Source organism: Cornus florida, unplaced genomic scaffold (assembly GCF_030987335.1).
Source record: "Cornus florida cultivar Cherokee Brave unplaced genomic scaffold, ASM3098733v1 CherokeeBrave_3.0.0_Hap2_Chr04, whole genome shotgun sequence".
In the NCBI taxonomy this organism is placed as follows: Eukaryota; Viridiplantae; Streptophyta; class Magnoliopsida; order Cornales; family Cornaceae; genus Cornus; species Cornus florida.
In genome coordinates this window covers 21,205,451-21,349,629 of record NW_026775574.1, presented here as the reverse complement: position 1 = coordinate 21,349,629, position 144,179 = coordinate 21,205,451, and the positions used below count along the sequence as shown (strand labels likewise).

The following is a 144,179-nucleotide window of genomic DNA, read 5'->3' as shown; positions in this document are numbered from 1 at the left end:
AAACAACCAGAGTTGGGCTTAGTCCCACTGCTACTCCTTTTGTTATTGTAATATACCTTGGCCTTAACAAAGCCATTGCCTTTATCCTTCTTTTGATTCTTGTCCTTTTTTTTATCCTTGAACCTAAAGGACTGGCCTTTGTCTTTCTTCCCCTCATTAGACTTCTTCTTGTCTTGTGTGGTAGATCCAGTCATCTTGAAATCTACAAAACAATCTGCAGCTGTCATGGCAGTAGGAAGGTCCCTCACACCTTGCCTACAGAGTTCTGCCTGAGCCCATGGTTGCAATTCGGACATGAAATTAAACAGCTTGTCCTCCTCTGACATATTTCGAATGTCCAACATCAAGGAACTAAAGTCTTTCACATAGTCACGAACGGTGCCTGTGTGCTTCAATTTCTTCAGAGATTCCCTTACAATCCATGCAGTGTTCTGAGGCAAGAACTGGTCCTTCAATTCCTTCTTTAGGGTCTCCCAAACTTCAATCCGATGCCTACCCGCAGAAGCATCATCCTCTGTCCGTGTGATAAGAGGGTGCATATAATGCATGGGGTGGTTAGCGGGCTATAGTGGATTGTAGTGTGTGATACCCCTCGTTTCTAGAGCCACTGGTGATCAAGTCCGAGCATAGATCCGAGGGACACTAAATAATTAAGTATATAAATGAACACAGATTATAAAAGAAAATAACTAAAAATAAATAAAATAGTAGAAAAGAAAACTAAATAACAACACCTCCAAATGAATTATCCAAAACCTTAACTTATCCTTACAACTCGGGAATCCATCTAGTGGACCCTTAATGATAATCCAACTGAAACAACTGAAAATAAACATAATCCGAAACTAAAACATAAAGAGAGTCCTACGTAGAACCAAAAGAAGGATGTGGACTATCTCTGCTCAGCACGAAGCTAACGAGTACTTGAAAAAAAATAATAGTGGGTCAAGCCTACGAACAAGTTCTTTCTACGACAACCCAAACAAAGACCGGAGAAACTATATATCTATAGCTAACCCATGCAATAGCTAAGTAATCCGTATACATATATATAGATACACACTAAAGGAATCTCACTAGACTATAAGGCTGTCTCAACCTTAATAGTAGGCAATATGCAAAACTCACATATAGTGGGCATAAGTACCTAGACCTACCAGGGAAACAACTACATTATATCTAGCTACACATCATTGGCAATATACGCACCCTAACCATGATTCTAAGACTCAAGCTCATATCATGGCATATGTCTATATATATATATATCCAATCTAAATTAATCCACTATGTATCATCCAACTAGTTCAGTTGACCTGATACCAATATAAGTAGGACTTAATATTTTAGTTAATCCGTTCCCTTATAAAATAGGTAGGACTTAACTGATAAGTTAATCCATTCCTAGAGTGCCACCATCCCATATTGTTGCACTAAATCCATACAATCTAACAATTGATGTAACAATTTCAGAATTACATCAAATAATCCAGAGTTAAACATAATAATATTATATCATGCTATCACAAAATAGGAATAGCTTATAATTTATTTAAGCTTCCTACATCATATATCCTACACATGTTGAATCTTAAACAGATTGATATTTTACTATATAATCACTTAAGCATTCTCCATATATCATTCATGTTATACATTTAATCTTAATTGTTAGAACAAATTAAAAGATTAAATCCATTCGTTTGTTTAAAACATTCAAATAGCAAGGTTTATTATGATCGAGTCTATTTAAATTTATTTAAACCCAAACCTAAGTCCCTATTTGATGTTCAGGTCCCTTCAAAATCAAAAAGAAGTAACACTACGCTGTTTACGAGACTTCTCCAGGTAATGCTTGAGCTTTTGTCCAAAATGCTCGAGCACCCTATCCAAGGCTCGAGCATCGTACTTTAGGCTCGAGCTTTTTATCCTAGTTGCTCGAGCTTTTTTTCTCAGACTCAAGCTTTACGTCCAATTGCTCGAGCTTTTCACTCAAGGCTCGAGCTTTGCCCCCAAGGCTCGAGCACTGTAACAGTGGTCCGAGCACTGTTATGCGAATCAACCCAGAATTTCACTGTGCATTCATTTTTTATTTGTTTCATGAATCTTAGGCATGTTTCTACATTCCATCAATATACAGATATGAAAAACATTATGTACAACATGTAACAAAACATAATGTAATCCAATCAAATCATAAATTTATCAATTTATACACTAGAACAAACATAAACAAACTAGTTTATAAAACCTAGTTTTCAATTAATTAAAACATGGATTCCAATTTTAATTATCTTTTAAACATCCCTAAAGTTATACTAGAAATATATACATTACAGATCTAAGAGAGAGGTGTTGAACAAAGAACTTGCCTTTAGGATTTACTAAAACCCTAACCTCCTTCTTCTTCTTCCTCTTCCTCCTTCTTCCTTCTCTCTCTCTCTCTCTCTCTAAAATATACGTGATATAATTCTAGCCCTTTTTTTTTTTTTTCTAACCCTATAGTTATATATTTATAGGTTACATATTCACCCTATTCTTTTTCTCAATCCACATCCAATTAAATAAAGAAAATAATTATAAAATTTTAAAACACTAAAAAGGTAACTAAAAATATAAGTTACATATAATCTATGTATATTATTTTTATCTCAATAAAATAAATACATTAGATTATCTCCAAAGGATTTTCCTTAAATATATATGTATTATTTAATTATATATATATATATATATATATATATATATATATATATATATATATATACACTATCTATGGGTAATTATCCGTACCCATTAAACTCTTTATCTAAGTAGTCTATGAAACCCAATTGGCTGGCCCATGACTATTATCCATGACCCTTAAAATAAAATGAAATAAAATAAAATAAAATAACCATTTAAAATATTTAATTCCTAACATTATTTTTTTAAAGAAAATACCTAACATTTAAATAAACAAACACACATCAAAACACCTAACATTTAAGTAAACAAATATACATTATTAAATAGGTATTTCAAATAAACACATAATCAATTAATTCATATAAAGAATTAACAAATAGCCAAAAAGTCAATTAAAGAATCTAAAACACAATTAAAACAATTAATAAAATACCGAGACTATCCTTTTAAAATTAGGGGTAGTACATAATGTGCCTTATTAGGCCTTGGTACTCATGCCCACTTTATGTGCATTTTGTATGTTGCCTACTATTCAAGTTAAGGCCGCCCTATTGTCTAGTGGGAGCCCTTTAGTGTGTATTTATATGTATACGGATTATATTGTTGAATTAATTAGGATGTATATGAGCTCTAAGTCTCTGTTTGGGATGTAGTAGATTAAAACTTGTTTGTAGGCCTGACCCACTATTATTTTTCAGGTGTTCAACAATTCCAGTTTTAGAGGTTGTTCATGCTGAGCAGAAATGGTCTATTATCACTCTTCCGTTTTAACATAGGAGTCTTCTTTGTGTTTTATTATTTGGATCCAGTTTTATTTCTTTTATTTCAATTGAGGATTATTAGGAGTCCACATTATGAATTCCCAAGTTATAATTTAAATAATTACTGGTATTAGAGGATTGAAGGATTTTCTTATGGGATTATTTAATTATTATTTATTGAGGATTCCTTATTTAGTTTACTTTTCAGCTATTTTATTTATTCTAATTTATTTTTGTATTCTGTGTTCGTTTATATACTTCAATTGTTTCTATATCCTTCAGTTCTACTCTTGGACTTGATCACCCGTGATTTTAGAATCGAGGAGTATCACACCACCAATCACATGATTGCTGATGTTCAGTCCTTTCAATCACCCAGTAAGTATCTTGGCAGGGACTCCATAAGTGTGGGTAATGGATAAACTATACCCATCACTCTTACTGGTAAAATTATGCTCACTACTTCTTCTTCTTCTTCTTTAACTCAAAAATATCTTTTGTGTTCCTTCTATTAAAAAAAATCTTATCTCTATCGCTCAACTCACTCATGATCTTAATTGTTATTTTGTTTTTCACTCTCGTGGTTTTGTTATTAAAGATTATGCCACGGGGAAAATCCTACTCCACGGATCATGTGAAGGTGGTCTTTACCCTCTTTCAGTATCGTCATTTTGTTTATACGTGTCTCCTCCCCATATCGCTCTCATCAACCGTGGCAAATCTGGAGATATCTTGCATATTCGTTTAGGCCATCCCCATCTTCAAATCCTTCGATGTCTAGCTTCGACCCATGTCATCACCGTTGACAGATCTTGCTCAACTAAATCTATTTGTCCTAGTTGTTTAGTTGGCAAAGTGTCAATTTAAAATCAGACATAGCACAAGATACACTAACACGATATAACACAGGTATGATAATATGGTAATGGCAAATCTCAACAAAGTGTCAATTATGTCCTATATCATTGTAATTTTTTTTCCCACCATATCATTGTATGATTCAGTTAAGAGTTCAAAAAAAAATTCCCATCAAATAATCCTGTGAGATATAATTTTTGTAATTGGCAAATTTTGATGTCAGAACAAGTCAAATCGAGTTGTAATTCCAAGTTACCATATCAAGATCGAGATTGGTTGTGGAATTGGAAGGTTGTTTATACTGAGATCTACGAACAAGGAAAGAACAACACTTTAGGAAGTTGTTTCCCACTTAGGACACTATATACCTATATGGTGTAATGATCCGGTCATTTTTCTTCCTTTCCATTTACTCAAAATTTCACGGATATTTTTTCTCTATTGATTTTTCTCTTCTGAGTTCGGGTTTTGACACTTTGTGTTGTTTCGAGTGCTCGAAAATGGTTTTCGAGACTCTTTCCTCTGGTTTAACAACATCCTTATGAGGACCGCATCATTTTTATATTTTCTTTTTTCGAAACTTTTTATTTTTCGTCTTTTTCCCGTTTTCGTCTTCCTTCATGTAACCTCACTTTATGTATTTGGATTTGATCCCGACTTTGCATGCATCTATGATATTTCATTTCCATCCTTTGTGTATTTTTACTTTTGTAGAAAAGTATACTAGTTGTTTACTTTTACGTAGAGGGCATGGATGCATAGTTTCTTCTGAAATATTATTTATTTTTAGAGTTTTTTTTGTAATTATGCAAAGTAATTATTTTTTGTTTTAGGAACCTTTTTATAATTTATTTTGGAAGATATTTTCAAAAAGGATCTTTTTGTAATTACCGAAAAAGTGTGGAGGGTGGAGATTCACCCACTTATTGGCCTAGCATTGGTGAACTTGTTGGCTTGGATAGTTGACAAGTGTAGACTTTAGATTAAGCCTAGAATGAACCCTTGTATTTATGACAAGTGTAGGCTTGTAATTAAAGTCTAGCTTTTTGTGTACGTGAGAGAGTAGTGTAGAATTAGGTATGTTGACTTCCTTTAACCATGTGAGTAGAGAAATACACTTAAAGTTTAATTAATATTTCATTTTTTCATTTAAACTCTTTCTTCCTCACTTAAACCCTAGCCACCATTGAAGGAAACCATAAACCTAGGCTTAAAACCTTGGTTTTGATCTCCTTCCACTCACCTTAGACCTAAAAGCTTGGAACACAAAACACTTGCCTCACCTTCCTTTATATAACACTTGAAGTAAATTTAAAAATTCCTTTATTTGCTTTGGATTCAAGAGGAACAATCCTCTTGTGAGGTAGGGGGTGATTTATATTTATAATCTTAGTGTTTTAGTTATTTTTGTAGCTTATTATAAATTGTATACATGTCTTAAACTTAATTTTTAAGTTAATAGGTTGTTGTACCTTGCATGAAATTAAGTTAGGATGTGATATTCTTAAAGGCCATGACTTGATCTATAACTTGTCTTAATATAAAGTTATTTGGAGCAGTTTTAAAACCTAGTGTTTTAATTATTTTAAATTAATTAATTTTTATTTAATTGCTCCAATGACTAACTTTAGTTTTTAACTTGATATTGTTGATGATCTTGTCATGTCCTTTCACATATATTAAATTGAGAATATATGGATGAGTTTTGAGAATTTTATTTAATTATTTTATTTGCATTGAATTTAATTCACCTAATTGTATCTAGTGTAGAATTAACTTGTAACATGATATTAAATTAGGCCTTGATATAACCTTTGACATATATTATTTTTAGAATTTTTGGAGTTGCTTTGAAAGATTGAGAATTTAATTATTTAATTTAATGAAATTCCATTTATATGCTTCCATTGAGGTAATTAGGTATTAATATTGTATTCTTGCTTAATTTATAAATTTGGAATTTGTTGTATACTTACATGATAATATTTCATGAGTTAATGCTATGATTTAACTTGTTAGTATACACAATATATTTATTTGACATTTAATATGCCATTATAACTTGAAGGCCTAGGGCATATCTTGTGTGAATTCTATGACTTGGTTGTGCATGGTAATTGACCAAGTGCATTGTGTATATGTGATATATCTTGTTGCATAACTTGTTGATTTTAGGAAAGCTTGTATGGATATTGGAATATGTTATGGTTAGGGTATGGCTCTAGTATGGGGAATAAGAGTTCCCTCTACAATATATAGTGCGCACTAGGTAGTACCTTGAGGGCTAGTAATCCGAAATCACTTGCTTAGTCATTGAGACCACATGTCTTTTGTCTTTCCGCCACTTATTGATTTCGCATTTAAATTCTAAGTTGTCTATTTTATGAATTTATACTTTATTGCATTATATTGGAAGTTCCAATTTGAGTTAAATTGCATTAATGTTGTTAATTGTGATTTAATGTTCTAATGAGGCCTAGGAAGATCGTTTAGACTCATTTGGAACATAGACGTTATATTGCATGTACCACATGGATTGGTTTATATTAAATTGCAAAACTTGTAAAACTTTCGGTTATACGCATATCCATTTCCTACGAGTAACTTGTTTACTCACCCTAATTATTTGGGTTATTTTTCAGATAAAGAAACCTTATTTTGGGATACATCACATCCTTGAACACTTTTGTAGCATGGAGTATATTATTGTAGCATGTTCACGCACTTGTTAGTATGAAGTGCCTTTTTTTTAGCTTTATATATCAAAACATGAATATTTTGTTCTAAATATATAATATGCATATAAGTGCACTTTTTGTTATATGTATGTAATGAGGCCATGGGCCAAGTACCTTTTATTTATCTTCTAAGTACTTTATGGTTCAAGTGATATTGTAGAAAAATGGAAAAAAAAATGAATGCTTTGGCTTTACTACATTGGCATGGGGTGTGAGAAATATGCTAAGTCACATTCATACGGTCCTTTTATATATGCATGAAGTGTGGCCAAGGACCAAACGGTCTTTTGAAACAATTTAATAATTTTTAGTTTCAAATTTTCTTTTAAAAGTCCATTTTAGGCAAAATTGAGTTTCGATAGGTCAAATTTTGCATTGGGCTTATATGGGGCCCACGAGTTATTCCCGCGCACTTAAAATCACTAATTATGTTTATGTGCACAATTGTTTTGGCACAAAACACCTTCTTGCATGAAATGAACACTTGAAGCAATTTACATTTTAGGTTTTATGCAAAATAAATTCCGGCCTTGATATATTCACATAGAAAACGTGATTTTAAGGGGAGTTTCTTCTTTGTGTTTTTTCAAAAAATATTGTCCCGGTCTCGAAAATCCCGCCCCAAAACTGATTCTCTGGTGCAAGTACTTTTTGGGGAAAAAGCCTGATCTAAGTGATATTTTGGGAATTTCACATCAAGATTAAATTTTTCTTTTGACATGGTCAACTTCAAAAAATTATTTTAAATGGGTTTTTTCTTCGTATTTTTCCAAAAAACGTAGTTTAGTGCCTCAAAACAACACACTGTTTTTAGTATTTTCTGCCTCGGTACTGTTCATTGATGTCATTTTACTATTCATTGCCGGTGCGTCCCTCGGCCATGACGACGCTCATTTTATTTTTGCTCTTTCTCCCTCGTCTGGACTCCGAATCAAGTGATTCTTGTGTTTAACTTCGTTAATTTTTCATTGCCTATCCAATGGTATACATGGTATCGCCCATAACTTACTAAAAATTACCATTTTGCCCATAGTGCTAAACTTATCCGGATTTTTTTTATAAAAAAACGTCGCTTCCGCATTTTGTTTTCTTTTTAAGTTCCGAGACTTCATAGGAAGTCATGTTTGTGTCTTAGGGATGACGTACGTCTCTGGAGACTTTGTTTGCATGTGAAATGACTATTTTACCCTTGGGGGCATACTTAGTCTATTTTTACCTTTTGCTTCTGCATTTTGTTTTCTTTTTAAGTCCCCGTGCCCACGTTTATGTCTTAGGGATGACGCACATCTTTGGAGACTTTGTTTTTCCGTGAGAAAAGACCATTTTTCCCGTGAGGGCATACTTGGCTTATTTTCAATCTTTGATTCCGCTTTTGTTCTCGTTGAGTTTTGTGGCCTCATGGAAGGTCACTTAGGTGTCTTAAGGAAGATGTACATCCCTAAATACCATACTTATATTTTTGCTTCCATTTTGGGACATCTTATGGGTCATCACAAGACGCACTGACTTAAAAAATTAGGGCCATCACATATGGTATATTTATTCAAAGTTTCCATTTCTTCAAAGCTTCCAAAAATAGAGTTTTTCCAAATTGGTTTTCAACCTTTCTTCTGAATTCTGTCAAGTAGGAACCGGTTCAAGAACCTTAGCTTCGAAGAATAAGTTCTGTCCTTTTAGAACTGGTTCCAAAAGTTGGATATCGGTACCAATTGCTGATACAGTTTAGGATTCTAGTTTCCTTTTTAATCTAAAACTTCCTAATTGGTTTATAAGCCTTAGAGAGATATTTTTTGCAGAAAATCAAATCTGATTTATCTGTTATTCTTTCTAGAACACATACATAAACACAAGAGTGATTTTAGAGTGTTGTTCAGATGCTGATCATGATCAAAGTCTTGCATCTACAACGATCAGAAAAACAGATCTACTTCTTCTACAAATTCAGATATTGAAGAATAGAGATGAAGTGATCATAATTTGAAAGGATCAAAGCATTTGAGGAGTGCTATTTGATCTACCAGCAATCCTTCTACAAAGATCAATAGTAAGCCTAAGGTCAAGTGCTATTGGATTGGACTTCGCAAAGCCAGAGAATTATCAGCTATTGGTGTTTGGTAGAATGATAGGGTGTGAGCCTGAGTCAAAGTCCATTATACTTTATTTCAAATATAATGAATCAGTTTACTTTGGATTGCACAGTTCATGAGATTTTTTCTAAGCAAACAATTGGTCTGTTTTACCAATTCGGGTTTCCTCGCTAAAAACCCTAGTGTCATCTCTAATTCTATTACTTTGCTTTTATTTTATCTTCATCTACTTTGAGAATTAAATTGGAGAGGCCTCTCTTATGCTTTAGAGTGGGATCAAATGTTCCCAAGCCACTGCCCTTCATCGAAGCACCGGGACTTAAATGACTTCACCATTTGTAGTGTTCAGTAACTGTTAGCGGCCATGTTCAAATCATAATATTATTTCAAATAATTAATTTTGTTTCCTAATTCAACAAAAAAATTATTCATCTATTTATAAAATTAAATATAATTTTATTTTATATTTATAGTTATCACTTCAAAAATATGAGTTGGAACCATCACAACTCAATAGAATCAAACAAAATAGGATTGAACTATAATATATTTACACATGCATATTAATCAAATGAAAAAAAGAGATCTAAAATATAAGTACATGATGATTCCTATGAATTTTGTTCTACGGTAAATTATATTACTATTAATTAAAATTGAATTGTGTTGTGTTGTAAGGTAAATTATATTACTATCAATTAAAATTCAACTATGTATATATATTTAGAGTAATGCTATCATCCTCTCATGACAAGGAATAAATAACATAATATCTAGTTATCAGTAATTTTATAAGTACGTGGGACAATTTTTTTTTTTTTTTTTTTTGAAATAGCACACTATTATTGGACAGATACACTAATGACATGGCGTGCCTGACCCACCCAATATCTACTCCATGATAAGAGACATGAACACTTTTGCTGCGTTTGGGGTGTAGGATTGGAATGGAATATACTGCCCATTCCAACCATTCCTTTATTTGGTATGTAATTTAAAGTTAGAATTGTCATTTCATTGGAATGAAAATCCATTTCACTGGAATGAAAATCCATTTCACAACTAAACCTATGGAATGATCATTCTATTCCCTTTAAAAAATCAACTTTCCAAAAAAACCCCATGTACCAAGTCCAAAAACCACCACTACCTTCCACCACAACCACCTCTGTCTTTCACCACCACTACCACCACCGATTTCCACCATTACCACCGCTTTTCACCACCACCATCGCTATCAACTTGCACCACCGCCCACTACTTTCCACCACCACCATCGCCTTTTACCACCGCTACTGCCTTCCACCACCACCATCGCTTTTCACTACAGCCACTACCGCCACCACCTCCCATCACCACCACTTCCTTTCACCACAACTACCACTTCCCATCACCACCACCACTGTTGCCTTTCACCGCTTTCCACCGCTACTGTCTTTCATCATCGTGACCACCTTCCACCACCACCACCGCCACTACCACCGCCTTTCACCACCACCGCTGCTACCGTCTTCCACGATCACCGCTTTCCACTACCGCCATTTCACCACCGCCACTATCTTCCACCACCACCACCACTATCACTGCCTTCCACTACAGCTACCGCCTTTCACCACCTTCCACCACTGCTACCGCTTTTCACTGCCATCACTGTAATACCCCGTAATTTTAAAGAATGTATTTAAATTAATTTTGTGTTAGGTTAATTAATTTTATTTATTTGTGCATACTACATTATTATATTATGTTCATTTAATTGTGCATGTAAAGTGATTGTGTATGTTAAAATAGTAAATTTATTCATTTAATTATGCATGTATTATTAATAATAATTTTATTTGTTGGTTATGCTTATATTAATCATTATTAGTTAATTAAAGTATTATATTTGTGTTATATAGTATTATGATGATATAATGTATTATTTTGTAATAATAATAATTATATTAGTTTAATAATAATAATAATAATAATAATATAATAATAATAATAATTATTATAAAAGTTTATTAATAATAATATTAGTAATAATAATAATAATATTTATAATAATAATAATAGTATTAAACCAAAGTCATGATGAAATTAGAGATTAGGATAGGATTGCATCAATGGTTATGGTTGGAATTAAAGCCATATAGGTAGGAATATGAGAAATGGGTGAGAAGTTATTATAAATTAGATATTTATAATATTTATATTATATATTTTGTCTATAAATTAACTAGCTTGCCTTAGAAAAAAAAAAATAAAGGGAGTTAGAAGCAAAGTATAAATTCTAGAAAGCTATTTTATAAGAGTGAAAGGAAAGGAGAAAGAGAAAGAAGCTTGGACCGGTGTAGGCAATTTTACCCGACTACGCGCAGACCGGCGGATTTATTTTAAATCCAAAAAGGCAAGTTATTATCTACTTTTCCCCTTTGAATTAATAAATTAATTGTTTAGTTTAGTTTTATGCATAGAGCCAAGGTTTAGAGGTTAATAAATTATTAATTTTATTTTATTCAAATTAATGGAATTTTAATTATATAGGATGGTATATATTTATTTAATGTCCTATGAAATTAATAATGGCTAAAAATAATTAAATAAGACTTTAGGGATTTTTCTAGAATTTTCTAGATTTTTCCGGGCATTTTCTGCAATTTCCGGCGACCTTCCGGCGAGTTTTCCGGTCGCCGGCAGTGGGGGAGACAACCGGAGTGATCCGGTGCAACGCGGCGCACCATAGGAGGGTGTACGCGCGCATCCTGGCCATTAGTGGAGTCTGATTGATCCGGTGCATCGCGGTCCATGATACCGCGGTACACCCGGATCTGTGGGCGTTGGATGGAGGGAAGATAGGGTGAGATGATCCGGTGTGGCGCGCATGTAGGAAGGATGATGCAGCCAACCAACCGGAGAACGCCACGTCAGCAGGAAGCCATCAACGCGCGCGTGGCAGCGCGTGCGCGCGCGTGGGACTCTCCAAACGCGCGTGGGAGCGCGTGTGCGCGCGTGGCTGACGCCAGACGCGCGTGGAGGCGCGTGGGAGAGTGGGAAAGCTTGGCGGCGCGTGTGGGGAACTCTGGGAGGCGCGTGGGGGCGCGTGAAGGGCCTCTACGGCTGCTGGAAAAGTCCAGAATACCCCTAGGGACTGTTTTGTCATTACCAGGACCTTCACTATACATTTTGGGGCCTCGGGTTGGCATTTTTGGAATTAACGGGACATTATATTATTATTTTATTTCTCGTTAATTATTATAAATGTCCGATTAATATTTCTAAATATTAATTGTATCAGTTAAAGTGCGAATCGCTAGTAAACATATGTAATTGATTTAACGACTATTAATGGTATTATTTTATTAAACTGTAATAACCATTAATGTTAAATTAATTAGTGCTTGGTTTTCTTCATATAAATAACCCATTATATATTATGGAATATTTATACTGTTAATCGTATATAAACCATGATTATTATGCTGTGTGCATTTCAGGGAATAAATGGACTGTTTATTATGTCGCATTTATATTATATGGATGTGTTGCCATATAGAACCATGTGAGCTGACTAATAAGTTTAGACTCATTTATACCTTATGCATTCGTTGCGATAGACAGATGTGTGGCTGTCGGGGTATGTGGTTTAATATTATTGGCATGTGTTGCCTAATTGACATACTCGGTATATTTATTAATATTATTGGCATGTGTTGCCTAATTGACATACTCGGTATATTTATTAATATTATTGGCATGTGTTGCCTAATTGACATACTCGGTATATTTCTTAATATTGTTGGCATGTGTTGCCTAATTTATATGCTCAGTATAGTCATCAGTACTTTGCGAGGTGTTATCACTGTGTAGTTCGTTATAGTCTGTGTTGTCAGTACCGTGCACCATGTATAATAGCTGATTTCCCGGGTAGGGAAAGGCGACACTTAACCACCTAGTGTGAGTCTAAGTGATCACCGTCTATTCTGGTTGAGGTCATGTTATACATTGGATAGTTCCCATAGGATGTATACAGATATAGTACTCATCCGATTCATAATGATTAATTTATTTGATTCTCTGATTTGGGTCATAGTAGAGAGGACTTGCTCGTGGGGTTGACCCACCATTGTTGTTATTTCAGGATACGGTCAGTATCCGTTTCAAGGCTGAGGTTAGCAGTGTGGGACCATCATCCGAACTCATCTACTCCTACGATCCAGTGCAGGGTAGAAGTTTTATGTAGTATTTCAGTTTCAGTTTTTATTTACTTTTGACGTTGAACTCTCAGGGTTATATTTAGGGATCCCTGACGTAGGATTTCCAAGTTGTAATGAAGTACTGTATTAAATAAAGGATGGATGGATATTGTATTATTTAATGTTTCTTTCCTGTCTAAATTCTTTTATTTCCATCATTTTGTATTCCATGCTTGTATATTGCCAATTGTTTTTGATATCCCTCGTTTTTCGTGTATAAGCCTGATCAACTTATGCGTGGAAAATGTGGGGGTGTTACAGTTGGTATCAGAGCATTCCAGGTTCGAGTGTCTTAGGGATCTGTGATTACTATACTTCCGCGTTGTGTATTCTGATAATTAGAGCCTAAGTATTAGGGTTCTTTGTATTCTTTTAGTCGGTCCATTATAATGTACTGACGTTAGATTTTTCTGAATTTAAAAGAAGGATGTCTCGGCGTGGGACAAGGAATGCGAACCGTCATCGCAGTATTTCCCCAACTCAAAATGAGAATCAGGAATTTTCTCCTCAAGTTGCTGATATCATTGCACGAGCGGTGGCAGCAGGAGTAGCATCTGCTCTACGAAACCAGCAACCTCCTCCGATAGTACCTGTTCCTGAACCAGTGGCACAGCCAATGTCATGGGACAAAGTTCGTCACTCGTTCATCCGGGGAAATCCACCGACATTTGCGGGGTCCACAGATGTCCTGTTAGCATATCAGTGGAAACAGGAGAGCGAGCGTCATCTTCGGATGGTAATCTGTACCGAAGTGCAGAAACAGATGCTGGCTACGTTTATGCTGATAGGCAATGCATTGCAGTGGTGGGAGTCTATTACTACTGTCGATGAGAGGACCAGATTGACGTATGCTGAATTTCAGACTCGCTTTGACGACAAGTATTTTCCTATGTCAGTAAGATCAGCGATGAAGACCGAATTTCTGGATCTGCAACAGGAAGAGATGACTGTGGCTGAGTATGAACAGAAGTTCATAAATTTGTCATTATTTGCACCAGAGGAGGTCAATACGGAAGAAAAGAAGAGAGACCGCTTTGTGAAGGGGTTAATATGGCCGATTAAAGTGGTGATCTTAGGTAGTCCGGCATATACTACTTATATCCAGGTGGTTAATGCCGCCTTACAGCACTGCCAGATGAGGAGTGATTACCGGAAGTCCAAGGGAGATAAGCGGACTAACCGAGACTACCAGACAGTGGAGAAAGGAAGCAACAGTGGTGCCAAGTCCAATGATCGGGGCAGATTTCAAGGACATCAACCTTGGAAGAAAAACAAAGGAAACCTAGATGTGCAGAGGGATGGAGTCCCTAATCAGGGTAGACAAGGTGGGATACCTCAGACCAGACAGGAACAGTGGTCGGGAAATCAACAGAGAAGGCAGGCAGGTCCTTTTACGGGACGTTGTTATCACTGTAGAGAGATTGGGCATCCGGCCAAGATGTGTCCCAAAGCTAAGCAGGGACAGTATGGGCAGCCGAGACCTAATCAGCCGTTACCTCTACCGGCCCCACCGATGCCACGTGGGCAAGTTCAAAATGTTCCGGCACTTCCAGCACCACCATTTCCTCCGGGACAACCTCCACAGCAGTTGCATAATGGCAGAGTTTATAACTTCATGTCACATAATGCGCAGGCTCCTCAGGCTATTGAGGGTATGTTTTCTATACATGGTAGAACTGCTCGTATACTATTTGACACTGGTGCATCACATTCTTTTGTGTCTAGATCTTTTGTTATCTTATCTGGTATGACGACTCAGTTATGTGACCAACCTCTTAATATTTATACACCATTGGGAGTTGGCGCAATTTTACGAGAGTATAGCGGTGATATCCTTATAGATATGGGCCGGCTTCGATTTCTTGCAAATTTGTTAGTGTTAGATATGCATTCGTATGATGTTATACTTGGGATGGACTGGTTATCTCAGTACCATGCTCAGGTTAACTGTTACGAAAAGTCTATTGTATTTTCCATACCAGGACAGGAGATGTATCTTCTTGTTGTACCACAACCTGATAGAGGGCCTAGCACTTATTTATTCGTTCTTGAGGAGGACTCACAGGAAGCGACTGCGGTATCTCTTGACAGCATCCCGGTAGTACAGGAATTCCAGGATGTATTCCAGGAAATTCCAGGCTTGCCACCGAGTCGAGAGATAGATTTCGTTATTGATTTAGCTCCAGGCACTACGCCTATTGCTAAGGCGCCGTACCGAATGGCACCAGTGGAGATGCGAGAGTTGAAAGATCAAATTCAACAGTTGCTCAGCCAGGGATTTATTCGCAGGAGTACTTCACCATGGGGAGCACCAGTACTGTTTGTAAAGAAGAAGGATGGATCTCTTCGTCTTTGTATTGATTACCGAGAACTGAACAAGGTCACTGTTCGCAACAAGTACCCGTTGCCCAGAATTGATGACCTGTTGGATCAGTTGAAGGGAGCTACTTACTTCTCAAAGATCGATTTGAGGTCTGGTTATCATCAGCTACGAGTCAGAGAACAAGATGTTCCAAAGACAGCATTTCTCACGAGGTACGGATCTTATGAGTTTCGTGTTATGCCTTTCGGTTTAACGAACGCTCCAGCTGTCTTTATGGACTTGATGAATAGAGTATTCAGAGAATACTTAGATCAGTTTGTCATTGTTTTCATTGATGATATTCTGGTTTACTCTAAGTCGGAGAAGGACCATGCTAGACATTTACGCACAGTATTGCAGACACTTCGAGAACATCAGTTGTTTGCGAAGTTTGAGAAGTGTGAATTTTGGCAGAAAGAGGTCAAATTTCTGGGTCATGTAGTGTCAGAAGAAGGGTTAGCAGTAGATCCAGCCAAGGTTGCGGCCGTTATAGAGTGGGGACAGCCTACCTCACCGACAGAGATTCGCAGTTTTCTGGGATTGGCGGGGTATTATCGCCGGTTCATCCAGGGATTTTCCAAAATTGCGGGTCCACTTACTCAACTGACTAAGAAGAATGTACCATTTGTATGGGATGATTCTTGTCAGGCTGCTTTTGCTGAATTGAAGAGTAAGTTAACTTCTGCACCTGTCTTAGCCACACCTCAGAGTGGAATCGAGTATTTGGTATTTACCGACGCTTCTCTGAAGGGCTTGGGTTGTGTGTTGATGCAAGAAGAGCGACCAGTTTCTTATGGGTCTAGGAAGCTTAAGCCTCATGAGCTTAATTACCCGACTCACGACCTAGAGCTCGCCGCAGTGGTTTTTGCCTTGCGTATTTGGAGACATTATCTTTTGGGGGAGACTTTTCGATTGCTTAGCGATCATAAGAGTCTACAGTATTTGTTCACACAGAGGGAACTGAATATGAGACAGCGCAGATGGTTGGAATTCGTGAAAGACTATCACTTCTCTATTCAGTATCATCCAGGGAAAGCGAATGTTGTAGCAGACGCACTCAGCCGCCGACCCTATGTCAGCCTTTCAGCTTTGTTTACAACAGAGTGGGATGCTTTGAAGACGGTTGATGAGTTAGCAGACGCTTTTATGGCATGTGTGGTAGTAACTCCTTCTATCATTCATCAGGTCATTCAAGCGCAACTCTCAGATCAACAGTGTATTGATCGGGTTTCGGAGTTAGCCTCCGGAGATGTTCCTTTTTATTCTATAGGGACTGATGGAGGATTGAGGTACAAGGGACGTTTAATTGTGCCTTCAGCTGACAATTTGAGAAATGTTGTGATGAGAGACACACACACTTCTCAGTTCTCGGTACATCCAGGGGGAGATAAGATGTATCAGGACATGAAACGCCAGTTTTGGTGGGCCGGCATGAAAAGAGATATAGCTATCTTTGTCTCTAAATGTAGCACCTGTCAGATGATTAAGATTGATCATCAGAGACCGCCAGGATCGTTACAGCCACTTCCCATACCAGAATGGAAATGGGAAAGTATTTCCATGGACTTTATAGAGGGATTACCTACTTCACAGCAAAATCACAACTCTATTTGGGTCATTGTTGATAGATTGACCAAGTCCGCTCACTTTCTGCCTGTTCGTTCAAACTTTACGTCAGAACAGTATGCTAAGCTGTATATTGCAGAAATGGTGAAACTTCATGGAGTACCATTGTCCATCGTATCAGATAGAGATCCGAAGTTTATATCGGGATTTTGGAGGAGCTTTCAGCAGGCTTTGGGTACAGAACTATATCTTAGCACTGCTTATCATCCTCAAACAGATGGACAGACTGAGCGAGTTAATCAGATTTTAGAAGACATGTTGCGGGCATGTGTTCTTGATTTTAAGGGTAATTGGGAGGAATATTTGCCGCTTTCAGAGTTTGCTTATAACAATAGTTATCAGAAAACTATTGGTATGGCACCATTTGAGGCTTTGTACGGCAGACCGTGTAGGTCTCCTGTCTGTTGGCTTGGAGTTGGTGAGAACAGCTTATTGGGTCCTGAATTTATTAAGGACACGTCAGAAAAGATCGCTATTATTAGGGATCGGATGCGTACAGCTCAAAGCAGACAGAAAAGTTATGCTGACCGTCGAACTCGTGCTTTGGAGTTTAAGGTTGGTGATCAGGTTTTGCTTAAGGTTTCTCCTATGAAGGGAGTAATGCGGTTTGGGTCAAAGGGTAAGTTATCGCCTCGTTTTGTGGGTCCTTTTATGATTACAGATCGGATTGGGGCAGTAGCTTATCGTCTGGCTCTACCAGATAATCTTCATAGGGTACATAATGTTTTTCATGTATCTATGCTGCGAAAATTTCTACGGGATGAAGATCGATACCAACACATTGATGTGGGTGAGATTGAGTTGCAACCCGATGCAACCTATTTGGAACAACCTTACTGTATTCTCGATCGTAGGAATCAGATACTGCGCACGAAGACTATTCCATTAGTACGTGTACAGTGGAGTCATCATAATGCTACAGAGTCTACTTGGGAACGGGAAGATATTATCCGTGCCAAGTATCCAGGACTTTTTAATACAGGTATGTAGTGAATTTCGGGGACGAAATTCCTTTATTAGGGGGGGAGAATGTAATACCCCGTAATTTTAAAGAATGTATTTAAATTAATTTTGTGTTAGGTTAATTAATTTTATTTATTTGTGCATACTACATTATTATATTATGTTCATTTAATTGTGCATGTAAAGTGATTGTGTATGTTAAAATAGTAAATTTATTCATTTAATTATGCATGTATTATTAATAATAATTTTATTTGTTGGTTATGCTTATATTAATCATTATTAGTTAATTAAAGTATTATATTTGTGTTATATAGTATTATGATGATATAATGTATTATTTTGTAATAATAATAATTATATTAGTTTAATAATAATAATAATAATAATAATATAATAATAATAATAATTATTATAAAAGTTTATTAATAATAATATTAGTAATAATAATAATAATATTTATAATAATAATAATAGTATTAAACCAAAGTCATGATGAAATTAGAGATTAGGATAGGATTGCATCAATGGTTATGGTTGGAATTAAAGCCATATAGGTAGGAATATGAGAAATGGGTGAGAAGTTATTATAAATTAGATATTTATAATATTTATATTATATATTTTGTCTATAAATTAACTAGCTTGCCTTAGAAAAAAAAAAATAAAGGGAGTTAGAAGCAAAGTATAAATTCTAGAAAGCTATTTTATAAGAGTGAAAGGAAAGGAGAAAGAGAAAGAAGCTTGGACCGGTGTAGGCAATTTTACCCGACTACGCGCAGACCGGCGGATTTATTTTAAATCCAAAAAGGCAAGTTATTATCTACTTTTCCCCTTTGAATTAATAAATTAATTGTTTAGTTTAGTTTTATGCATAGAGCCAAGGTTTAGAGGTTAATAAATTATTAATTTTATTTTATTCAAATTAATGGAATTTTAATTATATAGGATGGTATATATTTATTTAATGTCCTATGAAATTAATAATGGCTAAAAATAATTAAATAAGACTTTAGGGATTTTTCTAGAATTTTCTAGATTTTTCCGGGCATTTTCTGCAATTTCCGGCGACCTTCCGGCGAGTTTTCCGGTCGCCGGCAGTGGGGGAGACAACCGGAGTGATCCGGTGCAACGCGGCGCACCATAGGAGGGTGTACGCGCGCATCCTGGCCATTAGTGGAGTCTGATTGATCCGGTGCATCGCGGTCCATGATACCGCGGTACACCCGGATCTGTGGGCGTTGGATGGAGGGAAGATAGGGTGAGATGATCCGGTGTGGCGCGCATGTAGGAAGGATGATGCAGCCAACCAACCGGAGAACGCCACGTCAGCAGGAAGCCATCAACGCGCGCGTGGCAGCGCGTGCGCGCGCGTGGGACTCTCCAAACGCGCGTGGGAGCGCGTGTGCGCGCGTGGCTGACGCCAGACGCGCGTGGAGGCGCGTGGGAGAGTGGGAAAGCTTGGCGGCGCGTGTGGGGAACTCTGGGAGGCGCGTGGGGGCGCGTGAAGGGCCTCTACGGCTGCTGGAAAAGTCCAGAATACCCCTAGGGACTGTTTTGTCATTACCAGGACCTTCACTATACATTTTGGGGCCTCGGGTTGGCATTTTTGGAATTAACGGGACATTATATTATTATTTTATTTCTCGTTAATTATTATAAATGTCCGATTAATATTTCTAAATATTAATTGTATCAGTTAAAGTGCGAATCGCTAGTAAACATATGTAATTGATTTAACGACTATTAATGGTATTATTTTATTAAACTGTAATAACCATTAATGTTAAATTAATTAGTGCTTGGTTTTCTTCATATAAATAACCCATTATATATTATGGAATATTTATACTGTTAATCGTATATAAACCATGATTATTATGCTGTGTGCATTTCAGGGAATAAATGGACTGTTTATTATGTCGCATTTATATTATATGGATGTGTTGCCATATAGAACCATGTGAGCTGACTAATAAGTTTAGACTCATTTATACCTTATGCATTCGTTGCGATAGACAGATGTGTGGCTGTCGGGGTATGTGGTTTAATATTATTGGCATGTGTTGCCTAATTGACATACTCGGTATATTTATTAATATTATTGGCATGTGTTGCCTAATTGACATACTCGGTATATTTATTAATATTATTGGCATGTGTTGCCTAATTGACATACTCGGTATATTTCTTAATATTGTTGGCATGTGTTGCCTAATTTATATGCTCAGTATAGTCATCAGTACTTTGCGAGGTGTTATCACTGTGTAGTTCGTTATAGTCTGTGTTGTCAGTACCGTGCACCATGTATAATAGCTGATTTCCCGGGTAGGGAAAGGCGACACTTAACCACCTAGTGTGAGTCTAAGTGATCACCGTCTATTCTGGTTGAGGTCATGTTATACATTGGATAGTTCCCATAGGATGTATACAGATATAGTACTCATCCGATTCATAATGATTAATTTATTTGATTCTCTGATTTGGGTCATAGTAGAGAGGACTTGCTCGTGGGGTTGACCCACCATTGTTGTTATTTCAGGATACGGTCAGTATCCGTTTCAAGGCTGAGGTTAGCAGTGTGGGACCATCATCCGAACTCATCTACTCCTACGATCCAGTGCAGGGTAGAAGTTTTATGTAGTATTTCAGTTTCAGTTTTTATTTACTTTTGACGTTGAACTCTCAGGGTTATATTTAGGGATCCCTGACGTAGGATTTCCAAGTTGTAATGAAGTACTGTATTAAATAAAGGATGGATGGATATTGTATTATTTAATGTTTCTTTCCTGTCTAAATTCTTTTATTTCCATCATTTTGTATTCCATGCTTGTATATTGCCAATTGTTTTTGATATCCCTCGTTTTTCGTGTATAAGCCTGATCAACTTATGCGTGGAAAATGTGGGGGTGTTACAATCACCGTCTTCCATTATCGTTACCGCCATCGCCTTTCACCACTACCACCGCCAATGTGTAATACCCCTAATTTTAAAAGGATAGTCTCGGCATTTTAATTAGTTTAATTATTGTTTTATTTCATTTTTGAGTGATTATTTGCTTATGAGTGATTATTTGCTTATTTGTTTAAATTGTGTATTTAAATTGTTTTATTTGATTAATTGTTTTATTTAATTTTAAAAGGATAGTCTCGGCATTTTAATTATTTTAATTATTGTTTTATTTCATTTTTGAGTGATTATTTGCTTATGTGTGATTATTTGCTTATTTGTTTAAATTGTGTATTTAAATTGCTTTATTTGATTAATTATTTTATTTAATTGAATGGGTTGTTTAATTGTTTATTTAAGTGTATTTTTATTTTCTGTAATTGGAAATTGTTTTAATTATTTAATTAGAGTTTTGTTTTTTGGGTAGTCACATTTTTATATAGCCGACTTAGGTATAGAATGCATTGTCTTTTCTCGTCTCGAAATTAAATTAGACTTAGGATTTAGACGAGTATATATATACTAGTATTGGTTTGCCAAGGGTTTTGAGAACCCTATTCACGTACTGGAGGTAGAGAGAAACAGAGGAGTCGAGAATAGTAGGAATTGCCAACAGTTTAGGAAGACAACGGTGCAAGGTTTCAGACTGAGACCTATAGGCAAATTCTAATTCTATCTCCTTCCATTTGATCTGTGTTCTGTGCATGCCTAGGGAAACTCTAGGAATTTTAAGTTATTAAAATTAATCATATATGCATGCTTAAAAGATGACTTACAGTAGAATGTGTATATGTGTATATGTTCATTTAACTTTGAATTTCTTGCATGATTCTTGATTATAATTTGTTTAAATTATGCATAAAAGGTTTAAGTAAGGTTTAGGGTTATTCTGGACTAAAAACAGTAGCTTAGGACCTTAACAGAGGAAGACGTAGTCGCCGGAGCCGTGGAAGACGAACTGGCACAGTTCGGTTGATCGGTTTAGTGCACACGTCGACCGATTTGCATGAACTGGTCGACACCTTGGTGATTCGGTCGACCGGTTGGTTGAAACCGGTTGACACCTTGGGGAAAAACGTCAACTGGTTATTAAACCAGTCAACATCTATGATGAATCAGTTGACATCTTTTAGATTCAGTGGACTTTTGTAAACCAGTTGACATCTAGAATTTTACATCAACTAGTTTGTGTAAACCGGTTGACATTTGCAAACTTTACATCAACTGGTTTAGGTAAACCGGTTGACACTTACTAACTTTACATCAACCGGTTTGTGTAAACCGGTTGACACCTAGAAAAAACATGTCGACTGGTTCCTGTAATCATCATATGTGTTGTCCAGTGTAAGATTTTGGCACATGGGTTTGTATCTAGGGATGGTTGGGTCTGTTTAAATGGTTTTAATGAATTTTTGGGACTCGACAATTAACTGGAATGCATAATATACAATAATATGCTAGGTTTGGAATAAAATTAACATAATGGTTAATTTATGGATATTGTTTTAGACTGTTTTAAATCAATTAACTGAATTGAAACAAGTAAGTAATTAGCCTTATGTTAATTTATACATTTATGTTAATGGATTTAACTGTATGAAAGTTTAAACAACTTTGCATGCTGTTTATAGATGGAAAGGATTTAATTGCCTAATTTTAATTTAGCGATTTAACGAAGTATAGCATGATGTTAAATCTTGTTGTAGATGCATAGTAGGGTTATTTATTTATCAGACTTGATCTACGCATATTCAGGATTTTAATTGTTGAAATAGTAATTTCTTTTCTATAATTACTTGGATTAAGGCTTGGGTTTTAATTGCTGATATATTAAACACTATTTTGCAATTTCTCAGATTATGGTTTTGGACTTTGATTGTCGAACTGTCAATTAGGTTCTCTAGTTAATATGGATGTTGTGGATTGTATGCACCGGTATGGGACGGTGGCATATTAGGGATGGTTTAGCTCAAAACGCTAAGACCTAGCCTATCGGATTAAAGGAATGGATTGTAAAATATTGAATCCTAATTGTGTTTAAGTCAGATCAACTGACTAAGTTGAATGACTTCCTAGATTAGTTGGTTGTAGTTAAGTCATATCAACTAAATAAGTTGAGTGACTAACTGGACGGTATATTGTATGTTAGCTCAATGAATAATTGAATGACATACTCTGGTTTTGGATGGACTTTAGATATATGGTTATGATACCACGAGATGAGCTTGAGTCTCAGGCTCATTGGTTAGGATACGTATATGCAGTGGATGGATAGCTGGCTATGATAGATTGAGGTGTACCCTGTTAGGTCTAGGTACTCATGCCCACCTTTGGGTGCGTATTCGCATGTTGCCTTCTATTCAGGTTGAGACCCCTATTTTAGTCCAGTGAATGTCCCTTAGTGTGGATATATATATGTATGGACTAGATAAATGTTGTGAGTTATCTAGTATGTATCTGTGTATCGAGTCACTGTATGGATTACAGTTAGATTAGAACTTGTTCGTGGGCTTGACCCACTCTTATATTTTTCAAGTATCGGACGGTTCCAGTCTCAGGCTTGATCGTGCTGAGCAGTGACTATCATTCATTCTACCAACGACGTAGGATTTCCTTCCATGTTTTGAACTTGGTTTTATTTCCAGTTATTTTAATGTTCAGTTGAGATTTTATTTAGGGGTCCACTAGATGGATTTCCGAGATATACTTGGAGGTTTTTGAGAGTTGGCTTTTATAAATCTTTAATTTGGAGGATTTTATATTTAGTATTTCTTTCAGCTTCATTATTTAATTCTTAAATATTTTTATATTCAGTATTCGTTTTAAAATATTAATTGTTTGATATTCTCTCGGGTTTAGGCCTAGGCCTGATCAACCCGTGTCTCGGATCCGAGGGGTTTCGCACAATGCCTGTCACCACCTTCATCGCTACCGCCTTCCACTATCGCCAACATCCACTTCATCCACCACCACTCCTTCTACCACTACCATATCCACTGCCACCACCATCACCGCCTTCCACCACCACCATCACCGCCTTCCACCACCTCCACAGTCACCTCCATTGGCTTCCACCATCGTCACCCACACCACTATCTCCTTCCACCACCACCACACTACTACCACCACCTTCTACCGCCGTCATCATCGCCTTCCACCATTGCCACCACCGTCGCCGCCTTTCAACACCACCGCTTACGCCACTACCACTTTCCACTTCCACCACCATCCACCATCGACATTGCCACTATTTATTTTTAAAAAAATTATAGAAGAATGTCATTTTATTAATTTAATTTATTTGTTACTAGAAGGGATATTTTGGAGAACTTGATTTGAAATTTATTCCATTCTAAATTTTAAATTGATCCAACCAAACATTAGAATGGTTATTATCATTCCATCCCTACACATTTCATATTTACAACCAAACAATAGAATGAGAATGGCCATTCCATTCCATTCCCATTCTTATTGCATTTCATTTTTACATACCAAATGCAGTATTTTTGTTTAACAAATGAATTGAAAGATTCATAAAATGACTCATTTGACTTTTTATAAATCTCAAAAATAAAAAAAATTCTCTTAATCCAATTGTTTTTTTTTTTTTTTTTGGAAATTTAAAAAAACTTTATTAATTATGCATATTTTAAAATATGCCAACTTTTTCAAACTATTAGGTATGGTACAAAATGTCCTTATCTCTTCTAAAAAAGTTCAACGTCATCCAAGTTCCTAAACTCTATTATTTCTGGCCATGAGCTTACAAGGCCTAATGTGTCTAATTTTACCACTCGAAATAGAACGATTCCATGTAGGATAGCTCTATGTAAAGAGGATGTCGAACCCACAGGGAGATGAGATTTTATGTTTTAGCTTCAATTAATTGTTTCGGTTCACAGGTAACTGGTTGAAAATTTTTGATTTGTTGTCACAATTATAAACTACTGAGAGTAAATTAAATTAAGCTAAATTAAATTAAAGTGATCAGAGAAAGAGATCTTAGGGCTTTGATTTCACCACAATCATCGTACTATGATCAATTGTATCAACACTGGGAATTTAACAATTATGTTTTTCAAATGAACTGAACTTAATAACATTCGTTCAATTTGGGTTTTAAAGAAAGATGTTTCACAAAATTCAGTTAACTATAACCTATCCGCGGTTAGCGTGGACTATCTACCTACCTATTCTAATTACTTTAACTACTTTGCAAACAATCCACCTTTCCTAAGTATAGACTATGAAAACATTCTTTTATAAAAAACATTGGAACACCATTATGTGACCTCTATTCTTATGTCCGGTAGGGCTCCGCCAGATACCGTACAGTAAGATAGGTTGAGAATAGAAAACAAACAATTATATCTAAGATTAGGTAATAACAGTTTGTAATCTATTAAAGCATGAAAACTAATTGAGTTGTCTCAATTGCTCGTAGTCATATAATCAAGGAAGCATAATATATTAAAATAATCCTAGAGTTAAAACAATCGAACCATAATACTAGATTGGGTTATATCAATACCCTAAGAGAGGAATTAGCTACTCATGACGATGTCGAATATCATCTGTGTTGGAGTTATCTTCATTATCACGGACAACACTTTTCTTCTCAAGATCTTCACTCTAAGGTTGTGGAAACCCTAAAAGTCACCACGCTACCAGCCTTCTGAATAACACAGTAAAAAGGGCTTAAAATTTTCGATCTCTTCTATCAAGGCTTATGCCTTCTTTTATAGAAGAAAATAAGGATCTGGTGGACTTTTAGGTCTTCTGGCCATTTGGAATGAGATACGGCTTGAAAAGGAAGCAATCCCGTAAATTAATCTGACATGTCATGAAAGGCTCGAGCTTTAGGAACAAAGGCTCGAGCTTTAAGATTCAAGGCTCGAGCATAAGGAACAAGGCTCGAGCTTCTCTAGATTGATGCTTGAGCTTCAAGCATTGATGCTCGATCTTCACTTTGACACTTAGGCAATTTTCTTCAACTATTTTTCGAAGCGTCTTTTTCTTCAACACTTGGAATATTTTTGGAATTGAAATCTTTTAACATTATTCGATCTAAGCTTTATGGGCTCGAGCACTAGGTACCAGGTTCGAGCATTTGGGACTCAAGGCTCGAGCTTAAGTGATAGTACTTGATCCTTAGGGTGATGCATGAAACATATGAGCATAGCCTTTTAATTAAATTTAACTCTTCAACTTCCGACGCCTCATGCATGAGCTTGAGGGTCAAGGCTCGAGCACCCTAAGGTAAGGCTCGAGCACCCCATGTTGGGGCTCGAGCACCAAGGTACAAGGCTCGAGCTTTAATACCTTGTTGACTTTTCTTCTTTTCTTCTTTTCTTTGTTGCAAGGCTCGAGCCTCAACACTTCAGCTCGAGCTCTAGGGCTTGAATTTCTTCAAACTTCACCATTTAACCTCGGTTTGCTCTAAATGACCGGCAACGACTCTGTAAGCTTTGATATCATTATAAAGTCCCGGTTTTAACCATTTCTCTGAAAAAGTACTTGTAAACACACATTAAACAAAAAGCGAGGCCGGTTTAATAAAGGTTTGGTCTTGCCACTTATGTGTAATTTAGTCAAATTTGATCAATTTTTTACTTAAAATTTATAGTTTATGCTATGAACAATAAATTATTTTTTTGTCAGACCTCAATAAATTGTTTCTAACAAGAATTCTTTATTTGTATTGAATAAGAATAGAGCCTTTCTATTTATACTGTGTTTATGACTCAGTAATAAAAATTGGTCGTAATTTATATTTTTTTTACTTAAAAACCCAAATAAGTCATTAAAATATTTTGATACATTCATTTTTAAATAAAAAAAAAATACTTAAGGTGCTGAATAAGTAAAAAAACACGAGGCACACCATAATGGTCCTATAAAACAATATGTTCTTACTTCACACATTCATATTTTAAATAAGAAAAATATTTAAGGTGCCCAAATAAGTCCAAACCACGAGACAACGTAGTAGCTTTACAAAAAACATATGGGCCACTAACTTGTTGAGTCAAAATATAAGTATTTTTAAAATAATGAAAAAATAAATAAATTGCGGAACAAAATTTTTTATTAATTTCTAATTAAAATTAGCTGAACAATTTTTGTTAACTATTGATGCGGCACAATTATTGAGTTTTAACACTCGAAGAAGAAAGAGAGCTTATTATTATCAAATATCGACAACAAAAATCGCACTAACTGAAATCTCACAAAATACCGATATTTATAACATTACTCCAAAATAAGACTGTACATATTAAAATTTAGGTAAGTCGTGGACTAAAAAGACTCGTTCAGACAAATGGACATGGTTTTATCATATTTTTTACTTGCTAATGGGAACTAACAGGGCAACACAATTAGCATATAATAAGACACTCTCTTTCATACAAACAATAAAAATTCACTGTTAGCTTTGCTTGAATTTAACTAATTAGTTGTACCTTCCCCAATGAAATTTCAAAGTAATAACATTTAGTAGTCTATTTCTTTTGTTTTACTCAAGTCGTGCTTTTTTAATCAATCAAACCAAATTATAATAAATTATTTTTGTCATTTTGCGTTGTCAATATCAATCTTGGTCAAGTGAAGTAGGCCAACAGCCATCATAAACATTTTAATTATTTTATGTTTTGGGGTGGGTTGTTTAGATTTATAATGTGACTGATAATGTGGAAAAGGAACATAACAGCCCAGTGTTCAATTATGCACCACGTAAAGTAAAAGTTGTGATTCCCACTTACCCAAAAATAAATAAATAAAATTTTAACTTATCCATGCTACTTGTTCCGCTTTTGTTTTGGTACTTTTTTCAAGATTCTTTGCAAAAGCCATTGCACTAAACCCTCATTGACTTCTATTTTTCCACAAAACTTCCTTGTACTATTCCAAAAATATGCAAATACACCAGGCATTTGTGGACCGTTATAGTGATGAAAAATCGTTATTTTTGAAATTAAAATATCTAAAATACTCGTTTTTTTAATGATCAAAATGAACTTAGATCACCTCAAATGTAAATGAGTTATTCACATTTCATATCACACACACACACATATATATCTTCTTTTTTTTTTCTTTTTTTTTTGGTCAAGGTTTGGCTTTTTACAACCAATATTATTTATTTATTTCTTGAGGAGTACTAATAATTAGATGTATGTTAACGACATTGTAACATAGTGGGAATAATCGAGTAACTTACCATTGACTCTTTGATTTATGGCTGGTAAGTAAGTATAGTGTATGCGCAATGACTAATAAACCACACATATTATTTAAATCCGCATATTTTTGTGCCCTGTGAGAATTAAACTCAAGATGTCCGAGTTTACGGCTCGCCTTGTGAGACCATTTAACTACTTGGAACTGTATTTTTGATATTCTACTTCTATTGTTAACCACTGCTCTTGATAAGGAACATTTCTAAAAATCTATTTAAGAATTCTAATATTCCTAGTTTATAATATAGTTCTTCAAATTCACATAAAAAAAAATTTCACAATAATTTATTATTCATATAATTTTTTTAATCAAATTTTATTTAAATATTATATCCTCAAGCTCTCGATCTCATAACAACTTTAGAGCTTTTGGTCCAACGGTAAGGGTTTGACTTCCCAACGCCCCATTATAGCCTCTGACTAGCTATGGGGCTAGTTGCAACATTCCCAGTTTGGTACCTTGGGGTGGGTCCAAAGGGCCCTGCCCCAAGAGGGTTTTGGATTAAATAAATAAATAAATAAAAACTTTAGAGTTTTTGGGGCAACTATTAAAATATATTCTGTTAAACAAAAACTTTTCCTTTTAATGGATATAATCTTAATTTTCCAACAGTTTTCGGGTTTCATAAAACTTATAATTTTCTTGTGGGGTTGGAGAGAGAGGGGGTGGTTGGTTTGGTTGTGAACGCTGAATGATGTTGAAAGACATACTGTTGCCACCCACTAGAATTAAACAATATTTTGTTTAATGTCAGGCTATATAAGTATGATAAAATTGGACGAATCTGATCATCAAAAATTAATGTATGAGTGTCTTAAATAGTTTTGGTCATTTGTTTATTTGATTTCATTTCATTGATAAATATATCTAAAAAAATTTCATCCAGTTTCCTTTTGACTAGAGATATCACACAAAATATCAAAAATATCAAAAAATAATATTTGAGATAAAGGCTATGGTTGATACATAGTTGAATTACATATTAAAAAAGATAAAATTTATATTAGACTGCATATTAAGTTACCTAGTATTGATGTGTTAATATACACTAATTCAATCTTGATTCAAATTTGTCAAATATATTGTTTATGTGTTCATATAATTGTTTATACATCAAATATGTCTATATGAATATCTATTCCAAATCAATGTTGTTTTTCAAGCCTCCGGGGGCCTAGCAGTGAAGGTGTTGGCCTTGGTAATGCCTCGTCCGGGTTCGAGCCTTACCCCCTGCTAGTTCTTCGACTAATCCTAGGACTGTGGTATGTGAGGCCGGCTGCAGTATTCCTAACTTAGTACCCTAGGAGGGAGTCCGTAAGGGTCTTGTCTTGGGAAATTCTGGGTTATCAAAAAAAAAATGTTGTTATTCAAACAATACAATTTTCATTGTAATTAAATTATGCTTGAATTTTAAAGTTTATCCAAACAGTGAATTTGGAATTGGATATGTGGAATTGTAATGTCATAAAATTACAATCCCAATCTAATTCCAATTCAGCTCAACCAAACATAGCCCATACCAATTTGATGACATATTCGCCATTAAATTTGCATTAATTTATCTTTAACTTTTGTTAAAATAGTTTGCTTTTCTTACTTTTTTCAAACATGTTACTATTATTTCCTTTTTCTTCTATTTCCCTTTATTTATTTATTAATCAATGAATCACCATAAGTGAACGTTCTCGCATTTAATTTCTTTTTTTTTTCTTTTATCTGTAACCAATCTTATCATTTTTTTTTCTTAAAGTTTATAGTTTATATTATGAACAATAAATAATTTTTTTTGTGAGACCTCAGTAAATTGTTTCTAACAAGAATTCTTTATTTGCATGGAATAAAAATAGAGTCTCTCTTCTTTTACGGTATTTATTTCAATAATAATTCAGGAATAAAAATCGATTGTAATTTGTATCTTTTTTATTTAAAAGCCTAAATAAGTCATTAAAATATTTTGATGCATTCATTTTTAAATAAGAAAAATGCTTAAGGTGCTCAATAAGTCTAAAACACAACACACACTATGATAGTCCTATAAAACAATATTGGCACAATTGTTGAGTTTTAACACTAAGAAGAAAGAAAGCTTATTTCTATCAAATACCTATAAAAACCGCACTAATTGTTGAAATCACACAAAATATCGATATTTATTACATTAATCCAAAATAAGAGTAACATATATGTACAGATTAACATATAGGCAAGTCGTGGACTAGAAAGACTGGTACAGACAAATGGACATGGTTTTGTCATATTGTCAACTTGCTAATGGCAACTAACATAGCACCACAATAAGCAGATATTACATAAAATAAACATTGTGTACACTACTTTGCGGAGAGAAATGCGCTCATCTAGAGATTCGTAAAAAATTATTAGCAGAATTTATTCCAAATCTCATCTAAAGTTTATGTTTTTTAATGCTCCCGTTTCTAACATTGACTCCGTATAGAAGTTGTTAAAAATAAATAAATAATACATAGATGCAATATGAGTATGATTTCATCTGATGTGTTCAGTTCTCTCTTTCTGATTCATCCTAGGCTTGGTTTGCTGGTGGAATTGTGAGACACATTACTAGCTCTTTCCAAACAAATCTTTAAGCTTGCTAGAGGTAAGTCCCTGAGTATATCTTTGTACTTTAATTGACGCTTTCCTATGGGAAAAAAAAAAAAAAAAAAAAAATTTAAAAGATGGGAAATTTGTTTTTTTTAAAAAAAGGTAGTTGGTGAGTTAAAAATGATCCTATTGACTAATATCCGTTAGAGAATGAATTTACTCTCTTTTTCTCTCTTACCATGGTTCTTTACTTCCATGCCATTCTTGATCTCTCATCTCTCATCTCTAAATTAATTGGTCTCTTCACTCGCATGAGATTTGTATGTGTGTGTTTATTTTATAAGTACCATATATAGTAAGCATCTATCTGCTGCTTTAAGTGTTCTTTGTCTTTCTGATCCCTCTCTTGTTTTGAAATCAGACTTGGTGTGTTGGTGGATGAATTGAGACACCTTACTAGCTCTGTCCAAACAAATCTTCAAGCTTGTTAGAGGTAACATCCCTTTTAGTTTCTCCAAACAAATCTTCGACTATAAATCTCTTTTAGTTTCTTCAGTACTAACAGGCAATAGAAAGCACTTTGAAACCTCTACTAAAAAAAAAAAAGGTAGATGCAATCTGGGCTCATGACTTATATATTAAATGCATCTGCTGCATTCAGATTTATATATGTCTCTCTGATCGGATCCATTTCTTGGTGTGTTGGTGGAATTAAGGCGCATTACTAGCGCGGTCCAAACAAATCTTTAAGCTTGCTAGAGGTAAAGTCCCTGTGAATCTCTCTCTCTACTTCAGTTGATGCTTTCCTTTGGAAAAAAAAAGAATTAAAAAAGATGGGGAAAAATTTAAAAGGAGGTAGCTGGTGAATTAAAAATGTTCCTTATAAACATATATCGGTGACATAACACTCCAAATTAACATTTTTTTTTTTCACAGCAAGAAAGGATTAATTTCATTTTTTTCCCCTAAAGATTAATTTCATTTCAAAAAAAAAAAAAAACTCAAATACAAAAATCTGATCAAAGTAAGTTTAAAGGCAGATGGGGTATGTTTGTGGATCTTCACAGCCAATTGCATTTTATAACTTAGATAGTAAGCAACTGCTGCTTTAAGTCTTCTATGTCTTTCTGATCCACCTCTTGTTTGAAATCAGACTCTGTGTTAGTGGACGAATTGAGACACCGTACTAGCTCCGTCGAAACAAATCTTCAAGCTTGTTAGAGGTAACATCCCTTTTAGTTTCTCCAAACAAATCTTTAACTATAAATCTCTTTTAGTTTCTCCAAACAAATATTCCCTAGGCATACACGGATGTGTAGCTCTCTCGATATCATATGCTGCCTTGATAGAGCTTAATTTGTTTTGAAAATGAGTTTTGAACATGGTTGAGTGTAAAAATTGTTTATGATTTTTATGAAACTTGGATCGGTGGGTGGAGAAAAGATGAGGTAGAGAGGAGAGAGAACGGAAAGAGAGAGGAGAGGGATGGTGGTGGTGGCAAGTGACTGGCAACAGTGGTCGGTCCGTCGAAGAGAGGTGGTTAATTTGGTTGGGGCGGTGACAGCGGGTAAGGTTGTGAACAAAAATCCTGAAGTATTCAGTAATTTAGTCTTTTCATTATAAGACATATTTTGATATCTTTATTCTGAAATATTTGGGCGTAAAAAGGTAAATTTAGCTTAATAATACCCTGATTTTATTAGAGGTAGGGTGGGAAATGGGCGTTGGTTCAAATATTGATGGGTCAATATCAATCCTGGTCTAAGTGAATTTGGCCGCCAACAGCCATGTAAACATTTTAATTATTTTTAGAGTGGGTTGTGTTAGATTTATAATAAACTATTAAGAAATATATTTGATAATGTATGTCAGTTTCTAACATCATCCCCTAAATATGAACCCGTCTTACATGTGGAAAAGGAATATAACATACTAATGTGTTCAATTTTGCAAACTTGCACATTAGAATGAGAGAACAAATGTGAATGTGAACACTTAAATTCATGACCACCTAGACTTAAATTTGTGATTTCATTTAGCTAGAACATCGATTTCATTTTTCATATTCTACTTGATAAGGAACATATTAAAAATCTATTTAAGAATTTTAATATTCCTATTTTATAATATAGTTCTTCAAATTCACATAATTTTTTTTGCACAATAATTTATTATTCATATAATTTTTTTAATCAAATTTTATTTAAATATTGGATCGTCAAGCTCTTGATCTCATAACAACTTTAGAGTTTTTGGGGCAACCTTTAAAATATTTTCCGTTAAATAAAAACTTTTCCTTTTAATGGGGTACAATCTTAATTTCCCAAAAGTTTTCGTTGAACGGATTGAATGATGTTGAAAGACATGCTAGGGTTAAACAATATTTTGTTTAATGTCAAGCTATATAGGCAGTGACGGACTCAGGAAATTTTGTGAGGAGGGCGGCCTTTTAATTTGTGGGTACAAAATTATGTGACTTGTAACACTAACAAGATCTGTTTATTAAACGAGTAATCGTGTTAACCCATTTAATAACCTATTTTTTAAAATGAGACATTTAATATTTAATCAAATAATAGAAAATTTTTGTCACAATTAACTCAAATATTCATAATAAAAAAATAATTCATAAGGTATAGACAAGGTTTATGTTGAAATGACTTAACTATCCATGGTAATTGGGTTTAAACATGCAACATATTATATAAATCATATTTATGGTTATAATATGTTGAGTTAAATGAGTCATAAACGGGTTACACAGGCTGAACCTCTCAACCCTAACCTGACACGGTTAAGTAAACAAATTAATCTTGTCAACCTATTTATAACCCAAACCCGTTTATCTCGTATCGTATTCGAGTCGTACGGACGGATCGTATCATAATTTGCCACCCCCTAATGGCAACATTGTATTGGAGCTTTAGAATTGAAATTGAAAGTCCCAATTCCAAATCGATTGTTTGGATGGTAACAAACTAATTTTGAATTGGGATTAGGATTGCATTGTAATTCTAAACCTCCCAAGTCAACAATTTGAATTCCATAATTCAATGAAAGATTTGGAATACCAAAACAAACCCAACGTACCACCCGTCTCTCTACCATGCTCACTCTACCCCCAATAAAAAATTCAATATTTCTATATATATGTATATGTATGTATACATATATATATATATATATATATAGGATTATTTGATATTTAAAAATGATAAGAAACGAGATAAAGGGGAGTAAATGCATAAAGAATGGTAATTCAATGGCAAAAAAAAACAGAAGAAGAAGAAGAAAAAAACTGTAATAGATGTGGTTGTGGTCAGCAGCATATTACCCAATATAATTAAATTTATATTTATATAATATATCGTGTCATCGTGGGTCACATATATATATCTTGTGCCCCTCTATAATAAATAAATAATAGAAAAAAAAAAAAAAAAAAAAAAAAAAAAAAAAAAAAAAAAGAAGCTCCAATCTTCCATACACCAATTAAGGTACTTGATTAATTAATTTCTACAAGAAAGAGAAAAAGTTATTTAAAATTTGGGAGCCAATATACAAAAAATAATAATAATAATATTCATAGCTACATGTTATTGAGGTGATGATAATTCCAAATGATATTTTGTTAAATAAAACTTGTCTTATGACTGAAATTTATATTATATGGCCAATAGAATTGGTAAAATCTAATCATCAAAATTTAATTTTAATTATTTAGTATAACAAAGAAAATAATATTTTTGAAAAGACGTCAAATAGAAAGACAAAAAGTGACTGATTATTAAAAATATGAGTGTCTTAAATAGTTTTGGCTATTTATTTATTTGATTTTATTTCATTGATAAATATATTAAAAAAATTCCATGCAGTTTCCTTTTGGCTAGAGATATCATACAAAATATAAAAAATATCAAAAAATAATATTCCAGATAAAGGCTGTGGGTGATACATAGTGGAATTACATATTTAAAAAATAAAATTCTTATTAGACTGCATATTAAGTTACCTCCTCAAAGTTTTATTGATACATTAATATTTACTAATTCAATCTTGATTCAAATTTGTCAAATATGTTATATATGTGTTCATATAATTATTTATACATCATATATCTGTCTATATAAATATCTATTCCAAATCAATGTTTTTATTCAAACAATAAAATTTTAATTGTAATTAAATTACATTTGGATTCTAAAGTTTATCCATGCAGTGAATTTGGAATTAGATTGGTGGGATTGTAATATCATAAAATTTCAATCCTAATTAGAATAATTTGGCTCAACCAAATATAGACTCATACTAATTTGATGACGTATTCCTCATTAAATTTGCATAAATTTATTTTTAACTTTTGAAATTAATTATTTAAATAAAAATCTTAGGTAAAATTTTAAAAATGATTTAATCAATTTTTCATGAGTATATTACATGACAGAGAAGGTATTTTTTATTGAATTAATTTATTAATTTTTTATTAATATATTATATGAAAAAGAATGTATTTTTCTACCGTCAAAAAATTTAAACCATCGGCCAATCTGGAGGTCCATCAATAATTCTCGGAAACTTGAAGAAGCTCAAAACAATGGCCATCACTCACTCCAATCTCACAGGTAACTTCCCAAAAACTAGCATTTGAATATTAATTGCAAACCAAAGGTATCCAGTTCCTTCTCTTAGCTCCAAGTCCATTTCTTGCATTAATCTCGATCTCCACATCTCGAATTCTTGTAGAGTTGAGAGTTCTTATCAATTTTTATTTGCACAAACAATATAAATATATAAAGAAAAGTCCTTAGCTTGTTTTAGAGGAGTGTTAGAAAAGAGCGTGAGTGAGAGAGAGAGTGAGAGTAAAACTCTATATTGTATCCATGTGTGAAACCTTGTATACAAGAAGAATTTATATAGGAGGAATTATGTGTAATGAATAAGTAATCTTACATGTATAAGGTAACTGTAATCTTATATGCATAAGGTAACTATATATATTGTAATCCTATACAAAGGTTAAAATATATTATAAAATATAGTGATAATATATTTTAATATATTCTGACAGAGAGATTGAAGAGAGAGACATTATAGATATAATTGCTTGCAAAATTTTAAATGATGTTGTAAATTTTTTTAAAAAAATCAAAACTTTATTAATTGAACAGATTAGCACAATTTCTTCATTTGTAAGCACAATATTGTCTTTCATTTATCCCCAGTATTTCATTTTTTAGAAAATTTGAGTTAGGATTTATAATGTGTTTTAATTGAGAAAAATTTACTCTTTTTTTTTTTTTTTTTTTTTTTTTTTTTGGTGCAAAGATACTATTAACATTGAAAATTTTAAAGAAAAATAATGGTCTCAAAGTTTCACTTTAAATTAATAATAAAAAATAAGTCATTCATTTTTATTTATGTTATTACTGTTGGAAATAGTGGCCTAGTTACACACACAACACTATACTATTTGGAAGAGAATAGAAATGGAGGAAAATACTTTTTATTTCACTTGATAGAAAATGAGTACAATGCATGGGTTTATATAGGCTTCAAAACATAAATATAAATGAAACTTAAAGCCCCACTAACATATCATTTAGTAGGCAAAACTCCCACTAACCCACTAACATGACCATTTACTAGTTGTAACTCTCATGCCCCCCACTAACTCCAATAAAAAACTCACATAAATATAAAACACCAAATAAAATAAAGTTTAATTTCTAACACCCCCTCTTAAACTTGATTTTTTTTCAACTCCAAGCAAACTCCTAAACTTGTGAAAATTTGCAAACTTGAGGGGTTTGGTGAAAATATCCGCAACTTGATCTTGTGACTTGATGAACTTGAGTTCCACCTCCTTCTCAGTTATACATTCTGTAATGAAATGAAATCTTGTATCAATATACTTGCTTCGTTCATGAAACACCGGATTCTTGGCCTAAGCAATTGCTGATTTGTTGTCCACAAAAATCTCCGTTGACTTTCTTGTAGCATGTGTAATTCCTTCAACAAATTCCTCAACCAAATTGCTTGACAAACACATGAAGTGGCTGCAACATATTCTGCTTCACAAGTTGAGAGGGTGACAATGGGTTGCTTCTTTGAACACCATGTAAAAGCAGTATTTCCCATGAAAAAAACAATAGCCCGAAGTACTTTTTCTATCATCCAAATCTCCGGCCCAATCACTATCACAATAACCCACAAGCTTGAAATCATTAGAAAATGAATAGAATAATCCAAAATCAAGGCTACCTTTGATGTAACGAAGAATCCTCTTAGCCGCCTTGAAATGAGTTATGGTGGGTCTTTCCATAAACCGACTAATAAGCCCAACCGCAAATAATATGTCCGGCCTTGTGCATGTTAAGTATCTCAAGTTTCCAACAAGACTTTTGAAAAATGTTGGATCCATCGTCTCTCCATCTTCATCTCTTGACAATTTAATTCCAACTTCCATGGGCGTGTTCACCAATTTACAATCTTCCATCTTGAATTTCTTAAGAATTTTCTTAGCATAGCCTTCTTGGTGAATGAAAATTCCATCCTTCATTTGCTTGACCTCAATGCCAAGATAATAAGCCATGATGCCAATATCTGTCATCTCGAACTCTCGAGCCATAACCTTCTTGAAATCTTCAAACATTTTTGGATTGCTACCTGTGAAGATTAAATCATCCACATACAAGCAAACAAAAAATACATCTCCACTCTCACTTACTTTGGAGTAAAGAGCATGTTCATATGGGCACTTTGAAAAATTATTGTCTTGAAAATATTTGTCAATTCGCTTATTCCACGCTCTTGGTGCTTGCTTCAAGCCATATAAAGCCTTCTTCAATTTCAAGACTCTGTTTTCTTGCCCCTTTACAACATAGCCCATGGGTTGTTGAACATACACCTCTTCTTCAAGAAACCCATTCAAGAAAGCCGATTTCACATCCATTTGGTGGATTCTCCAATTGTTCTGGGCTGCCAAAGAAATTAACAATCTAATTGTTTCCAAATGAGCTACGGGTGCAAATACCTCATCATAGTCAATTCCGGGCTTTTGGTTGTACCCCTTGGCGACCAATCTTGCTTTATATTTTTTAACTTCACCATTTGCATTGTTCTTTGCTTTATACACCCACTTGACACCAATTGCCTTTTGCTCTTTTGGAAGTGTAGCAAGCTCCCATGTGTCATTCTTCTCTATGGATTTAATTTCTTCATCCATAGCATTTCTCCATTTTTTGTCTTGTGCCGCCTCTTCAAATCCTACGGGTTCACAATCCGCAAAGAAACAAAAAAGTGTTAGATCACCTAACCTTTCCGTTACCTCATCTGTTTCGTCATATATGTCACGAAGACTCCTCATGCGAAGTGGTGGTGTATCACTTGAACTTGATGATGATGGAGTTGATTGATCTTGAATTGATGGCGGTGGAGGTGATGTTGGTGGAGAAATGGGCTGCTCCATGCCTTCATTTTCTTACTCCTCATCAGAAATTAAAAAAATATTATAATCTTCATTTGGAGTGTTCCAATCCCATGTGGCTCCCTCTTCGAATTCAACATCTCTACTAATGACAATCTTCCCATTGCTTGGATTGTACAACTTGTAGCCTTTGGAATTTGCATCATAGCCAATGAACACCATTTTTTCACTTTTGTTGTCTAACTTGGTCCTCCTTTCATCCGGCACGTGCACATGGGCAATGCTCCCAAAAACCCGTAAATGAGAGACACTTGGCTTTCTTCCGCTCCATGTTTCTTGTGGTGTTTTGTTTTGCACACTTCTAGTAGGACACCGATTGGACAAGTACACCGCACAATCAACCGCTTCAGCCCAAAATTCTTTAGGCATTTCCTTACTTTTCAACATGCTTCGAGCCATATTGAGAATGGTTCTGTTCTTCCTTTCTGCAACTCCATTTTGTTGGGGAGATCTCGGAACCGTTAAAGGATGGTGAATTCCATTTTCTTTACAAAATTTTTTGAAATTATTTGATGTGAATTCACCACCTCTATTGGATCGAAGAGCATTTACATCATAGCCACTTTGTTTTTCAACAAGTGCTCTAAATTTTTTAAAAATTTCACACACCTCCGATTTTTGTTTAAGAAAATACACCCATGTTTTTCGGCTAAAATCATCAATGAATAATAAAAAATAATTATTCTTACCAAATGATGATGGAGAAATTAGACCACAAATATCCGAATGGATAAGTTGTAGTGGCGCCGTAGCTCTTGTGGTAGCTTCTTTTGGAAAACTTTTCCTTGATTGCTTTCCAACGAGACATCCTTCACATAATTGATTTGGATTGCTAATGAAAGGCAATCCCTTCACCATCTTCTTTTTGGCCAACAACTCTAATCCTCCAAAATTCAAGTGCCAAAGCCAAGTTAAATCATTAACACAAGCCTTCAAACATTTAGCCTCGTCGGCTTGAATATTTAGCAAAAACATCCGGTTCTTTGTCATTGGAACCTTGGTAATCAAATTACCCAATGGGTCTCTTATCGAAAGACTACAATCCTTCATGGAAATATTGTAGCCTTTTTCTAAGAGTTGTCCCAAACTCAAAATATTGTTCTTCATATTAGGCACATAATAAGCATTAGAGATAAATTGATGATGCCCATTCCTCAAACGAATCAATATTTTACCTTTCCCTCTTACCGGAATTTGTGATAAGTCTCCAAATGTTACCTTGCCATTTATTGATTCATCAATATCAACGAACTTCTCTTTGCTACCACACATATGGTTGCTAGCACCGGTGTCAAGATACCACACATCTTCTTGATCACTCCTTTCACATTTGTATGCTAACAACAAAGTAGGCTCCACTTCTTCATCAACATAATTCGCCTTTTCTTCAACATCGTTAGCAACATTTCTATACTCCGAAGCATAATGACCATACTTTTGACAATTATAATATTGAATTTGAGACTTATCATACCTCCTTCCATATGACCTTGAGTAATTTCCTCTACCACGACCTCTTATTTGTTGTGAGTCATGGATTTTTTCTTCATTGTTGGTTGTGTGTTGACCGCTTCTTTCTCCTCTTCCACGGCCTCTTCCTCTTCCTCGGCCACGTGCATTTCCACGTCCTCGGCCCCTTTGATTTCTTCCATGTTTTTCGTCTCTTTCGTTCAGCAAAAACTTTGTTTGTAGCACTTGCTCCAATGCTTCTTGTTTCTTCACCACTTTTTCTTCATGAGCTTGCAACGAACCCATGAGTTGATCAACAGTCATGGAATCCAAATCCTTTGACTCTTCAATGGCTACAACAATGTAGTTGAATTTGGAATCCAACGACCGAAGGATCTTTTCAACGACCCTTGTATCAGTCATGGTGGTTTCGTCATATCTCCTTAGTTGATCTACAATAGCCAGGACCCTCGAAAAATAATCTAAAATTGATTCAGATTCCTTCATATGCAATGCTTCAAATTCACCCCGTAACGTTTGGAGGCGAACCTTCTTCACTTTTATCAACTCCTTGGAAGGAATTTTGAAGAATCTCCCATAGTTGCTTTGCATTTTCTGCACTAGCAACTCTTTGTAGCATTCCATCATCCAAACATTGATGGATGGTCATCACCGCCTTTTGGTCCTTCTTTCTCATGGCTTGTAAAACATCTTTTTCGGCTTGAGACAAAGTTGCCTCATCTTCTGGCTCATCATAACTTTTGGAAACAACTTCCCACACATCTTGTGCTCCCAAAATTGCCTTCATACGGATACACCAATTTTCATAGTTATCTTTGGTGAATCGAAGCATTTGAAATGGAACCGAATTGTTTGCCATTTCTTCTCTCTCTCACAAACTAGCTCTGATACCACTTTGTTGGAAATAGTGGCCTAGTTACACACACAACACTATACTATTTGGAAGAGAATAGAAATGGAGGAAAATCCTTTTTATTTCACTTGATAGAAAATGAGTACAATGCATGGGTTTATATAGGCTTCAAAACATAAATGTAAATGAAACTTAAAACCCCACTAACATATCATTTAGTAGACAAAACTCCCACTAACCCACTAACATGACTATTTAGTAGGCAAAACTCCCACTAACCCACTAACATGACCATTTACTAGTTGTAATTCTCATGCCCCCACTAACTCCAATAAAAAACTCACATAAATATAAAACACCGAATAAAATAAAGTTTAATTTCTAACAATTACATATGTATTGCGTGTACTAATTTACACAATGGTATTTTATGAACATAAAAAGTAACTTGGGGATGAAATTCAATGTTCAGTTTATAAGGGATATGATTTTTCAATACCACCTTTACTAATTTTTTATTAGATTTATGAAACATAAATGATGATGTAAAATTGAAATAAATAATCAAAATTTTATTAATTGAATCCATTACTTCATTCATTAGCAGTATATTATCTTATCGCCATCCCTAATATTTAATTCTTTTTAGAATTTTTTTGTAAGGATTTATAATTTCTTTTAATTTAGAAAAATTTACTAACTGTCTATTTTTAGGATTGAAAATTTTAAAAAGAAATAATGATTTCAAAGTTTACTTTCAATTAATAATAATAATAAATCATTTTTATTTAGGTTACTATTATACATGCGTTGAGTATAGTAATATGTAATATAGTATCATGAAGTAAAATTGAAAAAATAATCAAAATTTTATTAATTGGACTGATCAAAAACATTGCTTCATTAATATTGTTGTACAAATATTTCATTTTTTAGGAAATTTGAGTAAGGATTTATAATGTCTTTTAATTTGGAAAAATTTACTAATTGTCTATTTTGTTTTTGTACAAGCATACTATTAGGATTGAAATTTTTTAAGAGAAATATTGATTTCAAATTTTTTATTTTTAATTAATATAAAAATTATTTTTATTTAGATTATTGCTTAGGCATTGAATGTAGTAATTTATACTATGGTGTTTTATGAACATTTGTTAACTTACAGATTAAATTCAAATGTTGGCTTTATAGGCATATGATTTTTAAAAACCACCTTTACTATTTTTATTAGATTTATGAAACATAAATGATAACAAAAATTGAAGAAAATAATTAAAATTTTATTGATTGGACTGATCAACACCGTTACTTCGTTGGTTACCACAATAATTGAAAAGGGGTTTATAATTATTTTATTTTATTTTATTTTATTTTTTTTTAGTATTGGACAAAGTTGTATCATTATTATATTACCTTATCTACTCCACTTTTCAACGTTTATACTACAATCTTAAATGAAACAGTAATTCTAATGCTAACTTTATAAGTAAATAATTATTACTTTTTAAATGATAAATCTGTCATTTTAGATTTATTTTTCTTTATCTCTAATCTTTATTATTTTAGGTTTTTTTTTGACAAGACAAAAAAAAAAAAAAATTAAATAATTTTTTTTTTTACGGGACCAAGAAATAAAAATTTATGTTCAATAAATTAACTTTTTTGACTGGACTGAAAAAAAATAAAAAGTAACCAAAAATTATCTCTTTTGACATGAAAAAAAAAAACCCCAAAAAAAAAATATTTTTTTGAAGAAATTATATTTTTTGTCAACATCCCCAAAAGAAAAGAAAAAAAGTATGAAAAGAAGAGGATTATATATATATATATATATTTTTTATCTAAATTCAATAAATAAATATATTTTTTTATAAATAGATACTTAAATACTGAAACTCTTTGCACATTTAATAGTAGTATAGATAAAATCTTTTTTTATATTAATTAATAAATATCTTTTTATATAATTAAATAAATACTGAAACACTTTGGTAAAACTTCTGTATTTTACTCTGAAAATTAATTTTTCTTTTATTAAAAAATTGTAATTTGTAATACGTGTTAGAGTATTATAGAAAATATTTTAAAACTCTTTTTATATGAATTAATAAATATTTTTATATTTTAATAATTCCTATCTAATTAGATTAGCTTTTATTATAAAAAAACTCATAATAAAAGGTAATTTGTGGTAGAATTTTAGAAAAATTATTTTATTTTTTATATCAATTAAAAATATTTTTTATATTAATAATTGTTGTCTACTTCGATTTTCTTTTATTAAAAAACTTATAATAAATAAATAGGTAATTTGTGTTAGAGTTTAATATAAACTCTTTTAAAAACTCTTTTTATATCAATTAATAAATATTTTTTATTTAAATAATTATTGTCTAATTACATTTAGTTTCATTAAAAAACTAATAATAAATAGATAAATAAGTAATTTGTGTTAGAGTTTTTTTAACAACTCTTTTAAAACCTCTTTTTTTATTAGTTAATAAATAATTTTTTATATTAATAATACTTGTTTAATTATGTTTCTTTTTATTAAAAAACTCATAATAAATAGATAAACAGGTAATTTGTGTTAGAGTTTTATAGAAACTCTTTTGATAGAGTTTTATGGAAAATAAAATAGGTAATTTGTAATAGAGTTTTATAGAAATTATTTTATTTTCTTTAAATATATACTTGTCTAATTAGATTTAATTTTATTAAGAAACTCATAGTAGAGTTATATAAAATTTATTTTCTTTTATATATCAATTAATAAATATTTTTTAAGGATAATTTCACTGACACCCCCAGTAGTTTGGCCAAATATCAGTCTGAAATATCTTTCGAAAATAATTATTACTTAGGTCTATTTTCGATTTTCCATCACAGTCTCCGTTAAAAACATATGAAAATACAACTTTGCCCCTATTTTTTAATAACATTATTTCAAAATATCAGATTAGTTAAAAGACAATTATACCCCTGACAGTTATACCACAAATAAAATCCCTAAACTTCATTATCTCTCCGACAATGTCAACCCCTCTTCGAATGAGCATCGGGTGGATGGAACTGTTGGCCATCGTCGTGGTGGTGGGTGGTGGTTCCAAAAGTCAAGGCTTTTTTGGTGGTGGGTGGTGTGTTGCAGAAGAGAGAGAAAATGTATAGAGAGATTGGTGGTTGGTGGTTGGTGGTTGGTGGTCGGTGATGATGGGGTGATGGTGGTGGTGGTGCCGCCGGCGACTGTGGTTGCATAACCCAAACTCATTTTTGTTGTCAGGTGAGGTTGAGGCGGGGGTTGGAAGCGGTGGCGTGGTTCACAGCAGAAACTTCAGGCGACAGAAGCGGCAACATGGTTTAGGGCGGCGACGGCGAGGATGAGTGCTTGTCGCCGGTGAGAGAGCTTGCTATTGGTTTGATGATGAAGTAAGAACTGGGTTATTGAACCTCTGCAACTTCCGGCGAACAAAACAGAGGGCTTTGGTGGTGGAGAGTTTCAGATTCCGGTGACAAGTTAAGGAACCAATCCTCTGATGGGTATTGGGTTAGGATTGTGTGGGCGGTGGTGGCAGCGACGGCGACGGCGGATGTCTGTGTGGGTGGCCGCGACGAATTAGTTATTTACCCCTTAATTGGCAAGGTAGTCTGTATTTCTATAAATACTAAAAAATAAGAGTACTTTACCTTTTATTGACGTGGGTGAAGTGCTCGCTGGAGTTGAATCTAAAGTCTTCGGGATCGCTGCAATTGCCGGCGGAGAAATGGTTGGTGCAGAGACATTGGGCAGAGAAGAGTTGGTGGAAGGAATTGGGCATAATTTCCTGAGTGAACTACCGCACAATTCCAGATTTCCGGAAAATGATTTCGTTTCCTGGTTGAAGAAAACAGGTGATTCCAGAATCTCTCCGGTGAAATTGTTGAATGACAGATTAAGAGTGGCGTTCATCGGAATTTTGTCTATGTGAAGGAATGGATTTGCTAAGAAGTTCTGAATTGGGTGAAGTGAGGTGAATTGAACCCTTTTCTCTGTGTGTAATGTGTGTATATATATAGAGAGAGATGTGAAAATTAGTAGATGATCCTGTAGATAGCTCCATAGATAGATTATATAAAGTCTATGAACAGAAGTCAATACCCGAACCATACATTATTCTTGCTGTGTTGAGTAAGGCAATGGAAGAGAGAAATGGAAAGCAAATGGATTAAATGTAACAGTGACATAGACAGAGTGACCCCAAATTCACGTATGGTGCGTTCTTGACTTCCTCTTTTAAGCCTAATCCTCCAAACCCAAATGAAAATGACAACCAAAAATCAAAAAGGGATTAAACACAAACACACAAAGAAAATAAAAATAAAAAATTTAAGAAGAAAAAAGAATTTTATTTTGAAGTGAAGTTGTTGTAAACTGTAATGAGGTTTGGCAGCAAAAACAGCAGCACCAGCCGTGTTGGAGGTCCTCTTTACTACGATCGACGGCGATTGGTGGTGGTGTTATGCTTGTGTGTGTGTGTGTGTATATATATATATATGTCTGTGTGTGTATATATGAGTATATATATGTCTGCCTGTATATATAATATAATTTGTAAATTTACAAATTTTTAAGGGGCAATATTTTCTTTTAATACTGATATTTGTAAAAAAATAGATTAAAAAAAATGAGGGTAGACCAAAGTCAGGGTCAAACCAAAGTCAAAGGGTAAAAATGGCTTTTTACATGTAAAAAGTGGTCTGACACATATTTGGCCAAACTACTGGGGTGTTAGTGAAATTATCCCTATTTTTTATATTAATAATTGTTGTCCAATTAGATTTATTTTATTAAAAAATTGATAATAATAAATAGGTTAATTTAAATTTTATTATGTAGATTTTAGCGTTTTATCATATTATTTAATAAATATTTTTTTACATAAATAAATAAATACTGAAACTCTTTACACATCTAATAATAATATAGATAAAAACTCTTTTTATATCAATTAATAAATATTTTTTTATATAAATAAATAAATATTGAAATACTCAAACTCTTTGGCAGAACTTCTGTATTTTACTCTAGAATTCAACTCTTTTTATATCAATTAATAAATATTTTTTTATATAAATAAATAAATACTGAAACTCTTTGGCAGAACTTCTGTATTTTACTCTGAAATTCTAAATTTCTAGAATTCTCAATTTCTGTACTCCTTCCTCCATGCCTCTATTTATAAGCTTCTTGGATGAATAGGATAATGACATGTGTCATTTTCTAATAATGACATAATCATAACTGGGCCGGGCCGGTTATATTGTGATAATTATCCATAAAAAATAACTAAAAACAGGAGTTTTATATAGAATATGATTGATTTTATTAGGTAATTTTTAGAATTTCTTAAAAATTATAATTATCCATAAAAAAAACTAAAAATAAGAGTTTTATATAGAATGTAATTGGTTTTATTAGGTAAATTAAATTTTTTCTTATTAAAAAACTTGTAATAAATAAATAAATAAGTAATTTGTATTAGAGTTTAATATAAACTCTTTTAAAAACTCTTTTTATATCAATTAATAAATATTTTTTATTTTAATAATTCTTGTCTAATTAGATTTACTTTTAGTAAAAAAAACTCAAAATAAATAGATAAATAGGTAATTTGTGTTTTAAAAACTCTTTAAAAACCTCTTTTTGTATCAGTTAATAAATAATTTTTTATATTAATAATACTTGTCTAATTAGGTTTCCTTTTATTAAAAAACTCATGATAAATTAATAAATTGGTAATTCGTGTTAGAGTTTTATACAAGCTCTTTAAATATATCTTTGTTGATAGAGTTTTATTGATAATAAAATAGGTAATTTGTAATAGAGTTTTATTGAAATTATTTTATTTTCTTTAAATATATACTTGTCTAATTAGTTTTAATTTTATTAAGATACTCATAATAAAAGCTAATTTGTGAATATTTATTAAATGATATAGATAAAAACTCTTTTTATATCAATTAATAAATATTTTTTATATAAATAAATAAATATTGAAACTCTTTGGCAGAGCTTCTGTATTTTATTCTAGAATTCTGGATTTCTAGAATTCTCAATTTCTGTACCCCTTCCTCCTTCCTTCATGCCTCTATTTATAAACTTCTTAGATAAATAGGATGATGACATGTGTCATTTTCTGATAATATAAAAAATAATTAAAAAAAGAGTTTTATATAGAATGTGATTGATTTTATTAGGTAATTTTTAAAGTTTTATAGAAATTATTTTTACAAAAACTATTTTTATATCAATTAATAAATATTTTTTTATATAAATAAATAAATACTGAAATACTGAAACACTGAAACACTTTGCACGTTTAATAATAGTATAGATATAGATATATATATGTCTCTATGTATTCTATATATACATGATTGATTGCAATCCTAAATCATGTATGCCTATAAATACATGATTAATTGCATTCCTAAATAATTTCCATGTTTCATGTTCCAAGAAAGAAGACTTTTGATTCCAAAGCTATAAGGCTTTTGTCTCTCTTACCTTTTGTTCAAAATCTTTTAGTTTGATCTTGGGCTACTTGTATATGTATAAGTTTGTTTTATGGTTTTTTTGAAAAAAATTTAAAATTAAAGTTTATTTAAATCAAATAAAAAGAAATTTTTTTTTTTTTATTTTTATATCTAAAACAAAATAAGATACGTTTTATTCTGGTTGCATTAAAAAAAATAAAATTAGAGTTGGAAACATAAAAAAATTAAAAAAAAAAACCATTAATCTTGTTAGAGCCGCGTCCCCAACTATATATCTCTCTTAGTTTTTCTTCAATATTAACAGTTGTTGATCTCTGTAAGTATTTAATTTTCTGTCTTAGGGAAAAAAAGGTTGAAAATGGAAGTCATTAATACTGTGGTGGGAAAGATGGTAGAGGTACTTACAGACCGCTTTTTGGCATCCATGGGCCGCCGAATTGGTTATGTGGTTCACTACAAGAAAAATATTGATGATCTCGATGCTCAAGTTCAGAATCTTAGAGGTGTGAAGGAGAGGATTGAAGGAAAAGTTGAAACAGCCAAGAACAATGGAGAAGTCATTGAGAAAGATGTTTTGAATTGGCTAACGGAGGTGAATAAAAAGGAGGAAGACCTGAACAGATTATTGGCAAACAATGAAAACATCAAGTCATGTTTTGATGTTCGTTCAAGGTATCGGCTTGGTAAGGAAGGTAAAAAGAAGTTGACTGATGTTTTGGGGCTAATAGAGCAAGCCAGCAAGTTTGATACTGTTGGACGCCCTGCTCCTCTGGATGATATTTGGTACACAGCTACCACAAAATTTGAGCAGTTTGAATCCAGAGAATCCGTTCGTAAACAGATCATACAGGCGTTGAAAAATGATATGATTTACAAAATCGGAATACATGGCATGGGAGGTAGTGGGAAGACGAGAATGGCAGAAGAAATTGCCAAACATGCTAAAACAGAGAAGCTTTTTGATAAGGTCGCCAAGGCAGTCTTCTCCCAAAAACCAGATTTGAAAGGAATTCAAGAAGAGCTTGCAGACTGTTTAGAACTTTCATTCAAAAAAAATACTGAAGGTGGGAGAAAAGGGGAGCTGTGCAACAGATTAAAAAATGGGGAAAAAATCCTTATAATAATTGATGACATTTGGAATGACGAAATTAACCTAGAGGAAATAGGAATCCCATCTAGCGATAATCATATCAAAGTTTTGCTAACCTCTAGGGAAGAAGATGTGTTCAGTCGGATGGGGGTTCAAGAAAACATCCCAATTGGGCTTCTACAGGAACGTGAAGCATGGTACCTGTTTAGGAAAACAGTTGGAGATTTTATTGAACCGTCTCATGAAGTTTATTCTGTTGCCGAAGAAGTGTGTAGAGAATGTGGTTGTTTACCGTTGGCAATACTTGTAGTTGGAGCAGCACTAAGGGATCAGAAACAAAAGCATACATGGGATGATGCACTTGTACAATTGAGAAATTGCAGGGGATATAACATAAAGGGAGTGACCAAGGAGTTGTATTCACGGATAAAGTGGAGCTTCGAGTATCTAGAGCATACAGATGCTAGGTCATGCCTTTTGCACTCTTCTTTGTTTCCAGAGGATGCTGAGATTCCGATTGATGACTTGATGATATATGGAGTGGGAATGAGGTTTCTTATGGACAACTCATATCCAATGAAAACAGCAAGAGATAGAACAAGTGTGTTGGTTGATAACCTGAAGAAATCTCATTTGCTATTAGAAGGTAAAAGCAAGGACTTTGTTAAAATGCACGACATCATTCGAGATGTTGCTATCTCAATTGCATCAAAAGAAAATGGATTTCTAGCAAAAACAGATGTCCGAAAGTGGCCAGAGAGAGATGAATATGAATCCTGCAGGGTAATCTCATTGAGGTCCGAACAAATTTGTGACCTTCCTTGTGAGTTACAATGTGCAGAATTACACACCTTGGTATTGGAATGCAACACCGATAGTAAACCTCAAGTTCCAGATAATTTTTTTAAAGGCATGGAAAAGCTAGAAGTTTTAGATTTGCGTTCTGTGCAGCTGCCATCATCACCTTTAAATTTGATCAGCCTTCGGATGTTGCGACTCTATGACTGTGAACTGCAGAACCTAGCTTTTCTCAAGGAACTAAGAAATCTTTTGATACTAAGCATTGTTGATTATGATCTGAAAGAGGTGGCTGTGGAAGTAGGACAATTGATTAACTTGCAGTGGTTGGATTTAAGGGAATGTAAAAACCTCAAGATCATTCCATCAGGTGTCATAAAAAGTCTATCCAAAATTGAAGAACTGTACATTCCACATGATTTTGGGGAATGGGGGGTTGAAGGGAATGCAAGGCTTGATGAACTTAATTCATTGACAGGCTTAACCACTTTACAAATTCACATAGGAGATGGCATGCTACTGCCCAATGAGCTCTGCTTTAAGTCCTTGAACAGATTCAAAATATCGATTGGGAGGACAAGGGGTTTTCCGTATTATGAAAAACACTTCGGAGCAGGGATCTTGAAACTTGATGATATTAGTTTGAGGAAGGAGTTCAATATTTTGATGGAGAAAGCTGAAGTGCTTCTTTTTGAAAGAGTGGAAGGTGTAAAGAATGTGCTTCACTATGGAGACGGAAAAGGGTTTCTTAACTTGAAATATCTTCGAATTAAGGACTGCAGTGACATGGAATATCTACTTGGTAGACCAAAATGGAATGTACGAACTCAGGGTTCTTTTTGCAAATTAAGTGTGCTAATAGTTGAAGGTTATACGTTGAAATTTTTGTTTTATCCATCCACGGCAAGAGCTCTTCTACAACTCCAAAAATTATATATATCAAGATGCGAAATCATGGAAGAAATAATTCTAGATGATGATGGGGAAGTAAAGGATAAAGTTATTTTTTCTCAATTAAAGGAAATGAAGTTGAGGGATCTGCCAAACCTTAGAAGCATCTACTGCGCCAATAGGAAGAAAACGTCAAGCACAGAGTGCAATACTTCCGACCTTACACAAGCTTTATTTAATGAAAAGGTATGCTCTATCACTCAAACATATTTTATTTAATGAAAATGTATGCTCTGTCACTCAAAACAAATTTTATTTCATTGAAAATTTGCTCGCTATATACCACTTAGAAGTATACTTGTTGTAAAAATAATAATTAGCCTATTTCAAAAACTGGTATATGCCTTTGGAGTACACCATCAAAAGTTTGGGCCTTGGGGGCACCGTTGGAGTGTTTGGACTCACTATCACTGTTTATATATATCAATATCACGTGCATCCTTTAACATAGAATCACTAACCAATTAGTAGAAAAAGGGCACATGACAAAAGTGGCAATGTGAAATCTCACCCACTTTATTGGTGAGATACTGCGAATTTAAAAATTATAGAGCTTTGCATAAATTGTTAATGCAACTTTTTTTTGTCAGGACCAATATTATCTTTTTGGCAAAAATAGACACAGATGTGTGAACAACAAAGTGTCATTTTTTTATAATTTTCTTTTTCTATTTATCATAAAAATAACAATAATAAATCTGAAGTGGCCAATGACGTTTTTTATTTCACCCTCTTAATACTTAGTTCTTTGGGTAGTAAAATTTTATTTCTTAAATAACATAGAATTCATGCTAGTATTTCACTAGCATTTTAGTTACTATGAAACCAGCAAGTTTCATTTGGATAAAACCAAGCTTTTTTTTTTTCTTTTTTCTGGGGAGATTCCAACAATTTTATATATGGATCGGAGTAATATTTGCAATTGGGCTGTAATGGGTCAAAACCCAGCCCAACAGAGGAACTTGGCCCAAAACATTAAGTAACCTGCCAAATAGACAGTCCCAATATTATGAAACAGAAGCCCAATAACAAAAATCTATTCTTGGATGAAGTTATGTTACTTTTCGTCAATTTATAAAAATCCACTTCGTGATTGGGCTTTAAAGCTGATATCTGATCACGCAAAGAAAATTCGATTATCAGGTTTATGTCTTTCTTGAACTTTCTGTTTCTATGCTTGGATGAAGTTATGTTACTTGAAGTATTCTTTTAACGAAATAAAAGCATCACACAACATAATTCTTTTCTTGAGTACCTTTTTTCTATCTAAGAAAAAAGAAATAAAAACAAAAAATGAAGTATTTATAAAAATCTAAAGCACAATTATGGTAGATATACATCTACTTTTCCCACACTCAAGATGTAATATATATATATACACGTTTGCCATATAACACTTGTAATAGTGAAGGCGAAGGAAGCTTGTTTGTAAAATTTACTAGCAACACTAATCAAGTAAAGAGCTGGGGCTCATTGTTATGATGTACATCTGTTGATCGTAATATGATGATTGATGAATTTTGTAGGTTTCATTCCCTGCATTGGAGGAACTACTAATCGTAAAATTGGAAAGCATTACATGGATATGGGATAACCAATTATTCCTAACTTCAGAAGCAAAAGAAGAATCATCCTTCCAGCAGCTAAGGGAGATAGTGATAGCAAGTTGTCAGAAACTGGCGAATGTGATACCCTCTAATATTATTCCAAGGTTACAGAATCTAGAAATGGTCAAAGTTGTAGGGTGTGAGTCGGTGGTGTCAGCAGTCGAAGTGCTTACTATTGAAAAAGGGTTTGCAACATCAATGGAACTACCTCGGTTAAAATCAATGATTCTTGAGTCATTACCTAAGCTGATGCTCATAGGTTTGAACATAAAGGAACATTCTAATCACAGACCTAACATTGGTGCCTATTCAAACCTTACATCTCTTCACATTGAAGACTGTCATAGTTTGAGAAATGTATTCTCATCATCTATAGCAAGAAATCTTAAGCAGCTACAAGATTTGACAGTAATAAACTGTGTGCATATAGAAGAGATAATTGCAATTAAAACAAGAGAAGGAAAAGATGAGGTAGTGGATGAGGAGATCATTGTTTTCCCTCGATTAAAGGAAATGGATCTTACAAATTTACCAAATCTCAAAAGTTTCTGTGGGTCCAAGAAAGAAGCAATGGAGGATGACAACATTCCCCAACTACAATCCCTCTTCAATTACAAGGTAAGCATTTCCTAACTCCAATAAAACATATATGCATCATTCACATTTTTCATTTTTCCTTCTTTTTAGCTCAATCAGTTCTTTTATGCATAAATTTATTTCTTAATACATAGAATTTGTGCTATTGCTTTACTATCATTTTTGAGTTCCCATGTACCATGCAAGTTTATTGAGATTAAAACAAGCGTTTTGTTTTTTTCGGGAGATTTCTATGGAATAATATTTGCAGTTGGGCTCTAATGGGCAAGCCTAATCACGAAACCCATAAACCAAAACAATTTATCGAAATCCATATCCTTGAACTTATTTGAACCTGAAGTGCATGGGCTTTAAGTATTAGCCCATTTTGCATGCGGCTCCTCTTACATGGTAATATTTTCTCAATTGGTGAAGGCCTATGCCATCATTATCACATATGTGGCTGTTATGACACATCATGATTAGTTAAAAATAAAAGAGAATAATGTTATCCAAAAATTAAATGGGCCCACATGACTTCCATTATTTTTATTTTGATTTTTTATTAACAGTCAAATATGTTGTGTCATAACAAGATTTTATTACCTATGTGCTGAGATGGTATAAGCCCTGTGAGGATCAAAGTATTGTTTTTTTCAATAAGAAATTTTATGGTCTAGATACATTTATCTTTAAAAACTTAATTTGCCCTGATATTTTTAATTAAGTACATAATTAAAAAATTATTCTTATATTGAATGTCAATTAAACACAAATATAGAATGCCTCCTTAATTATCAGGCTTATATCATTATGATGTTTGAACTTTCTATTTTTATGTTTAGTGAAGTTATGTTACTTGGAGAATTCTTTTAATGAACTAAAACCATCAAAACATGATTTCTTTGTGAGTACTTTTTTTTTTTTTTTTTTTTTTAACCTAAGAAAAAAGAAGAAGTAGTATTTATAAAAATTTAGGCCACATTTATGGTAGATATACATATACACATATATATGACAAATATATAAGTTGGTCAATAACAAAATAAATTTTTTAATAAATCTTAAACAAAAGACTCAAATTACCTGTTTATTATGAGTTTTATATTTTCTTAGAAGAGTTTCTATAAAACTCAAATAACCTCTTTATTATTTTATTTTTAAAAAAGAGTTTCATTTATTTGTTGAATATTATTCATTACCAAAATAAATATTAGTGAATTGAAATAAAAAATAGTCTTGATTTTGATATTATTTTAGGAGTTTGAAAATATATTTTGACAATTTATATTCATTGATTATTAATAAATATATCAGTGTGATTAATTTAAAGAATTAAATTTTAATTACTATTTTAAATTTTACTCACCTACAAGCATGTATCGTTTTACTAGTAGGCACATGACAAAAGTGGCAATATGTGGAGGGAAAGAATCCCACCAATCGCAATACAGCACGTGGCAGAAAGAAATGGCCTATAAACCAAATCAAAGCACCTGGAGGCCCATAATGGGAGGCCCAGCAGAGGAGATTACATATTGGACGAGCCCGATCTAGTGTAGAAAGCCTTGCTCAGCATTAAAACTGGGTGAATGACCCAGTCTTAACAAAGCCCAAAGTTCCATAACGCACACCATAAAAATATGCACGATCGGCAAGCATAATTGCCCACGTCTAAAAATAAAAACCAAGAAACGGCTTCGTGTAAAGCTCTGAAGAAAAGCTTATAAATAGAGCCTAAACGAGAATAAAAGATCATCGAATTCCACTAAAAATATTTCTTCTACTGTCTGATTCATTTACATTTATTCTAAGTGCTTAATTTTGAGCTTATTATTTTCCTTAAGTGTTCGGGTGTAAAAATTTGCACCTATACTTTGGCGTCGTTTGTGGGAAGCATTTACAAAAAGACTTTCCATTATCACTTTCATGCGACATCGATCCGGAATGGCAACAGAACCAGATGCCGGACAACCACAACAACAGTTGGAGACCATGCAAAAAATACGTGAGGAGATGCAAGTGCAGCTCGATGTCTTTCGACGGGCTAATGAAGCCAACACCGAACAAATTAACATAGTGAGGCAAGCTCAGGAGGCCAGTGCAGTGCAAATTAATACCCTACGCGAAGAGAATGAAAAGCTTCAGGGAAACGTTCAGCAGAGGGAGCTGCTGGTTGATCAACTGCCCGAACAGCATCAGGTCGGCCAACTACTCGAATGACCGAATAAAAATCCTCTCCCTGGGCTAGGCCCCGCTGCCCACGATAATCCTCCTCCCCAAAGGATCCCGCGGCAACAGGTCAGCGGAGCATTGGGCGACACCAACAACACAGCAAGCTAATCTCGTATTGTTGAAAATTCTACCATGGGAAGACCTCAAGCCACTAAAGTGCATCCGACAGATGATGCTGACTCAGGCAGAAAAGAGGTACGAGTCCCGTCGATCGATCAACCCTCTACAGGAATTGACTTTATCGCCAGGCTTCAAAAGGAAATGGACGAACGAATCAAAGGGTTGAAGGCCCAGACGCCCGAGGATATGGCGAGGGAATTCACTACATCAATAGTGAAGACTCCATTCACCGATGAGATAGAATAAGTCGCAAGGCCAAGGAAGTTTGTGATGCCAAAGTTCATCAAGTTTAATGGGACTGGAGATCCCCTCCAACACCTGAACCATTATACTCAGGAAATGACACTGGAGGCACACAACGATCTATTCATGTGCAAAATATTCCCGTCTAGTCTAATAGGGGTGGCCCTAGAGTGGTTCAAGAATCGCCCATGCAAGTCAATCCCAAACTTCGAGTCACTATGTGTCTCATTCTTAGCCTAGTATTATGGAAACAAGAAGCAAAAGAAAACCATTGCCAGTCTCTTCACAATTCGACAGATGAAGGGAGAAGGCCTGCAAACCTTCCTCACCCGATTCAACATGGAGTCTTCGAGCATCCCAGATTGCAATCAAGACACAGCCATAGAAGCATTCAAGATAGCCATGGTGCAATGCTCACGTTTCCACTCTTCTTTGGTAAAAAAAACCCCAACTAATATGTCTGAGTTGAATTTGCGGGCGCAAAACTACATTAGACTCGAGGAAAACGAAGTAACCAGACAGCAGAGTGCAACCTTGGTTATGGTGGAGAATCGACCGAAGGAACGAACGGGCACCTCGAGGGTTCGTCGGGAACCCCCGGCCCTCGAGGGACGAGCCCCCGAGAAGAAGTCCCGAATAGCTGAAGGGGCCACACCTCTCAAAGTGACATTAGCCAAACTATACCACGAGACCAAGGCAAGAAACATCTTCCAGATCCCACCCCCAATTAGGCAGTCGATGGAACAGAGAGACCAAAGTAAGCACTGTGCATTCCCCAGCGATTTCGACCACCTAACCAATGATTGTAGGAACTTACGAAAGTAAGTGGAAGCATTGATAGATAAGGGAAAATTGACTGATTACCTTGCCACCTCGGGGCAACAGAGGCAACAAGACCGAACCCGAGTAGCCCCAAAAGCTCCGGTAGAAAGCCATCCTGTTCTAGTAATCAGCACAATTTATGGTCGTCTGGAGGAGGACGAACAATCGAGAAATTCCTACAGGATCCAACTCAAGCAAGCTCACAAGTTGCGGAGGATTGGCGAAATCAATGTCGTTGATTGCAAACCCAGTCTGGTACAGATCTCTTTTCATAGGGGAGACCTCAAAAGGGTGCAACACCCGCATGAGGACACATTAGTAGTCAGCCTACTAGTGGCCAACTTCCTGATTGAACAAGTGCTGATTGATCCAGGCAGTAGTGCCAACATCATAACAAAGTGGACGTTCGACTAGTTAAAATTGGCCGCAGATCAGATCCGCCCCACAGGTGTAGTCACACTGTCAGTCACTGCCGCTAAAAGGTCTTTGAAAGAAAACTTCGTGATCGTGGATATTCACCCTACTTACAACTTACTAATGGGCCGAGGATGGATCCACCACATGGAAGGAGTCCCATCAACCCTGCATCAAGTCATGAGATGCGTAAGCCCGAACGGTCAAGAGGTCATCGACATTTGGGGGGACCAGGTAACAGCAAATGAGTGCTATCACACGACGATCTCTCCCTCTGATAAGAGCAAGAAATTACTAAAATAATAATTACCGAACTCCTCCCCACCCGAGGAGAGGGAGAAGTCAGAAGGGGAGCATCTAATCGAGGAACCCCTGGAAGCTGTGCAAATAGTTGCAGGGGACAAGCATAAGTTAACCTACATAGGGGCTCACTAGACAGTTCAGGAAAAAGAAGAGCTGACAAGAATCTTAAGGCAGAACGTCGATATCTTCGCTTGGAATCACTGGGACATGCCTGGAATTGACCCATGGACGGACTGTCATAGTCTGAACGTGGACTACAGCCACCATCCGGTGAAACAAAAGCAAAGAAGGTTTGCCCCCGAAAGAAATAAAATTATTGCTGAGGAAGTCAATCGACTTCTGGAAACAGGATTCATCAAAGAAGTTCGGTACCCTCAATGATTGTCAAACGTGGTGGTCGTCCAGAAGAAGAATGACAAATGGAGAGTATGTATTGATTCCACTAACCTGAACAAAGCATGCCTGAAAGATAGCTTCCCATTCCCCAAGATCGATCAGATGGTAGACGCTACGACCGGGTACGAAAAGCTAACTTTCCTTGATGCGTACTTAGGCTACAACTAGATCCCGATGAATCCTTCAGATGAGGAGAAGACTTCTTTCATCACTGAACGTGGGACCTACTGTTACAAAGTAATGCCTTTCGGGTTAAAAAATACAGGGGCAACCTATCAAAGGTTAATCAACAAGATGTTCAAGGAACAGATCGGCAGAACTGTCGAGGCTTACATAGAAGATATGGTCGTAAAAAGTACAGATAAAAAAGACCACCAACAACACCTGCAGGATGTATTTGACACTCTTAGAAAACACAGAATGATGTTGAATCCAGCAAAATGTTCGTTCGAAGTATCTTCAGATCAGTTCCTTGGTCACCTGGTGAACAAGAGGGGAATAGAAGCAAGTCCCACTCAGTTGGCAAAATTACTACAGAGTCAGGAACCCTGAACCGTGAAGGAGGTCCAAGTTTTCACCGGGAGAGTGGTAGCACTTAGCCGCTTTATATCCAGGTTGTCAGACAAATGCAAACCATTTTTTGACGCGATCAAAGCAAGAAGAGGAGACATTTGGGGGGCAGAGCAAAGGAAAGCTCTCGTAAAGCTCAAGGAGTACATGGCAAATCCCCTAATTTTATCCGCTCCAGAACCCGAAGAGACACTGTACCTCTACCTAGCGGTATACCAGTCAGCAACCAGCTCGGCTTTGGTAAGGGAAGTAGGAAAAAAGCAGCACCCCGGTCTTCTACTCCAGCAAGGCCGTAACTAATGCAAAAAGCCGATACTCATTGGCAGAGAAGATTATTCTTGCTCTAGTACAGGCCAAAAGAAAGCTTCGGCATTATTTTGAGGCTCATCAGATAGTAGTCCCCACGACACATCCAATCAAGGCCATTCTCGGTAAACCATACATTTCAGGTCGAATCACCAAATGGGCGATCGAGTTGAGTCCCTTTGACATTCGGTACGAGCCACACACCGCAAAAAAAGGGCAAGTGCTAGCAGATTTTCTATTGGACACTGACCCAAGGGAAGAACAATGATCACAAAAGATCCCTGCTGGGAGTTATATGTCGATGGTTCGTCGAGCCAAAGTGGAGCAGGAGCAGGGTTAGAGATAAGAACCCCCGAAGGGACCAGAATCCACCAGTCAATCCGGCTGGAGTTTCCAGTCACAAATAATGAAGCGGAGTATGAGGCGCTACTAGCAGGGATCAGATTGGCCAAGGAACTCCAGGTAAAACACCTTAAAACTTATAGTGACTCGTAGCTTGTCACTAAGCAGAATCCCACCAATCGCAATACAGCACGTAGTAGTAAGAAATAGCCCATAAACCAAATCAAAGCACTTGGAGGCCCATAATGGGAGGCCCAACAAAGGAGATTACATACTGGACCAGCCCGGTCTAATGTAGAAAGCCTTGCTCAGCATTAAAACTGGGTGAATGGCCCAGTCTCAACAAAGCCCAAAGTTCCATAACGCACACCATAATAATATGCACGATCGGCAAACATAATTGCCCACATCTGAAAATAAAAGCCAAGAAACGGCTTCGTGTAAAGCTCTGAAGAAAAGCTTATAAATGGAGCCTAAATGAGAATGAAAGATCATCGAATTCCACTGAAAATATTTCTTCTGCTGTTTGATTCATTTACATTTATTCTAAGTGCTTGATTTTTAGCTTATTATTTTCTTTAAGTGTTCGGGTGTAAAAATTTGCACCTACACAATGTGAATTAAATTTTATCCGTGTCTATTCTTTTCACTTACTTACAAGACTATTTTGAATTAAATCATTTAGTATTAATCTTTATTGCATACAAATTCAACTTAGAATTGGAAACTTGAATGAAAAATTAAACGTATTAATTAATTGTTAAATTAAAGAATTTAAGGGTCTTCTTAGTAACAGAAGCCCAACAAAGCCCATAGCCCTAAACCATTTATAGAAATGAATAAAATTTTTAATAGCCAAATATATGACCATAAACGATTTTTAAAAGCTTCCGCGTAGACCCATTTTCCAATAATGTTATTTAAATGTTCATATTACAATTAATCGTAGTAGATTTTCATTTCGCAAACCAAAGAATACTTGATTAATATTAATGACTAAAGTTAATTATGTCCCTCTTACTTGCAGTCTATAAATTCAGGTCATTCCCTTCCATCATTCAAGAGAACACCTGAATTCCCTTTGGACTGCATTGCATGGAACCAAACACGAACGTTATTACTAGGATTCATCTTATTAACCAAACTGAAATTTATATATTGTTTTTTTGCTTTTGGTTATTTCTAGGATTCCTTCAAATGAGCGCGCATACACTACGTAAAGAGTTTATGAAATTTTAGTTGCTCCATTTTGACGGAAGAAGACCATGTGATTAAGTCAAGTTATAATGTTATATAGTTTGACGTTATTCCTGTCTTCAGAAGTTGGCAAAGCAAAGCACTTTTTATTGGTTAAATCTTTCCATAGAGGAAAAAGAATTTTATATATATATATATATATACATAATATTATGATATATTAGAAAAGGTATTATGATATATTAGAAAAGGTTAAGAATAAATTAAATTTTATGCACCCCTAACATACTACTTTTGAAATTTGACCATTGCTAATATTATATATATAGGCCTCACTTAATACAAAGGACTCATTGCATATCTGCATTGACCCATAGTTTTTACAACTTACAAGTCACTCATTTGGTGCTTACAAGTCCCACTCATTGACATTGTTGTCCTGCCATCTACTACTTGCTATCCAATTGTATTAAACTTTTGATCCAAAATTACCTTACAGTTGAACATAAAATAAATTGGTGCCATTAAATTTTGAGCCCGTTTAGCCCACCCTTTAAAAACGCGCTTTTATTATGAAAAATTGAGTTTAGTTGTGTTTGGAAACCATTAAAAGCATTTTTAATGGATACCAAATTAAGTCAATTATGACCTTTTTATTTTTTATAAAGATAATTACACCCATTCTTTAATTAAGTTACTATTATCAAGTATGGTAATATTCTATTATTAAAGAGTATTATTGAAAAATTAGCAATAAAAATATTTAAAAAATAATTGTTACAAAATAAATTAAAACTAATTTAATTATGAAAAGTAGCTGTTGATAAAAGTGGTTTTTTCATTTCAACCGCAACCCCCAAAGAGACCAAATTGCGCAATACATCAACCTATTAACTTTTCCAAAAATATAGTCTCCTTAGATGAGTGATAGTGGGGCCGTAGTACTTTTTCTAACGAGAACCGAAGAACAGATTTGGTTCCACACTAGCAACTGTTCTTCGGGTCTCGTTGGATAGTGGGGGCGTAGTACTTTTTTAGCCCAATTGTTAGTGTGGACCCAAATCTGTTCTTCGGGTCTCGTTAGATCTCTCCTCCGGCCCAAGTTGACCATTTGATGCGTTTCTTGGAGGAACAAATCTTTCCATTGGATTTGTTTATTCTCGATAGGATTCATCACTAATTCACAAGTGAGATTCTAATTAAAGATTATTTGTTAAAGATTAATTATTTTGATTAATGGTAAATTTGATACATTTTAAATCTGATTCCACATTGCAGTTTGTTACAACGACTTCTAGTTTCAAAAAGTTTCCTTAGTTTCGTTATAATCATACCTTTTCATTTTGAATAAACATATCCTATGACAGTAGTTGAAACTCAATAAAAGGAGTTCGTTTTGTTTTCTTTTGTTTTTTTTTTTTTTTTGCTTGGTGGGATTCTAAAAATTTTATATATGGAGACAACATTAAGTAAACTACAAAGTTGAATAAACTGTTTACCAACTAACTAAATATTGGCATGTGGTATGTGAGACCCATTTAAATACAAACATGCTTGTATTTGCATGAAATGGTATTACTATATTCGTACAGATGAAGTGGTTATAAAGAAATGAAGATTTGAATGTTAACAGAGAGTTTTCTTTGATTTTTCCTTTTTCTTTATTCTTTTATTAATAAGGTTAGAAGATTGATGTTTTGCAGGTCAAGTTTCCTTGTTTGGAGAGCTTTGTGTATAAAGAACACCAAAACAATGTGAAGGAGATATGGGATGGCACGGTTCCAACAGATGCTGTTTGTAAACTAAGGGTGTTGGAAGTGCATAATTGTAATGAACTGTTAAGTGTTGCTCCATCAAAATTGCTTGGAAGTTTTCACGACATAGAAGAACTTTACATATCTTGGTGTGACTCCTTGGAAGAGGTATTTAAGGTTGAAGGAGGGTCAAATGCCAAGGAAGGAATGGTTGCAAGAGATACAGATATAGAAAAAGAGTTGGAGGACAATCATGTGTTCCCTCAATTGAAATCTATATTCTTGGGTTATTTGCCACAACTGAGGATTTTTTACCGGAGGAGTTGCATTTCTGAATTGCCATCCTTAAAAAAAATGGGAATAAAAAGTTGTCCCAAATTGGAGATGTTTCCTTACCGATACCAAAACACGGAGGAAAAGGTACGTCATATCTCAAATTAAATATGTTTTCTTTAGTCAATTTTTAGAAATGTCAATTATTAAATAGTTAAAATTTATAAATTGACAAAAGAAAAAAAAAAAAAAAAAAGTCAACTGTTTTTTATAGTTAAAAAAGTTAAGTTGAATAAAGAATAAAATGCAACGCTAGTTTGTTATTTCTGGCTTCAGAAGTTGGCAAAGCAAAGCACCTTTTTTTGGTTAAATCTTTCCAGCGGAAAAACAATTATATATATATATATATGTATATATATATTAGTATATATTATGATATGATATGATTCATATTCGAAAAGGTTAAGAATAAATAAAATTTTTTTTTTGATAATTAAAGAATAGATTAAATTTTATGCACCCCCAACATACTATTATATATATATATATATAGGCCTTACGTATTACAAAGAAGTCATTGCATATCTGCAATGACCCATAGTTTTTGAATGAACCCACGATTTAAAAAATTTATGAATGAACCCACGTTTTTAAAAATTAAATTTTTTTTTTTTCGTACAAGAGAGTCGGTAAGTAATTTTTTCAAAAACTGTTATAATATCAAGCTACACCCTCTGATTCAAACTCTAAACCAAAAACGATACCCAAAAATAAATAGAAACAATTCTAATTTCAATATAACCATAGCATCCAACAAAAGGCTCACAAAATTTTCGAAATCTAAGAATAACGGAAATATGACGTTGGTGATTTGGTGAGCTTGAAGTTTTGAAGTAAAAAAAAAAAATAAAAAGTATATTTATTAAGAAGCTTTGATGATGTAAAGAATGCCAAAGAGTGTTGATGAGAGGGATGGAGGGTTGTTTGGTCAAGAGGGGGAGAGAGATTGTGTGGTAGAGATGATGCAACACACTTTTAGGTTAACAAAGAGGGACACACATGATATAAAAATGTTTTGGTGATTTAAAGAATTTTTGTAATTTTATTTTAGGATAATTGGAGTGGAGCGTTTGAGGAGGTTACTGGAGTGCGAATACCGCTAACCTTAAATAATAAAATAATATTAAATGTATTTTAATAAGAAAGTCCAATATTGAAAAAAAAAAATTTGTTAAGTAATATATATTATGATATTATATGATTTTAAAATATAATATCATAATATAATTTAAGTAATATCATAATATATAAATCATATAATATCATAATATATATATTATATGATTTATATTCGAAACGGTTAAGAATAAATTAAATTTTATGCACCCCTAACATACTACTTTTGAAATTTGACCATTTCCAATTGTATTAAACTTTTGATCCAAAATTACCTTACCTTGCCATTATTGTCTCAAATAGCAGCTTCATGTGAAGCGTAACTTGGGGATGCATGTCCAGCAACCCATCCATCACACTTGAAACTCCTTTTAGCTGAAAATTTAATAACAAAATAAGTTTTCTTTAATTGATTTGTCTGTACGTTGCTTTTATTTCATCAAATTTTACAGGCTTCAAACAGTACTATATAATCTGTGTAGGTTGCTTTTCCTGTCTTGGAGGATTTGAGACTCTCGGATGGAAGAATCTTTGAAGATATTTGGTATGGCCATGTCCCAGCAGCCTCATTTAGCAAAGTTAGAAAGCTGGAGCTGGACTGCAGTGTGCTAGTGAACATTCATACCCTGCTGCTACAGAGGTTTGAAGTTGTTGAAGAACTCACTCTGTTATGGTGTGATTCATTACAAGTTGTCTTCAACCTTGAAGGACTTGAAGACATCAAAAGAGGAGCAGCAGTGTTTTCTCAAATAACAAAGTTGGACTCCTACCACAACCTAAGATCTTTATCAGTTCATTATTGCAACAGCCTGAAATATTTATTCTCACTCTCAATCGCAAGAAATCTCACAAATATTGAAAAACTGAAAGTTGACCGGTGTGATGCGATTGAAGAAATAGTTAAAAATGAAGATCAAGGTGAAGAGGATGGTGCCATGGATGAAATTGTGTTTCCCAAGTTACAGTCTGTAGAGTTAGAAGCATTACCAAACCTCACAAGTTTTTGTTGGGCAAATAAAGCTTTTAAATTGCCATCCCTACAACTTGTGCTGCTGGGAGACTGTCCCAAAATACGGACATTTACATCTGGACAGATAAGCACAAATGTGATAGAATTATGTGAATCTAAGTGGGGGATGAAACAAAAAGTTAGTGACCTCAATAACCATGTACAACAACTTCTTCAAAAAAGGAAAGGTAACTATGAAATGTCACAAAATTCTAATAAAAGATTATATATACATTCATTCTTTTTCTTACGCAGTTGTGGTCAACTATGTTTTTTATTTTTTTTTTTTTTTTTATTTTTTTTTTTTTTTACTTTTGTCCTCAATTACTACAATAAAATACTCAATTAATGCTTTCTAATTAACCCGTCTATTTGTGTTTATTTCAGGGAGTAGTACTATGTATAATGATGATGATGAAGGAACAAGTCTAACAAGTCTTTGGGAAAAAATTGAACAACATGATGAAGATGATATTATGCTCAAGGAGTAATGTAAGGTAACAACGTCTTTTCCATTTTCCCTCTTTTTATTTTTTATTTTTTATTTTTATTTTTTCTCTCTTTTTCCATCTCACAGGTGGAATCTCATGTGATCCGTGTGAGAATTAAATTTATTTCAGTGGAAATGACCGTGAATAATAATAAGGTAATAAGTTTTTAACCTTACAAGTTTTTGTTGGGCAAATAATGTTTTTAAATTGCCATCCCTGCGTTTTGTTAGGCTGATAAGTTGTGACAAAATGCAGACATTCACATCTCGATAGATAAGTACATCGATGATAAAATTAAATGGTAACTATGAAATGAAACTTTGATAAGAGATTATATATATATATATATATATATATATATATATATATATTCTTTTTCTAGTGATAAACTATTTTTTTATATAAATATTATGAAGTTTGTCCTGAACTCTGCTTTTCATTTAAATGGTTCACTTGTGATGGTATTTTTAATTTTTAAATTGATTTGTAATTAAACTTTGCATTTCCCAAATTTAGTTGTCCAAACCGTGAAGGTCCTGAAGGATGCGAATTCCTCTATCTAAATTATTTGGATAATGTTTAGAATATATTTTCTTTTTGGGTTAAGTAAGAAATCTTATAAACTAATGAAAAATTATAATTAGATAAGACAATTATTTAAATTCAAATGAATGAATGGTGGTATTTCTAGTGTTTTTTTACATATTTGTGGATGGAATTGAGGTTTAAAATTCTAAATTAAAGGAACAGAAAGAGGTGGATTCCTTCAATGTGATTTTTTCTACCTGAAAAATTTTACGACCATTTCTGTGTGTCAAACTTGATATATTATTGAAAAAAAAATGACCACATGGATAACCACATTTTTTTCTAGTTTCTGCCATATGAATTCAGTGACTTGGTAGCTATCAAGACCTATACTTCTCACAACTCAGGTCTCACGCTTTGCTCCATCAATAGTATGCTTTGCACTTATGTAATATACTTATTTGGTGAATCTGATTAATTTTTAATTTTTTTATTTTTAGTGTTCACTTTTGGGACAGGCTGGTAGTTGTCAATTTGGAAGTGGAAGTAAGCTCACAAACTCAACTGACTGAAGTGAAAAGGTGGCGGATCCAATCCTCTGGGTTCTCTCTTGCTAATGCCAAGAAAGTTTCATATATAATTTATTATTTGTGCTACAATGTGTTGGACTTTATTTTCTTCCATATTCTTTTTTTTATTTGGGTGTGAATGAACCGTTGTCATGTTTTGCTGAAGATTGTTTATCTATGTTTGAAGTGTATCTTTCTTCTTTCTTGTTTTCGGTATGAAGTTATGATTGAAGTACCTTGAAGTGTTAGATGTTCTCGATTTTAAAAGTCAATAATTATTTATTCTATTAGTTTTATTATTATTTATTATTATTATGAATTTTATTACTATGTTGCTTACACAAGTAAATTATATAGGTGTTTTTATTAATTATACCATAAGGTTATTCCAAAAATATTACTCCTATGTCACAAGGTCACAAGGTCATAAGGTTAAGTTGTAGTAATGCTTAGTTGTGATTTTCCAGGTATTCTATAATTTTATTACGTTAGATTAATAACTTTTTTTGTTAGACGGGTACTTCACTCTAAGCCTAACGTACAACACATTGATGTAACATTAGTTTAAAGTAAAAATGTATTAGAAAGTAAAAACAATACATGAAGAGAAGAAAAACTTGATTGGAATAAAGGACAGACCTTTGGAAAGTATATTTCAAATTTTTTCGCTGAAAACCAACATAATATATTTTATGCAATTTGTCATTAACTTTTCTGGAGACCAAAAGGCTAAATGAAGAAGGGAAATGGCAAAAGGGTATAACCAAGACGAGGAAATTAACTATGAAAATACTTTTCGCTCTTACTATTGCATACTGTGAAAATGAGATTATATTATATGGATGGAAAAGCTGCAATCCTAAATGGTATGAAGATACTAAAACGTAAAACTTAAAAGGATTCATTACTGAAGGAGAAGAAAATCAAGTATTTAAGCTTAAAAGATCCATTTATGATCTAAAATAAACTTGAGCCTATACAAAGGCCCATAGGAGTGCAGCCAGGCTTATGCATGATATTTTTTTTTTTTTAAAAGTAAAAATGTATTAGAAAGTAAAAATAAAAATAATTTACCCAAAAAATATAGGAGTAGTTCCATTAAATTAAAAATAATTTACCCAAAAAAATAAATAAAAGCAAAAACATACGACAATAATCATTGATCAATATAAATATGTCTATATATATGCATAAATATACAAATGAATGTATTTTTTTTTTCCTAATTGGTACTCACACATACTTGTCTCTTCTGAGACTTGAACTCCTGACCTCTCTTTAGAAAATAAGAGGCTGACACCGCTAGACGACTGCCCGTTGGCACAAATATACAAATGAACGTATTACCATAGCACTGATAGGTAACAAGGTTCAGTACACAAAATTCTATGACAACAAATTAAGAAAGCCAAATAGACAATGCAACACAAATCAATTGGATTTAGCGGGATTTTTATACAACCTGCCTGCTAATTATTACTGATTTTTAAAATCCATTTTTATATTCATAATCTCGATGGCTTAATCCAAGCTACATTGTCCATCAAGTATGCAAAGTATATCCATCCATTTTTAAAAGTAAAAACTTCAATTGACATGGTGACCAGCATAAAGACAGAAGCATTCAAATTGAAAGTTAAACCTTAGGTCAAGAAACATAGCACAGAAACAAGACCAGGATAATTCTCCATAAAACTGCCACTTCGAAAAGAGATGTCGCCTTCCCCTTCTTATCTCCACCAATCTCAAAATGCTTGCACCTCTGCGAAAAAAGGGCAACAATCACATATCCATAAAAAACAAGAAACCAACACTTATAGAATCGAAAACGGAAGAGCAAATGGAAGTTGAGAAGCTAACCTTGATTGAGTGCTCTGATACATGCTTGCACCTCTGGCATTGCAGCCTCAACACAATCTTCTTTGTAGTTTTTGCCGACACAGAGAAAGCAATGTTGTAATTTTTTTCCCTGAGTCTACCAACCATACAAAGGTTCAATTTATAAGATAGGACATTCATCGGGAGAGAAGTGCATAGGTTAGTTAAAACATGGATGAGGGTCATTTCAAATAAGATACCCCTGTAAAGAAAAGAGACATAATAGAAATAGGTTTTACCCTCTTGTGGAAAACAGGTTTGATTTGTCCACCATAACCTGACTGTTTCCGATCATACCAGCGCTTGCCCTGCACAGCCAAACTACTTTTTCCCTTCTTGTACTGCGTAACCTTATGCAAGGTATGCTTCCGGCATTCCTTAGACTTGCAATATGTCTTCTTTGTCTTTGGAACGTTCACCTGCAAGATTTGATTCTTGAATGCGTTGCTATTGAAAGGCTTGGCCACACCCATGAACTAAGAAAAGTCAAAAACTGGAATATGAGAGGGCTTTGATTGTAGACAAGTCAAAACTTCAAACTTGTACTAGTAGTACATAGGACTATAGGAGTATATATATTTACAAATTAATGAACATGTGCCCTATTCCTAACTTCTGACTTCTATCCGGCACTTGCACATGTCAATTCAAACTTCATTTGCACCGTTTCGTAATATGAAAAACTAACATGGCATAGTTGACCGCTATGCATTAATCGATTTAGAGTACGTTACACATTTTTATGGATTGAGTAACTAGTTTGGTATAACTAAATCTGAATAAAAAATTTAAGTTATCTCAACTCATATATACCTAATTATTATTATTTTTTATATAAGTAATAATAAATTAAAAAGGGCGTTCAATAGGGGAACGCGTCCCGTAGACAAAGAAACATTCTACTATTCAACAGAAGAGGAACACGAACTTCTGTTCACATAACAAAAAAAGAGAGCGAATAATAAAAAGTTTCAGTGTCGCTGTAGATGACTCCTTCCCTTCAAACATTCTACTATTTCGCTCCTTCTAGATATACTACCAAATACAATGTGGTACAGATCTCCAATAAGCACGAACGCTCCTACTCACACGACAACCTCTCCAAGTATGAATTAGCTCCCTAGTAGAACGTGGCACTACCCAACACATGCCAAAAAGGCCAAGAATGAGATTCCAGCAATCGTGCGCTATAGAACAGTGCAGTAGGAGATGATTGACTGACTCCCCATCCTGCTTACATAAACAGCACCAATTAACAAGAAAATTTCCCCTTTTCCTCAGATTATCGATCATCAAAATCTTTCCCCATACAGCAATCCATACAAAAAATGCCACCCTAGTAGGAACCATGGAGCACCAAATAATCTTCCAAGGAAAATCATAGGATGCAAAATTAGACAGACATAAAAACAAGGACCTTACTGCAAAATGCCCGTGAGAGGAGGGAATCCAAATCAAATTGTCAAAACCCCTGCCAATTCCTTCTTTGCCGATACAATTGATCCAAGAAAATGCTCACCTCTTCCAACTCCCAATCCTGAAATGAAAACCGAAAATGAACATTCCACGTAATCCCATTATTATCAAGATGATAACAGTTAGCAACTATGACATGTTTATCAACTACAATACTATATAACCTGGGAAATGTACGACATAAAGGCTGGTTCCCACACCGAGCCTTAGGTCAATGACTCCCAAACCAGACGGCTTTAGGGCACTAGGTGTTAAGACACCCCTACAGACTTACAAGCTCAAATCAACTAGGTTACAAATCAAGACAACAACCATCTAATCATTTCCTACTTCTTACCTTTTTGGGAGAAGTCCTCACTTTTATTGCTTTTGCAACAACCTTTTTTTTTTTTTTTTTTTTTTTCAATTATTAACCTAGAGTTTGGGCCCTCCACATTTCGGCGCGAGAAGTTCAATGCTTAATGAGGCAAGAATCCCGGCTACTTAGTGAAAAGGGTTTGTTATCCACCTTTATCAAGAATGAAAGCTTTCAATACACTACTAACCCAATTGGGATATAACCAATTCAATAATTAACAAAATATGTACCCCACAAATGAATGCTAGTGTGCGCCTGTGCTAGTGTAGAATCCTAGAATGAATCTCAAAATAATCACAAAGTCAGGATGATGTGGGCCACAAGTGTAAGCAAGATGTCAATCTTTCGAAAAATTTACTCCTAAATGGTTTCCACAAGGCATACAAGGAGTATTGGACTCTCAAGTCAAGCAATTTTTAAATTTTAAGCAATATAGTCCTCAAAAGATCAAAATCATAGCTAGATATGGACCAATCATAAAAATATTCCTCAAATACACAATTCATGCTAAAAATTTTGAATTTAAAAGCTAACACTACAAAACATAATCTCCCCCAAACTTAAATGGCACAATGTCCTCAATGTGCAAGAGAACAAAGGAAAGAGTATACCAGTGCAACTAAAGCATAGAATGATCGGGACTGAATTATCCGAAGTGGGTGGCATGGCCCCCCCAAACTTGGGATGAACTGTGGTCCTGAAATTTGGCAATTGGATAAATTCATCAGATAACAAAATGGGGTAATCAGTGCACAGTGGACATGCAAGTGTAAATGGAATAAACAGAATAGAGAAATGAGAGAGGTATAAGGGTGTTCCTAAAAATTGCGTAGCACTCTCTCACTGAAGTCACTGTGATGTACCTAATGGAATCAAACATACATGTATGAGAATGCAATAAGAAGACATCTATAACAGAAGATAGATATATATATATGAAAAATAAAGTACAGGTACAAATATATGAAAGCCGACAGACTGGTTGGAAAAATAATAAAGTACAGTGACAAAAATATGTATGATGAGAGATCCTGAAACAGAAGGGACTGGGACTCTAGAGGATGAGGTAGGGCGGGCAGGTCTGGCTCCACTAATGTCTCGGGATAAATCTCTGAACATAGCGGTGACATCCGTGCGGAAGGCAGCGAACTCCACTCTGTGGGCCGTGAGGTCAGCTCTGATGGCAATAACAGTGTCCTCATGCGTTTGCAGACGCACTCCGAAGCCGGGGGTCAAGTCTGGCATGGATGAGTCAGAAGACAGCTCCTGGGTCTACTCCTGCTCGTAGATAGGTGACCCGGCTGGAGTATGCTGAACTGCATCATCTGTTGAGTGCTCCAAGTCAATATCTATGTCAATGTCAGCATACTCTGTAGCTGGATCGACTGGTGCATCGTCCGCTGCGAGAGTTGTTGCTGCTGGCTCTGCTACTGCCTCGGCTGCCTGTGCTGCCGCCTCCTCCTCCAACTTCAGCTCTGCAGCCGCTAGTACGGTATGGTCCGGCAAGCGAGTAATGATAGCTCGATAGCTCTTGTCCCAGTCCTTCTTACGGAAGTGACAGGAACCTCTCTCGAGGTCTTCTTGCGGGTGGATGGGATAGTGCTGATCGATGAGGATCTGGGTGATGAGGTGGCCAAAAGGAAGAGACTTGGCCCGTCCGGGCGCTTCCTTGCTCACGTACTCATCGTAGAGTTTCCTCATCACGCTCCAGATGAGAGCAGGAATAGACACCCAGTGGCTGGTATAGAAGGTGTATAGGGCTACTAAGTAGTCGCCCCGCCTCTGAATCCCGCTATGTATATGTTTCGGTAGAGCACCAAATCCGTAAACCACAGGTCATCCGGCAAGAATGTCCGGGTGGCGAAGGTCTCGCCATCGGCATGGTGACTTGTGAGAAAAATCTCCATATCGGCGTAAGAAGGCCTGTAGAGCCTGGGATAGGTCTCCTATAGCTCGGGCGGGCACCGGTGTGGATAGCAGGTGGCGCGGGCCAGAGTGTCCACTGTGATGGTGATCTCGTGGCCATCCACAGAGGTGATGAGCTCTGCTGTAGTGTGCGGGTGATGGCCGGAGGTTCTGGTAGAACAACCGTACCAGTCGTGGATATACAGGCTTTGTAACGGGGGCAAAAATAACTGACAAGCCCCGCTGAATGATGTCCTGATAGGCAGATCGAGTCAGCATCGATCTGGAGAAGAATGCGGTGTCGAATGCTGACTCGTGGTCAATCGCCACTCTCGCATATCAGGGCGTGAGTCTGTCACGCCGTAGAGGAGCTGGCTAAGCTGGTGGAGCCGGCTGAGCTGGCTGCTCAGCGCCTCTATGCGGTGGGGATAGTGATGGAGTGAATGCTGGATGAGCCGGCGACTAGGGTGGAGTAGGGTGTAATGGCTCCTTTGTATGAGTGGGTTGCGCAGTCTCCCCAATTCGCTGTCGGACTCTCCTCTGTGTGTCCTCGGGCGTAGGATCCCGGATATGAGATGGACCGGCCCCGTCGTCAAGTCTGCGGCTGGAGCCGTGATGGTGTCGACGTGCTACCATCTTGATGCGAGCCATAGTCTGCAAATAGAAATTCAAGAGTTAGTGCCAGTATATATAGAATATAAAGCACAATATAGAAACATGTATATCAAATAAGATAGACAAAACAAATATGACATGAATCTATGCAAGTGGCAGAATATGAAACATGTTCAACAATGTAAGTATGAAATGCATCCAATGTGGAATATCACAGGCATTGGGCATATATAAGATAGCATGAACATAAGATAAGATGAATGATGTGTGTGTATGAGATCTGTGAATTCGATCGATCAGAAAAAGAAATGAGATCGATCACAAAAGTTGGATCGATCGAAGGTTGGGTTGGATCGATCGAAGATTGGGTTGGATCGATCACAAAATTTGGATCGATCGAAAATTAGTTGGATCGATCACAAATCTTCGATTGATCATAAATTTGTTCGATTGATCGAACAGTGTGACGATGAAACCCAACAGTCATAGATCTGTAACTTTTGAAGATTGGGGCCCACACAAATGAGTTCGTGGGCCCTTCAACAACACAAATCAACCCTAAATGCACTCCAAACGTGGCCCAAACATCCGAATCTAACAAAAATCTTCAAAATCTATGCACACATATACACACACATATATATATATATAGACATGGATGCTAAAGCTTTGAGAATGGAAGATTAAACATGAAAGCAACACGAATATGACATTGGAAACAACTATGATGCATTAAAGTTTCAAATCCAGGGAAGGATGTCTCGGAACTTACCTCAAAAGAGTGAGAGAAGTGGAGAACGATGGAGATGAACTGAGATGAAGAGGATAGAGATGAACTGAGATTCGAGATTCTTGGATCTTGCCGAAGGGGTTGCCGGAGCTTGAAGAGATGATTCATAGTGAAAGGGGACGAGAGGCTAGGGTTTGGTGAGTGAGATCGATCGATCTCAAGACCCTTGGATCTATTTTTAAAAACATTTCCCGACTAGTTCGACCAATCGAATATGAGTTGTGATTGATCGAACTTTGATGAACTCCTTTCAAAGTATTTTTGAATTTTTGGTTTTTTGAAATTTGCAAAAATGAAATAAAAAATAAAAAATTAGTAAAATAAAGTGAAATGAAATATTTTTTATTTGATTTGATTTATTTATTTAAAAAAAATTATTTAATTAAAAACTAAATACATTAAAATATTTTTGAAAACTTTTTGAAAATTAAAACAAAATAAAATAAAATGAGAGTGAAAATAAAGATGAAAATATTTTTGGATTTTTAAAAAGTTGAAAAGTCAAATTAAAGTCAAAATTGTGAAATGAAAGAAATGTGATCGATCGAAATAAGACTTCGATCGATCATACGGAGGCAAGAATATTCAGGTTCTTGGTTCAAAAATTGGCTAAGTGCTGGAAGTTGAGATCGATCAAACCTTAAGGTTGGATCGATCGAATATTTTCAGATCGATCGAAGAATTTTCAGATCGATCTTGAATTGAATTTGAACGATGGGACAGGGAGCTGAAATATGCAGGTTTATGCAGGCCCAAAATTTTTCTAAGTGTTGGATCAAGAGATCGATCACACCTGAGGTTGGATCGATCGAAAATCTCTGATCGATCTAAGAATAAGTTCGAACAATGGGACAGAGAGGTGATTTTGGATGCAGGTGGATGCAGGTTCAAAATTTGGCTAAGTGTTGAGTACAATCCACAGTTCGATCGATCGAACTCCAATGTGAGATCGATCGAACTTTGTTAAATGCTCAAGTATGACATAAAAGCTTATACAATCCTTACCAAAGTTCCTTTCAATTCATGTGAACCTAAAGCAAGTATCTAGACTTCACAAGAAACAAAATGAAAGATAGAAATGGGGGAGGAATAAGGTTTTGACACCCTACGAATGCCTTTTTGCTAGTCTTTTACGTCTCTAGCAAGACATTGGGCTCTTTTAGCCCAGATCAAAGATCTTGTAATGCATCCCCTCCTTGTTGGGGTGATAGATGCTTTGAACTCCACCCAACAAATGGTCATTTGAAGAACTAGTTGGATCTAGCTCAAAAGAAACTTTTGATCATTTATCTATACAATCAAAACCTTTGGGCTTTTATGCCCTTTCAAAGCAAGAATTTGAAACAACACTTTAAGAATGCAAGGTTGAAGATGATCTTTTGGAAGTTTTGGTTTTACACAAAAGCTCATTTCCTTGACATTGAAGATCATGACATTTTTTTACAACATTGACCTCTACTTCATATTTGTCAAATGAATTGGGTGTGGGATTAAAGATATTCAACTTCACCTTCATGTGGCCAAATGAAATCTTCACTACTCCCGTCCTACAATTGATGTTGGCATTAGCGGTTGCCAAGAAAGGACGGCCAAGGATAACGGGAATTTGGCTCTTAGGATTGGAAATCAGTTCCGTGTCAGTGACAATGAAATCAACCGGGAAGAAGAATTTATCAATTTTAATCAAAACATCCTCAATGACACCCCTAGGTTTCTTAATGGATTGGTCGGCAAGTTGCAAAACTACCGACGTTGGTTTCAATTCACCTAGGCCCAATTTGACATAGACCGAATATGGAAGAAGGTTAACACTTGCTCCTAAGTCAAGAAGTGCCCGATTAATGATATGATCACCAATGATGCATGATGTAGTGGGTGAATCGGGGTCTTTAAACTTTGGAAGAGTGTTATGTTGTAAAATTGGGCTTACTTGCTCGGTCAAAACCACTTTTCTTGGTGCTTGGCTCTTGTTCTTCCGCTTTTGGGTGCACAAGTCTTTCAAGAATTTGGCATAAGCCGGAATTTGCTTGATTACATCCAAAAGTGGAAGATTGACTTTCACTTGCCTAAACATTTCCATGATTTCATTAGTTTTTGCCTTTTGCTTGTCTTTTGAAATGGACCCTTTTAAGGCATCTGGAAATGGAATTTTTGGTTCAAACACTTTTTCGAACTGTTCTTTTAAACTCTTTTCAACACAAGAAGTTTTCGAATTATTTTGTTTCAAATCATTTTTCAACAAAACTTCTTTATCAACATCATTTTTCAAGACTTCTTTTTCAAACACATTTTTCAAAACTTTCTCATTTGCAAGATCATGTGTATACAATGAAGGAGGAATGGGATGTGAAACGGGACGGGTGGCAACTTGAGGTTGCACCGGTTCATTCTCTTCATTGGATATTTCAACTTGATTGTCCACAACTCTACTACTCTGTAAGGTAGTCACCGCATTAACATGTTCAATGGTATGCCCTTCCGATGAGGAATGGGTTTTCACAACACATTGTTGCTTAGGTGGGGCATTAATAGGCATCTTTCCCTTCTCTCTTGCATTAAGAGTGTTTGCTATTTGCCCTACTTGGGTTTCTAGCTTAGCAATGGATTGAGAATGAGAATGAAGTAATTGTGTGTTTGCCTCAAGAGTGCCCAAAGCATTCAAAACTTTTTCTTCAAAGGCGGGACTTCTAGTATTTCCTTGGGAATATGATTGGTTGGGAAAATAAGAATTAATAAATTGATTCCCTTGTGATTGATAAGGTCTATAACCTTGGGATCCTTGGTTTTGAAGTGGAGGTGAAATGTATTTCCCTTGGAAACTGCCTTGGGAAGGGTTTGAGCCCTCTCATTGGTTTTTCCAAGAGAAATTAGGATGATTCCTCCAACTTGGATTGTAATGAGTACCATAAGGATTGTTCCCTTGGTTCACAAAAGTTGCATTGACTTGTTCATTAGGTTCATTTTTTACTTCTCCATGAGGACAATGAGAAGTGAAATGAAGAACACTAGAACAAGTCATACAAGTTTCATTTGATGCATGATGAGAATGGTTAGGAAAGGAAGATACTTGGTTTGCCGAGTTTTGGTTAATCAAGAATTGATCAAACCTTTGAGCTAAAGACTTCATTTCGGCAACTATTTCATTTGAATGGTCGACTTGATGTAAGCCAACACTCTTCCTACCTTGTGAATTTCTACCATTCTTGGATGATAATGTTCTATGGAAAGAATTTTCACTCATGCTTTCATAAAGACGCTACACGTCATCCTCATGCCTATCAATGTATGAGCCACCTATAGAAGCATCAACCATACCCTTATAGTTGTCCGATAAGCTCTCAAAAAAATATTGAACTAATTGCCATTTAGGCATGTCATGATGTGGACACTTCCTAAGCAATTCATTGGAGCGTTCCTATGCCTCATGAAATGTTTCTCCATCCCCATGTGAAAATTCTCGAATTGAGATTCTCAAGGCATTGGTATTAGAAATCGGATAGTACTTCTTCAAAAACTCTTGTTGCATTTCTGCCCAAGAAGTGATTGAAAAAGGCCTAAGATTGTTAAACCAATATTTTGCCTTGTTCTTTAAGGTGAATGGAAAAAGTTTGAGTCTTAAGACCTCTTCCGGCATGTCCGTATATTTTACGGTGGAACATACTTCAAGAAACTCATCCAAATGCTTATAAGGTTTTTCACTAGGAAGTCCATGAAAGTTAGGAAGCATTTGAATGGTTTGTGCTTTAATTTCATAATGATGTGCTCTAAATGGTGGCAATTGAATGCATGTGGGTGCATTGTATTCATTAGGCATATAGTGATCTCTCAAAGCAAGAGGTGGATTACTTACTTGAGGTGCAACATGAACACCTTGGTTTTGAATTCCTTGATTAATGATGGGAGGTTGTGGAGCATACATTAGCCTTGGCATTCCATATGGGACTTGGCCTTGTTGTTATGGTGGTTGGATGAATGGCCTTGGCATGCCTAAAGGTATTTGAATGTTTTTATTATGCACATTAGGATGAAAGATACCTTGTTGGTCTATGTGACTAAGGTCCTCAATATGGTTATCATTATGGTCATCCATTAATAGATTGGTTCTATTTGAACTTCCTCTTCCCCTAGGATTTCTAATGATGGATTCAAGATGCAAATCAAGAGGGACAAGAGTTGGTCTCAATGAACAACGTCCATGCATGCACAATGCAAAACAACAAACACAAAGAATGAGAAACACTTCACCTACACAACAATGCAATTAAACTTCCTCCATAAACACTTAACCCATATTCCTATGCTTTAACAAAGATGATGCAAAGAACAATAAAATAGCCTTTACACGGGCTCACGATTTATCTAAGAATTGAATTACAAGCCTCCACGCGGGCCGACAATTTAACTAAGGGATTGAGTAAAGAAAGTCTCACAAAGGTCCTTAAGCACTTCAACTCCAAATTTTAAGTTTAGCTTAGCAATTTTTTTAAGTTTTTAGCATTTTTCCTTTCTTTGCTTAGCTCCTTTGCTTGGATGCTCCTTTGTTTGCCTCTTGCTCAATGCACCTTGTCAAATATGAACAAACACAATAAGTAATTAAAAGAAAAATAAAAACAAAGTAAAGACACGATCAAAAGACTACTAATTCCTAGTCGATTCCACAACTATGACGTTGCCTAATCCCCAGCAACGGCGCCAAAAACTTGTTGGTCCTTAGGTCGCGGTGACCAAAAGCTTGAAAAAAGCGTGCAATTTAGGCGAGGGCTAAGTTTTACATTTATAAAAGCCACTACTACCTTTCACTAAAAATATAGTGAGGGCGAGTAGGGATCGTCCCAAGGGATTGGAGTCGGAGTTAATTGTGGAATCTCTATTAGGGTTAGTAGGCTGAATGATCAAACAATTGATTGGTTGGTTGATTAGACTAGAGAGCAATTGAATTAAACTAAGTAATCGAATGCAATAAGGAGTAAGTAAGAGAGAGTGAGGTCTTGGGGTTTAGAGATCACCACCAAGCAATGCATTTCTATATCATTGACAAGTGACTAATGAGGGCAATTAGGGTGTTGTAATATTGGTGTGTGTGTGTGTTTGGTTGATTCAACAAGCAAGGATGACTAGTTAAGCATGTATTGTCTAAACATCATGTGAGAGGCACAATATATCTAAGCAATGAAGCATATATTGTCTAAACAACATGTGGAAGGCACAATAGATCAAAACAAGTCATTGATCCTTTCATTAGGCTCACAATCCAAATACAACACAAGATTAGAGATATATGCTACTTGTATTCAAAAGTAACATTAAACAATAAGCATAGATTGTCCTCTCATTTAACACTACACTATAACTACACTAAGTTTACACTACTAGCATGAAAGTAAACTTGGGGAGAGGCACAATCTATCAATGAATAAGTATGAACCATCAAGAGAATCACAATAGCATTCAATTAAGCACTATGTTTTGACAATCTCTAAATTCATGGCATCAATACACATAGACATGCATCAACAATACAAAATCTAGAGACAAGAACATGAACATCTACTCTAGCATACATAGACATATGGATAGAATGAAATGATCAATTGGAAGCATTAAACCACATAAATCATTGAGTAAACAAGATCTATATATATCAAAGTGTCAAAACAATTATTACAACACTAATCCCTCAATAATACACAAGATTAAGATATAGAAAGCATGCTTGGGGCTAACTCTAGCCCTAAGAGGATGTCTAGCCACTCATGGTGAGGATGCTCCAACCCTCAAGGGCTAACTCCATAGAAGAGGTTTGCTCCTTGTTGATGAAGATCTCCAATGGTGTCTCTAGCCTCCTCCTCTAAGCTTCCTAAGAGAGATGGTAAATCTCCAAATATTCAAGTATTGGGCTCTATGTGTCTAAGCTCTCCCTCATCAAAAGCAATCCTTATCCTTATATAGGTAAGTTAAAATGACTCCCCAAATGAGCTAGGGACGTGCACACAATATTCTCCAATGATTGGATAAAGGACAACTTTCAATGAGCTAGAATTTTAACTTTTTGCACTTAGAGGAAGTTCGATCGATCGAACCTAAAACCTGGATCGATCGAACTTGCTGAGATCTATCAAACTGAGGTTGGATCGATCTAACTGGCTGAGCTTTTTGGAAAAAGACAAATCCGAGATATTTTAAGAGATATTTTTAGGAAAAGGACAAAAGTGGTTAGTGGATGGACAGCTATGGATATAATCAATCATTTGAATAAGGACAAAGGTGTTTGATCGATCGAAGAATGATGTTGGATCGATCGAACTTTTGAACTTAGGTGCTTTTGGGCCAAGGCTTGCATCTATCTTGAAATGCTGAGATCGATCAATGTTCGATCGATCGAACCTTGGACTTGGATCGATCGAACTTGCTGCCTTGCTTCCTTTTGCTTCTTTCTTCCTCCACTTTGCTCCTTTCTTTGTTTAATCTTAGAATTGCTTCAAATAAGCTCTTATTTGGCTGAGTTAGCTTATTTTGGGGATAAGTGTCGGAAAATGGAAATAATACGAAATCAATTAAAAACGACAAAGAAAGATAGATAAAGGTACTAGAATGCCTAAGCTTAAGGGGTTTAAATACGCACTCTTCAGTGCTCATCAGTCAGCAAGGGAAATAAGCATCTCCGTTCAAGAATGATTAAACCTCATACCTCACAAAATGAGAGGTAGAAGAGGCTTAATCATCCCAAGTTTCCTGTTCATGAGGATTCCTATTTAACTCGCACACAAAAGCGAAGGCAACAAAGGAAAAGGGCTGATAGAAGAAAGTTATGGGAGAAAGACCATGGCTGGTCCAACTGGCCAAAGAAAATAGCTAAACCATTAGACCTATCAGAATTTCCAGCTAAAGGAAAGGAAAGAGATCCTGATGATTTGCTAGATTTTGATTCAGAAGCCGAAATTCCTTAATAACGATTAGCCCTCCTACAAAAGAGGAAACAAACATGGAAATCTCTAACAATTCCAGCAGCAGCAATAAGAAGATTTGTTTTGGCAGCCTTCCGGGTGAGTTTACTTGCAATATGGTAGTGGTTCTTCTTTTATTTTTTGAGCCACAGCCAAACCAACCAACTTTAATGGAAGGAGACGTAGTAGACATAAATCCTCCTTTGGAAAGTCCTGGACTGTTTAGTTCCAGAACATTTATAATGGAACCGAGTAAGGGTATCCATATAGAAGAGGTTTCCGAAGAAGAAGCTGAGCATCTTCAGAAATTAAAAGGAGTCATGATTGAAGAAAACACCCCTACAAAACCAAAGAAAATTATGTTGGAAAAACCACCATATGGCATAACTCAGTAACTCAAACATTTATATATCAAGGTACTGGTGGAAGGAAGGCCCCTAGCAAGAGTTTTGGTAGATAATAGTTTAGCACTGAACGTTGTTCCAGTCAATGTCATGTGTATGCTTAGAAAGTCGCCTGAAGACATCATTCCAACTGATGTATCTATTAGTGGATTTACGGGAGGAATAGTGAAGACACAAGGAATTCTACCGTTAGAATTAACGGTGGGAGATAGAACTTTAATCATAGTTTTTCTTCATCTTTGAGTCCACAACGGCCTATAACTTGCTTTTAGGTTGTGAATGGATTCACCAAAACTTTTGCATTCCATCTTCACTCCATCAAATGTTGATATTTTAGGAAAGAGATGAGGTAAAAGTGGTGGAGGCTGATAACCGGCCATTTATGGCAAAAGTCTACCATGCAGATGCCAAGCTCTATAGTGAAGAATTCTTTCCAATCAGATTTATTGGAAAAAATAGCAAGGGCCGTCCAAGGAAGGCCATCATGAGACGAACTCTCACAGAAGAGGACATAAAAGAGTTTTTCCAAGGAACACCAAGGCCAACAGTTCTACCCAAGGCTGGTGTTCAACACTATATTTTAGACAAAAAAATTTATGGAAGGAAAACCTAAAGAAGATAGAATGCTTGGCTAGGCAGTTAATTGTTGCCTTGCCAAGTTGAAAGCATACCTAGCCGAACTATGGCTGGAAAGGATTGCAGCTGCCAATACTTCATTCTCAACCAATGTTTTGGAGATTATAAAAGATACTGAAGACAAGTTAGATATCATCCAATTGACAGACTTGAAGGCAGCACCAATAAAGTTAGATGATCTCAAGGCCGAAGTACAAGATCCTTTGTTAGAAGTCAATCTTGGAACGGAAAAAGACCCTCAGCCTACCTACATCAGTAAGCTTCTGGAACCAACTTTTAGAGAAGAGTTAATTTCTTTACTTCAAGAATACAAAGATTGTTTTGCGTGAAAATATGAGGAAATGCTAGGACTTTCTAGAGAGCTGGTAGAATATAAGCTGCTAATTAAGGAAGGTTTCAAGCCTTTCAAGTAGCCCCAAGAAGGATGTCCCAAGAAGTTGTTCTGAAGGTCAAAGAAGAAATAGAAAGGTTACACAAGGCTGGTTTCATAAGAACCGCTAGGTATGTTGACTGGATTTCCAACATAGTTCCAGTTATTAAGAAGAATAGCAAGCTAAGGGTATGTGTGGATTTCCAAAATATAAATCTTACAACTCCAAAAGATGAGTACCCCATGCCTGTTGCTGACCAATTGGTCGATTCCGTTGCCAAGAATGAAATTCTTTCATTCATGGATGGACATTCCGGGTACAACCAGATTTACATTGTAGAGGAAGATATTGCTAAGACAGCCTTCAGATGTCCAGGTTCCATTGGAACCTTCGAATGGGTTGTCATGCCATTTGGGTTGAAGAATGCCAGAGAGACATATCAAAGGGCTATGAATGCTATTTTTCATGACATGATCGGCCATTTTCTAGAAGTATACATTGATGATGTAGTCATCAAATCCTCGACCAAGGCACAACATCTCCATAATTTGAAGATGGCTTTTGAAAGAATGAGGTAGCATAAATTGAAGATGAACCACTTAAAGTGCGTTTTTGGGGTTTCAGCTGGAAACTTCTTGGGTTTCCTGGTCCATCAAAGAGGTATTGAGATAGATCAAAATAAAGCAAAGGGAATCATTGAAGCAAAGCTACCGGCCACAAAGAATGAACTATAAAGATTTCTTAGCCAAGTTGGATATCTAAGGAGGTTATTTGCTAACCATGCTGGAAAGACTCACGTTTGTTCCCCATTGCTGAAATAAAAGACGGTGAAGAATTCAAGTGGATAGAACAACACCAACAAGCCTTTGAAGGTTTGAAAAGTATTTAGCTAACCCTCCGTGATGATGCCTCCAATTAAAAAGCGGTCTTTAAGATTATACTTATCGGCCGCTGATGAATCAATTGGAACCCTCCTAGCTCAAAATAATGAATGGGGAAAGGAGCAAGCTATTTATTATCTAAGTAGAGTGCTCACTCCAGTGGAATATAGGTACACTTCCATTGAAAAGTTGTGCCTTTCCTTATATTATGCGGTTATGAGGTTAAGAATCTACATGTTGCCAGTGGTCGTGTATATAATTTCCCAAACAGATTTGATTAAGTATATGCTTTCGAGGCCTTTGATCACTAAACGCATTGGAAAGTGGTCATTGGCCTTAATGGAGTTTTCTTTTAAATATATTCCACAAAATGCAGTCAAATGGAGGGCAGTGGCAGAATTTCTAGTAGACCATCCTTCCACCAATATTGATTCAGAAGTATGCGATGAGATGGATAATCTCTACCTTGACTATACGCCTTGGACTCTCATATTTGATAGATCAAGTACTCATGATGGAGTGGGAGCTGGAATAGTCATCATTTCACCAAAAGGAAGGAAGAAAGACCACATTTTTTTTCTTCTTGGATTTCAAGTGTACAAATAACCAAGCTGAGTATAAGGCACTAATTATTGGGCTGGAAATCCTGTTAGAACTAAAGGTAGATAAAGTCTAGATTATTGGACATTCCAACTTGATACTTAGCCAACTTTCTGAGGAATATAGATGTCTCAATTGACATTTGAGGCCTTTCTACTCTGTGGCCTTGGAATTACTATGCTAGTTTGATGATTTCCAACTCAAATATTGGCCAAGACATTTAAACACGGAGGCTGATGATCTAGCACAATTAGCTTCTCGAGTAAAAGTCCCACTGGGTGTAGTAAAGAATGTGATTATAATCAAAAGAAAGACTCTACCTTATGTAGAATTACGGCATGAGATGGCAGGTCATTTCCAAGCTGACGGCCCAGAAAGAATCAAACCTGCCAAGAAGACATGGGAGATTTTCAATGTTGATATAGATGGTTTAGACTTGGAAGATTGGAGAACACCAATTATCCATTTCTTGGAAGAGCCTAGTGCCGATGTGGACAAGAGAATTCAGCTTTTGGCACCTCATTATATTTTGATTGATGGAGATCTCTACAAAAAGAGTAAAGAAGATGGACTTTTGTTAAGATGCCCTAGCAAGAACGAGTCCATAAGAGTAATGGCAGAATCACACCTTTAAATATGCGGAACACACCAAGCTGGAATCAAGATAAGGTGGCTTCTTAAAAGGTACGGCTATTATTGGAAAGATATATTGAAAGATTGCATAGAGTTTCCAAAAACCTGCATTGCATGTCAAAAACATGGCCCACTCCAAAGAGTTCTAGCTATAAACATGCAGCCAATAATGAAAATATGGCCATTCAGAGGGTGGGCTTTAGACTTCATTGGAAAGTTAAGGCCACCATCTGCAGACGGTCATACTTATATGGTAGTTGCAACAGATTATTTCATAAAGTGGGTGGAGGCCATTCCATTAAAGACCTGTGAGCAGTCAATAGTGATTAATTTTATCAAGAAGCACATTATACACAGGTTTGGAATTCCAGAGACTCTCACCACAGATAGAAGCCTTTCTTTTATTGGAAGCGAAGTTATTAACTATTGTGCTGAGTGTGGCGTTCAAGTAATCAGTTCCACTCCATATTTTTCCCAAGAAAATGGACAGGCAGAAGCTTCCAACAAAGTAATTCTCAATATCTTTGAAAAGATGATTGAGAATCATCCAAGGGAGTGGCATCACCTACTTTCTGAGGCCCTTTGGGCTTATAGGAGTTCAAAAAGATCAAGTACAGGTGTCACACCATATATGCTTACATATGGACATGATGTCGTTCTCCCAATGGAAATGACCATTAGGTCTGCAAGGGTGGCTTTCCAAAATAAGCTAACTCCAGCAGATTACAACCATGCCATATTGGTAGAATTGGAAGACCTTGATGAAGTCCGTTTTAATGCCTTAGACCATATTATTACTCAAAAGAAGAAAGTCATGTGGGCATACAATAAGAAAGTTAAGGCAAAGACGTTTGTTGAAGGAGACTTGGTATGGCAAGTCAAATTTCCACCTGGAGTTAAAACATCGGAATATGAAAAATGGACACCTAACTGGGATGGTCCTTACTTGGTAGAAAGAGTCCTTGGAAAATAGGCTTATAGATTGATGGACATAGATGGAGGATTCCATAAGCATCCTGTGAATGGTGTGTACTTAAAAGAGTATCACCCTTCCATCTATGAAGATTGGAAAGCCACAGTCATTCAACCGGCCACATAATATGGCTAGTATCTTCCTTTCCAAGTAAACCGAAAAACTGGAAAGAAAGCGTAATGGAAATACTTTGGGCATTCTAATAAGTAAAAGCTAAGTACTTGGAAAAGTACATTGGCTAGAGTCATGAAGTGGACTTAGCTATATTTCCAGGATCAGCTGATTTCTCAAGTATGGAGCATTTCATTAAGAAGAGGCTACATTACAAGGTCCAGGTTCTATTCATACTGGAAATTACTCATCTTGCTTATATATATATGCATTTCCATGTTAGCAATTCCAAGTTAAGTCCAGCTATATTGAAAGTACCTGAGAAACTTTTTCTTGTCCCATTACTTTATATAAAACATCCTCTTTTTCTTCCTGTACTTCCACTTCTTTTTTTTCAATTTATTTTTCTCCTTCTTTATGATGGTGGAATTCAAATCCCATGCTTTATCATCAAGTTGTTCCACAAGGCATGGAATTTGGGGAGCATATGTTTACTCCATTATTTTTGGCCCAATGGAAATGCGACATATGGCGAGTTCCAATGGAACTTACCACGCTAGATCGCAACTTTAATCAATTATTATTATAAACAATGTAATATTACGTAGTAATTGAAAGTGGACCAATACAATCTTACTATATGGGGTTTTTCTATTTTTGAAGGAAAGAGGTAAGTCCTAATTGAACTTGCCATCTTTAAAACAATGGCCCACTTTTTCCTATTTGGAATATAGGGATTGCATGGAAACACTATCCTACAAGCAACCTCATACAATCATCCAAGATAAGGTTCATCCAACCAATCGATTTTCAACACATGGCAAGTTCTGTAGGACTTACTACGGCATATCAATTCGTTAGGGATTATTATTATTGAAGGTTTATGGAAAATTATGTTTCCAAAAGAATGGATATTTTCCATTCTAACAAGATCAAAGTTGACCAAGTAAAAGGGGAAGAACATGGAGCAGGATTTTCTCCTTATTTTTAGGAGGCGTGGTCTACAGAAGGAAAGGGGTGTGGGATTATTTGTATCCATAAATATATATGCACATATATATTTATGTCAGATATAATCCCACGATGAAGTAGTTATGGAAATTAAGGAGTCCATGGCACCATGAATTTCAAGCCCAGAAAGGAAGGTTTGGTTGAGGGAAGTTGCAGAAATCAAGAAGATGTGGTCGGCAGAAGAGAAAGAACGTGGGATGACACACACACACACACACACACATATATATATATTTATGCGTATATATATATATATATATATATTTGTATTATATGCAGCCCACGATGAGAAAATTGCTGAAGTCCAAGGGCCACAACGCTATGAAAATAAGTTGAAAATAGTGGAACCATGAAAGGTAACTACCACTATTTGAAGTAAGTAATTCGTGTCAGAGAAGAGGAAGAAATCAGCGGCAAATAAAGGAGATGTGGGTTTACAAAATTAGACATATATATATATACATGTGTTAGGCTCGCAAGAAAGTGCTGGTTCCGCTTTCCGGAATGTGTGGAAATGTGGAATAGAATAGTTTGAGTTATGGGCGTGCCAAGAACAGTAATAGTTCCAAAGTAGAAATCCGAACGGTTATCCAGTTGAAAAGTTGTAGGGATTAGGCGATTGTACGAAGTTCTAGAATGACCACCTTCGAAGGGTCTTTTTTGCCTTTGAACAAGGACTTTAAACTATTCTATTGCTAATAGAAATGAAGACGGTATTGAAGTGCAAGTGCTGAAATTAAGGTAATTGAAATGCAGGACTTGGAATGTAAGAAAGGAAGTGCAAGTGTTGAAATTAAAAGTAATTGAAGTGCAGGACTTGGAATGTAAGAAAGTAACAAAAGGAGTACAGGACTGGAAATTCATCACATGGAATGAAAGTTATATAGAATAGCAAAGTGCTGGACTCAACTTAAAAGTATGTAAATTCATTGCTGGAATGGAAAGTACGTGAACCAACAAAGTGCTAGGTTAAGACATAATGTAAATTCATTGCTGGAATGAAAGGTACATGAAATAGCAAAGATGTTGTGTTTGTTTACTGGGCAGGTAGGGTTTCAAACTAGCCTTGAGTGCTCTATTTATAGAGCTTCTTCATACATACAGCAGCTTGGTGTGGCAGCTTCAGCAGTTTCTACATGGCCAAATTTTGGACTGCCACTGTCCCATGATCTTTCAGCCTTCTCTAAATATTGCCAAGTGTAATACTATATTCTCCCATGATTTATAACTGATAGATAGTGGGCTTGGTGGTTGAATACATGCTTGTAAAGCCTTCTCCCATGTTCTGGAACTGCCCAGATGGAAAGGCAGCAGTTCCAGCAGCAGTTGAGAAATTCTACCTAGAAGGCCCGGATCATGCCACGTGTCCCATGTCTTCCTTAGTCTTCTCCCTTATGCGTGGTCTTCTCCTTTATTTCAGAACATGATTCCACTAATTTAGCCATGTCATCCATTATCTTCAAACACTCCCTCAGTTAGTGGTAGTTACCATATGAAGTTCCACCACTTTCAACCGACGCATTCTTGTTTGGCCAAGTGTCCCACGATGTCTAATAGTCTTCCCCTTCTATAGAACCTTCCTTCTGTATAATTTCTATATATATCATGCATGTATATAGAAATTACTCATATACCTACATTCCCTTGGCTTTAGGAAACCTCTTCTGGTTGGACTTTCTTGCTTGGCCTTAACTTTCATGGCGTCGTGGCCCCTTCTTTCAGCAACTTCTTCATCGTGGACTGTATCTCAGTATATATATATATATATATATATATATATATATGCATATTTATATATATCCAGAAAATATATACTTGTCATTACCCAACTTCCCTCTTCTTTAGCAGACCACATCTCCTTGAATTTTTAGGTAACTTCCCTCAACCAAACTTTCCTTTATGGTATTAGACTCCATGATGCCCTGAACCCCTTAATTTCAGTGTCCTTCTTATCGTGGGTTGGCATCCTCAACTCCTGTAACTTCCATTCTTCAGACTTTCCCTCCTAATGGCGTCGTGGCTCCTAGACTTTAACGGTTTTCTCATCGTGGGCTGCATATAATACAAATATATATATATACGTATAAATATATATATATCCATAAATATATGTCATCCCATGTTTCCTTGATTTTTTGCAACTTTCCTCAACCAAACCTTCCTTTCTACTTTCACGGCATCATACTCTCTAGGTATCAGTGACCTCTTCTTAAACATGGGTTTAATATATACATATATATATATATATATATATATATATATATATTATAAATATATTAAACCCCCATGTTTTGTAAAATTATAGCAACAAAGATTGACTAAGTTTAGACAAACCGCTGAAGTTTCCTAGAAAAATGGAAAAAATATAGCATCCAATCTCTCCTTTTCTCGCTTGGTCAACTTTGCAAATTTTGGTAACTCTTCAAGGGTTTTGAAGATACGTGATTTGTCCACAAAATTCATTAAAAGAAATAATATCTTATAATAAGTTCCATAGAACTCGCCATGTGTCGAGAACCAATTGTTTGAATTTATCTTAAATAATTGTATGACACTGTATAAATGGTAGTATTTCCATAAAATAATTCCTTCATTCCAAATAGGAATTTGTAGGCCATCATTTTAAAGATGGCAAGTCCTAATAGGACTCACCTCTTTTTTTTTAGGATAGAAAACTCTATATGGTATGATTGTACTGGCCCACTTGTCTTTGATTGCTACATAAAATTAAATAACTTTAAAACTCCAATAATAACTTATTAGAGTTGCGATCCAGCGTGGCAAGTTCCATTGGAACTCGCCACATGTCGTCTTTCTATTAGGCAAAAATAATGAAGTAAACATATGCCCCCCAAATTCCATGCCTTGTGGAACAATCTAATGACAAGGTATGGGATTTGAATTTCGCCATTATGAAGAAGAAAAAAAAAAATTGAAAGAAAAAAAGTGGAAGTACTAGAAAAAAGAAAGCATGTTTTGTATAAAGCAAAGGGATAAGAAAAAGTTTCTCAGGTACTTTCAATATGGCTGAACTTAACTTGGAATTGCTAACATGGAAATGCATGTATATAGAAGCAAGATGAGTAATTTCCAGTATAAATAGAACCTGGACTATGTAATGTAGCCACCTTCACACTGAAGTTTACCATACTTAGCTGATCTTGAAAAATATAGTTAAGTCATCCTCATTTCTCTAGCCAATGTACCTTTTCAAGTACTTAGCCTCTTCTTGAAATGAATTCTTCCTTCATTTTGACTTAGCTACCAAATGGCCAAAGTATGGCTAATATGCCTCATTTCCAACTTTCTGGTTCACTTGGAAAGGAACATACCAGCCACATTATGTGGCCGGTTGAATGACTATGGATTTCCAATCTTCATAGATGGAAGGGTGATACTCTTTCAGGTATACACCATTCATATGATGCTTGTGTGATCCTCCATCTATATCCATCAATTCATAAGCCCATTTTCTAAGGACTCGTTCCACCAAGTAGGGACCATCCCAATTAGGAGTCCATTTTCCATATTTCAAAGTTTTTATTCTAGGTGGAAATTTGACTTGCCATACTAAGTTTCCTTCAACAAACATCTTTGCCTTAACTTTCTTGTTGTATGCCCGTATGACTTTCTTCTTTTGAGCAATAATCTGATCTAAGGCATTAAGACAGACTTCATCAAGGTCTTCTAATTCCACCAACATGGCTTAGTTATAATTTGTTGGAGTTAACTTATTTTGGAAAGCCACCCTTCTAGACCTAATGGTCATTTCCATTGGAAGAATGACATCATGTCCATAAGTAAGCATATATGGTGTGATACCCATACTTAATCTTTTTAAATTCCTGTAAGCCCAATGGGCCTTAGAAAACAAGTGATGCCACTCCTTTAGATGATTCTCAATCATTTTCTCAAGGATGTTGAGAAGTTTTTTGTTGGAAGCTTCTGCCTGTCCATTTGTTTGGGCAAAATATGGAGTAGAACTGATCACTTGAACACTACACTCAGCATAATAGTCAATAACTTCACTTCCAACAAAGGAAAGGCTTCTATCTGGGGTGAGAGTCTCCGGAATTCCAAACCTATGTATAATGTGCTTCTTGATAAAATTAATCACTGTTGACTACTCACAAGTCTTTAATGGAATGGCCTCTGCCCATGTAATACCCCGATAATTTTAAAAGATTTATTAATTAGGATTAATTATTTTATTTTATTTTTCAATGATTTATTTTATTTTATTGAGTGCTAGATTAATTATCTTATTTTAATTAAGTTATATTTCGTGATTATGTATGATGATTGATTGTTTTTGTGGTTGATTATTGATTGAATTATTGGTGTGTTGATTTTATTGGTATTATATGACTTAGTTGTAAATTCTTGTTTGTTTATGTGCTTCATGTAATTAGTATTTTAATTTTTGTATTTAATTAATTATCTTATTTATTTAAATTAATTGGATTGGGCTTAAGGAAAGTTGGACCAAAAGATGTGGTCTTGGGCTTGTATGAAACCTTATTGGGTTAATTAATGAAGGTCCGTGGTTATTTAATTATTTAAATGATCACTTTTGTATCAATTATATTTATATATATATATATATATATAATTATATATAAATATAATTAATTAATAATTGTTATGGAAAGATATATATATAGATATATATTTATTGATATTTATAAGTATATATGATTTAATTAACTAATGAGTTAATTATGGAAGGAATATATATTTATATATATATATATATATATATATATATATATATATATATGTTTATAGATATAAATTATTTAAAGGTTATTATTTTAATTCATAATACTAGTTGGGATAGGATTTGGAATTTAAGGTGTATAAAAATACACATAAGGCTTTAGGGTTAAAGGTTTTACACGTTAGAAAAATAAAACAGACAGAGAGAGAGGAAGAAGAAGGGCTGACAAGGAGGAGGTCGGATCTGAAAAGGAGGACGTCGGAATTGGAAGAGATAATTAAAGCTTAAAGCGTCGGTTTCGCTTCGAAACCTTCAGGCGAGTTTTCTCTAACTTTCCTCTTAGAACTCATAAGGATTTCACCTTGAGTATCAAGGCTTTAATTAAATTTATTTGTTTAAAAATTATGGTTAGATCGGAATAATTAAAAAGTATAAACTATTATATTTGATTTTTAGATTATTGGATTTTAATTGATATATATAGGTGTTATGTATATTTTAAAATCAATCTATAGGTGGATTTGTGACCCAAGAGAGTTAATTATGGTTTCTTTATTTTCTAGAATTGTTCTGTAATTTTCTGGAATTTTCTGATATTTTTAGGAATTTATTAGGATTTATTTTCCTATTATTTGTTAGGAAAATAATTATATATATATATATATATATATATATACACTAGGTAACTGGCGCATGTGGAGTGGCGGCACAATAAAGAATTGATCCAGTGCGGCGCGGTGTAGGATAATAGGGTGTATACGCCAATTACGGCCATTTGATTAATTAAACTTATGTGAATTGATATGGTGCATCGCGGCGCATAAAACTTTGGTGCGCATGTGTATCTGGACCATAGAAGTGGTCTGGTCAACTATGGGATTATTTGGTGTATTGCAGACCATGAGAAGATGGTACACTCGCTGATCTGGACCTTAGATCTATTATAGTTAATAGAAAATAATCTAGTGTGAGCGTGTTCATTTGCGCACTCATTTATGACCATTGGATGCGGCATAAAGGAAGTGATGGATTCAGTGTGGTGAGCTCACGGTAGCTGAAAGAGCTTAGCCAATACCAGCACACAAGGAGGCTTGAATCCAGCGCGTGCAAGTGCATAGTAAGCACGTGGGCGCGCGTGGGAAACTATGTTGGCCTAATTCGACACTAGAAATTAAAACGGTCATAATTTAGTCATTTTAAATCGAAATTGGGTCATTCTTGAGCTCAAATTTAAGGATTTTTCGTCTTCTTTCCAATGGTACCAATTTCATTATCAGATTCCCATCCTACTAGGAGATATTTATGTTTTAGTGAGAAAGTGTCGGAAAACTATTTAAACCAATATGGAGTATTTAAAGGAAACTATTTCTGACATATTTAGTTGCACTAATTTGTGTAAATATAATAAATTAATAATTTGTTATGGAAGGAAGTGTATATATATATATATATATATATATATATATATGTATGTATGTATGTATATTGATTTTAAATAATCAAGGATTATTAAAGAAGGTGTTAAACACATATATACATTAAATAACATATGTGTAGGTATATATATATATAAATCATTTAAGATGATTAATATTATCATTCTTATTTGGCATATCTTAATAGGCTGGTTGTTAAATTAATGATATGCGTATAATATGCATGTGATGGCTATGTATGATTTAGCGTATTGTTAATTTTAAAGTTAATTCATGGTTAAAGTGTGGGCATGGATGAATTGTCAAATGATTAAATATATTACCTAAATATTTGTATGAATAGAATACATATATGGAAAGTATGGATGAATTGCTAATTAAATGTATGAATAAATATACCTGTGGAGGCATGGTTGAATTGTCAATGTATAAATATACATACACGGAGGCATGGTTGAATTGCCAATGTATAAATAAATATACTTATGGAGGCATGGTTGAATTGCCAATATATAAATAAAAATATTTACAATGGCATGGTTGATTTGCCAAAGCATAATTACGTTGTTATGTGTTAGATGATTAAAATATCATCTATGGTTGTTGTATGTATGGATTGGATTAGGGTTAGATATTCTTAAATGAGAATAGTTTAGTACTTACTGGTTAGTGTATTATTTTACATTAATAAAATAATATTGGGGAAGACGTGGATGATTTGTCAAAACTTGAATTTTGGATATGTGATTTAAACAATTTAAATCATTATCGGGTTGGGATTAAATAGAGTATTTCTTTTATTATAATTTGTTGTTTAAATGATTAGACAACTGACTAGGATGGGATTAAGGTCAAAGAAGTTTTTATAAAATGAAATGGTAGATTGGTCTAGGTATGAATATTATTTTAATAATTATTTAATAGGTATGAAAATTTAATAAACCTATTAATGGATGTGATTAGTATAGTATATATAATTATATATAGACATGTATATCGTGCTTTATTAAAGTTAAAACTTTATTAGGTTTGGTTTTGATCAGAGATGATCTGCTTATTGGTTTTCAGAGGCCTGGTAGAGTGAACTTGCTCGTAGGGTTTAACCCACGATTTATTTTTCAGGTTATTAGAGGTTCCAGTCTCGAGGTTGAGGATCCGCAGCTGGGAGACTGTTATTCGTCTATTCATCTTGTGTACTTTTAAATAGTATTGGATTATTGGATAATGTTTTAAGGGGTCCTTGAGTTATGCGATTTCCGAATTGTAATTGTTGGAGAATCATTAAGTAATATTTATTTATTAGTTTTCTTCAGCGGTTTATTTATTCTTTATTATTCATCTTTGTATTCTGTGCTTGTTAAATACTTAAATTGTTTTGATATCCCTTGATTTTGTGCGCGGACTTGATCAATCCGTGTTCCAAAATTAGGGGGTATCACAGTTGGTATCAGAGCACTCCAGGTTCAAGTGTCCCTAGGGTGTCTTTCGTTGTGTGACTTCCGCGTTGTGTACTCTTTTACTTAGAGCTTAAGTTTAGGATTCATTGTATTCTATATTCGGTCCGTTAGTGTGTCCTAATGGTAAATCATTGAGTCTTATCAGGAAAATGGTAAGACACCGATTTAGAAGGTATTGGTAAATCGTTGAGTCTTCCCCTAATTTTGGAGTATGGGTTTTATGGATTTATGCACCAATAAAATAATATGGAGGTATTTTAGGGACGGATTAACGGAATAGTTAAGTCCTACCTATTTATTTATGAATTGTATGGTTTAATACACCGGTATGGGACGGTGGCATTTCAGGGACGGATTAACCAAAGAAGTTAAGTCCTACTTATATATTTATAAGGGAACGGATTAACCATAGCGTTAAGTCCTACTTATTCGTGTCAGGTCAACGGAATAGTTGGATGGTATGCCATTGAAATAATATGGTTGGATAGTTTACTTTTATGTGGATATAATGGATTATATATATATATATATATATATATATATATATATATATATATATATATACATACACACACACATATATGGGCCATGATATAAGCTTGAGTCTCAGGATCAGTGGTTAGGATGGAGGCGTATATTGCCGATTGAGATGGGTAGCTGGGTTTAAGGATGTGTGGGCTCTGGTAGAAGGAGGACTCGTAACCACCTTTGTGTGCGTTTTACATGAGATACCCACTATCCGGTTGAAACTGCTTTAGTCCAGTGAGAGTCTCTAGTGTGTACTTATATTTATCAATTATATAAATATGGAATTAGCTAATTACGTGATGTGTCTGCTAATAATGAATATGTGTGGATGGGTTAATTTCCACACGGATAAAAGGAATAATGAAATTTGAAATTAAATAATCAAAGTTTTATTTCATGGATTTGTGAATTCCGAGGACGGAATTCCGTTTGTTAGGGGGGAAGAATGTAATACCCCGATAATTTTAAAAGATTTATTAATTAGGATTAATTATTTTATTTTATTTTTCAATGATTTATTTTATTTTATTGAGTGCTAGATTAATTATCTTATTTTAATTAAGTTATATTTCGTGATTATGTATGATGATTGATTGTTTTTGTGGTTGATTATTGATTGAATTATTGGTGTGTTGATTTTATTGGTATTATATGACTTAGTTGTAAATTCTTGTTTGTTTATGTGCTTCATGTAATTAGTATTTTAATTTCTGTATTTAATTAATTATCTTATTTATTTAAATTAATTGGATTGGGCTTAAGGAAAGTTGGACCAAAAGATGTGGTCTTGGGCTTGTATGAAACCTTATTGGGTTAATTAATGAAGGTCCGTGGTTATTTAATTATTTAAATGATCACTTTTGTATCAATTATATTTATATATATATATATATATATATAATTATATATAAATATAATTAATTAATAATTGTTATGGAAAGATATATATATAGATATATATTTATTGATATTTATAAGTATATATGATTTAATTAACTAATGAGTTAATTATGGAAGGAATATATATTTATATATATATATATATGTTTATAGATATAAATTATTTAAAGGTTATTATTTTAATTCATAATACTAGTTGGAATAGGATTTGGAATTTAAGGTGTATAAAAATACACATAAGGCTTTAGGGTTAAAGGTTTTACACGTTAGAAAAATAAAACAGACAGAGAGAGAGGAAGAAGAAGGGCTGACAAGGAGGAGGTCGGATCTGAAAAGGAGGACGTCGGAATTGGAAGAGATAATTAAAGCTTAAAGCGTCGGTTTCGCTTCGAAACCTTCAGGCGAGTTTTCTCTAACTTTCCTCTTAGAACTCATAAGGATTTCACCTTGAGTATCAAGGCTTTAATTAAATTTATTTGTTTAAAAATTATGGTTAGATCGGAATAATTAAAAAGTATAAACTATTATATTTGATTTTTAGATTATTGGATTTTAATTGATATATATAGGTGTTATGTATATTTTAAAATCAATCTATAGGTGGATTTGTGACCCAAGAGAGTTAATTATGGTTTCTTTATTTTCTAGAATTGTTCTGTAATTTTCTGGAATTTTCTGATATTTTTAGGAATTTATTAGGATTTATTTTCCTATTATTTGTTAGGAAAATAATTATATATATATATATATATATACACTAGGTAACTGGCGCATGTGGAGTGGCGGCACAATAAAGAATTGATCCAGTGCGGCGCGGTATAGGATAATAGAGTGTATACGCCAATTACGGCCATTTGATTAATTAAACTTATGTGAATTGATATGGTGCATCGCGGCGCATAAAACTTTGGTGCGCATGTGTATCTGGACCATAGAAGTGGTCTGGTCAACTATGGGATTATTTGGTGTATTGCAGACCATGAGAAGATGGTACACTCGCTGATCTGGACCTTAGATCTATTATAGTTAATAGAAAATAATCTAGTGTGAGCGTGTTCATTTGCGCACTCATTTATGACCATTGGATGCGGCATAAAGGAAGTGATGGATTCAGTGTGGTGAGCTCACGGTAGCTGAAAGAGCTTAGCCAATACCAGCACACAAGGAGGCTTGAATCCAGCGCGTGCAAGTGCATAGTAAGCACGTGGGCGCGCGTGGGAAACTATGTTGGCCTAATTCGACACTAGAAATTAAAACGGTCATAATTTAGTCATTTTAAATCGAAATTGGGTCATTCTTGAGCTCAAATTTAAGGATTTTTCGTCTTCTTTCCAATGGTACCAATTTCATTATCAGATTCCCATCCTACTAGGAGATATTTATGTTTTAGTGAGAAAGTGTCGGAAAACTATTTAAACCAATATGGAGTATTTAAAGGAAACTATTTCTGACATATTTAGTTGCACTAATTTGTGTAAATATAATAAATTAATAATTTGTTATGGAAGGAAGTGTATATATATATATATATATATATATATATATATATGTATGTATGTATGTATATTGATTTTAAATAATCAAGGATTATTAAAGAAGGTGTTAAACACATATATACATTAAATAACATATGTGTAGGTATATATATATATAAATCATTTAAGATGATTAATATTATCATTCTTATTTGGCATATCTTAATAGGCTGGTTGTTAAATTAATGATATGCGTATAATATGCATGTGATGGCTATGTATGATTTAGCGTATTGTTAATTTTAAAGTTAATTCATGGTTAAAGTGTGGGCATGGATGAATTGTCAAATGATAAAATATATTACCTAAATATTTGTATGAATAGAATACATAAATGGAAAGCATGGATGAATTGCTAATTAAATGTATGAATAAATATACCTGTGGAGGCATGGTTGAATTGTCAATGTATAAATATACATACACGGAGGCATGGTTGAATTGCCAATGTATAAATAAATATACTTATGGAGGCATGGTTGAATTGCCAATATATAAATAAAAATATTTACAATGGCATGGTTGATTTGCCAAAGCATAATTACGTTGTTATGTGTTAGATGATTAAAATATCATCTATGGTTGTTGTATGTATGGATTGGATTAGGGTTAGATATTCTTAAATGAGAATAGTTTAGTACTTACTGGTTAGTGTATTATTTTACATTAATAAAATAATATTGGGGAAGACGTGGATGATTTGTCAAAACTTGAATTTTGGATATGTGATTTAAACAATTTAAATCATTATCGGGTTGGGATTAAATAGAGTATTTCTTTTATTATAATTTGTTGTTTAAATGATTAGACAACTGACTAGGATGGGATTAAGGTCAAAGAAGTTTTTATAAAATGAAATGGTAGATTGGTCTAGGTATGAATATTATTTTAATAATTATTTAATAGGTATGAAAATTTAATAAACCTATTAATGGATGTGATTAGTATAGTATATATAATTATATATAGACATGTATATCGTGCTTTATTAAAGTTAAAACTTTATTAGGTTTGGTTTTGATCAGAGATGATCTGCTTATTGGTTTTCAGAGGCCTGGTAGAGTGAACTTGCTCGTAGGGTTTAACCCACGATTTATTTTTCAGGTTATTAGAGGTTCCAGTCTCGAGGTTGAGGATCCGCAGCTGGGAGACTGTCATTCGTCTATTCATCTTGTGTACTTTTAAATAGTATTGGATTATTGGATAATGTTTTAAGGGGTCCTTGAGTTATGGGATTTCCGAATTGTAATTGTTGGAGAATCATTAAGTAATATTTATTTATTAGTTTTCTTCAGCGGTTTATTTATTCTTTATTATCACTTTGTGAAATAATCCATTGCAATTACCATAGAAGTGTGGCCATCCGCAGATGGTGGCCTTAACTTTCTAATAAAGTTCAAAGCCCACCCTCTGAATGGCCATATTTTCACTATTAGCTGCATGTTTTTAGCTGGAACTCTTTGTAGCGGGCCATATTCTTGACATGCAATACAAGTTTTCGCAAACTCTATGCAATCTTTCAATATGTCTTTCCAATAATAACCGTACCTTCTAAGAATCCACCTCATCTTGATTCCAGCTTGGTGTGCTCCGCATATTTCAAGGTGCGATTCTGCCATTGCTGTCATGGACTCGTTCCTGCCAAGGCATCTTAGCAAAAGTCCATCTTCTTTACTCTTCTTATAAAGATCTCCATCAATTAAAATGTAATAAGGTGCCAAAAGCTGAATTCTCTTGTCCATATTGGCACCAGGATCTTGCAAGAAATGAATAATTGGTGTTCTCCAATCATTCAAGTCTAAACCATCTATATCAACATTGAAAATCTCCCACGTCTTCTTGGCAGGTTTGATTCTTCCTGGCTCATTAGCTTGGAAATGGCCTGCCATCTTATACCGTGACTCTATAGAAGGGAGAGTCCTTCTTTTGATTTTGATCAAGGTCTCTTCTACACCCGGTGGGACTTTCACTCGAGAGGCTAGTTATGCTAGATCATTAGCCTCCGTGTTCAAATGTCTTGGCCAATACTTGAGTTGGAAATCATTAAACTGACAAAGTAATTCCAAGGCCAAATAGTGGAAAGGTCCTCAAATGCCAGTTGAGACATCTATATTCTTCAGAAAGTTGGCTAAGTATCAAGTTAGAATCTCCAATAATCTGGACCTTATCCACCTTTAGCTCTAGCAGGATTTCTAACCCAATGATTAGTGCCTCATACTCAACTTGGTTGTTTGTACACTTGAAATCCAAGAAGAAAAAAAATGTGGTTTTTCTTCCTTTTGGTGAAATGATAACTATTTCAGCTCCTCCTCCATCATGAGTGCTTGACCCATCAAGCATGAGAGTCCAAGGTGTATAGTCAAGGTAGAGATTATCCACCTCGTCACATATTTCTGAATCTATCTTGGTAGAAGGATGATTTGCTAGAAAGTCTACCACCGCCCTTCCTTTAACTGCCTTTTGTGGAATGTACTTGAAGGAAAACTCCATTAAGGCCAATGACCACTTTCCAATACGTCCAGTGATCAAAGGCCTCGAAAGTATATACTTAATCAAATCTATTTGAGAAATGATATACACGGCCACTGGCAACATATAAGTTCTCAACTTTATAGCCGCATAGTATAAGGAAAGACACAACTTTTTAATGGAAATATACCTATATTCTACTGGAGTGAGCACCCTACTTAGGTAATAGATGGCTTGCTTCTTTCCCCAATCATTGTTCTGAGCTAGAAGAGTTCCAATGCATTCATCAGCGGCCGATAAGTATAATCTTAAAGGCTGCTTCTTGATTGGTGGCATCATCACTAGAGGGTTGGTCAGGTAGCTTTTCAAACCTTTAAAGGCTTGTTAGTGCTGTCCTGTCCACTTGAATTCCTCAGCACCTTTCAATTTCAGCAATGGGGAGAAAGGATGAGTCTTTCCAGCATGGTTGGCAATGCATCTCCTCAAATATCCAACATGGTCAAGAAATCTTTGTAGTTCTTTTTTAGTGGCACTTTGCTTCAATAATTGCCTTTGCTTTATTTTGGTCTATCTCAATCCCTCTTTGATGGACCAGGAAACCTAGGAAGTTTCCAGTTGAAACCCCAAAAGTGCACTTTAAAGGATTCATCTTCAACTTGTGCTGCCTCATTCTTTCAAAAACCATCTTCAAATTCTGGAGATGTTGAACCTTGACCGAGGACTTGATGACTACATCATCAATGTACACTTCTAGAAAATGGCCAATCATGTCATGAAAAATGGCATTCATGGCCCTTTGATATGTTGTTCCGGCATTCTTCAACCCAAACGGCATGACAACCCATTCAAAGGTTCCAATGGATCCTGGACATCTAAAAGTCGTCTTGGCAATGTCCTCTTCTGCAATATAAATCTGGTTGTACCCGGAATGTCCATCCATGAATAAAAGAATTTCATTCTTAGCAGCAGAGTCTACTAACTGGTCAGCAACAGGCATGGGGTATTCATCTTTTGGAGTTGTAAGATTGATATTCCGGAAATCCACACATACCCTTAGCTTGCCATTCTTCTTAATAACCGGAACTATGTTGGAAATCCAGTCTACATACCTGGCGGTTCTTATAAAACCAGCCTTGTGTAGCCTTTCTATCTCTTCTTTGACCTTCAGAACAACTTCTTGGGACATCCTTCTTGGAGGCTGCTTGAAAGGCTTGAAACCGATTGACAACTTATGCTCTACCAACTCTCTGGAAAGTCTTGGCATTTCCTCATATGTCCATGCAAAGCAATCTTTGTACTCATGAAGCAAGGAAATTAATTTTTCTCTAAAGGTTGATTCCAGAAGCTTACTAATGTAGGTAGGCTGAGGGTCTTGCTCCGTTCCAAGATTAACTTCCAATAGCGGATCTTGCACTTCAGCCTTAAGATCATCAAGTTTCATTGGTGCTACCTTCAAGTCTGTTAGTTGGATAGTATCCAACTTATCTTCAGTATCTTCCATAATCTCCAAAACATTGGTTGAAAATAAAGTACTGGCATCTGCAGTCCTTTCCAGCTGTAGTTCGGCCAGATAAGCTTTCAACCTAGCAAGGCAACAATTAACTGCCTAGCCAAGTATTCTATCTTCTTTAGGCTTCCCTTCTATAAAAACTTTTGTCTGAAATATAGTGCTGAACACCAGCCTTGGGTAGAACTATTGGCCTTGGTGTTCCTTGGAAGAGCTCCCTTACATCCTCTTTTGTGAGAGTTCGTCTCATGGTGGCCTTCCTTGGACGGCCTTTGCTATCATTTTCAATAAATCTGATTGGAACGAATTCTTCGCTATATAGTTCGGCATCTGCATGGTAAACCCTTGCCACAAATGGCCATTTATCAGCCTCCACCACTTTCACCTCATCTCTATCCCAAAATATTAGTATTTGATGGAGTGATGATGCAATGCAAAAGTTTGGGTGAATCCATTCGCGGCCCAAAAGCAAGTTGTAGGACACTGTAGACTCAATAACAAAGAAGGCTGTGATGGAAGTTCTATCTCCCACCGTCAACTCTAACTATAGAATTCTTTGCGTTTTCACTATCCTCCCATGAATCCACTAATGGATACATCAGTTGGAATGATGTCTTCAAGTGACTTTCCAAGCGTGCGCATGACATTGACTAGAATAACGTTCAGTACTGAACCATTATCTACCAGAACTCTTACCAGGGGCCTCTCTTCCACCAGTACCTTGATATATAAAGGTTTGAGCTGCTGAGTCAAGCCATATGGTGGCTTTTCCAATACAATTTTCTTTGGTTTTGTGGGGTTGTTTTCTTCAATCACAACTTCCTTCAATTTCTAGAGATGCTTAGCTTCTTCTTCAAAAACTTCTTCTATATGGATACCATTACTCGGTTCCATTATGATTCGCCCGAAACTAGACTGTCCAGGGCTTTCCATGGGAGGACTTGTATCTACTACATCTTCTTCCATCGAATTTGGCTGGTTTGGCTATGGCTCAAAAAATAAAGGAAAAACCACTACCATATTGCAAGTAAACTCACTCAAAAGGCTGCCAAAACAAATCTTCTTGTTACTGCTGTTAGAATTGTTGGAGATTTCCAAGTCTGTTCTATCTTTCGCAAGAAGGTCGTTCGCAATCGAGGAATTTCCAACTTCTAAATCAAGATCTAGCAAATCATCAGGATCTCTTTCCTTTCCTTTAGCTGAGAGTTCTGATAAGTCTGACGGCTTAGTAGTCTTCTTTAGCCAGTCAGACCAACCATGGTCTTTCTCCCATAACCTTCTTTTATCAGCCATTTTCCTTTACTGTTTTCGCTTTTGTGTGCTGGTCATATAGGAGTCATCATGAATAGGAAACTTAGGATAATCAAGCCTCCTCCACCCCTCATTTTGTGAGGTAGGAGGCTTAACCATTCTTGGTCGGAGATGCTCATTCCCCCTTCTAACCCATACTTTCGAGGCCATTTTTGGCCTGGGATGCCGGTCACCTTCAGAGCTTCTGCCTTGCCAACTACTACTTTCATACTTTTTGCTAGGATGAGGCCTTGCCTGATAGGAAACTCCATTCCTTTCTAAACTCCTTGGAAGGAATTCAGATCTCCTTTCTGATGCCCTTCTTTCTGTATAGGCTCGGTTTTCCTTCTCTGGAATGATCATATTAACTGTGTTTTCCACCTTTTGGAAAGTTAGCCAGTCATAGATCTTCCTTTTCTGACCTCGATCATCATTAGAAAGCTTTTCCATCTGCTTCTCTTTTAGAGAATCTCTATGGCAACCTTCATTTTGAATTTTACACTTCGGGTAACAACCTTGCTGGATTAAGGCAATCTGTGCCTCTCGGAATTGCCTTTCCAAGTCAGCCATTGTTTTCTCTATGGATGCTGCTATCTTAGAAATTTTCAGCTTTTCACCAACCACTGGATCTGTCAAATCCACCTTCTTTTTAGAATGTTCCGGAACAATAAAAGCAACATTTGTTGCAATGACCTTGGGGAAAGGATTTCCATCAACACCCATCACCTCTGATTTTTCTAGAAACTTCAGCCTGCCATCATCAATTACTTTTTGTATAATATTATGAAAAACCACATAATTATTAGTGGAATGGCTCCACATATTGTGAAATTTGTAATATTCCTTCTCGGCCATTTCAAAGGCCGTTGGCATCTTGTGGCCTGCCGTGAAGATCAATTGCTTATCAGCCATGAGCAAATCAAAGATTTGCTCAGATTTGGAAATATCAAAAGAGTAACTCCTGGAAGGGTCTGCCCCCTTCCACTTGGAACTAGAGGCGGCCTGCAAGTTGGTCGTAGCTGATTTTGGTTTTGCCAAAGCCTCACAAGTATAGGCCTTCTTTATGTTGAGCTCAGCTATATTAACTTCTCCCTCTATTTCAGTGGCAAACACCTTATAATTAGGATCATGATAGTAAGTACCCTTGGAAAAAGACTTACGATCTTGCTCTTCACGGAGGAGGTCTTCATACTTTGCCACTCTACTGGCCAAATCAATTAGATCATAGAATTGTACTCCTTCAAACTTCTTACAAAGCTCAAATTCCAAGCCATTAATAGCCATTTTAACATACTCTTCTGGTGGCAAGGACAAATTGCATTTTTGTTTAGCCCTTCTGAATCTGGAGAGGAAACTAATCACCGACTCTCCAGGTAATTGATAGAGTCTGGAAAGATCTGCCATGGACACCTCAGGCTCGGTACTATAGAACTGAGTATGGAACAAGTCCTCAAAATTGCTGCCAACTTTGAATGGAGGCAAGTTGGAATACCACCTGAAAGCATAACCGGTCAATGTATTTGGAAATAAACGTACCTTCAGCCATGGATTGGCTGCTGCTTCTCGACATTGGATAGTGAAACCACTGATATGTTCCAATGTGGACTATTCACCCTCTCCATTGAATGTTGTGAATTCTGGAATTCTAAAATTCCTTGGATACTCAACTTCGTCAATGAACTCCGGATAGGGCTTTTTATAGGCTGGTCTTCCACCCCTTCGAGTTAAACCAAATTCCTGTTGGAGAAATTCTGCAAATTGGCCTCTATCAAGTGTCATGGGCTGTGAAAGGTTATTATCTGGCCTCACTTGAGGTTGGTTGACCCCTTGATGCCACCCTCCTGCCATCGGCAGTTGGTTGGCGTCAAAAGGGTTATTCCTCCCATGGTTCCTTCCTCTTTGATCCGGAAATGGCTCCCTTGGAAAAGGTTGCCCCCCAACTACCATCGGCATGGCCACATGTGGCCTTGGAGGTGCAGGTGCGGCTGGCTGAATGTTCACAGGTGGAACATTCTGCTATTTTTGAGGAATATGGTATGGCCATGGTTGGCCAGGCTGATCATGCCATGTCCGCTGTGGGAATGCCACAGTTGGAAAGTTCTAAATTTGCTGAGTGGCTGGCATGGGTACTGATTGTGGAATGGTCATCTGTAATATTGGAAGGGACTGCATCTGCTGTAGAGTTGGAAGGAATGAACCTGGAGGTTGTTGAGAGGGACTGCCTTCAACAAAAGTAGTCGGCCTGCTAACTTGGAAGGCCGACTGTTGAGTCTTTTTAGAATTGCTTAGCCAAGGGGTCATGGCTTGTGCCAAGCTTCCAATGGACCGCTCCAACATAAACTCGAACCTTTGAGAGATTCAGTCTACCATTTCTTCTACCTTCCGCTCGTTAGCTAGAGCGACTTTTGCATGATCCTGATTAGCTTTAGATTAGTCTTGCGCAATTCTGGCTAAGTCTTGGGCGACTCTTGTTTGGTCTTGCGCAAACCTATTTTGTTGCATGGCCATCATGCGGATGTTGTCCATAATAGGTCCATTTGCTATGGTTTGGCCAAACTTTTCTACCATGTCACTTTCATTAGGTGCAAACCGTGAACCTTCAACTGGAAGGTCACTAGTTTACAATTCTTCAATCTTGGCAGTGTCTTAGACAGACTTGCCTTGCCTTCTTCCACTGGCCATTGAACAATCTATCTAGAGGTCCTACCGGGCGTGCCAATAAGTTCAGCTCGCAAGAAAGCATTGGTTCCACTTTCTGGATTGTGTGGAAATGTGGAATAGAATAGTGTGAGTTGCGGGCATGCCAGGAACTACAATAGTTCCAAAGTAGAAATCCGAACGGTTATCCAGTTGGAAAGTTATAGGGATCAGGCGATTGTACGAAGGTCTGGAATGACCACCTTCGAATGGTCTTTTTTGTCTTTGAACAAGGACTTTAAACTATTCTATTGCTAATGGAAATGAAGACGATATTGAAGTGCAAGTGCTGAAATTAAGGTAATTGAAATGCAGGACTTGGAATGTAAGAAAGAAAGTGCAAGTGCTGAAATTAAAGGTAATTGAAGTACAGGACTTGGAATGTAAGAAAGTAACAAAAGGAGTACAGAACTGGAAATTCATCGCATGGAATGAAAGCTATATAGAATAGCAAAGTGCTAGACTCAACTTAAAAGTATGTAAATTCATTGTTGGAATGGAAAGTACATGAACCAGCAAAGTGCTAGGTTTAGACATAATGTAAATTCATTGCTGGAATGAAAGGTACATGAAATAGCAAAGATGTTGTGTTTGTATGCTGGGCAGGCAGGGTTTCAAACTAGCCTTGAGTGCTCTATTTATAGAGCTTCTTCATGCATGCAGCAGCTTGGTGTGGTAGCTTCAGCAGCTTCCACGTGGCCAAATTTCGAACTGTCACGTGTCCTATGATCTTTTAGCCTTCTCTAAATATTGCCAAGTGTAAAACTATATTCTCCCATGATTTATAACTGATAGACAGTGGGCTTGGTGGTTGAATACATGCTTGCAAAGCCTTCTCCCACGTTTTGGAACTGCCCAGATGGAAAGGCAGCAGTTCCAACAGCAGTTAAGAAATTCTACCTGGAAGGCTGTAATACCCCTAAAATTACAAAGGATATAATTGGGATTTTACTATTTATTTTAAGTGTTTTATGTGATTACGTGGATATGTGTTTACGTTTAATTGCTTAAATTATTTGTTTTGTTCTTTGTTTGAGTTACTTGTTTAGTCTTTATTTGGTTTAATTGTTATTTGGGTTTTTTTAAAAAAAATTGTTTTGTTGGTTAATTATTCTATGTATTTAAGTATGGTTTTAATTAATTGGTTAATTATATTTTTTTTTTATTTAATTAAATTAGTTTGGATTGTTTAAAGGAGTTAATTAGGTTAAATTATTAGGGTATTTAGTTTATGGATTGTGTTTTTGGGCCACTAGGGTTTAGTGGGGATTCCATCTCTAAATATAAGTAATACGTAGGTTTTCATATGCCTATATATATATATGATGATAGGTCTGCTTAGGGTTGTAAGCACAAACCCTATTCACGGCACAGTATAATACAGAGAGTTTAGAGTGAAAACAGAGAGAGGTTGTGAGGGAAAAATAGAGCAACTTCAAGAGGGTTTTGGCCATGGCTGGAAGGTCGAATCTAGGAGGAGGAAGGTTGAGCAGTAGGAGGTAGAGTTGACTAAGAACGGATGTCGTCAGAAAACTTAGGAAGACGGCGATGAGGTTTTATTCCAGGCAAGTTCTTTTCTTTCTCCTTCCCTTTGGCTCGTGTTCTGTGCACCTAGGTAGTCTTTAGGGTTTAATCAATCAATAACTGGAATTTACATGTTTAACATATGCTATATTGATGATCTGTTGGTGTTGGAAACAAATCTGTTATAGTGCATGCAAGTCTCGTTCCAGTTTTCTGTCCTTTAAGCATATTGTTTCTGTTGTAACTTTGGTCTCTGTATTTGATTGCAACTACTGTAAACAAAATATAGCAACACTACTGGGGTTATATAAAACTTATAGGGTTGTTATTATTCTGTTTTAAATATGTGTTGCAATTTGTTCCGTTTCAATTCGTGCATGTGGTTTCAGTTAGTACTAACGTATGTTAAGTTCAGTAGCAAGTTTAATCTTTGTAATTGATTCAAATTGCTGTAATCAAACCTTGGGGATGCTATTAGGATGGTATTAAATTCTTAAGATCAGTTTAAGAAACCAACAGAAGGGTAGGAATTGATCAAAGGAGGAGCAAATAGACTGAAACGGAACAGAGACTGAACTGGAGGCTCTCAAAGGGGAGAGAGCCAGCTCTGGAAAGCCAAGAGCAGGCTCTCCTTCAATAAGAGCTGGCTCCAAGGGAGTTTGGAGCTGGCTCCAAGTGGGAAAGAGCCTGCTCTTTCATTTTAAGAGCAGGCTCCAAACTTTTGTGCGTTCTGAAATGGGTTCCTACGGCACTGTGTGATACTTTTGACACTGTTTGAGTATTTGGATGGTTCTGATGGGTTGTAAGGACTTCACAAAGGGTTTTAAGGGTTAACTTTAGGTAATATTAAACTTATTGTTGCATGGTTTAAGACTATCTGATAAAGGAAGAAGCTGTATAAGAATATACAACGGTGCATGCTATTAATAGAAAAAAGGAACTGAATGGCTTGATTAAATTTCAGAAATTTAATGGGACTTTACAGAGGGATTAAATAGTTAATTCTAGGTGTGATTAAAACCTTGAATTGATTAAAGTTGATTTTTAAATCAATGGGACAAACAGTATAAAATTAATAAATTTTCTACACTATTACCGAATGGAGAGAATTAAATTACTTAAATTAATTTAGCAATTTATTGGACTATAATGTGACTAAAAAACTTATTTTTAATACATGATAGAGTCGTTGATATATTAGATGTGATCTACGCATGCTTTGGATGCTAGTTGTTGAACCTTTAAACCATTTCCTGCAAATACATGGTTTAACTCTTGGATTTAAATTGCTGAAACTATAAATAGTCTTCTGCAATTATTTGGGATGGTTTTGGATTGTAAATTGCTAAACTGTTAATTATATGTTGTAATTTACATGGTTTGGATGTAAATTGTGGAATCTTATATATTATTCTACAATTAATTGGATTATTGGTTTGAACTGTAATTGTTGTAGTATTGTATAAACTATTCTGGAATTATTTGGATATTTAGTTTTGGACTGTAAATTATTTGTTTATTATTTATATGTTGTAATTTACATGGATATGGAGTATTTTATGCACCGGTATGGGACGGTGACATACTAGGTATGGTTTAGCTCAAAACGTTAATTCCTACCTTATGGATTTTAATTGGTGAACAGTTCTACCTTTTCAATCAATTATATGGATTTTGTGGATTGTATGCACCGGTATGGGACGGTGGCATACTAGGGACAGACTGATTCAAAATACTCAGTCCTACCTATTTTGGAATAAGGGTACGGGTTGTTAAATAAAATCCTCCTTATATAAATGAGTTGGTGCGGTTGAATACGCCGAACGACTTACTGGATTTCTTATGGATGAATGTGAACGGATTTTATATATATTGTTATGGTACCGTGACATGAGCTTGAGTCTCATAGTCGACAGTTAGGGAGCGTATATGTAGTAGGATACATAGCTAGCTATGTTGGTTGAGGTATACCCTGTTAGGCTTAGGTAGTCATGCCCACTTAGGTGCGTATTGCATGTTGCCTTCTATTCAAGTTGAGACCCTCAGCATAGTCTAGAAAGAGTCCTATAGTGTGGATATATATTTATCTATTACGGACTATATAGATATTGTTGAGATATCTAGGGTGTATCTACATATCGGGTCACTGTTTGGATTGCAATTAGAGAAGATTTTGCATGTGGGCCTGACCCACTCTTATTTTTACAGGTATTCGTTAGTTCCAGTCTTAGAGCTGGATCATGCTGAGCAGATACAGTCATTCACTCCACCGATGCTGTAGGACTTTGTTTCATGTTTTAGACTTAAGTTTCTTCCCAGCTATGTAAATTTGAACTTGGGATTTTTAGGGGTCCACTAGATGGATTCCCGAGTTGTATTAGAAATGGAGAATTTGGATGTATCAGAATAATTCTTTATTAATAAAATTTTATCCTGAGGTTTTGGGATTATCATTCTAATTTCTTTTCAGCAATTTATTTATTCCTACTTTTTAATTGTATTCTGTGTTCGATTATTGCTAATTGATTTGATATCCTCGGATAATCGGGCGTGGGCCTGGCCAACCCATATCCGAAAATCTGGGGGTATCCTAAAGGCCCGGATCATGCCACGTGTCCCATGTCTTCCTTAGTCTTCTCCCTCATGCGTGGTCTTCTCCTTTATTTCAAACCATGATTCCACTAATTTAGCCATGTCATCCATTATCTTCAAACACTCCCTCAGTTAGTAGTAGTTACCATATGAAGTTCCACCACTTTCAACCGACGTATTCTTGTTTGGCCAAGTGTCCCACGATGTCTAATAGTCTTCCCCTTCTGTAAAACCTTCCTTCTGTATAATTTCTATATCTATCATGCATGTATATAGAAATTATTCATATACCCACGTTCCCTTGGCTTTAGGTAACCTCTTCTGGTTGGACTTTCCTGTTTGGCCTTAACTTTCATGGCGTCGTGGCCCCTTCTTTCAGCAACTTCTTCATCGTGGGCTGTATCTCAGTATATATATATATATATATATATATATATATATATATATATATACGCATATTTATATATATCCAGAAAATATATACTTATCATTACCCAACTTCCCTCTTCTTTAGCAGACCACATCTCCTTGAATTTTTAGGTAACTTCCCTCAACCAAACTTTCCTTTATGGTCTTAGACTCCATGATGCCATAAACCCCTTAATTTCAATGTCCTTCTTATCGTGGGTTGGCATCCTCAACTCCTGTAACTTCCATTCTTCAGACTTTCCCTCCCAATGGCGTCGTGGCTCCTAGACTTCAGTGGTTTTCTCATCGTGGGCTGCATATAATACAAATATATATATACGCATAAATATATATATATATATATATATATATATATATATATATCCATAAATATGTGTCATCCCACATTTCCTTGATTTTCTACAACTTTCCTCAACCAAACCTTTCTTCCTACTTTCACGGCATCATGCTCTCTGGGTACAAGTGACCTCTTTTTAATCGTGGGTTTAATATATACATAAATATATATATATATATATATGTATATATATTATAAATATATTAAACCCCCATGTTTTGCAAAATTGTAGCAACGAAGATTGACTAAGTTTAGACAAACCGTTGAAGTTTCCTAGAAAGAAGGAGAAAATATAGCCTCCATGTTCTCCTTTTCTAGCTTGGTCAACTTTGCAAATTTTGGTAACTCTTCAAGGGTTTTGAAGATACGTGATTTGCCCACAAAATTCACCTATTAATTCTTTAAAAGAAAAAATATCTTATGGTAAGTTCCGTAGAACTCGTCATGTGTCGAGAACCAATTGGTTGAATTTATCTTGAATAATTGTATGAGATTGCATATATGGTAGTATTTCCATAAAATAATTCCTTCATTCCAAATAGGAATTTGTAAGCCATCACTTTAAAGATGGCAAGTCCTAATAGGACTCACCTCTTTTCTTTTAGGATAGAAAACTCTATATGGTAGGATTGTACTGGCCCACTTGTCTTTGATTGTTACGTAAAATTAAATAGCTTTAAAACTCCAATAATAACTTATTAGAGTTGCGATCCAGCATGGCAAGTTCCATTGGAACTCGCCACATGTCGTCTTTCCATTAGGCAAAAATAATGGAGTAAACAACATGTATATATGGAAATACAAGGATCGTGGGGACACTTGGCCAAACAAGAACACGTCAGTTGAAAGTGGTAGAACTTCATATGGTAACCACCACTAATTGAGGGACTGTTTGAAGATAATGAATGATATGGCTAAATTAGGGGAATCATGGTCTGATAAAGGAGAAGACCACGCATGAGGGAGAAGACTAAAGAAGACATGGGACATGTGGCATGATCCGAATCTTCCAGGTGGAAGTTCTCAACTGTTGCTGTAACTGCTGTTGGAAACCGCTACCTTTCCATCTGGGCAGTTCCAGAACATGGGAGAAGGCTTATAAGTATGTATTCAACCACCAAGTCCACTATCTATTAGTTATAAATCATAGGAGAATATTGTTTTACACTTGGCAACATTTAGAGAAGGCTGAAAGATCATGTGACACGTGGCAGTTCGAAATTTGGCCACGTGGAAATCACTTGAGTTGCCACATCAAGCTGCTGCATGCATGAAGAACTCTATAAATAGAGCACCCAAGGCTAGTTTGCAAACCCTGCCTGCTCAACGCACACAACACAACTCAAAGCTTTATCAACACAAGCATCTTTGCTTTCATCTCTCATTTCAACAATAAGTTTGCACTATGTTTAAACCTAGCACTTTGCTAGTACTTGTATTTCCATTCCAGCAATGAATATACGTCCTTTTAAGTTGAGTCCAGCACTTTGCTATTCTATGTAGCTTTCATTCCATGCGATGAATTCTAAGTCTTGCACTCCTTTTGCTACTTCTAGCGGAGCACTGCATATCCATGTCTCTAAATTTCCAGTCATGCACTTTAAATTACTTTAAATTCCAGCATTGCACCTTCAATACAGTCTTCATTTCCATTAGTCATAGAATAGTTTGAAGTCCTTGTTCAAAGGCAAAAAAGACCCTTCGAAAGTGGTCATTCCAGACCTTCGTACAATCGCCTGATCCTTACAACTTTCCAACTGGATAACCGTTCGGATTTTTTACTTTAGAACTTCTGCAGTTCCTGGTACACCCGCAATTCACTCCTACTTTCATTCACTTGGAAAGTGGAACCACGGTTTTTTACGAGCCGAACACTATTTTACAATTGTTATGAATTAGTTTAACTGTGCAACGTAGAAAGCTATCTCACCAAGTGTAGTTTAAAGTAATGCTAAAAAAATTAAACTTGAAACAAAGCCCTTGTAGTTTGAGTGTACAAAAGAGATTTTATGACAATCTTTTAGGGCTTCAAACTCCAACAGTATCAGCTCTTCGTTGAAGGTTAGAGGTGCAACAAGCAAGGCCTCCTCAAAATTAGCGATAAGAAAGATTAATTAATAAGGTCATTAGTTTCCCAAAGTAGTGCTTAATGAGTTGTGTTTTGTCTGTCAACCTCTGATGAAAAAAAAAAAAACATTGGAATTATTGTTTAGGCACAGCACAGTTTTCATTAGTGGAGTGGTTGAATATTGCCATGTTTGGTTGCCCAGAAACCGAGTTTGCTCGTACATGTCTTCGCTTTTTATCAGTTTTAACTTTTAAACGATTTTGTCAAGCTGCTAAAGCCCAAATAAAATGGAAAGATAGCAATGATCAACTTGTGTTGTCTTTTGTCTAGGCACAATGTTTCAAAGGCCAATTTTACTTCCTCACTTGCTTTGCATCTGGTTAAACATTACCTTCCGCTATTTATTGTAGGACCTGCATGTAGAGGTCGGTCCAGGCTTTCCTTGAGCCCCACATGTGATATATATTAGAGAAATGACTACCCTCTGGGTAGGGACTATTCCTTCCAAATTTGACTAGTCCCGATGCCACGTATTAATTTTCACCTTATTAAGATCAATAGGCTTTAGGCTTGTTCTGGGATTCCATCCCCATTTGATTACATGTAACTGACATTTCACAATAAAAAATGTTCATTGTGGCATCAATTTGAAAGACAATAGAGGGGCATGTGATCATGAATTCCGAGGAACGAATTTCACCACACATTTATTTTATTTTTATTTTTTAAAAATTGGTATCCTACTCTCTTTATTGGTATTTCTACTCTTTAATCTCCGTCAAGACTTTTAGTTGTCACAACTTTTAATATATAAGAAAATAAAACAATTTAAGACCTTTCTATTGCTTCGGCCTTTGGGCGAGACAATCGCAGCCACTTAAGCATATAGCAGGGGTCACTAATGGGAATCGATCAATGTGGAGTACAACTGACCAATACACGCGCGCGTAATATATTTTAGTTAACTTAGTGTTTCGAAGGGCACACTCAATAATCAGACTAATCTCCGAGAACACAGAAGGACACCTCCCTACTTAAGCTGAGTAAGTCACTGCAGGGGCTAGCTACAAAAAGCGAATTCAGGAATTATCAATTAGATGGGCTAATATTTCTTTAGGTAAGCTAATACTAATAATACACATTTAATTTTTTTTTTTTTTTTTTTTTTTTTTTTTTTTTTTTTTTTTTCTGGAACTGGGCTAAAATTGTCTATAATAAAAAATAAAAAAATTGGCGGTGGGTTCAAGCCCACTCCTAAATTCGCCCTTACTAGCATAACTTGAATCCCAAACCTTAGGTTTGCTAAGTTCAAAAGACCAGCGAGTAAACCGCTGGGTCTTATTTGAAGTGGATACAACTGGCCAATATTGGATCAGGATTCAGGACATGTAAAAATATAAAAATTCTTTTCTGTTGGGAAACTTATTTATTCTCTGCTAAGTATTAGGTAAGTAGAGAAGAGGTTTACTTTCTAAAAGCCGTATGACACTGCTCATTAAATGTTGAAAACAAAGAGGAAGCAATTTGTGAATGGTAAACGTGGAAGCAATTAGTGAATTATTGAGGTATGTTGCATAACAGACACATGAAGCATAATTCTTGATAGAGTAAACAGTATTTGTGAGTGTTTTTCCTTTTTTCTTTTTTGAAACTTAAAGCAAAAACGCCATTCATGATATTATCCTTAGTAGGGTTCAAAGACTCAACCTCCACTCAAAAATTGAAAGATGCGATCAGAATCTATACTAGTAAACTAAAATATTTATACTGCATGTTTAAACAATACCCATGATAGTAACATCCTTCTTGAAATTCCACAAAGATAAACAGGGCTCAAAAGTCAGACCTAATTAGTGAAGAAAAAAAGGGGAACTTTTGATTAAGTACATAAAAAACAACAACAATAATCTATCAATAGATCATCACCAAGCACCTTTTGATGAACCAGGTTTGCTGTTAGCGGAATGAGGAAACAGAGTTGCAACATAACAATTCTAATTAACAATCAATTATGCAGAAACATTTTGTGTGTGTTTGTGTCGGTGTGTGTCATAGTCTTATAGACTAGTAACTGTAAAGAAAAAGAGGCAATTTTTGAGCAACACTAGTGTCTTATCCTTGTTTGTTTGAAGTCTCTATCTGTCCAGACACAATGGGTTATTGCAATGCTCACTCTCATCTCCAACAAAGTACGGTATTCGTAAGCTTAAGACATGTAACCTAAGTGACTCTCAAACCAGTTTTCTGGTGCAATACCAGCAGAGATTGGTAACTTGACAGAATTGCTAAGTTTGGATCTTCATCAAAATTCTCGGTGGTCAAATGCCAGCAGAGAAATCTGTAACTTGCAGGCTCTGGAAATGATTGATCTTTCCCTCAACAACTTTGAGTGAGAGATCACATTTCCATCAAGCTTAATCTGGCCAAATGCCGTCCTTCAGCTAATTTTTTGGTAACGGTTTCTCCGGCTTTCGGACACCTCTAATCTTTTGGTAACTGTTTCTCCTGCTTTCGGACACTTTACCTCCCTCTCGTTTCTCTCTGTGGAAACCTAGGGTTATGGGGTAAACCTCCTAGTCCTTGTAAGTCTTGAACACTGATACTTTTGATCATATTATCTTTATATATTATACACTTGTATGCATGTATGAATCTGTATCGAAAGCAGTTTTTCATTTTCAAAATAGCAGCATAATCCATCACAATCAACCCAATCTAGAACTATTTCCCTATCTAGAACTGTTTCCCTTGCAAAGTAATTCTAGGTGATGCCTAACTGATTTGGTCCTTGGAATTTTTCAGGCATTACGAAATAAGTACCAAATTACACTTCAACCACCACACCAAGAATCTATCTGTGCTAGGAGAAGCCTTGCAGGAAACAAGATGTTCGAAAATATTTATTCAAGTGGAATGCTTACCAAAGAATGGACTGTCTGCAAAAATCAGTTAAATATGCGCGCGGGCACACACGACACACAAGTACATATGCACATACTTCGCACAAATGAAAGTCAAAGAACTAGAAAAAAGGAGCACTACGAAGTTTTCAATAGAAAAAATATACTTTTATTTAATAAATTAATTTTAAGCCTTACAGTGTATGTGCACAATTTAAATGGACTGTTGACTGTAACCCAGTTTCTGATAATTCATGTAGTCAATTCTATTTAACCTAATACAACATAATATCTGCTCTGGCAACTCATCGGCTTTGTTCCCCTGGTTTATAACAGAAACGAAAGGTAATATTAATAATAGCATGCAATATAAAAAAGCAAAAATAAGGAAAAAATTATAATGAAGAATGGGATAGTTTAATATTGGGTTGCCACTCAAACTTGGAGGGTACTGGAAGAACTTGCCTGAATTGTAAGGCCAACATCCAAAATGTAGTGCTTTAGTCTATCCAGGAATGCATCAAACCCTTTCCTAGAGATGTAACTAAATCGGTGCATATCCACATCAAGCTCGAAGTAGTTTTCTCCCTGTAAAAAGTTCACGGAATCATGGCTGAGAATGGAAGCATGAAAAACACTACATTCCAAACTTTTCCAGATTTGTTGATATTTAGCAAACCTAATGTCACTTCAACTTGCTCGTTGCTCAACCAAAAGGAAGTCATAAGTAGCAATAATTAAGCATATGCAACAAAATTCGCAACACTCTGTTACTCAACAAAAACATAACCCGCACAAGGACAGATGTAGCTAGTAACTACACATACATCCACTATGATGCTGCAAACAGCATTAGCACCTCTCAAGTGGGGATAAAAGCCTATTATAACTGGTCAATCAGAAGGTCGAAAGAAACATGAAATTAAAATATACGATTAAAACTAAATTTTCCATATTTTTACCATCCTGGACACTTTCAAAATCTTCATCACAGTCAGAGTCAAGTATGCCAGCAGAATCAAACCATGCCTCCTCAATACTTCCTGTCAGTATTATCACATTGTGACAGAAATCAGGAAAGCAGCATTTGCAGCTACAAGAGTGGCAGATTACTATCTTCAGGATATTTCAATTTGACACATGTTGAAAAAATGATACAATATTTAACAGAAACCAGAATTAGAAAAGTACAGCAATAAAAAAATTGTAAAGGAAGCCTTTAGAATTTTTTTTTTCTCTACCTAGCCATGATCTTGACATTTCTGTTTGTTCATTAGCCAGAAATAGCATCTAGGTGGTACACTGTTATCAAGGGCCCAAGGCGCACTAAGGCGCTAGAGGTCCTTTGGAGCCTAGGCGCAAGGCAAGGCACACTATTGAAAAATTAAATTACTATTAAAACATATTCATATTCCATATTAAAGGCGCAAATGTTGTCAAAGGCACACCTGGGCACACAACAGGCGCACCCTTAACAACACTGGGGTGGTATGAACTGGGAAGGATTGTACATAACAGATGTACTCAAGGAAAATACACACATGAAGCTTGTTTTCTATGGAACAGGGAAAAAACTAAAATTCTGTATTCTTGATCCAACATATCTCAACTTTACATGACTTTTAACTTCTTAAGAACTTGAAATCAGGCCACAAAAGGATGTCTTTGTAGCATCCTTAAGAAGTTTACCAAAACCATATTTCCAAGGCACCAAATGCAGCAATCAATCACCGCCCTAATGTTATGTAACATCCTCACTGTGAATACCTGCATGGTAGCTATCTCTGTATAACTAAGCTAATAATTTAGAGTGCAGTTTCCCTAACCACCAATTTACATGTAAAATCCACCTTCTAGTGTTTACTGCCCCTAAGCTCTTTGCAGACCCAATAAGCGCAATTAAAAACTATAGAAAAATTAGAGAATGCTATTTGCAACATAGGATATCCTGTAGTAATGCATCACTAATTTATCAACCAGCTATAGTTTTCTATACGTAACATCATCCCATTAAACTCCCATATATTTGGAAGCTACTTTTACCATGTCTAATGCCAAATTAGATAGCCTTATATCATTGCCTAGACATCCAATTTATCAAACTAGACTCCCCATTCTTTTTACTCAATTCATTGAAGCCTTTTCAAACTACTTGGGATCAGCTAAATAAATTATATTTCGCCATTCCACTCTATCTAAAGGCCTCCAGTCCCGTAAACTACATATATATATATATATATATATATATATTACAATTCCCCATCCCTTCTCCAAACTACAAGATCTTGAACACTATCAATCTTCAAACAAGGCACTCATGTTGTTTTCTACTAACCAGACCAAGTTTTGAACCCAGATCCAATTGTACAAAATAAGAGGCATCTCCCACGGCTATGAACAGGGAATTGGGACTCATATGGTGATCTCCACAAAGTACAGTTTTCAGTCCTTGGCTCACCAAAAGCCTTGAGAGGACTCACCAAAGCCTCCAATTTGAGATGTGATCAACTTATTTGTCTTTGATAGCTAACAAATCAACTAAAGAACTGCATCCATATCTATTTAAAAAAGACACCATCAGCTCATCTACCAGGAAAATGTAGAACCAAAATTAAATCATGGAAAAGATTTGAAATACTCTACTCTACAAACTTTACCCTGAACATCCTAATTTCATGAATTATGAATAAGAAAGGACCACCAAATTGTCAGGCAATTCACAAAAAATTTCAAGGTCAATGATCATGTAATGATTTGAATGTTGAAACCAAAAAGTAATAGTTCTTATAAGAATCCCTCCCAAATCCAAAGCTGTACATCTTTATGTTAAGAGAGTACCAGCTTCACACAATGCAGCTAGCTTAGCTTAGTCCAAATTCCCATCTTTCTCTCACAATCCAAACCATAAACTCCATAAACCACAGTTCAAATTCAAAATTCAATTTCAAATTGCAGTCTCAAAAAAAAAAAAAAAAAAAAATCAAAACTCGTAATCATTATTATATATATGAGTATGCAGAGAGATAGAGACAGAGAGAGGACCATGAAAAGTGGGATTGTTATGGGAGCGATCCGAAGGGGCAGACTTCTGGACCTTGTCCAACGATCGATCAGACAAACGAGATGAAACTCGCTGCTTGATCTTTTCTTCTCTTGCAACACTTCCTCTTCGACGAACTCGATTGACCTCCCACACAACTTTCCGGCGTCGATACGCAAACACGCATAAACAATATACACATATACGTGTGTGTTTGAGTGTGTAAAAGAGATGATGAAGCTGAATAAGAAAAGAGATAACACCGAAAACCATAGGAATGGGTGGAGTAGGGAAGCAAATAATTACAACATATATGTATATAATGCTTCCTTGCCCACCAATCCCATATATTTTCAGAAAACATCATCCCCCATTTCAGATCTGCTCTCAGCCGCCTCACTTACCCTAATTTGACTGACAGATATACTAAAATATATAGGTTTTGAACTTCTGATTCTTGTAGATTTTCTAGTTTGCAGTTGCAGAGAGAGGGGGGGCAAGTTCAGAGTTTTTTTTTTTTTTTTGAAATTTTTCAATAAAATACACTTGACTACAAATGAGGCTCAGATCTGCTTTTGATCAGGGCAAGAGTATATCCCACCGCCCTGGCTGCAACAACAGTTGCCTGTGAGAGAAGAACCAAATCTCTCTCCCACAGACCCTCTGGTTTGCCCCGCCAACAAACGGATCATTCTCAATGCCAGTATGATCCACTCAGACATATATCATCACAGCCTCTTATAGTGATGATTGATGATGATGATGGAGACTACAAAATCTACAAGAATCAGAAGTATACATACACAAAGGGCTGTTGATTCTGTAGGAAATGAAATCATTGGCTCTAGATGATCTCCCATCCCTTATTTTGTAGGAGATCATTTACAGAGAGGGGCAACCACACTTAGAAACATCCCATCCCTCTGAACGAGCCTCATTCTTTTTCGAAAAAATATACATATTTTAGGGCAAATCATTTCAGCCTCCCCAATCGCCTCCAATTCACCACTCAGTACCCTAAATCTTCCGTGTGAGTTAGTTCATGGCAAGCCCCTTCCAACACTACGGAATTCACTCAAAAGCATGCTTTTTGTAAGCATTTTAATTTTCAAGAAGTAACTTTAGAGCTTTACCCTATATTAACTACTTTTGCTTGTCAAAGTTCTTGTTATGATTTTTTCTTTTTAGTTCTGAAAAGATTTCCATTTTCAAATAAAAATTGTTTCAGATTCAATCTCCTAATTCAATCTCCTAATCTTCAAAGATTTTTTTTTTTTTTTTTTCATGCCCAGATGCAAATTTTCTTGTAGACATAATTGACCAAAAAATAAAAAATAAAAAAAAGAAATAGAAGTTATAGAAATAAAAATATATATATTTGTTTTGCTGAAATAAAATGTAGATTACGGTGATTACCTCAAAATGCAATGCAAATTTCTTTATATTGTAAAAATAAAAAATTTATATAAAAAAAATCATAAAAAATTTCACCAAATAAGATTTAGTTTGCAAAACAAGAATTACAGACCTTGATTAGTTGATTTAGAAAAAAAAAATTAAAAACAAAACCCATACATACAAGTTAGCAGTTGCAGAGAGAGAGCTTGAGAGACACATACATACATGAAGCTTGTGAACAGCGAACCCGAACTGGAACAATCTGAAATGATATGCCGATATGGGTTGAAAGATATGGGTTTTGATTTTTGGAACAATCTGAAATGATATGCCGATATGGGTTTTCATCTAGATAATAGGTTTTGAACTTTTGATTCTTGCAGACAGATAGATATACTGAAATATATGGGTTTTGAACTTCTGATTCTTGTAGATTTTGTAGTTTACAGTTGCAGAGAGAGAGAGAGGGGGGGCAAGTTCAGAGTTTTTTTTTTTTTTTGAAAATTTTCAATAAAATACACTTGAGAGGCTCAGATCTGCTTTTGATGAGGGCAAGAGTATAACCCACCGCCCTGGCTGCAACAATAGTTGCCTGTGAGAGAAGAACCAAATCTCTCTCCCACAGACCCTCTGGTTTGCCCCGCCAATAAACGGATCCGATTCTCAATGCCAGTATGATCCACTCAGAACATATATCATCACAGCCTCTTATAATGATGATGGAAACTACAAAATCTACAAGAATCAGAAGTATACATACACAAAGGGCTGTTGATTCTGTAGGAAATGAAATCATTGGCTCTAGATGATCTCCCATCCCTCATTTTGTAGGAGATCATCGTTTACAGAGAGGGGCAACCACCCTTAGAAACATCCCATCCCTCTGAACGAGCCTCGTTCTTTTTCCGAGTGCAGGGCCACCAGAAAAAATATATATATATTTTTAGGGCAAATCATTTCAGCCTCCCCAATCGCCTCCAACCACCCTTAGAAACATCCCATCCCTCTGAACGAGACTCACTCTTTTTCCGAATGCAGGGAAAGTTCAGAGTTGAGACTGAGCATAGAGATGAGGCGATTGGGGAGGCTGAAATAATTTGACCTACAAATACCTATAAATTTTGGGTAGACCAACTCAGCCCAACCCGACCCTAGCCCAGACATATTCGGGTTGGTCTTGGGCTCAACCCGAACCCAACCCAAAATTTTAAAAAACATTTTTTTTTTTTTTTTTGGCAGCTTCCAAATCTCTGCTATATATGTAATTATGTATATCTGTATCATTTACTGAAAACTTTAATTGGTCATTTGACATAGATATATATATGTGTGTGATTGCAGAGAGATAAAACCCAAATGCAAACAGGTATCAAGGAATTGCCCGCCGGAATAATTTAAAAATAAAAATTTATTTAATAACAAATAAAAAGAAAAAAGTTTTTTATTTTTATATTTAAAATAAAATAAGATAAGTTATATTTTTTTGTTGTAATAAAAATAAAATTAAAGTTGAAAAAATGCAAAAAATAATAATTGAATACTTCAGTCATAATACTAATAGTTTGATCAGATTAAAAAAAATTATTAATGAATTAAAAATTTTTGAAAATTTTGAAAAACTTCCATTTTTTTTTTCTCCTTCCAATTTTTTTTTTCTTTTTTCTTTCCTTCCAAATCTTTGATATATATATATATGTGTGTGTGTGTTGGCTTTCCCCTCTGTCTCTCTCTCTCTCTAATTTGCTGTCCACCGGGCTTGTTTTAAGAATTACTTCTATGTACAAGAATTGTTTTAGAATTTTAATCGGAGTAATTTAAAATTAAAATTTTATTTAATAACAATTAAAAAAGAAAAAGTTTGTTTTTTACTTTTATATTTAAATAAAATAAGGTAAGTTTTATATTTTTGTATTATTAAAAATAAAATTAGACTTGAAAAAATATAAAAATTAATATTTTGAATATTTCAGTGACAAAGATGTTTTAAATCGACAAAAAAAAAAAAAAAAAAAAAAAAAAAAACACGATGTAATCTGCATATTTGTTTATAATAAAAAATTTAAAAAAACGGGTCAACTCGTACATCCCAAATACATTCGGACTCAGGTTATTGTCAGAGTCTAAATTTTTTAACATCGGGTTTGTCCAATCTAACCGACTTCATGTTAAGATTGGATTAGACTCGGGCTGAATTCAACTGCCCAACTTACAGCCTTACTTTCACCACATTGATCTGACACAAAGTAAGCACTACATATGATGATATGATGGTGAGAATCCTCACCACATTGATCTGGCACAAAGTAAGTACCACATACACTATAAGGAAAAGTATTACATACACTAAATTTGACAAGTAAAATGAACCAGAGTTGAAATGCCCTGCTTCACTTGAATGCCAACACGAGTCCTACCTTGATACTTTGGGTTCGTTGGTCAAAAGAGGTTTCTAGCTGGGTTTGCCGGAAAACACCCGACTGATGAAGCCAACTCCTTTCCTCTTGTTTGTCGTTGTAAGCAAAGAAAACCAAAAAAAAAAAAAAAGGTTATCACTCCATTCGGGCTGGGTTTGTCGTCGTAAGCAAAGAAGTCGTAACAAAAAAAGGGGGAAAAAAAAAAAATTTGAAACTTAAATGCCACAAGACAGTGGTAACAGAGTTTTCACTCCATTCAGATTATCCTATGCTGAAGCATGCAGATACTTAAACCCTTTAATCCTAGCAAGTACCTCCTCCCAACCCTCTGCTTAAAAATTATGATGCCACAAAGAAATGTGAATACACATATCTATTACCGACACCGGTCATGCCAACAACTTTCTTCCACACACCTCAACCTAATATAACAAAATAATAAAAATTGTCAATTTTTTTACAAGTATATAATTAGAAAATGAGATACAACCTTAGAGGATGGGAAAACAAAGTCCTTTGCTATAAAGAAATGAAAGGTAACAAACCAACAATTTTATCACTCACACCATCAAATTTAAAATTACAAAACAAATTAATAAATAAACAAATAAATTGATTGTGCAAATGATGATTAATCCAATAAAACTAATCTTTATAACAACCGGTGCTATTTCTATAATTCCGCATTGTGCCTATTTGATTAAAAAAAAAAAAACAAGGTATTGTTTACTGCTGCAGTATTAATAATTTCAAATCTTGAATTCAACATCAGAGTTGATGTAGAGGGAAACTTACCTATTGTATGTTAGATGAATCATTTAGATACTAAAAACAACTTACTGCCTAGTTCTTGACTTGTCCCTGATTCGCATTTATATCAAAAATCCAGTCACCAATTGATATTGCAAGAGAATAGATTAAAAGACACATCTTACATGGTTTCAATCAATTGCCAAACAAATTTAAACAGGAAGGTTGCATTCACTCTCACTCTAGTTGGCATGACAATCAACTCTAGTTAGCATGACAATGAATACATCTTGCAAGGGAAGGTCTCTCAGATCAGATTAGAGATGGCTTTGTAAGAGAAATACAGCCTAACAAACAGTTCCAATGAAAGAGGACAATATTTGGGAGTTTGGAGACCCTCCAACAACCCCATGTAACAGGGGGTTTTGAGAGGCCTTCGTATTATATATAAGAATGTCATATAGTCGGTTCTTGCGATAGAAAAGAGAAGGCGATTGGAAACAGAAAAAAAGGGAAATCTAAATAGGAGTGGATACTGGTATCATGCTATCCTAATATTATATATATATATATATATATATGGTTAATATTACAAACATGTAAGAAATTTGCTATTTAAACTCCTGTACTCAAGTTTGAGGTGCTTGAATTAATATTCTTTTTCTTTTGTCTAATCATATTATGTGAAATGTTGTAGATACTTAAACATGAGCAATTTACTTGCAATAGTTGACATTCATAAAATGTATCTAGTGAATTAGGAGTTCAATACATCCTCTTTAGCAGAAAGAGGATATCATTTGCTCATTATCAGACAATTAACTATGCAGTTTCAGTGGGATGTAAAATTTTGCACAAATTTTTGTTTTTCTTTCATTATTATTGTTGTTGTTGTTGTTATAATTATTAGGGCAGCAAGCATTTAACACCTTGTTGTATGCATATAGCTCATATAACCCTTTACCGTTTATTTTAGGGGCGAACAAGGACCTCCCCTCATTCGGCCATTAATGGAGCGATAAAAGTACTAAAATGCCCTTCCTACAATTAAAATAAATAATAATAAAAAATTCAGTTAATGTAAAATGACTATTATGGCCTTTATATACAATAAGGGTAAGGGCATTTTCAAAATCAAATAAGGTCATTTTTGGTATTTAATACAATTAATTAGTCATGTGCGAGGCATGTGGTTTGTTAACAATACTTTTCTAATGATTGAGTGCCGAAAAGCCATAGTTTGCAACATTTTAAATTTTTAAGGGAGTTCTATACTCAAAGTAAAAGAGACGTGGTATTTGCTCAAAAAGTAAACCTTAGGGTGTTTTATATACTTAGCCCTTATTATTATTGGTTGTCATAAAAAAAAGATTATTATTATTATAGTTGTTGTTGCCGTCGTAGTTGATTACTGGTCTGTTTTCTTACAGGATTTGGATTTGTATGGAATTCTAGCTGAGACTGAAAGGCGTGGTCTCACCTTTGATCAAATACTTGCCATTCCCGAACAAGATGAATGGGTATACAGTGATGGGAAATCAACAATTTGCGTTGCCTTTATTGTGGAAATGTATAAAGAGGCTGGAGTATTTGGTCCTATTTCCAACTCAATTCAAGTAACTGAGTTCACTGTAAGTATATGAGGTTGTTCGTTATTAAGTTGCTCTGCCTTTTTGACCTTTTGATCTCTATACATGACTTGGATATGTTACCACAGATTCGAGATGCATACATGCTGAAGATTTTTGAGAATAACCCTAACACGCCTGCCAAGTTGGTGCGGCATTGAGGTTGGTGAGCTCAAGTTCTGCCAGATTCTTGGTGAGTATCGAATGATATTGCCGCAGTATAACACCCTAGAGCCATATGCCAACATGAATGAGAATTGCCTCTCTCTACCTCCAAGTCGTTGTTAATTCTGGAATGTTAAGTATTTCAATGAATGTAATGCTGTTGGTGAAGCTTGTATTATGCGATTTTCTAAGCTGAAAGGATATATATTTTTTTGTTATTCGCTGAAACAATATGTTCTGTGTTTAAAGTGGACATATGAAATATTAGTGTTTGTAAGTACATGTGGAAATGAAGCCGGTCCCAAGCCCGGATAAAGGAAGGGGGTTGGTTTAGCCAGTTCCACAGCCAGCGTAGAACATTGTGATCAATGTCAATATGATTTGACATTTGGTTCGGGCCACATGCTCCTAGGAAGTTTGGTCTGAGGAGTCTTATGTCAAATTTTCGCATGTTTGGTCCGAAAAAATCAAATTCGGTGTATATTTTTTTTTTCCAATTTCAAGTCAATGTAGTACCGACAGAAGAAGAGTGGCATATTTTTTTTTTAAATTTCAAGTTGACACCAGTATTTCTAACATAACATCACACCTATTTAAATAATTTTAATTCCAATGCCTGGACTTGTTTAGGCCTTTGGCCAAGGTCAATTTTCGGACATTGATTTGACACAAGAAGAGTGGTATATTTTTTTTCCAATTTCAAGTCAACACACTGTTTCTAACATAACATCACACCTATTTAAATTCAAGTAGGATTGTATAGATTCAAAAGCAAGATTCAAATGTAGTACCGTACGTACAATCCTCATATATCTGCTTAAATTTCAATACATTTCATTCATATGGTGGTCACTCTCACCATTTGACGACACAGTAAGCCTACATAAAAGTAAAATACTACTAGCGCCCAATAATCCGCAATCCTCTCATATCATCTCTAGAACGTGGGTGTATCTGGGCCGACTGTGGAAGCCGAGGAAGCCAAGTCAGAAGAGGAGGGATCGTATCCGGATCCGGATCGGTTGGCAGGTGGATCGGATCGGTTGGCAGGTGGATCGGATCCGGCTCGGTTGGAAGATGGATCGGATCCGGATCGGTTGGCAGCGGGTGATCCGGATCCGATCCACCTGCCAACCGATCCGATCCACCTGCCAACCGATCCGATCCGATCCATCTGCCAACCGATCCGGATCCGGATACGATCCCTCCTCTCCTGACTCGGCTTCCACGGTCGGCCCAGATACACCCACGTTCTAGAGATGATATGAGAGGATTGCGGATTATTGGGCGCTAGTAGTATTTTACTTTTATGTAGGCTTACTGTGTCGTCAAATGGTGGGAGTGACCACCATATGAATGAAATGTATTGAAATTTAAGCAGATATATGAGAATTGTACGTACGGTACTACATTTGAATCTTGCTTTTGAATCTATACAATCCGCAATCCTCTCATATCATCTCTAGAACGTGGGTGTATCTGGGCCGACCGTGGAAGCCAAGGAAGCCAGGTCAGAAGAGGAGGGATCGTATCCGGATCCGGATCGGTTGGCAGATGGATCGGATCGGTTGGCAGGTGGATCGGATCGGATCGGTTGGCAGGTGGATCGGATCCGGCTCGGTTGGAAGATGGATCGGATCCGGATCGGTTGGCAGCGGGTGATCCGGATCCATCTGAACGAAATTCGCCAACTCCTTCGCCATCTTCAACATCCGATAGAGATTCGCCCGCTCGAAGTCGGAGAGCGTCTCTTGGAGCATAGTTTGATACATTTGATACCCGACAGACACCAAGCCGAATACAAAAGTGAGACAAAGTGAAGCAGTGGCAAGGACCAGACTTTCTGCAGCAACCTGTAATTTTGCTGCCTCAATTAATGCCAAGAATTTCGCCACCTTGAGGCTTTCCATCTCTAATCCCCTCCGAAAATCATACTCTGATTCTGAATCTGAATCTGACTGGGAATCGTCATCTGAGTTTCCAGAGTTTCCATCGTCATCTGACGAGTTTCCAGTTCCAGAGTTTGGATCCGACTGCGGATCGTCATCTGATGACTTCTTCGAGTTGGTGTTTGGATCCGCCTGCGGATCGTCATCTGATGACTTCGAGTTAGTGTTTGGATCCGCCTGCGGATCGTCATCTGACTTTCCACCCTTCTTCGGCAGAGTAGAAAAAGATCGTAGCGCAGCAAAAGTAAAGCTATAGTCTACAGTAAAAAAAAATTCAGAAAAATTTCATAAAAGGACGACAAAAAAAAAAAACTACCTAAAGAAAGATTAAAAAAAAAAACAAAAAACAAAAAACTACCTAAAGAAAGATTTAAAAAAAAAAAAAAGCAAATAAAAAAAAAAGAAAAGAAAAAAGGAATTACCTGGCTTCGCCTGAGCCAAGGTTGGAAGCTGAAGCCGAGCCAAACTTGGAAGCTGAAGCCGAGCCTGAGCAAGCGGAGCCCGAGCCAAACTTGGAGACTTTGCCAAACTTGGAAGCTGAAGCCGAGCCTGAGCAAGTCGAGCCCGAGCGAATACGAAGTGACGTCGGAGAGCTTGAGATAAGCTCACCATTGTCTCATTTAACAAAAAACATAAAATAAAAGTTTTTTTACTTATAGACTTACTGTTACTTCACACTCCATAGATATTTCGATGTGGGACTACTGTAATTAAATATAGACTTACTGTTACTTTCACACTCCACATATATTTTCGATGTGGGACCTGAGGCTATCGATGATGAAGGCTTTTCCCACCACCACCTGTAATCTCCCTCAGGTCTTTCTTCTTCCCACTTCCTCTGTTGAACCTGGGTAGGCATCTTCTTTTGAATCTGCATCTCTGTCGCTTGGCTTTCTTTCTTTGCCTCCACACAATCCATTAACAGGGGACGTAGGGCGATGAGGTGAATCATTCAGTATTGCATGTGTCCTTTCCTTGTACGAGTATTCTTTCAGATTGAGCAGCTGAGCAGAGACAGTCTTAGAGCAGGGGCGAGCTGCCCAGGGAAAGACCACATCAGGAGATTGGTTCGTAAGGTTAAGGCAATTGTTCCAGGAGGTAGTCCAAACCAAAGTTTCTGAAACTCTTGCAATGGTGATCAAAAAATCAAGTTTCTGAAACTCTTTGCGGAAACTGATGATTAAAATGGTGATAAAAAATGAAAGGATGAAGATGCCAAATCTGAAAGGATGAAGATACTTCAAGTGTAGGGAAAATGAAACCTCCCAAGCACCCGAAACCACCTGAAACCTCCATTCAACAGACTTCATTCAATCAAATGTACACATGCTCCATCATCTTCAAACCAGACCTATGCAACGAACACAACAGAAAGGAATACAACTCAAGTTCCCTCACCCACAAACCCATTCCAGCACTGTAAAGGAGCCAACTCTCACCACTCACCTGCAACCATCTTACCAACCCATATACTTATCTCCTCTCCAAACAACATACCCATCACTACATTAAACCAACACCACCGGCCACCCAGACATCTAGCAAACCAACCAACTACCAGCAAGCCATTTCCAAACCATTGCAAACAAGAGAACCTCGGCAGAGCTGAAATTAACCATCTTGATCTGTTTAAGGAGGAGCTGAAATTAACCATCTCAGAGCTGAGATCAGAGATTGCAGAACTTAAGCTTCAAAGATTACAACCACTTCCTCCCCTACTCATCCAATGCAAGACACAAGCCAACCCATGTGCACAGCCAAAGATCACCAGGTATTTCCCTCTCTCTGGACCTCATGCCCCTCTCCTCCGGTCACCCCTTTCCCACCAATTTCCCATTCAAATTCAAATTTGAATTCCTTGACCATTCTCCCTCAATCAATCACTTTCCAAAATAAAGTCCAAACAAATGTCCAATCAAATATTACTTTACCTGTTGAACCTGCAACATACCAAAAACAGAATGATGCTGCAAAAGACCCCACCACAGCTGGCACCACATCCAATAATCCTCCAACCATTAACCAGCAGGTAAAGCCATCTTGGACAAGCATTGTCAACAACATTGATGGAATTCATCTCCATCACTTCCAAAAACACAGCATATCAGCCCAGCCACTTGTTCCACCAGATGATATCACAGACGAGGGGATCCAATCACTACAAGGATTCATTGTTGGCCACTTCCCTTTCAAAAAACTCCCATTCTCAGTGGTCCACACCAATGCTTTCAAGATATGGGGAAAGAATGGCCTTAAGGAAGCGCTTGGTGATGGAAACGGTGCCTTCTACTTCAACTTTGGATCTGACCAAGGAGCAAGGATCATTATTGAAGCTGGTCCTTGGAATTTGGCTGGTAAACGCATCTTACTCTCTAAGTGGCAACCTAACCTCGATCTCAACAGCCCAGAGCTTACTAAGATCCATGTTTGGGTCAAATTCTTCAACATCCCAATTCACTACTGGACAACAAGGGGACTAGGATTCATTGCAAGTGCAGTTGGCAAACCTCTGCAAACAGACAAATTTCCAATGTCAAGATCTAAGCTCAAGTATGCAAAAATAAGCATTGAAATTGACCTCAAAGCCACCTTAGTTGAGAACATCAAGCTTAAGATGGGGGATAATAAGTATGTCACTTACCAGAAATTACCAATTATTTGCAGCTCATGCAAGCTGGTGGGTCACAACTCCGGTTCCTGTAAAACCAACTCACAACACATGAAAACCCAAAACAGACTTGGACAGTGGTGACTAATAGGAAGAGGAAGAATGCTGAGACTTGGACAGCGGTGACTAATAGGAAGAGTAAGAATGCTCTACCAGTTCCCCTCACTCTGATGCAGACAAGGTCAGGCCATTAGAGCAAGAACCTTTTTTAGCCTCTGTCAATGCTGATGGATCTCTCCACCTACCAACTCAACCACATAGTCCTTCCCCTGCTCCATTGGCATTCACCTCCCTATCCAATAAGATTATCACTATTGACTTGTCCAAACCAAAGTTGCCTGCGCCGGTTGTACCACACAGTGATGAAATTATTGAATGTTCAACCTCATCCTCACCAGCTGCAATGAGAAAGTTCAACCCCAACCCCGTGAATGCCATTACTTCCAGCTTTATCCACACACCCCAAGCTTACTACATATCAAATGATATTATGTTATATTAACATAATAAACCCAATCAACTGCACCCATCTACACTAAACAATTTATGCGCCCATACACACCCTCCAACAGGGCCCTCCAACAGGAGAGAACAGACCTACGAAAGCAGCATACACACCCTCCAACAGAAGAGAACAGACCCACGAAAGCAGCACAAGCCTATGAAACTAGCCCTTCTGTAGAAGGATAGAACAAGATTGCCAAATGACTTTAAATTGTAGTCAGATTCAAATAAATATTTTGACATATTTTTGCAGCTATAAACATTGGTAGACCAAAGGTATATAGACTTTTTCACTGGAAATAAAATAAAATAAATTTACAATTTGTGCTCACTTTATTGAGCCCAACGTAACATATTCCAAAGCATGAGAAAAAGAACTTGCCCCACTTAATCCAATCAGAATTTAAATGTAAAAAAAATAACTTTAAAAAAAAATAATAGGGATGAAATTGATATCTGATAAAAAATAAAAATAAAAATAAAAATAAATAAATAAAAAAAAAAAGAAAGAAAGAAAAAAGAAAAATGAACTACAAAAAACAAATCAAAATGATTATGGATGAGACTTGAATCGAAGTACTGTCAGATTCAAAAAAAAAAAAAAAAAAAAAAAAAAAAAATCATTCACACTTACCAATCCACGCGTGCGGGGTGGGAGAACACTCCACCCGTCGACCCCATCCTCATGTTGGACTGAGTTCTCTCCCACCGGGCATATTCAAAGAGCCGAATGCCGAGAAAGAGAAAGAGAAAGCGATCAGAGACGAGCAGTTCCCCGCACATTCATTAAGAAAGCCTAATCCTTCTATGAGCAGTAGAAGTAGCCTTGATGGGTTCAAAAGGAGCTTCCCTTAGACTCAGTTATAAGGAACAAGGAATGAACGTTTCACTTCACTGGAACGTTTAAGGAGTAAGGCGCATCAAGCTTATTGCGCCCGGCATCTCGCTTAGCTTACTATTATTTAGAAATCCCATCAGCCTGGCTCTTTCTGCAATAAGAAACGAACTTGAGAATGAATTGCTCGTTATAGAGAGGGGGATAGAACATCGGGATGTATTTCTGAGATCGCATTAACGATATGCTTCTGCACCAAGCAAACCGGGGATGTATTTCTGAGATCGCATTAACGATATGCTCCTGCACCAAGCAACCCCCCTCTCATATGGATCATATGGATTAGCTTGGATGCAAGTTCGTTGCTCGTTATAGAGAGGGGGATAGAACATCCAGGTGTAGGGCAACGGGGATGTATTTCTGAGATCGCATTAACGATATGCTCCTGCACCAAGCAAGCCTCCCCTCTTATATGGATTAGCTTGGATGCAAGTTCGTTGCTCGTTATAGAGAGGGGATAGAACATCCAGGGGTAAGGCAACGGGGATGTATTTCTGAGATGTATTTCTGAGATCGCATTAACGATATGCTTCTGCACCAAGCAAACCTCCCCTCTTATATGGATTAGCTTGGATGGGGTTACCAACTCACCCGATCAAAGAGAATAATCAATCCCCCCCCCCAAAACAAAAGATATATATTTGATTTGCCCATGGGATGGGTTTCGAGAGCTTTTTCTGCCCTTGACTTTTAGATGAGAAGCTTGTCCGCGGAGAGAGAGAAATTGCTGAGCGAGAGAGGGATTGTGAGAGAGAAGGGAGAGACCCATGGGAGAGAGACAGCGGCAGAGATGGGATCTGGGAGAGAGGAAAATCGCAGGGATTGTGCGAGAGGGAATAGAGAAGGAAGAGAGACCGGTGGGAACGGCGGAGATGGGATGGAAAAGAGTTAGGGTTGTTTTAGTATATTTTATAGGGGAAGCTTATGTCATATCTACGATTGGAAAAGAGTTTCCAGCCGTAGATATGACACGAGGTTCCACTATAATATATGTCAAAACAATTTTTAATTAACCTTCTAACGTCGTTTTCTTGTCATTAAAATTTTTTCTTATTAAACTTTATCTTATTAAATATCTACTACCATATTTTGATCTCTAACTTTTTTCTTCTTATTATCTTCTAGCTAATTCGTTCTCTATATAATAATATAATTGTTTTAATATATATATATATATATATATTTTTCTCTATGTGTTGAGCATATCCAGTTCCTGCATGATAAAGTTTTTTCTTTTCTATTTTTTGCTTTTAATTTTTTTTTTTATATTTATTCCGTCTTGGAATTTTATTTAGGTATGTATTATATCAGCTTTTAACCATTTAAGTCTTGAGCTTACCCAAGTTTGCCGGTGACTAAACTATGAATCTTTAATTATTTAAATGGAAACGAATTAATTTTTATTTGCATATCTATTGTTCTATTTCTAATTGTTTCGAACTTGGTCAAGTCAGTAAATGAATTTCTAATTGAAACATTGTTTAGCATATTATATATATATATATATATATATATATATATATATATATATATATATTGTTATACTTTAATATATTTAAATTGCATTTAGCAGATTGATCCATCACTTTTTATTCAAAATTTTATAACCAAAAGTGATGCTCCAATCCTCCATAATTTACACCAATGTTTTTTTTTGTTTGGTATATTTCAACATCTGCGTTTAACATATTAATCCTCAAAGCTCAAAGTTATGGAGTAAGATATGAATTTCTCAAAATTATCTGTGTTTAACATATTGATCCACCACCGCTTTTATATTCTTGAACTTGAAAAATCTACAATACATAAATTTATATAACCAAAATCATGCTTCAATCGTCCATAATTCACACCATTTTGTTTGATATACTCCAATATCTTAAACCGCATTTAAAAGATTGATTCACCACCACTTTTGTATTTTTGTACTTTGAAAAATTTACATTTATATTTTTGTACTTAGAAAATTTTACATGAATGGAGCAAAATTTTATAACTAAAAGGTATGGAATCCAATACTTTAGTATCCACTACCAGTATTTTGTGTACTTAAAAATTTAAACGAACGGTCATATCATTCAATTCTTCAGAATTCACAGCATTTTTGTGGAACAAAATGTATTTATTGTGATTGAATAAATAAATACTACACTTTTATAACCTTCCTAAGTTATTTATATATATATAAGCCAATATTGCCAATATTATCTTTAATAATTAGTATACTTACTTAAATGAGTGTACTTAGTATTTAATAAATGAATTAATTATATATAAGGTAACAGTGAAAGAAAAATACAATAGTTATTTTATATTAGAAAACTGCAAGAATATACTCATGTAATATATCCAACAATTTGAACATGAAAAAGTTGTTTGCAACCTAGTGTTAGGGTTTCATTATTAATCATGATATATACTGATAATTTTAAATATCAAATGTGGATGGATATCAGACAAGAATTTGAAAGGAAAGGACAAAAGGCCATTGGAGTAGTAGTTGTTTGCGTGGCACATTTAGTCACATTATTATCAGCTTATCAATATCTGGTTATATATGTAGATCAGTTTCAGAAAATGCTGGTGAGAGGGAAGAAGTTAGAAAAAAATTAATGAAGGAGATTATTAATAGTGATAGAACTCATGACATTTTACGTATAGGCCGAATACTTTTGCTAAACTTGTTGGAATACTTCGGGGAAGTGGACGTCTCAAAGATAATGCATCTAGCTGCGTAGAGGAATAAGTTGCAAAGTTTTTGCATATTTTATCTCATAATGTGAGAAATTGAACAATTCGATTTTTTTTTTTAATCGCTCCACTGAGACAATTAGTCGTCATTTTCACAATGTTATGAGGGCGATTATTTCACTTGAAAATCAGTTTATCATACAACCTAATGGAACTACAACACCACCGGAAATAGTAAATAATAGCAGATTCTATCCCTACTTTAAGGTAATTTTCAATTATAATTTTGTACAACCATTTTATAATAACTACTAAACTATATTTATTAATTTGATAGGATTGTGTTGGAGCTATTGATGGAATACACTTTCGTGTAAAAATTCCAAAAGAAGAAGTTACACAATTTAGAGGACGAAAAGATTTTCCTACAGAAAATGTCTTGGCAGCATGCACTTTTGATTTAAAATTTACATATGTTTTGCCTGGATGGGAAGGATCAGCAGCTGACTCAAAGATTCTACAAAGCGCGTTAAATAGTGAAGATAATTTAAACGTGCCTGAAGGTATTTAAATTTAATATTATCACAATTATATCATAAGTATAAGCAAATAAAAACTAATCCACTTTACAAGTTTTTAGGTAAATTTTATCTTGGTGATGCTGGATTTGCTCTAAAATATGGATTTATTACTCCTTATCGAGGGATGCGTTACCACTTAAAAGAGTATTCAACACGTGGTCCCGAAAATTCAAAAGAGATATTTAATCATTGACATGCTTCTTTACGTAATGCAATTGAAAGGGCATTTGGTGTGTTAAAAAAAAGATTTCCTATTTTGGCCAGTGGAACTGAACCACATTACAATTTCGAGACACAAACTAAAATTATATTAGTTTGTTGTATTTTACACAATTTTCTATTAGGAGTAGAGCCAAATGAAAGATTAATGGCAGAAGTTGACGAAGATCTTATGAATTGTGAGGTTGAACATCCACAAGAAATGCCAAGGAATGACCTGAGTGAAGAGGGTAGACAAGGATCAATGCAAAGAGATCTCATAGCGGCAAACATGTGGATTGATTATGTGGCTAATCAATAATTGTAAGGAAATTTGATTTATTTGAAAGTAAATTTTCATTTCTTTTATGATGTGATCGAAACTTCTTTTTATTATTATTGTTATGCAAGAAATTGTTTACTTCTTACCTTGTTTGTTTTACTGATTTTATTATAATTCTTATTTCAAATTGATAAGATATATACTTTTTAAATATATATAATTTACTTGTGAATATTGCTTTATAGTTTAAACAATGGATACGAGTGATTGTGATGACAAAACGAATGCATCGGGATACATTGTGTGGGCACAACAAATGGATGAATTTTTACTTAACGTTTTGCTTGATGAAAAAACACAAGGACAGAAACCTGATAGAAATTTTAACCCTTCAGTATATAACGTTGCAATTGAAGCAATGAACTTGTATTTCACTACAAAGGTAAATAAAGATAATATTCAAAATTGATTAAAGACTTTGAAAAGAAAAATGGATATTGCTTTGGAAGTTTTGAAGCGCGGTAGTGGCTTTGGTTGGAATGATAGTACTAAAACAATAGATGCTGAAATACCTGTATGGGATGCCTTAATTAAGGTATGAAAATGTTGAATAAAATATTATCTTTCGTTTTCTTTATATCATAAAGTTAAATTTTTGAATGTTTCCTACTTTAACTGGGTTAGCCGGCTACACGCTAAGTCAGAAATGTCTCACTTCCTTTGTTTAACGTTCTACGTGAAATTTTTGAAAAAGATAAAGCTACTGGATGAGGAGCTAAAACAACAAAAGAGAAAAATTGTCATTGGGTAAAAGACACGAGCATGGCAATGTGAGGAAAAGACACAAGTATTGACGAACTAGATGAAATGGTTGCAAGAAATGAGATCAATCTCGAGAATTTAGAGGAAATTGAATGTATAAGTGTTCAACAGTCACGAATTACACATGCGCTTTCTGCGTGCATCCTCCTCAAAGGGTAGTAAAAGTAAAAGAAATATTTCAAAATATGACGAGCTGAACCAAAATATTAGTGTCATTACTGACTCACTTACTCAAATTGCAAATGCATTTGATTGATCTAATATTGTGGCCGAGAAAGGTACACGTCAGTTCTATTCTGGTGCAGAAATATTTTCAAATTAAAGAAGGTGAACGAAGTTGATAATGCCTTCCTTTTTTTCTACTTATGACTTTCTTATTTCGGATCCCCTTGTAGCGGAAGGATTTTTTTGGGTGCCCGGATGAGATGCGTAAAACTTGGCTGTCTTGGAAAATGGTTGCACGCTTTCTGTAGGCTTAGTTTACTTTTTAATATTCTTTTTTAAGTATGCTGGTGATGGTAGTTGAATAACATAGTTTTTTTATATATAAAAATAATAAATAATTTTTTTTTTTTAATAATAAATTTCATGTTTTAGAGTTCCATCAGATAATTCTTCTCGTTGTTTGTCTTCTTGATATAACTTTGGAGTATATTTTACAATAAAATAAATATTTCATTTATTATTTAAACAAGGGCAAAAATGGTATTATATTATTTTTTATTCAAAATCCCATTTTAAATCCAATTTGTTCCAAACATAAATAGAATTTCATTTTAATTCCAATTCCTATTCCAATTGATTCCCTTTCCAAATCTTAAATTAATTGATTCCAAACAAAGCATAAGGAAATGTATAATTAATGAATATTTATTCCGCCAAATCCCTTCAAATCCTGGCTTTTTAGACTGGATTTGAAACACAATTAAAACGGTATTTGAAATCCTATAATTATCAAATCCCATTTGTAATTCTATGTTCTAAACAAGGCAAATCCTGTTTCCAAATCCAAATCCCATCAAATCCAACATTCCAAACAAAGCGTTAGGGTTTGTTTTGGCCTATGTTATAATGGAAGCTTATGTCATATTTAGGACTTAAATGTATATAATAATTATACAGTCATTCAATTCCATTCTTAAAGACCCTTTTGGGCTTAGTTGTTGGTTTCTAATTACAACTCATGGACCATTCTCTAGGAGTTGAGTTGGCCACTCATGGGCATTAGCACATATTTCAAATATAATATATATATATATATATATATATATATATAATAATTAGTAAATGTCTAATATATTTTAAATCATTTAATTTATAATTAAATAATTTAATTTAATATAAGGGAGGTGATATCCGCACTTCACTTTTCAATGTTTGCACTACAATCTTAAATGAAATGGCAATTATAACCCTAACTTTACAACTAATTAATTACTACTTTTAAAATGACAAAACTGTCCTTTTAGATTTCCTCTCTTTATCTTTAATTTTTATTATTTTAGGTCTCTTTTGACAAGACAAAAAATTAATTGAATAAAAAAAAAAATTACAGGACAAAGAAATAAAAATTTATGTTGAATAAATTGACTCTTTTGACCGGACCAAAAAAATAAAAAGTAACCATTAAAAAAATGATCTCTTTTGGCATGAAAAAAAAAAAAAAAAGCCCGAAAAAAAATATTTATTGAAGAAATTATCTTCTTTTTTTTTTCAAGATCCCCAAAAGAAAAAAGAAAAAAAGTATGAAAAGAAGAGGATTAATTTATTTTTAATCTATATTGAATAAATTATCTTTTTTGATAAGACCAAAAAAAAAAGAAGGTATTTTTATCTAATAAATTATTTCTTTTCACAGAACCCATAAAAAATTGTCAAAAAGAAAAAAAGTTACCTCTTTTGACTGAAAAAAAGTTAACCTCGTTGAATAAATATCCCTTTCAATTGTACCCAAAAAAAAAATTAGTCATTATGGGATAAATTATTTCTTTTGACTGTTAAAAATTAAATTATTAGTATGAAATAAATTATTTTCTTTGAGAGGACATCTGGAAAAAACAAATAGAAAGTAATAAAATTAGTAAATAAAGTAAAGAAGGTAAAAAAAAGTTAAAGTTGTATAAAGGGTAATTATGATATTATAAATTAAGGGATAGTACATTAATGAATTCAAGGACCTTCTTGTCATTTCCTTTAAAAGAAAAAGATAATTGTAGTGCAATTGAAGAAAAGTGAAGTATATCCTCGTCCCCCGAAAAGAAAGCAAGAACAGAATATATCTATATTATTATTATTTATATTATGTAGGTAAAAGTGTGAAATACCCCATGAGATTTCAGCAAATGAGCAAAATACTCACCTGATCTAAAAAAGTGAGCAACTCACTCATACAAGTGTGTGTGTGTGTGTGTGTGTAATATAATATAATATAACAACTATAAAATTCAAAAGACAAATAAGAAGAAAATCATTCAAATATGCAGGTTAAAAAGAAGAATTTTAAAAGTAGAAATAGAAAAAGAAAAAGGAAAGAAAAATGAAAAAACTTTAAAAGGAAAAAGTTAAAAAGTTTTAATTGAGGAAGGAAATTTTGACTTTTTCTAGGAAATTTAAAGAATTTGAAGAGTAAAAGAGAAAATAAAAATATAATTTTAAGACCTACAAAATTGAAGAGGGGGGGAGGGGGGGGGGGGGAGGTACAATTTTTTCCATATATATGGAAAAAAAACCCATTTGCAACTACTTTATCCCCTCCAGTCCCTTCATAACTTTCAGTATAGTATTTGGAACAATCAACTATCTATGCTTGTTGCATGCAAGATTTGAACACGAAACTTCTTGTATCATATCATTAGAAAACAATCTTCCATCTTTCCTGGGGCGCTGCTCTTGGTCAATGTTAGCTGAAAATATATATAATCTTCCACTTAGCAGTTATCTTCCACTTTTGCTTGTTTTCTTCTCCTTCTCTAATTATTACAAATAAAACGTATAATACTATTTAAATAATATAGTAACTAAAAATAAATAGGATAATTTGCGGTGCGACCCCTTCAGGTTTTCTTAGAAGATAGATAATTACAACTTAGGCTATTTTTAGACAATGATAACCCTAAGTTCGTAAACTTGAACAATGACACTCCAAATGTGATGAAAGTACATGTTTATAAAATGATCACCAAATTACCCTCATCCAATATACACAACCACCGCAGCTTCAATAACAACCGCTGCAACCTCCACAATCTTCTTCCCCGTTTCACCACCATCAAAACCCAACATATATATATATATATATATATATATATATATATATATATATATATCACTTTTCACCATGTTCTTCACATCACTGAATAAATTTTTTTTAAAAAATCCTCCTAAACACCCAAACTGTAAACACACGATTACATCAAAGCACGCACACATATATAACTGTTCATCATCTTCTTCATAACGCATTTATTAAAAAAAAAAAATCCATGTAAACACCCAAAAACACCTCTCAATCACGCTCACTATTCGGGCACCAATCATCTCTATCTGTCTCGGTTTGTCGTGGTCTCCTCTCCCTCACCTGATCTAAAAAAGTGAGCAACTCACTCATACAAGTGTGTGTGTGTGTGTGTGTGTGTAATATAATATAATATAACAACTATAAAATTCAAAAGACAAATAAGAAGAAAATCATTCAAATATGCAGGTTAAAAAGAAGAATTTTAAAAGTAGAAATAGAAAAAGAAAAAGGAAAGAAAAATGAAAAAACTTTAAAAGGAAAAAGTTAAAAAGTTTTAATTGAGGAAGGAAATTTTGACTTTTTCTAGGAAATTTAAAGAATTTGAAGAGTAAAAGAGAAAATAAAAATATAATTTTAAGACCTACAAAATTGAAGAGGGGGGGAGGGGGGGGGGGAGGTACAATTTTTTCCATATATATGGAAAAAAAACCCATTTGCAACTACTTTATCCCCTCCAGTCCCTTCATAACTTTCAGTATAGTATTTGGAACAATCAACTATCTATGCTTGTTGCATGCAAGATTTGAACACGAAACTTCTTGTATCATATCATTAGAAAACAATCTTCCATCTTTCCTGGGGCGCTGCTCTTGGTCAATGTTAGCTGAAAATATATATAATCTTCCACTTAGCAGTTATCTTCCACTTTTGCTTGTTTTCTTCTCCTTCTCTAATTATTACAAATAAAACGTATAATACTATTTAAATAATATAGTAACTAAAAATAAATAGGATAATTTGCGGTGCGACCCCTTCAGGTTTTCTTAGAAGATAGATAATTACAACTTAGGCTATTTTTAGACAATGATAACCCTAAGTTCGTAAACTTGAACAATGACACTCCAAATGTGATGAAAGTACATGTTTATAAAATGATCACCAAATTACCCTCATCCAATATACACAACCACCGCAGCTTCAATAACAACCGCTGCAACCTCCACAATCTTCTTCCCCGTTTCACCACCATCAAAACCCAACATATATATATATATACATATATATATATATATATATATATATATATATATATCACTTTTCACCATGTTCTTCACATCACTGAATAAATTTTTTTTAAAAAATCCTCCTAAACACCCAAACTGTAAACACACGATTACATCAAAGCACGCACACATATATAACTGTTCATCATCTTCTTCATAACGCATTTATTAAAAAAAAAAAATCCATGTAAACACCCAAAAACACCTCTCAATCACGCTCACTATTCGGGCACCAATCATCTCTATCTGTCTCGGTTTGTCGTGGTCTCCTCTCCCTCTCTCTGTCTCTGAAACCAAAACCCAACCAATTGAACCCATGAAAAACCCACAAAAAATCCTAATTGAACCCACCACAAAAAATCCAGCCTCGAACCCCTTTTCATCCGGGCTCTCTGCCATCGATCCTTCTTAGCACTGTTGCGAGTCATTCATGGCCGAGTCAGCCCATCTCTCCACCATCCGAAGCTCTCTGCCATCACCAACCGCCGATTCAATCCCGCTGAGCTCACCACCGCATTTCTTCCTCATGGCCGAGCCCATCTTCATATATATGGAAAAAACCCATTTGCAACTACTTTATCCCCTCCAGTCCCTTCATAAATTCAGTATAATATTTGGAACGAATTTAATTATCTATGCTTGTTGCATGCAAGATTTGAACACAAAACTTCTTGTATCATATCATTAGAAAACAATCTTCCATCTTTCCTAGAGCGCTGCTCTTGGTCAATGTTAGCTGAAAATATATATAATCTTCCACTTAGCAATCTTCCACTTTTGCTTGTTTTCTTCTCCTACTCTAATTATTACAAATACAACGTATAATACTATTTAAATAATATAGTAACTAATAATAAATAGGATAATTTGCAGTGCGACCCCTTCAGGTTTTCTTAGAAGATAGATAATTATAACTTAGGCTATTTCTAGACAATGATAACCCTAAGTTTGTAAACTTGAACAATGATACTCCAAATGTGATGAAAGTACATGTTTATAAAATGATCACCAAAATACCCTCATCCAATACACACAACCACCGCAGCTTCAATAACCACCGCTACAACCTCCACAATCTTCTTCAATCTTCTTCCCTGTTTCACCACCATCAAAACCCAACATATATATATATATATATATCACTTTTCACCATCTTCTTCACATCACTGACTAAATTTTTTTTAAAAAATTCTCCTAAACACCCAAACTGCAAACACACGATTACATCAAAGCACGCACACATATATAACTGTTCATCATCTTCTTCATAACGCATTTATTAAAAAAAAAATCCATGTAAACACCAAAAAACACCTCTCAATCACGCTCACTATTCGGGCACCAATCATCTCTATCTGTCTCGGTTTGTCGTGGTCTCCTCTCCCTCTCTCTGAAACCAAAACCCAGCCAATTGAACCCATGAAAAACCCACAAAAAATCCCAATTGAACCCACCACAAAAAATACAGACACGAACCCCTTTTCATCTGGGTTCTCTGCCATCGATCCTTCTTAGCACCGTCGCAAGTCAGCCCATCTCTCCACCATCCAAAGCTCTCTGCCATCACCAACAGCCGATTCAATCCCGCTGAGCTCACCACCGCATTTCTTCCTCACGGCCGAGCACATCTTCATATAAATGGAAAAAACCCATTTGCAACTACTTTATCCCCTCCAGTCCCTTCATAACTTTCAGTATAATATTTCGAACGAATTTAATTATCTATGCTTGTTGCATGCAAGATTTGAACACGAAACTTCTTGTATCATATCATTAGAAAACAATCTTCCATCTTTCCTAGAGCACTGCTCTTGGTCAATGTTAGCTGAAAATATATATAATCTTCCACTTAGCAGTTATCTTCCACTTTTGCTTGTTTTCTTCTCCTACTCTAATTATTACAAATAAAACGTATAATACTATTTAAATAATATAATAACTAATAATAAATAGGATAATTTGCAGTGCGACCCCTTCAGGTTTTCTTAGAAGATAGATAATTACAACTTAGGCTATTTTTAGACAATGATAACCCTAAGTTTGTAAACTTGAACAATGACACTCCAAATGTGATGAAAATACATATTTATAAAATGATCACCAAAATACCCTCATCCAATATACACAACCACCGCAGCTTCAATAACCACCGCTGCAACCTCCACAATCTTCTTCAATCTTTTTCCCCGTTTCACCACCATCAAAACCCAACATATATATATATATATATATATATATATATATATATATATCACTTTTCACCATCTTCTTCACATCACTGACTAAATTTTTTTAAAAAAAATCCTCCTCAACACCCAAACTGCAAACACACGATTACATCAAAGCACGTACACATATATAACTGTTCATCATCTTCTTCATAACGCATTTATTAAAAAAATATCCATGTAAACACCCAAAAACACCTCTCAATCACGCTCACTATTCGGGCACCAATCATCTCTAACTGTCTCGGTTTGTCGTGGTCTCCTCTCCCTCTCTCTGTCTTTGAAACCAAAACCCAGCCAATTGAACCCATGAAAAACCCACAAAAAATCCCAATTGAACCCACCACAAAAAATCCAGACTCGAACCCCTTTTCATCCGGGCTCTCTACCATCGATCCTTCTTAGCACTGTTGCGAGTCATTCATGGCCGAGTCAGCCCATCTCTCCACCATCCGAAGCTCTCTGCCATCACCAACCGCCGATTCAATCCCGCTGAGCTCACCACCGCATTTCTTCCTCACGGCCGAGCCCATCTTCATATATATGGAAAAAACCCATTTGCAACTACTTTATCCCCTCCAGTCCCTTCATAACTTTCAGTATAATATTTGGAACGAATTTAATTATCTATGCTTGTTGCATGCAAGATTTGAACACGAAACTTCTTGTATCATATCATTAGAAAACAATCTTCCATCTTTCCTAGAGCGCTGCTCTTGGTCAATGTTAGCTGAAAATATATATAATCTTCCACTTAGCAATCTTCCACTTTTGCTTGTTTTCTTCTCCTACTCTAATTATTACAAATAAAACGTATAATACTATTTAAATAATATAGTAACTAATAATAAATAGGATAATTTGCAGTGCGACCCCTTCAGGTTTTCTTAGAAGATAGATAATTATAACTTAGGCTATTTTTAGACAATGATAACCCTAAGTTTGTAAACTTGAACAATGACACTCCAAATGTGGTGAAAGTACATGTTTATAAAATGATCACCAAAATACCCTCATCCAATATACACAACCACCGCAGCTTCAATAACCACCGCTGCAACCTCCACAATCTTCTTCAATCTTCTTCCCCGTTTCACCACCATCAAAACCCAACATATATATATATATATATATATATATATATATATATATATATATATATCACTTTTCACCATCTTCTTCACATCACTGACTAAATTTTTTTAAAAAAATCCTCCTAAACACCCAAACTGCAAACACACGATTACATCAAAGCACGCACACATATATAACTGTTCATCATCTTCTTCATAACGCATTGATTAAAAAAAAATCCATGTAAACACCCAAAAACACCTCTCAATCACGCTCACTATTCGGGCACCAATCATCTCTATCTGTCTCGGTTTGTCGTGGTCTCCTCTCCCTCTCTCTGAAACCAAAACCCAGCCAATTGAATACATGAAAAACCCACAAAAAATCCCAATTGAACCCACCACAAAAAATCCAGACTCGAACCCCTTTTCATCCAGGCTCTCTGCCATCGATCCTTCTTAGCACCGTCGCGAGTCATTCGTGGCCGAGTCAGCCCATCTCTCCACCATCCGAAGCTCTCTGCCATCACCAACCGCCGATTCAATCCCGCTGAGCTCACCACCGTATTTCTTCCTCACAGCCGAGCCCATCTTCATATATATGGAAAAAACCCATTTGCAACTACTTTATCCCCTCCAGTCCCTTCATAACTTTCAGTATAATATTTGGAACGAATTTAATTATCTATGCTTGTTGCATGCAAGATTTGAACCCGAAACTTCTTGTATCATATCATTATAAAACAATCTTCCATCTTTCCTAGAGCGCTGCTCTTGGTCAACGTTAGCTGAAAATATATATAATTTTCCACTTAGCAGTTATCTTCCACTTTTGCTTGTTTTCTTCTCCTACTCTAATTATTACAAATAAAACGTATAATACTATTTAAATAATATAGTAACTAATATAAATAGGATAATTTGCAGTGCGACCCCTTCAGGTTTTCTTAGAAGATAGATAATTACAACTTAGGCTATTTTTAGACAATGATAACCCTAAGTTCGTAAACTTGAACAATGACACTCCAAATGTGATGAAAGTACATGTTTATAAAATGATCACCAAATTACCCTCATCCAATATACACAACCACCGCAGCTTCAATAACCACCGCTGCAACCTCCACAATCTTCTTTAATCTTCTTCCCCGTTTCACCACCATCAAAACCCAACATATATATATATATATATATATATATATCACTTTTCACCATGTTCTTCACATCACTGACTAAATTTTTTTAAAAAAATCCTCCTAAACACCCAAACTGCAAACACACAATTACATCAAAACACGTACACATATAAAACTGTTCATCATCTTCTTCATAACGCATTGATTAAAAAAAAATCCATTTAAACACCCAAAAACACCTCTCAATCACGCTCACTATTCGGGCACCAATCATCTCTATCTATCTCGGTTTGTCATGGTCTCCTCTCCCTCTCTCTGTCTCTGAAACCAAAACCCAGCCAATTGAACCCATGAAAAACCCACAAAAAATCCTAATTGAACCCACCACAAAAAATCCAGACTCAAACCCCTTTTCATCCGGGCTCTCTGCCATCGATCCTTCTTAGCACCGTCGCGAGTCATTCATGGCCGAGTCAGCCCATCTCTCCACCATCCGAAGCTCTCTGCCATCACCAACCGCCGATTCAATCCCGCTGAGCTCACCACCGCATTTCTTCCTCACGGGCGAGCCCATCTTTATCCTCTTGCCAAGCCGAGCACAACCTCGCACCTTTGCGGGTTTGTCACCGCTTTGCCCGTCGGTGCAACGCCGCAAGCTCACTGCCGTTCAATCCCGCTGAGTCTCCCTGTTACTCACCATCGCCGCCACCACCTAACCACCCACAGACGACGCCACCAAGAGGATGAGAGTTGAGATGAGAGCTTGAGATACGAGATTGAGAGGGTAGAAAGACTCGAGAGGATTAAAAGGAGATGATGAGTAAAAGCTGTGTTTGGCTTTGTGTGGCCAAGACTCAAAGAGGGGGCTGAAAGAGAAACAACAGAGATGACATGAGAGGGTAATTTGGTCATTTTAGGTGAAGAATATAATATATCTTAGGGCATATTTGACAATTCATGTCACTTAAGGCTGTGTTTGGCTCCATTTTTATAAAATGGGGTGTTTCAAGTTTGCAAATCGAGGGTGTCATTATCCAAAATTAGCCTAAGTTATATCTAACTTCTTTTAAGCAAATATGAGTGAATGTCACTCCAATTTACCCTAACAAATATATATTGAGTATATAAAATAATGGTTTTTGTGCCTTTATCACCTTTTGCCTCTTAATAAATTTTACAAGTGTTTTGCGATCGGTTTATAGTGCCATTTTGTCATCAATTTGGTAAATTTTTACAAGTGTTTGGCGATTGGCTAGTAATGCCATTTATCACTGATTTGGTAAATTTTTACAAGTGTTTAACGATTTGCTCATAGTGTCGTTTGCCACTAACTTGTTCAATTTTTACAAGTATTTAGCGATCAACCCATAGTGTCATTTACCACTAACTTGATTAAACGCTCAGCGATAGATGCCATTTACCACTAGTTTTGATAAAATTTCAAAAATATTTGGTGATCGGCAAATGAGATTATGAAACTTATAGAGTTTACATGAAATATTAACAAATCTCAGTGGAAGTAAGTTGAATTTACCCAAAATACTATTGTGTCACATTTGATTGTGCTTCTTCGTGGGCTTGTGGTCATATACTTGTCTTACGTGGACATGACACCTGGGTAAAAATGTATGTACCTTAAGTCAAATTACGAAAATTACCTCTTTACCGATAAAAGAGTTAATTACTAAACATCAACTAAATGCCCCTTCAAATAAAAAAAACTAAAAGGCAATGCCCCAGGATTTGCTCATGGTGATTTGAGATTGACGAGAGAACTAGTTAAATCTTAATTAATCTATATAAAGTTTTTTAGTTGTTAAAAATTAAAGGAAAGTGCACTAAACACCCTCAACTATTGACTAGTTAAAAAAATACACCCCCAACCATTAATTGTTGCAATTAATCCCTCCAGCGTTTAAGAAGGATGACATTGCACCCTTGAGGCTGACGGCCGTCATATATGACTGTTAAGTTAGACCTGTATAGTAAAGGTCACATCGAAATGTTAAATCTTTATCACCGTTTAATATTAATCTCTATTACAACTTAAATAAAATGGAGCC

At 35.3% G+C, this 144,179-nt stretch overlaps 6 protein-coding genes and 1 pseudogene across 11 annotated transcripts; 3 read left to right on the top strand and 4 right to left on the bottom strand.

Moving 5' to 3' along the window:
- The first annotated feature begins 31,435 nt into the window (after positions 1 to 31,435).
- Positions 31,436 to 52,741, top strand: LOC132304828 (probable disease resistance protein At4g27220). Its single transcript, XM_059802537.1, has 6 exons — positions 31,436 to 31,574; positions 31,743 to 31,842; positions 32,235 to 32,304; positions 47,766 to 50,449; positions 51,790 to 52,488; positions 52,718 to 52,741. The coding sequence occupies exons 4-6, from the start codon at positions 47,783 to 47,785 to the stop codon at positions 52,739 to 52,741; spliced, it is 3,390 nt and encodes a 1,129-aa protein (XP_059658520.1). The 5' UTR covers positions 31,436 to 31,574; positions 31,743 to 31,842; positions 32,235 to 32,304; positions 47,766 to 47,782.
- On the bottom strand, positions 39,508 to 40,896 carry LOC132304829 (uncharacterized). The gene is made up of 3 exons (XM_059802538.1): positions 40,566 to 40,896; positions 39,743 to 40,468; positions 39,508 to 39,563 (listed from the first exon to the last, which is right to left on the bottom strand). Exons 1-3 carry the CDS (start codon positions 40,894 to 40,896, stop codon positions 39,508 to 39,510), a joined length of 1,113 nt encoding a protein of 370 aa, XP_059658521.1.
- A 5,378-nt stretch (positions 52,742 to 58,119) lies between the features above and the next one.
- LOC132304827 (uncharacterized) lies at positions 58,120 to 65,446 on the top strand. The gene is made up of 5 exons (XM_059802536.1): positions 58,120 to 58,317; positions 61,098 to 61,568; positions 63,080 to 63,794; positions 63,994 to 64,103; positions 65,126 to 65,446. Exons 1-4 carry the CDS (start codon positions 58,120 to 58,122, stop codon positions 64,095 to 64,097), a joined length of 1,488 nt encoding a protein of 495 aa, XP_059658519.1. The 3' UTR covers positions 64,098 to 64,103; positions 65,126 to 65,446.
- A 31,953-nt stretch (positions 65,447 to 97,399) lies between these two features.
- On the bottom strand, positions 97,400 to 98,161 carry LOC132304825 (uncharacterized). Its single transcript, XM_059802535.1, has one exon. It carries the CDS (start codon positions 98,159 to 98,161, stop codon positions 97,400 to 97,402), a length of 762 nt encoding a protein of 253 aa, XP_059658518.1.
- A 15,131-nt stretch (positions 98,162 to 113,292) lies between these two features.
- LOC132302950 (uncharacterized) lies at positions 113,293 to 118,901 on the bottom strand. Of its 6 annotated transcripts, none has more exons than XM_059799964.1 (4): positions 117,829 to 118,709; positions 114,132 to 114,212; positions 113,635 to 113,757; positions 113,293 to 113,491 (listed from the first exon to the last, which is right to left on the bottom strand). In XM_059799964.1, exons 1-4 carry the CDS (start codon positions 117,832 to 117,834, stop codon positions 113,384 to 113,386), a joined length of 318 nt encoding a protein of 105 aa, XP_059655947.1. In that variant the 5' UTR covers positions 117,835 to 118,709; the 3' UTR covers positions 113,293 to 113,383. The 6 variants fall into 6 exon arrangements, 3 of the variants coding, with proteins under 3 accessions (XP_059655947.1, XP_059655945.1, XP_059655946.1); XM_059799962.1 differs by having other exon boundaries at positions 117,833 to 118,709; XM_059799963.1 differs by having other exon boundaries at positions 113,293 to 113,757; positions 116,212 to 118,708.
- Positions 118,902 to 121,595: 2,694 nt separating this feature from the next.
- On the top strand, positions 121,596 to 122,687 carry LOC132304823 (uncharacterized; annotated as a pseudogene).
- Positions 122,688 to 123,834: 1,147 nt separating this feature from the next.
- Positions 123,835 to 129,471, bottom strand: LOC132302949 (uncharacterized). The gene is made up of 4 exons (XM_059799961.1): positions 128,323 to 129,471; positions 127,158 to 127,860; positions 124,936 to 127,025; positions 123,835 to 124,770 (listed from the first exon to the last, which is right to left on the bottom strand). Exons 3-4 carry the CDS (start codon positions 125,123 to 125,125, stop codon positions 124,076 to 124,078), a joined length of 885 nt encoding a protein of 294 aa, XP_059655944.1. The 5' UTR covers positions 125,126 to 127,025; positions 127,158 to 127,860; positions 128,323 to 129,471; the 3' UTR covers positions 123,835 to 124,075.
- Between the last annotated feature and the right edge of the window lie 14,708 nt (positions 129,472 to 144,179).

Excerpts from the sequence above, each read along its gene's own strand:
- LOC132304829 (XM_059802538.1), bottom strand. The coding sequence starts at position 40,896 with ATGGCAAACAATTCGGTTCCATTTCAAATGCTTCGATTCACCAAAGAT. Across the intron at positions 40,469-40,565 it reads AGTTGATAAAAGTGAAGAAG|ATCAACTAAGGAGATATGAC; the intron begins GTTCGCCTCCAA and ends TGGCTATTGTAG. Across the intron at positions 39,564-39,742 it reads AATTCCGGTAAGAGGGAAAG|GTTCCAATGACAAAGAACCG; the intron begins GTAAAATATTGA and ends TTGATTACCAAG.
- LOC132304828 (XM_059802537.1), top strand. The coding sequence starts at position 47,783 with ATGGAAGTCATTAATACTGTGGTGGGAAAGATGGTAGAGGTACTTACA. Across the intron at positions 50,450-51,789 it reads AAGCTTTATTTAATGAAAAG|GTTTCATTCCCTGCATTGGA; the intron begins GTATGCTCTATC and ends TGAATTTTGTAG. Across the intron at positions 52,489-52,717 it reads AATCCCTCTTCAATTACAAG|TTGGGCTCTAATGGGCAAGC; the intron begins GTAAGCATTTCC and ends TAATATTTGCAG.
- LOC132304827 (XM_059802536.1), top strand. The coding sequence starts at position 58,120 with ATGATCACAAAAGATCCCTGCTGGGAGTTATATGTCGATGGTTCGTCG. Across the intron at positions 61,569-63,079 it reads ACCAAAACACGGAGGAAAAG|GTTGCTTTTCCTGTCTTGGA; the intron begins GTACGTCATATC and ends TAATCTGTGTAG. Across the intron at positions 63,795-63,993 it reads ACTTCTTCAAAAAAGGAAAG|GGAGTAGTACTATGTATAAT; the intron begins GTAACTATGAAA and ends TGTTTATTTCAG.
- LOC132304825 (XM_059802535.1), bottom strand. The coding sequence starts at position 98,161 with ATGCCACCAATCAAGAAGCAGCCTTTAAGATTATACTTATCGGCCGCT.
- LOC132302950 (XM_059799962.1), bottom strand. The coding sequence starts at position 117,955 with ATGAAAACCCATATCGGCATATCATTTCAGATTGTTCCAAAAATCAAA. Across the intron at positions 114,213-117,832 it reads TCGCTGTTCACAAGCTTCAT|GAAGTATTGAGGAGGCATGG; the intron begins GTATGTATGTGT and ends TAATACTGACAG. Across the intron at positions 113,758-114,131 it reads TTTTGAAAGTGTCCAGGATG|GGAGAAAACTACTTCGAGCT; the intron begins GTAAAAATATGG and ends AACTTTTTACAG.
- LOC132302949 (XM_059799961.1), bottom strand. The coding sequence starts at position 125,125 with ATGGTGAGCTTATCTCAAGCTCTCCGACGTCACTTCGTATTCGCTCGG. Across the intron at positions 124,771-124,935 it reads CTTGGCTCAGGCGAAGCCAG|ACTATAGCTTTACTTTTGCT; the intron begins GTAATTCCTTTT and ends TTTTTACTGTAG.